Genomic DNA, 144,179 nt, shown 5'->3' with positions numbered 1-144,179 from the left:
GCAGATGCTACTGCATATATTTGGATCCACCTCTCCTTGCATGCTGATCTGGCACAAGGAGGTCCTATCCACATGGCGTGTGTATCTATGCAGTGCTATCCATGTGATATGCTTTCTGTGTACACAGAGAAGAAGGCTGGTCTTTTGATTAGCATGCAGCAAGGGACTCGGAACGTCCAGGTTCAATGCCCAGCTCTGCTACAGATGTCTTGTGTGATCTTGGGAAAGACACTTATTTCTCTGTACCTCAGTTCCCCATCTGTCAAACGGGAATAATAATCCCATGTCTTCCCACCCCACCCACGTCTGTTTAAATTATAAACTCTTTGGGGAGGGAATGCCTCTCAGTATGTGTACGTACAGCATCTAGCCTAATGGGGGTGACTCAAGACACTACCATAATAAAACCAAATTGTAATATTAAAAATACAAACATTGAATAGGGCCTTCTAATGTATATGGAGAAGTCAGAAAGTTGCATTGTCCATAACATGGGGCTTTAACCAGTTTGCCAGTAATAGCCTTCTGATGCAATACAAAAGGGGCTTCAAGATGCATGTATAATTTTCAGCTCTAAGGGCCTAATCCAAAAACCGCTGACATCTTTCCATTGGCTTCATAGGCTTTGGACAAGGCCATGAGGCAGCAGATAAGACAGATTGTCACCCATCTGATTTCAGGCTGGCAGCAAGAGAAGAGCAAACTTTTCTACCGAGCAGACTAAGTGGGTAGCATGTTTTGTCTCTTCTCCACTACCTTCTCCTGTGTTTAGCTTCATTGCAAACAAGTGGCTGTCTATCTTGGTTGTACGCTGTAGAATTAAACTTCCAAGGGGAGGTAATAGTTCTACTGCCACCACCCAACGGAAAGGACCCAAAGTTCATTTAAAGAAATAAGACCTAGTGTGTGTCTTTTTCTGATGTTTGCTTCCCATCGGTAAAATCTCTTCAGTAAAGCCTTGTCTGGGGAAGAACATTACCATTTTCATAGAACACCTACAGAGCTTATTAGCAGGAAATACAACAATGTCAGTGCAAAGGCTGTTTGTTTATTATTGTGATGGCACCTGTGCCTATCACATGCTCAAGGAGCATCGTGCAAGTTAGAAATGTTGAGTCAGGTCCTTAGCTGAGGTGAAGTAGCATGGTGCCATTCCCTTCGATTTACACCAGCTGAGGTTCCCACAGACTTGTGTCAAAATATATCAACAAACCTTTAAGCAAATGCAACAATCCAGGCTAATTAAAAATTGTCCTACCCCCAGAATGCCCATCCATCCTAAGCGCTCTCTGTCCTATACTCAGCCGTCCTCCCATGCCATAAAAGCCAGGGTTAAACTGGCACCAAATTATATGTCCAGATATCCTGGGGGTTAAATCTGCTGATCTGGTTAGTTAAATTGCATCCCTTTTCACTGGAAAGAGACAATGATTTGAGAGAGAATCAAAATAAAATGCAAATTATTAATCATTTGACCCATATTTTCGCTATCCAGTGTGGTGTCTGAAAACTATACTAGACAAGTGAGGACAAGTCCTAGCAGGGGGGAGATATAAAAAAGAATAGGGCAAAGGTTATAGATACAAGATCATGAGTTAGCTTTAGTGGTTCTGTATGCAACTTGTTGCTTCAATTTCTTTTAATGCAATTTTTTAAAATTACTGATACAGGATTTCATGCTTGTACTCTTTGTAACACAGTGCGCAACTTTTTCAAAAGTGCTTAAGTGACTTAGGTTCCTAAGACCCCATTTCCAAAAGTGACTTGGGCGAGATTTTTAAAAGTATTTCAATGGGAATTAGGAGCCCAAATATCTTTAAAAATCTATACCTTAAGGACTTAGGCACCTAGATGTCTAAGGACCAGATATTTTAAATTATTTGGGCACCTACCGAGTGGGACATCAAAAACACCTAAGCAACTACCTCCCTTAGATGGGAGTTACACACCTAGGCTCTTCTGAAAATCCCACTAGGTACATGATTTATACTGAGGAAAGACTAGAGGCACTGGATAACCTTTAACATAACATAAGAACATAAGAATGGCCCTACTGGGTCAGACCAAAGGTCCATCTAGCCCAGTATCTGTCTTCTGACAGTGGCCAGTGCCAGGTGTCCCAGAGGGAATGAACAGAACAGGTAATCATCAAGTGATCCATCCCCGTCACTCATTCCCAGCTTCTGGCAAAGAGAGGCTAGGGACACCATTCCTGCCCATCCTGGCTAATAGCTGTTGATGGACCTATCCTCCATAAATTTATCGAGTTCTTTTTTGAACCCTGTTATGGTCTTGGCCTTCACAACATCCTCTGGCAAGGAGTTCCACAGGTTGACTGTGCGTTGTGTGAAGAAATACTTCCTTTTATTTCTTTTAAACCTGCTGCCTATTAAACCTCTGCTTAAAATTGTTCTGTAAAAGAACCAAATATCCATGAACTCATTACCGAAGCAGACGTTAGATGAAAATCCAAACCAATTATTTTTTAAATTGGCTTTTGATTGACTTATGTGAACGCAAAACTTATTATCATGAGAAATCCGTGTAGCCCTGCACTGACTATGTTGTAGTCATGTAAATACTTAGATAGCTCTGTTGCATGTCCATAATCAGCTATAGACGTCTAACTGACTGTTTTGGCAAGTAACTGACTGTTTTGGCAAGTAATGGTATGATAATGACCCAGTGAGACTGTCTTCAACTTCACAGGAGTGGGTCTCTAAGATCTCTCATAATAAGGTAAACTAGCTAAGGGCTAGTCTACCTGGGGTGATTGCTCAGCATAGCTATGCCTGGTTTTCTGCAGACACAGTTGCTGATGCGGAGTGCAATTGTATATGAAATTATCAGAAGACACAGAGGTATTTAAATATATTGCATACATATATCTTCTGCTGCAGGGGAATGGGTATGTTGGGCAGTGAATGGGAAAATTCTCTATATTTTAATCAATCAGATGGAAAAAATGTTAGGAAAAAATGCTTTGACCCTAAGAAACACAATCAAGCCAAGCCAAGCTAGTATGATGCCTCTTTTTTCTTTTCTTTTCTTTTCTTTTCTTTTCTTTTCTTTTCTTTTCTTTGTTTGCTGCAGATTTCTGCATAGAAAATTAATTAAATGCTTTGAATAACCCCCTTAATGTAAGCAGCATTTTATAACTGCTAGAACCAAGAAAAAACATTTTATACAAAAACCAAAGATTGAGCTGCCTTTTTTGTTGGCCATTGTTATTTAGCACATTTTGGCCAAAGGCAAGAGAACAGAACATTTTTCCCCTCCCTAGAAATTGCTTTTTTTGTTTTGCTTTGCCAGAATGAAGCATTGCACAGAAATGGAAGCTCATGCGACTGAATTCTCTGTGCTCTGATAGGCATCACATCAAACATCATGGCCTGGCTCTCTAGTTGACACACATGGGAATCTCTTTGACTGCACCACAAGCACTTACACGACTAGCTTCATGCTTTTAAGACCTGATCCAAAGCCAGTTGAATAGGAGTCTTTATGTTGACTTCAGTGGACTCTGGCTGGATCAGCCTCCTTGATCGGAGGTTCTACCAAAACATTACTATGTCCAGTGGTTTACTCCGTTCTCCCTCCCATACACACAACCTCTGACACACTCCATGTACTGGAGAACATGCAGGACATGTGTTTCCAGGCAGGGGCGTGAGTGACACTTAGGAATCTATTCATTTAAATGAAAGTGCTCGCCCAGAAGCATGACCCATGAACATGGTGTATTAGGTGTAGTGAGTTTGTCAGGCCTGATAGGAGTTGCTGTTGCAGAATAGTGAACCCTTTGCCAGATGGCACCGAGGAGTTCTGAGGGTCATAAGTACAGCACCTGTTACTTTGATTCCCCTTATCTACTGCATGTCATTTTAAACTGGCTCCTGGTTTCCTTGTATTGTTAGCCTCTCTGTAGCTATTTGCCGTCTCTTGTGTGAAACTTAGATTGTAAGGTCTTTGGGGCAGGGACCATCTTTTTGTTCTGTGTTTGTACAGCACCTAGCACATTGGGATCCTGCTCCTAGGTGCTATGGTAATACAATAACGATCGTAATGGATTATTTTCCTAGAGGGTGTCAGAATTGGACACAGAGAAGCACGTATTTCCATGGTTCTGCTGCATTTCACTGGGGTCCTTTGTGCCAATGGTAAATTTACCCCTATTGAAATTGTTGGAAACTTTCTGGGTATTTTCCTTGTAACTATATCAGCCATTCACAGGGTTTGTAAAAATCCATCCATGATTTGCTGGAAAATAAAATCACAAAATGGTACGACGATGCCATGTCTGAGATCTGGTGGTTGGCATCTTTCCCACTACTCAGCTGATATTGATAAATCTCGACTTCAGCATGTCTCGTTCCTCTTTAGCTTGGGAAAGAGAATGACACGCTGCCAAATCTGAAGTACTGACTCAGCAAGGTACTGGGGTTTTCCTTGAGGGTCTCTGTTTTTATGGACTAGCTCCTTAAGTTACCTTTCTTTCTGGGTAAAGAAAACAAATATGGGACAAACTGCTGTGATTTCATTGCTGACTCACCAACCAGTTATTGCGCACAGGTGCATCCATTTATTTTCTATGGTTAGGGCCCTACCAAATTCATGGTCCATTTTGGTCAACTTCACGGTTATAGGATTTTTAAAATCATAAATGTCATGATTTCAGTTATTTCGATCTGAAATTTCACCGTGTTGTAATTGTAGGGGTCCTGACCCAAAAAGGAGTTGTGGAGGGTGTCACAAGGTTATTGTAGGGGAGTTGTGGTACTGCTACCCTTACTTCTGTGCTGCTGCTGGTGGTGGTGGCACTTTCTTCAGAGCTGAGCAGCTGGAGAGCGGCAGCTGCTGGCCGGGAGCCCAGCTCTGAAGGCAGAGCCGCCGCCAGCAGCAGCACAGAAGTAAGGATGGCCTGGTATAGTATGGTATTGCCACCCGTATTTTTGCACCGCTGCTGGCAGGGCACTACCTTCAAAGCTGGTCACCCGACCAACAGCCGCCGCTCTCCGGCTACCCAACGCTGAAGTCATCACAGAAGTAAGGGAGGCAATACCATGACCCTCCTAAAATAACCTTGTGACTTCCCTTTTGGGTTAGGACCCCCAATTTGAGAAATGTTGGTCTCCCCCATGAAATCTGTATAGTGTAGGGTAAAAGCCCACAACAGATGACGTTTCATGGGGGGACACCAGATTTCACGGTCCGTGACGCATTTTTCATGGCCGTGAATTTGGTAGGGCCCTACCTATGGTGTCACGGCTCATCCTTCTGCAGCTGTTTCACTCTGGGCTGTGGGATCATATCCAATTTCACAAGATGGCCTGGGATCTCCAAGGGAAGCCCAAGGTGTTACAGGAAGGGATGCTGCAACTTTAGCAAATGTTGCTCTGCACTGAGGCCATATTGAACCAACTTACCAACACGACGTCATGGAGCTCTGTGTTGTTGGAATTGTCCGTTCTGGATGCGACATGAGACAGTGTTCTCTCCACGAGTGGTCACTAAAGAGCCATAGTTGCTTTTTGCAGGAGCAAGGGTGTCAGCCCCCATGTCCCTGCTGCACTTACGTTCTCCTGGAGTTTCAGCTGGACAAAACATCCTCCTGCACATCTTGTCCTAAATAATTGCCGTTGTTGATGTACACAAACCTACTCATTCTCACCCAAACCACCCCCTTTCTCCAAAGATAAGTCATCAGTTTAACGCAACCCTCATAAAATAATAAGCTCTCCCCTACAGACCATCTCAAATCCACCAAACCCCTTTCCATTAGCCAGAGACCAAGAAAACAGATGAGCTTTTCAGCATGCCCTATAGGTCATCAAATTCTACATCAGTTGTACAACATGCTGTGATATTGTGTTGGAATTTTGCGTCATGTGGTTGAAATGCAGAATAATCATACTAAGAACTTAACAAGTGCTTTGCAACCTCAAAGATATCTTTGTCCATTAGCTAAACGGCACTGTTTATTACAGGCAGGGGGAGAGATCTTTGTTGTGTGCGCTACAGATTACCTGCCTGTATCAAAGTTAAGTTGGTCTAGAAATTTTCTTTCATATCCTGCAAAACAGGGTTGCAAGTCTTGGAATGCAAACAAGGAAATTGGGACTGTCCTGAGTTTGTTTTTCAGGACCAGAGGCAAGCAGCTGTAGCGGAAATAGGGCTTTGGTTAACTGTAACCCTACTAAATAACATTGCCACGCCAAGTGAGACTGTACTGAAACCCTAAAATTAAGTGACAGCTCCCCCTCCTGGTGGAGGGATTTGTACACATCCATTATCTGTGATATATTCTTACCTTATATGTGTAAAAGGGGGATAATTGTTACACTTAGAGGGATGTGGTGAGGCTTTGACTATTCATGTTAATAAAGTTCTTTGTGATCCCTGGATGCAAGATATCATGGAGAGATAAAGTACCATGTACTATCATATATTTGACATGAATTTGGGAAAACTCCCCTTGACAGTTTTGCTCCAAAAAGGCAGCATTCAAATATGATTTTAAATTAAATGCTTCAAGAGATCCACTTTAAATGGTGCCTTAGAGAAATATACAGGGAACCCTAAAAAAACCCCTCACCCTCTCTTAAAAGCAACAAGGGTCCAATTACATTTTGTTTTTAAGGTAGATGCGCTCTAAAATAAAAGCAAAGGTTGGAACCAGCGTGGTGAAACAGCAAATCACCAGGCATGCTGCAAAGACTAAAACCTTGAGTCGATTTTTAGAGCTTTCCCAAGGCTTTTTTGCTCTCAGTTCCCCTGCTGACTTGAATGACAGTCATGTGACTGTGTGTCACTTCAAAATGGGTTTAAGTATCCCAGATAAACAGAGGGGAGAAGCATCCAGACAGAAGGAGAATCTATTCTCTGTTTACTCCCAGACCAGTCATCCTTTTCTATCTCCCTGGTTTTAACGGGAGAGGTTCACCACCTCAACAACTTTTGAAGAAATCTCTAATCTGAGGGTTTGCCTGGAGCAGTGTTATTTACAGACTCAATCATCCATCTTTAGGTGGCTAGTGTCTCTAGAGAAACCGTGTACACTACATTAAAGAGCGCTAAGTCAAGGGTTGGGAGACAGGAGCTGGGGGAACTCAAAGTTTCCAACATAGGAATAAAGCTTAGGAGGAAGGTGAAGTTTAAAGAACGCTGGTAGGGGTAGTTGGACAAACTGAAAGGAGGGTCAGCAGCAGCACAAAAGAGGCAGAGCTAGGTTTTGAAGCAGTTAGATGAGCAATTAACTCAACTGCATGCTTAAACTGGGCAACAGTGCGTGCAGGCGGTCAGCTATGTCGTGAGCTGGCAGTGGCAGGTCTCAGTTAACTGAATCCAGAAGGCAAGACATTTAGTTCAGGAACAGTTCGCTGGAGCACCAGGCAACAGATACACAGGGCAAAGACTGCAACTTGTATAAGTAGGTCTAAGTCACCCAGGCTTTGTTGGACTAGCTCCTATTATTCGCCATCCGGCTCATGCCTTCCACCACCAGCAGCAGCACCTCCCAGACATGTTTCTCCCACACTCTGGCTCCAGCTGTGTCTGGAACCAATTTATAAAGCCCTGCAGAAGGATCAGCTGGCATGCAGCCAGCCAGTCGGGGCAAACCCCTCCCTGAAGCTTGTGCCGGGCAATTTCATCCTGCTTTACTCCTCCTCTCTTTTTCCAAGTTGGCACTGGGGACACAGGAGCCCAGATTTCCCCCTTCTGTTCTCTTCTTAAGCTTCCCAGTACAGGGGCAGCACATATGGGTCTGTCTGGAACTAACAGTGTGAAGCGCATGGTTTGATTTCCAGCTCTGGGCCTACACCTTTGCACTCGCATTAACATCTACACACGCACTTGCTCAGATCAAAGACTTGGGTATTGTGCTTGCAAATGCTGACAGCCACATACACAAGTGCTGGGGACACTCAGCCATGCACAAGTGTGTGTGTGTGTGTGTGTGTGTGTGTGTGTGTGTGCGCAGAATTATCCAAGCAGAAACAGAGTCTGGTTATGGCATCACTGAAAATCAGGCCCTAAACACAATTAAAACCAAATCCCTTCATTAAAAGTCTCGCCGCACTCTTAATGAAAAATCTTGGAAGGCTCTGCACGGTACCCTGAGAATAAGAAAGCAGCTTCTAAAGCCTGTATCAGAAAAGGATCTATTGCAAGCTTAATTCCTGATGATCTAGTTAAATAAAGATACACTTATCTGATTAACTGTGCCCTGAAGCCCTATTGTGCTTCTATCTCATGAGTCAGCAGCCACAAAAAACAATCCCCTGGAGATTTAAAAATTGGGCGAGGGAGCAGACTGTCAGCGGGGAGAGGTCTGACATGCTAATAACTTCCAAAAGCTCAGACTGATTGTGTCCTAAACCAGTGGAGCTCCAAGTTCCTCTCTGCAGTGTGACTGCACTGTGACCAAGCAGCCCAATGGAAGCAAATGAAAAAATCAGGTAGCAACTTTCATTCCATTTCCCCCCCTCAGGGGAATAGGTCTTGCCATGACCCATCAGAATGCGTCTCACAGAAGATGTGTGAGTTATGTGCTAAGAACATGGCTCCCATCGTGTAAGCAATTGTGACAGCTGCCACAGGGAAATCATTGAATCACCCATGGGAGGGACGATGCCCTGCATGCTATGAATGGGAATGCAAGTTGGGCCACACGCAGTTGTCCATTAAGAGGTGAGCCAGGCTTTCAGAAAGTTCCCAGAGTTGGAGGAAAGGGGTGGGTGCAAGTACAATGCACAATATTAGTAATTTTGCTTTTAATCTGTAGATTTCCAAATGCTTTACAAAGAAGGTCAGCTTTGTTATTCCCAGTGATCAGATGGGGAAACTGAGGCACAGAGAAGGATGGTGACTTGCCCAAGTGGCAGAGGCAGCACTAGAATTCAGGCCAGCACTAGAATTCAGGCCAGTACTTTCTCCACTAGGCCACATTGTCTGTCTTGCTGCTGTTACTTTCGTACAGGAGGGCTCTTTCCAGGCAACATGCCTAATTCACATTGTGCCACTTGTGGTTTTGACTGGAGTAAACGGATGGATACCGATGGAGTTACAGCAGCCTGAAGCTCACATCGCCCCCTGGTGAATGAGAGCTAGCCACTAACACAAACCTGCAGAGAATTGCTCTTTTGTTTAAGAGATGTTCAAGGGTGAAGTGTGTCCGAAAGTGACAGAGGTATAAAGGCATTTAGAGTAAAATCAGGTTTGGTTCCCACCCCCTTCCTCCATCGGCGTGGAACTGGAAAGCAGGTCGCCACAGTTCAGGAGGAGGCTTTAAATAATACAGCACGCGCTATAAATAAATCATCGAATAAAAGCAAAATGGTGTTTATCTCCCACCCTTGCCCTTGGTTTGAAGGGAGAGAGGTCAGGCGGGCAGTGCTGGAGGAGTTGAAAAGAGGGAGAGGCCTTTTTTCCACTGCAGAGAACATGCAGAAAACAGGTTCAGCTAGTTTGTTTGGCCAGCACTTTTAGGGAGTTGGGGAGTGTGTGTATGTGTGTCTCTTAATTCCTGGCAGTATGACAAGCCTGCACCTAGTTAGCTGAACACCCTAGTGCAGGAGCTGCATTGAGCAGAGGTATGTTGTTATAAATCTGATAAATGTTATCATCCTCACATTTCACCTGCCAACTTTCTGAGAGGGTCATGGGTGGCTAGAGCCAGTAGGACATCCCACCCCTTCTTCCTCCCGCCGGCTCTCCTCCTGTTGGAGGATGGGGATGCAATTAAAGAAGGGAGCATGCAGGCTGCAGGAGAAGGCCCCTGCTGCTGTTGAGGGCTGGGGGGGGGGGGGGGGGTCAGGCCCAGGGAAAGCCTGCCTGCATGGCTGCTATGTATGAGCATGCACCATGCTGCACGCAAGGATCAGCCAGCACCCAAAGGGAAGGAGGTGCCCTGATGGGTAACTCAGGCATGGATGTTGGGGGGCACTTGGACTGTTTCCATGTGAATTTTCTAGGTGAATTCCTGCCTCCCCAAAAACTGTAGGGCAAGGCAAAGAGTGGGAATTTGGGACTAGCTGCCAGAGATGGGAGCCCCAACACATTTGCCGTAGCACCTAGAGGCTGTAGGCAGGGGTCATGGCTCCATAGTGCTAGGTGCTGTACGGACATTCATCAATGCAAAGTTGGCCCCTGCTCCAAAGAGCTGGTAATCGAATGAAAGTAAAAGACTTAGAGCCATTGCTCCCCATCCTCCCAGGCAAGGGGAATCATCAGGGGGGTGATAGGAAACCCCAGGCCTATGGGAAATGAACAGAGACACCGCCCTTCTTTTCCGACAGGCTCCCACAAAATGCAGCCTCTCCTGGACCCTGAGTAACTGAACGCAGCTGGCCGCAAAGGGTGGGCTCAGCCAATCAGGACACAGGAAGAAATGTCACTTGACTTCAACCACTGACTTCATGCCATGGAAATAACCCCACCTTGAAAGTGCACTGTAAAAAAATAAACAAAGATGGGCCCAACTGGAGTGACAACTTGGCCAATGCAAAGCATTTGTCTGCAACGTGGCCTGTGTGTATAAGCTCTGCAACTCCCTCGACAGGCCACAGGCCACTGTTTTACATCTGGCACTGACTAGCTTGTGACCCTGCCTTGTCGTTGTAATCTGGGGCTCCACACAAGCCTAGGAGCCTACAAGACTCCTGTCCATGTAGCCATCCCGAGCTCAGGTTTGCTTCCATTCCATTGCATGGGGTGGGTTTTAAGAGGACAAATGCCCACAAGCAACCACACGGAGACAGCCAGACATGATCTCAGCAGGATTGGAACCCCAATCTCTGGAAAGGCAAGGCCCATGATTTAAACCTGGGAGCAACCTCGCATCCTTGAGGGAATATTGATTGTTTTTAATGCAAAAACTGCATTCCTTTTAGGGAATCAGTTTTTTTTTTTTTCTCTATCTGTGCCTTTTTGCCAGGTTAAGGCTGTTTTTCTGAATGTGTAAGTAGCAAAAGAGTAACAGTGTGTAGTTACATACTGCTGATGTTTACTGGTAATTTAAAGCAAGAATATAGTGACTTCCCTCGCAGCATTTATATCAAGGCAAAAGATCATAGTATCAACCACTGCTTACTCTGAATGAAGCTGATATCTCTTTGAAAAACCTCCTGTTTAACTCCAGCCCATTGATGTAAATGAGAAGTCCACATCAGAGACTATCTTTTGTTTCCTCCTTTATTAAAAATGGTGCATTTGTGAAATTCAGGTTCTTAGCTCCTTAAGGATTCATCTGTTCCTGCAATTTATGTGCAATCCGAATTCACGAGTAATCCTCTCTTTATGATCTCGTCATTATCTCCCACGCAAACATTAATTCTAAGGTCTGAGTGGGCTGGGTAATTCCCAAGGAAATCCATTTGAGTCTGGCAATTTGGTCATTTAATTTAAATTATTGAGCAGGGCCAGGTGGCTTTCTGGATTCGTCTGAGCTGATAAAAATAAAAATCAGAAGAGAAAGCAAATACTTTCAGATCCCGAGCTTGCATGCTGGTGGTGTTCTGACTTTGCCATGAATAATGCTTCCCGTCCCCAAACAGGGTAAGGCAAGCCCCTGGAGATAGCTCAAACGACCATTTAACTGCGTAGGAATGGCTTGATTTTGTTGCTGGTGAACTATGTTAAAACAAATAAAACAAGATATATATATTTTTTATTATTTAATCAATCGGCTTTTGAAGCCCCAGCTCTGAAAGCATGGCTCTGTCCAGCAGCACAAGAGACTTCTGTCTCTTGCACCAGCGTTCCCTCTGAGGCGTGTTAGCTCTGCCATCTGGAGGACATTCTTGGTGGCTGGCTCTTGCAGCTTTAGAATGTGTCTGATTTCCTCACTGGGTAAACAAAGGAATGGTGAAGGGTTTGATTAGAAAGGGATGAGCTACTTTGGGCTTTGATTATCTGCGGAGGAAGGAGAGAGAGAGTGTGAAGCAAAAGGAGCCATTTTAATTATTATTTGTATTACTGTGGCACTTAGGTTCCCTGATGATAAACAAGGACCACGGGGTGATAGGCACTGTATAAACCCAGAACAAAATTATTTGATTAGGGCTGGATAATAAGAGGCAAGAGTGATGGAGGTGCTTCATTTATGATATAATGTACGTGATTTAAAGTGACATCCTGGTGTCTACAGTTTTACAGAGGAAGGGTGCCTTGTTATTTTAGAGAACAAAATGTTGCCAACTCCTGTGACTTTATAGGGAGTCTTATGATATTTAGTGTTTTGCAAAAAGCTCTCGCTCCTGGATTCATGTGATAATTAGGGGAAAGGGACGCAAGCCAAAATATAGGAAAAGAACAGATTAAAGAATATTTAGATAAGTTGGATGTATTCAACTCGGCAGGGCTTTCTGAAATTCATCACAGGGTACTTAAACATATAGCTGAAGCCATCTTGGAACTGATAACAATTACCTTTGAGAACACATGGAGGAGAGGTGAGGTCCCAGGCGACTGGAGAAATGAAAAAATAATCCCTATCTCTAAAAAGGGGAATAAAGAGAACACAGGGAATTATAGGCCAGTCAGCCTCACTTTGATACCTGGAAAGATACTAGAACAAATGATAAACAATCAATTTGTAAGCACCTAGAGGATAATAGGGTTATCAGGAACAGCCAGCATGGATTTGTCAAGGATAAATCATGCCAAACCAACCTTATTTCTTTCTTTGACAAGATTACTGGCCTAGTAGATGGGGGGAAACAGTAGATGTGATATATCTTGCTTTTAATAAGACTTTTGACACAGTCCCACATGATATTCTCTTAAGCAAACTAGGGAAAAAGACAGTTACCTTTTCCATAACTGGTGTTCTTCGAGATGTGTTGCTCATGTCCATTCAACTTAGGTGCGTATGCTTGCCATGTGCACTGGTGCTGGAAGTTTTTCCCTCAGCAGTATCCGTAAGGGATCGGCTCCAGTGCCCTCTGGAGTGGCCGCGGTATATAGGGCGCTGCTGGTTCCCCACTCAGTTCCTTCTTGCCAGAAACTCTGATAGTGGGGAAGGAGGGCAGGTTGTGGAATGGACCTGAGTAACACATCTTGAAGAACACCACTTATGGAAAAAGTAATTGTCTTTTCTTCTTCGAGTGATTGCTTATGTCCATTCAACTTAGGTCACTCCCAAGCAGTACCCCTTGGAGGTGGGTAGGAGTTCACGGACCTGTAGATTGCAACACAGTTCTGCCGAACCCAGTGTCATCCCTGGCCTGCTGAGTGATGGCGTAGTGGGCTGTGAATGTGTGCACCGTTGTGGCTCGACAGATGTCCTGGATCAGGAAGTGTGCCAGGAAAGCCACCGAAGATGCCTATGCTCTGGTCGAGTGGGCTCTGGCAATTGGCGGTGGAGGGACTCTAACTAACTTGTAGCAGGTCCGAATGCAAGAGGTGATACAGTTAGAAATCCACTGCGTGGACACTGGGAGGCCCTTCATCCTATTAGCTGTAGAGATGAAAAGCTGAGTCAATTTACAGAAAGGTTTTGTCCAATCTAGGTAGAAAGCCAGAGCCCTTCTTATGTCCAAAGCGTGACGGTGCCTCTCTTCACTAGTCTCATGGGGCTCGGGGCAGAAGACCGGAAGGAAGATGTCCTGGCTCATGTGGAAAGCGGACACCACCTGGGGAAGGAAGGCCTGGTGGGGCTGGAGCTGGACCTTGTCCTTATAGAAGACCATGTACAGAGGTTCTGAGGTCAGGGCTCGCAGCTCTGAGACTCGCCTCGCTGACGTCACCGTCACCAGGAAAGCTACCTTTCATGATAGGTCAGACAGGGAGCACGAGGCCAAAGGTTCAAAGAGCGGGCCCGTGAGTCTGGACAGAACCAAGTTGAGATCCCACTGAGTGGCCAGGGACCAGACTTGAGGACAAAGTCTCTTGAGGCCTCTAAGGAACATGACCATCATGTCATGGGAGAACACCGTTTGCCCCTGGACTGGCGGATAAAAGGCCAAAATGGCCGCCAGATGCACCCTGATAGAGAAGTGTGCCAGGCCTTGCTTCCTTAAATGAAGCAGGTAGTCCAAGATCGACTGCACTGAAGAATGCGAAGCGGAGATGCCCCTTTCGGCTGCCCCGCAGGAAAACTTCATCCACTTTGCCAGGGTAGGTCTGCCTAGTCAAGGGCTTTCTACTCTTGAGGAGACCTTCTGGACCCTGTCTAAACAGGCCCGCTCTTCCGGGTTCAACCATGCAATATCCACACCGTGAGGTGGAGGGACATGAGGTTGGGGTGCAAGAGTCGGCCATGATCCTGTGACAGCAGGTCCGGTCGATTCTGCAGTGGCCAGGGAGGGATCGCTGACAAGCTTGACAGCATCCCGAACCAGTGCTGGCAAGGCCATGCCGGGGCGATCATGATAACCTGTGATTTGTCCTTCTTGATTTTCGCTCGGACCTTGCTGATGAGCGGAATTGGAGGGAACACGTACATCAGGCTTCCTGCCCACGGCAGGAGGAAGGCATCGGGGAGGAAGCCCTTGCCCAGGCCCCGTCTGGAGCAAAACCTGTGGCACCTCCTGTTATGCCTGGTGGTGAACAAATCCACTTGGGGAGTTCCCCATATCTGGAAGATCATGCCAGCTACCTCCAGGTGGAGCACCCACTCGTGGTGAGAGGAGAAGTCCCTGCTTAGGTGATCTGCTAGTTGTTCCTGGCACCCGGAACGTGACACGCCTCTAAATGGATTCCGTGGTCGATGCAGAAGTCCCAGAGACAGAGTGCCTCTCAGCAGAGGGACAGATATTTTGTCGTTCACCAACAGGCCAAGGCGATGGCAGATGGCTAACAGCATTGTGACATCCCTTTGGACGTGGGACATGGCTCTGCCCTTGACTAGTGAGTCGTTGAGGTACGGGTAGGTCTGGACACCTCGACGTCTGATGTAGGCAGTCACCACCGACATGCACTTGGTAAATACCCATGGAGCTGTCGCTAGGCCAAACGCGAGGACCACAAACTGATAGTGGTTGGGACTTACCGTAAACTGGAGGAAGAGTCTGTGTCCCTTAAGATGGCAATGTGAAAGTACGCATGTTTCAGATCGAGGGCGAGGTACCAGTCTCCCGGATCCAAGGAAGGGATGATGGAGGCCAAGGAGACCATGCGGAACTTCAACTTTGCTAGGAAACAGTTCAGGTCTCGCAGGTCTAGGATAGGTTGTAGACCGCCTTTGGCCTTAAAAAGTAGCAGGAATAGAACCCTTTGTTCCTGAACTCTGGAGGAACAATCTCCACCGTGCCTAGCTGCAGTAACCCCTCTACCTCCTGCGTGAGGAGACTCTCATGAGAAGGCTCCCTGAAGAGGGACAGGGTGGGGGGTTAGGAGGGGTAGAAAAAAAACTAAAGGGTGTAACCCCGTGCCACCATACTGAGGACCTATCAGTCCAATGTTATAGATGCCCACTCAGGGAGGAAAGGAGAAAGGCAATTGGCAAAAATAAGAGATTTATAAACACTAATAGAAAACTGTATAGTGTTTATTACAAAAGATAACTAGTTCGTACGAACGAGCAGCTACAGCAATAACTGAAGCAGCAACAGTTCCAGCACCATCACTGGTGGCAAGAAGGAACTGAGGGTGGCGGGAACTGGCGGCGCCCTATATACTGTGGCATGTGCATGCCACTCCAGGGGGCGCCAGAGCCGGTCTCTTATGGTTACTGCTGAGGAAAAAATTTCTGGCACCGGTGCATATGGCGAGCACACATACCTAAGTTGAATGGATATGAGCAATCACTCAAAGAAGAATGTGGTCTTAATGAAAGTATTGTCAGGTGGGTGTAATGAGTAATTATCAATGGTTCACTGTCAAACTGGGAGTGTTGGGAAAATATTTGTACCCAAGTGTGATGCTTTTACTATAGGTATAGTCATTATTTTATATTTTAAATAGATGAAACAGGAAATTAACAAAAAGAATCAAACAGGTAACACGGCTGTTCTTCATTAATTCTGATAGTGTCATTGTCAACAAGGAGAGAAAGACTCTATTAATTACTTGAATTGATACCCATTTTAACTACCTGAGACCTGGAGGAGTAAACTGTGCCAATGCATCTAAAAAGATCTGTTAAATAAATAATCAGCGAATGTATAATTTACTGATGTAGACAATGGGGAATTGCTGTTGGTTCTTCTAGGACTGGGATTAATTTAATTGAAGCTGAAAAATTCCTGATCTTCAAAAGATGCTCCAAAAAGGGTTTTTTTTGTTTTTTTTGTTTTTTTTTTAATTTCCTTGGCACCAAATCAGTGGTTTTAAAGCATAACCCAGTTAGTATGTTGCTTATATTTAAAAAATCTTCTGTATGCATTCCCTGCTTTTTACTGTAAGAACAATGTTGTATCAAGGGCAAATGGTTCAAGGAGCTTGTGGATGACTTCCATGTATGGCAGGGAGTGTGGTAATTTCATGTTCTATGGCTCACTGAATCTTTTATTTGTGCAAGGTGGCGTAAGTCTCTAAATTGTCTTTTGAATAGCCTCTGACTTTGGCAATAACCTCCACCATATCTAGGAGAAATTCATGCATTATCATTCATATGCACATTCCTAATCTCAAAACTATACATAGAATAAACTGTAATTCAGGAAAGCACTTAAGCACGTGCTATGCTTTAAGATCACGCTTAAATCCCATTGATTTAAGCCTGTGCTTCTCTGAATAGAGAGAGGTTTTCCCAAATCAGAGCATAGATGCTCAAGTCTGTTATTTCAACAGGTTTTGGTCTGTGAACCTGATTTGAACCTTCAGAAACTGATTTTGTGCACAGCAAATTTGCACTTGGATTGTTGTGGCTGTGTATGGGAACTGAGTAACTGCAAATGCGGCTAGTTACCTATTTTTGCCTAGTTACCTGGTTTGTGTGTGCAATCACAGTAAATACATGCATAAGATAACTGGGCATTTTGTGTGCGCAAATGCAGACTTAACTAGTTTGAAAGCTTATGCTCCAATACATCTGTTAGTCTTAAAAGTGCCACAGGACTCTCTGTTGCTTTTTAGTTTGAAAATCTCACCTTAACACTATCTTATTCTCAGAAGCCAGCACCTTATTTTCAGTTAGCATTACGTGCAGTTCCACACACTGATGGGGAGTGGTCAGTCTATCTGCCTTGTCCTCTTGTGGGAGAGCATTGAGACGCTTGAGGAAACTGAGAAGACATTACAATATTTACATTAGTCAGGCGTGCATAGTCTCACCTTTTGCTTTCTGACCATGCGAGCTTCAGCAAAGTTGCCAGGTGTGGTGATTTCCAGGAAACTGGCTTTTAAAAAATAAATTCTCATGTCCTGCAATGTAAGTTACCCTGGAAAAGCCTGCAGAAGGGTGTAAGTAGAACTGGTCGAAGCGTAACTTCCCCTCCATGTCCTGGAAGTATGAATATGCTTTGCTGCCCTCTGCTGATATGTACAGTACTTGGATAACAGTTCTTTAGCTTTCTAGGTAGAATTCTGTGTTTCTGGCACTTCAGCTTGAATCTCCAGTGTCCAGAGCTGCCCGGGATGTCTGTATTTATGTGCACGGAGGATTGGATCTCCAGGTATGCCAGAGCAGTGCTCAGTGGACTAGAAGGGGGAGGCCAGCCCAGGTGACTTTCTACCACTGTGCCCCATTGCAAGTTAGAGCTTGAAGACTGCTCTAACTTGCACCAATGGATAATAGTCCCCTAGATACAGCTCCACCAGCTGGAATCCCCATAGTGTATTGTACTCTGAACCTACTGGGTGAATTCCTGACCCCATTGTAATCAACAGCTTTGCCACTGACTTTAATGGAGCCCCCACCCACTTTCTCCTGGTCCTGAGTCACCCTAGCCCATGCCAATGTTTTTTCTATTACAGACACTGTAGTAAGAAACGTAACTAAGAGCTCTGAATTTCATGTCTGTACTACTTGAGTATACACACAGTGTTGATTAAGCTTCCACAATACTGTCCCAGAATGCACTGGGCTCAATAGCAAATTTGGAAAGAATTCACGGGGGACAGTGTATTTTGTTGTTATAAAGTTCTGGATGGGATAGATCCAGGGCATTACATTGCTGCCATGTAAATGGACATAATATTTACCTACTAGATCATGTGTGCAAAGCTCTACGAGACCCTGTGATGGATGGTGCTCGAGAAGGACAGCCTGTTGTGTTGTTAAAGGTAGTCTTTAGTCTTAAAATTAAAAGCTGCTAAAAACAGTACACTGAAATATTCTGCCGGGAGCAGGCCCCAGAATCTGTTATTAAGGCCTGAAAAATGCTTTGCAGTCCTTTTGCAGATCAAGAGTTAAGTGCCTGCTCTGAAATAAAAGTGCTTCAGAAAAACTATTGACACTTCAGTTTCTATCCCCTAGGATAATGTTTCCGAAGTCAGTTAAGCAATTTAGGAGTCTAAGTATTTCTCAGGCGAGGGGTATAATTTTCAAAAACACATAATTTAGGAACTTAAATCCTGCTGATTTTTAATGAGACTTATGCTCTTATGTGCCTGAGTCACTTCTGAAAATGTGAGTTACGAGTCCTAAGTCACTTAGGTGTTTTGAAAATGCTGCCCTCTGAGATCCAAACTTGTGTCAGGAACTGGTTTTTAACTTTGTGACATTAAAGCCAGCCAGATTTTCCAAACCATTCAGCAACCAGCACCTCCGGTTGTTCTCAGTGCGGGTGGTCTCTATGAGACCAGGACCTGAGGTATAAAATCATCTCATTAGCACATTTTGCTGTTTTTCTTTTCCCTTGAGTTCTAACTCACATCTCTTTAAAAGGTTCAATATAAAAGTTTTTTTGGTTTTGCACAATATCAGTGTTCTTTCAACCAATCTGGCTGTGGAAAAGACTGTCACTCTAGTTCAGAACCCAACAGCATAACAGAAATGTTGAAAACCAGGACACATTTTTGTTTAGGGCTTATGCTTGGTAAAGATTATAACTCTTAAGCCATACGACTTTTTCCCAGTTCTATAGACTGGTTCTGAGCCTACCCTTTTTCAGATGTTACCCGCCTCCACTATTTATAAGAGCGATATGGCCCTTATACATTGTTCCTTTGTCTCTCAGTCAAATCCCTTATCTGTCAGGCAATGACTGATGCTCTGTGCCGTCTCACATAAGCAAATCATTGTTTTGAAAGGGCTCCCATGGAGAAATGTCTTTAGAGTCCAAGAAACTATGAACTTGGAAATATCCTGAGCTTGATTTGCCCATCAGAAAGAGAAGCCTTTGTCTAGCTTGGTGTTTGTTCTCTCACCACCCCAGTAACTGGCCTCTCATCTGCGTTTCTTGTTAATAATACACGTTTGTCCACATAGCGGTTTTAAATAAACACAGTGAACTGCAGGAGAAGTGCAAAGAAAAATAAATGTGTATTTCATCTCACAAAGGTTAAGTCTCTAGCATATTTACTGGATGCAAGTTGTCCATTCTGATGCTTTGAGACAATTTTTTTTTTAAAAACTTTCCTCCGTTTCCCTTAAGATTGCAACTATTTTTGTTTGTTTTAATTTCACACATATACATTTTCTTAGCTGTCTCTCATCCACATGAAGGTACACATTGTTTCATGCTCGATGTTTCCATGTAAAAGTCTGTGCTACATAGCTCTTCAGTGGTAATAATGTAAAATGATCGGTGATTGTGTCATTTGATATCGTAGCTATTCTAATAGAAAACTATAGGTCATTTCCTTGGAATCTATCCCTATAAAATGTACAGTGCACAAAATCCATGATCAAAATGTACAGAGGAAATTACACATTCACAAAAAAAGTCAATTTGCTATATTACAAGAGAAGTGTTTACCATTCAATACATACAAAATGTTTAAAATTGTACATACGTACGAAAGGCATTATGAAATATTCTTTGGAGCTGGAACAAAAGTGCAAAAAAGCCAAGGCAACAGAGCAAATGAAAGGAAGCAAAGCAGCTGTCTTTGCTTTCTAAAGGACAACCAAACTTTAATGCTTAGTTGAGTGTCTGTGGAATTTTATAAACATGCTTAAGAGGGAATACACTATCACCCAGTCAAAACCCTGGAGCAAGGTGAAATTCATCTCTTTGCAGAGAGCCAGCATAAAGTCTATGTGCTATCTATCTTCCAGTTAAACCCTATTCGGACAGATCTCTGAAGATGTAAGCTATCATAGATTTACAATGGAACTATGGCAATTTACATGAGCAAAGTCATCTGTCCCTATGTTGAGGACTTATGTGGGACTTCAGTAGTACCTAAGTCTGCTGCAAACCATCTGCTGAGAGACAGATTTTATGCCAAAGAAGAAATGCAATTACAATTCATTCAGATATGTCTTTTGTTGGAAATCTTAATTCTTCTTCTTCGGGTGTTTTATTTTTACTTTAAGTCTTTGGAAGAAAGACAAATACTACAAGGGCCAAGAGTGTTGGCAACACTTTAAAAGATTAATAAAACCACAGGGGCTGATTTTCCTATGTACTGAGACATGATGGCTTCTGTGGATTCAGACTGGAGGCCAGGATGCCGAGCAACCTGGAAAATTAGGTCCTTAATTGCTCAATATTCATTGCTTTATTCTTCTCAGCCTTCAGAGATTGAGTGGCGTTTGTGCAGTTACTAGACCAAGGTTTTAAAAAATGGGTGCTTAAATTTAGGCACTGAAGTTCATATGTAGAAACCGAAGTTAAGGGCAAGATTCATGACCCATTGAAGTCAATGGGAGTCAACTGCTGAGATCCATGGAGACATAAGACATTTTTCTCATGAATCTCGGAAATTGACACTTTGTTTTAGTAAAGATTGAGCCCATATCAAGAAGTTTTGCCCATGTAGATAGATATGTCTGAAACTGGCACTCTCTAAGGAATGTTCTATTCCCATTGATGTCAATGGGAGGTTGGCTATTGATCTTGGTTGTGGCAAGTTTTGGATGAAGAATTGTCACAGGCCGATCCAATAGATTTGCTTTAAAAAAAAGAAAACCAAATCAAATATATTATGGCGGTTTTTTAATTTCTAAATGGGATGTGATTCCTTTCAAATTAGACTTCCTAGTAGGGATGTGAATCTGTGTCAGTCCTGTTACAAACCAGAATAGTGTTCCATTTTGATATAAATTTTATCAAAATAGTCTTTCCTTTTGGTTTGACATAGTTACTCTCCATCCTCAGATGAGAAAATAACATACTTTCTTTTCATCTTATATGCATTTTTCGACTTCAAAGCATGCAGTGTATATGTATATGCACACATAAATATAGATACATGTATATATCTACATGTGTGTACAAACACACACACACACCACCTTTTGCAGCCAAAGCTATGTTGTCCTTTTATCTTGCAGTTCATGACTGAGATACTTAATACATCATTTGATCTGTACAGTATTTACAGCTCAGATGAATAACCATGAAGAATATATAGAAATACAGTATTTTAGGTATTTCAAAGAATTAACACTCCAGAAACAGTTTCACTTATTTTTGCTTTCTGGTGAAATATGTTTAGAAGCATTCAGATGCAGCGTCTCTCTTAACAAATGAGGATTCCTCCCCCCCACCCCCGGTACTTTGAGTAACATCACAAAATAGGCAGGTAACACTTTATATTTGGTGTCTATTGAACACATACAGGCTAATTACATATAACAATATCTATCAGCAATTGGCATGTAATGTGCAGTTCTTGTGTGCTTCAGAGAGCTACTGTGCCAAAGTGATACTAACCAGAAATCTCATAAATACAATGCCTTTGCTGATGACACAAGAGTATAGTATATGGGGCATTACTGTTAAAGTAATGTATAGTGAAGTCCGCATATTTGAATTACTGGGAAAAGAATGAAACATTTATAAGAATAATTTATTTCATCTCCCAAACAATTTTATATACGCCTGAATAATGGCAACTATTTAAAAACCTGCTGTTAGATCAAAACAAGGAACATCATAACCCCCACTGTAAATGATCAGTTATACTTTTTATTTCTGAAAACTTCAGATTCTCCACCCAGTGCATGACTTTGGAAGCTGTGTAACCAGCAGAGAATGTTCTGCTTAAATCTTGGGGAAGAGGGTAAGGTAGTTAGCGTAACCATCATGGAATATTCCACATTCTGGTCCTAGAACAGAGGGTCTCAATCTCCAGAACAGATGCTAAGCCAGCGAAGGGAACAGTGCTTGCTCATTGGCTGGCACAGAAAAGCCCAAACACCAGGAGGAGTTGTAATGACCATCATCACCAGGGATTGAACTGGAATATCCAGAGCTACAGCTTGAACTAAAGGACAAAGCCTTCCAGCTGGCAGCTATAGCAGATTGGTACCCTATGTGGATCAGGCACACAGGGAGATGCGTTACACACACCAAAGGGTGGGTTAGTCAGTGTATTTGTCAGTTTTAAAACATTACAGTAAAAAAACTACTTATACTGTAATAGAAAGTGTCCACTGCATGCTAGAGCAGTGAGAAATTAGCCAGGCTGGGTTCAGACTGGTTGCCCACCTCTCCTTGTTCGGTGGACAGAAGGGGAGATTGTCCCCCAAGTTTCAACTTAATTTCAAATGTACCTGAATTTCCAAGTGAAACTCAACTGCTACCACCACGTTTTCACCTGGTTTCAGACCGGAACCATCCAAACTGTAGAGATCAGCATGGTTTCTACCCGAAACCATCAGCCCTGCCCCAGCACCTGAAAAATAGACCCAGCTTGGAACGAAATTCTGCCTGAGCTTTGTACTGAATCATGTCGCAGCTAGCCCCGGTTTCACCGGGAATAAGGGGAGAAGTTGTGACTGCCAGGATAAATCTGGTGCTTTGACTATGGAGACTTAGGAGCAGGCAAAATGCTTCCCTGTGCAGCAGGAGCATGCTTGCTAGCCTCCTTTGAAAATAGCATAGCTTGTGCTATCCACCCAGCCTGGCTCTCCACTATCAAGCTGGTTCCTGGTGTGCTTGGCCACGGACATGCAACTTCTGGGAGATGGAGCAATTCTGGGTGCACTAAAAAGCCTCCACTTGCACTCGGGGACCAGAAGCAGCCACATTGCTAGGGGCCACATGCTCTTTCTCTGAGCTCAGGGGACCAGTTCTCACATTGTTTTATCATGATCTGCTATTGACGTGATACCAGCAGCATGTTGGGTGCTGAAGAGATGGGCAAAATGGCTCAATCTAAACAAACGAGGGACATTTTGGACCCACAGATGGCTCCATGGGGTGAAAAAGCAATAGCTGACGAAAAGCAAACACCCATCCACGAACTGATATGTATGAGATTGTAGGGGTTACTGTGGGGTGTAGTCACGTGACAAAACTCAAGAATAGGGTTGCAGCTCTGCTAAGGCAGTAGCTTCCTTTGTACATGCTCTGGACTAGGAACACTGACAGCAAGGGACCCGGTGGGCACAAACAGGGACTAGAATCACACTAGCAAAGAAATAATGCAGCAGGGACTGAGAATTAAGGAGCATGGTAAAATTTTAAGGACACTCTCTGGAAGGGGTACTGTGATGCTCTGTGGGAAATAGCATCAAGACATTTAGTGGGCGTTGAGGGCGTTCAGCACCTTGCAAGACCGGGTAGAAAAAGGATCAACTGCACGGTAGAAAAAACTTTTCAAGGGTGGCTTTTCAAGGGTGGCTTCTCTTGCCACTGGCCCAATCTTCATTCAAAAAGTTTGTACTCTCCTTTTTGCGCCCACAATTGAACTGCAGGCACAAGGGTATAAATACCTGTGGTCCCCATTACCCAATGAGATAATGGTGACATTAGAATGCTCCTCATCTCCTCCCGCAGTGAATTGGACAGGCAAAAAATATGCAGGTGCCAGTTCAGTGGTTTCAAGTTGCATCCACTAAAGTGGAGGCCTTAGCTCTTTAACATATGTACCCCAGTATCCCTCCTCCTCAATGCTTTCCACAGCCCTCCAGATGGGGTATTCCCCTACTCCCTCTCTAGCATGCTCCTGTTATCTCTGCCCGCGTGAAATCCACAAGATTTCATGCACAGCTAACCACCATTCTTTTTTCCATATGCATATTTCTACAGACCTCTTCACCAGTGGCTGCACATGACGCATGTATGCACCCCTCAGAGTCACATGTAGTAGAACCAGAATTTATGCATGTCATACCAGACATAAATAAATTAATCACAGTATCAAAGCCACTTGGTATAGTAGTGTTACCTAAAAAAACCCATTGGGTTGTTAATGAACTTTTGACACCCTATATAATGTATAACTGACAGCATGTTTGGTTTTTAAAAGAAATGTTTTGCAATTACTTTTTCAATTCTAATTCAGATACAGATATAAGGGTATCAATTTCTACTCATCTCAGACAGCATGCACTAGCAGGCAAAATCGAGAGTACGGTATGTGACATAGGCTAGAAAGCACATTCATATGTTGAAAATGAACTCTCTGCCCCTCCTTGGTTCATCTGATAGGAGGGGGGCCGCAAGTGACTCTGGCTGATATCTAAAATCTGAGCTTGGTTACTATTGTATCAAAATATTGCATACGTCCTTTCCCTCTTAACATAATATAAGGCAAGCAATATAGTGCCAGTGGAGAATCAAACACTAGATACACTAAAGATTCCTATGTATTTATATTAATTCTTGTAAAAAAAAAACCAATCACCAACCCACACCCTGACATTTTAAATAATGTTCAGGTTGTGATATGAAGTGGAGAAGTCAGAGAGGTTGACTGTAAAGGCAAAAGTTCTCCTTTCTCACCATTGAGTAATAAAATGACCCCCACAAGAACGGGACCAAGATGTAGAGGAGTTGGTTTCCATTTGAACATTATTGTTATGTCTCTGCCTTGTGTAAGAGGTTTTGTATCTGATTTCCGTGTTTCACTTTTGTTAAATGAAGTGTATAAAATGAAAGCTATTGACCCGAGAGAGAAGGCAAAGGGAGAGTAATATGGCTCTGGCTTTAACTGGCTGCCATTACAACCCAGGTGCAGTGGAAAGTCAATTCGGGGAGGATTGCAGAGGGACTGAGGTTGTGCTTAAAAGTGGGAGGTGCTGGATGGAGCAGGTAGTGTGGCCAGCACACTCTAAGGAGATGTGCTCACTCAATGCACTCCTTGGGCAACTCCGCAAGGAAGGCTGATGGGAACACTTATGCAGAAGTCCTACAGGGTTTAATAGAACAAGCTAGCCTAGCTATAGAGTTTTAGACCTTTGTCAGAACGTAGTAGAGAATTTATATCCTTGCTAGGTAACTTTATAGGATAGTTAAAAAACAAAACAAAGAAACCTAAAGGAAGGACAGAATTCTTTGTTACATTTTATAGGACTTTGGCCAAAGGGAAGTCCCATCTGAAAACTAAAGCTGCCCTTCTTTGCAAATAGCACCTGCTTTTTCCTAAGAATGAATGTCCCATTTAGGGTACAATAACTCCAACTGTGTCTCTGATCACCAGGAAGTAGGGGGGGCAAGAAGCCTAATTGGTTCTAAACTGGAGCTTGATACATTTATGAAAGGGATTATATTATGTGGTTGTCTGCAGTGATGGGGACTGGGCTCCATTACCCTGGAGGTCCCTTTCAGTCCTTTGTTATGGTCTTTCGTGAGACAACAGTATCTCTGCAGGGTAGGGCACTCAACCTCTTTGTGGGGTGTCGGGAATAACTGACATTTCTGAACAGCACCATCTCTGCTTGATTCAGGAAGAACACTAACATTGTTTGGACAGCTGAAAACACAGGGATCATGGAGTAGGGAGTGTAAACACCACAAGTAATTCAAAGATCTTCATTCAGGGGTGTAAGGAAGCTGTGGAACAATTCTCTTCTCTCTTGGATAAATATTACAATTCTTACATTTTAATTAGCATATTTAAATAGTTTAAGTATTATGACTCTTAAAAAGAACAGGAGTACTTGTGGCACCTTAGGCCTGGTCTATACTACCCGCCTGAATCGGCGGGTAGAAATCGACCTCTCGGGGATCGATTTATCGCGTCCCGTCGGGACGCGACAATCGATCCCCGAATCGGCGCTCTAACTCCACCAGCGGAGGTGGTAGTAAGCGCCGCCGACAAAAAGCGGCAGAAGTCGATTTTGCCGCCGTCCTCACAACGGGGTAAGTCGGCTGTAATACGTCGAATTCAGCTACGCTATTCACGTAGCTGAATTTGCGTATCTTAAATCGACTCCCCGCTGTAGTGTAGATGTACCCTTAGAGACTAACAAATTTATTTCCGCATAAGCTTTTGTGGGCTACAGCTCACTTCTTCAGATGCATAGAGTGAAGCTGTAGCCCACGAAAGCTTATGCTGAAATAAATTTGTTAGTCTCTAAGGTGCCACAAGTACTCCTGTTCTTTTTGCGGATACAGACTAACACGGCTGCTACTTTGTAACCTATGACTCTTAAGAAATTCTGTTGACCTTTTCCCATCAAATTTCCAACTAAACACAACAACACGCTCAAGTTAAAAGTTTTATAGATTCATAGATTCTAGGACTGGAAGGGATCTCAAGAGGTCATCGAGTCCAGTCCCCTGCCCGCATGGCAGGACCAAATACTGTCTAGACCATCCCTGATAGACATTTATCTAACCTACTCTTAAATATCTCCAGAGATGGAGATTCCACAACCTCCCTAGGCAATTTATTCCAGTGTTTAACCACCCTGACAGTTAGGAACTTTTTCTAATGTCCAACCTAGACCTCCCTTGCTGCAGTTTAAGCCCATTGTTTCTTGTTCTATTCTTAGAGGCTAAGGTGAACAAGTTTTCTCCCTCCTCCTTATGACACCCTTTTAGATACCTGAAAACTTTCTATCATGGCCCCTCTCAGTCTTCTCTTTTCCAAACTAAACAAACCCAATTCTTTCAGCCTTCCTTCATAGGTCATGTTCTCAAGACCTTTACTCATTCTTGTTGCTCTTCTCTGGACCCTCTCCAATTTCTCCACATCTTTCTTGAAATGCGGTGCCCAGATCTTGTTTTAATGACATTAGGTTTCTGACCAAACTGAAAGCCAAGTCATTCAAAATTGTAGGGCCAAATTCTATCTTTGAAACGTGTGTTTATTTGTCACTGACTTTGCCTGGTATACATCTCAGAGCAGACTATGGCCCACCAGTCTTGACTGCACTGGGAATTTACCCTGATCCCAGCCACTGAACATGAAGAGCCATGATTTGCACTGGCACGGCTTCCCTTTGCTTGAAGCATGGCTAAAATCAGAGCAAATTCTTCCTGTAGACAAGCCCATAGCTGCCACCGAGTCATTCCAGCAAGATGTAAAGCTGATGTTTCAGCCCTGACTTTAGATTTCCCCATTTGTTCCAATTATGCCAGAAATTTCAATGCTATTTAAATATTTTAATGTATTTTTTTTTATTTCTAATTGACTGGTAGGGGAAAAATCATTTTTAAAATGTCTAAATATCCCTATTTATCCTGCAAATAGAAATGACCCTGCTGAAGATACCTGAATCCATGAAGCTGCTTTAAAAATATTTTTTACATATCTGATTCATTACATGATTTGCCTAAGTACCTACAATGGCTCTCTGGGTCAAACAATATGTTTTTCATTAATTTCCTTGACATTTTTTGTTTGTTTAGAAATTAATGTTAAGAAAATAAGCCAGCAAGGACATTCACATACAAAATCTACATTTAAATAATGTTAAAGTCCTTTCCCAAATGTTGGGAAATTCAACTTTGGGCTGGTGCCTCCGCTCTTACATCGCAGGGCCATAGTCTCCAAAGGCCTGCTCTGGACTGAGCTTGTGATGTCTGCAACCTCAGTTCTTTGTCAGATGTGCACAAATTGCAAAAATTGCATTCTAACATGGACTTTGAACACCCCCAAATTCAGTATGGTTTCATACCCAGTTTTTTAACTGGCCCATTACAAAGATGGGGGACCTTTGCAACATTCAAAGCAAGATCTGGGACCAGATTTTGAAAACTTTCAAAGTTTCCTGGGGTTCAGATCCTGGGTTTTGTTTTAAGGACATTTCTTCTTCTGTATCCATGTGGACACACACACAGCTTCTGTATGCCCAAACAGACACGGTTGCCAATACCACAGGTGCAGGTAAGAAGGGCCATTGAAAATTTGGCTCACGGTTTGTCTGGAACAGTGTCATTAACTTTGAATTTCCTAGCTTTTCTTGGGTTTGTTCACAACTTAGCATATCCTAAAACTAGTGTCTGTGTTTGAGTGTACAGAGATTATATAGCTAGAAACACAGAGGTGCAACTGATGCTACACACACGCTAAGCAGCAGTGAGGCAGAGGGGAGAAGGTTTACTTTGCATTTCTCAGTGGAGGACATTTATGAGCCAAAAATCAAACCTTCTCTCCAAAAAATTAATGTTTCTCAACCATCAAACTGAGAAAATGTTGCATTACTGACTCTCCAGCAACTGCATATACAATGGGAGTGGGGGAAGGAATGGAGATAGAAGGATCATGTGAGGAGTCACGGGGAGGATTAGACTGGAATTTGCAATGAGAAAAACTATGTAGGTGCATGAGCAAAAAAACCATCAGTTAGGTCCAAATTCTGTTCTGAGTTACACCAGTGTAAATATGGAGGAAATCCACTGAAACTGAGCTGCGAGTTTTTCTTTGCTGTGTAGACGTACCCTAGGTTTACTTGCACGTGCAAAAGCACATGTGTTCCTCGCATTGGGTAACTGTTTACAGCTGAGCAGTCAGCTATGCAAATGCAGATTTTTGCATAAGTAAATGGAATCACCTGCAAATATCATGGGTGCATTTCTAGTGGTCCATTAGAAAATGCATCTCTGTGAGCCCCATTGGAGTTTGCCAACATTTTTGTGCTCCCCTATCTACACCCTTTTTTTGCACATTTAAATACAGCTGCAGGTGCAAAAGCCAGATTTACACATTCATTTGCAGCAATTTTCCATGTAAATGTAGCCTGTGGGCCACATCTTATGAAAGTCAGGCCAGGTGAGTTTAGAGAGAGCGTGGGAAGAAGCTGCCCTTTATAAATATGGATTTTAATGTATGATAGTTCCAAATTCAAAGCAAACACTCTTATTGAGGTTAGGTGTATCATACAATAATTGCTTTTAGTTAGATACATCATAGGAGCTACTCAGGATTCGGCATTCTAGAAGCAAAGGAAAGCTCCAGGCAGCTTGAGTGGGGAAGAAAGAATTGCAGAATATGGCAGGAATGGGGAGGAAGCTCTGGACCTGCAAAGGTCCCTCCTCTCTATCCTTGGAGACATAGATGCACAGGACCCCCTAAAAAGAGCAGGTTATCTTCCTCTCACTCATATGCTGAGGCTAATTGGATCTGAAGATTATACATCATTTCCCCCCACCACGCCCAGGCAAGTGCTGCATGTTGCCCCTGATTAGCTGTATACAAGAATTATTTTATTTTCCCTCCAGAAGCCGTAAAGACCCACCTCTTCAGTAGGGGATTTCCTGCCCTGGTGGGTGAATCTCACAGATTCAGAGACTTTAAGGCCAGAAAAGACCCATCATGATCGTCTTGTCTGACCTCCTTCACACTGCAGGCCATAAAACCTCCCCCACCCATGCCTGCAATAGGTAACCTCTGACTGAATTACTGAAGTCCTCAAATCTCATTTGAAAGACTTCACGTTATAGAGACTCTCATGGAATCACATTGAGTTCCTGGACAAGAGCTGTATGTTTCCCTCTAGGTGGTGTTTTATGGCTGCCAGATTGTGTGCAACCCCGCCCCCCACACACACACACTGATACCACTGAAATATAGTGTGATATGCCTAAATTTGTCTTTTCCCTCCTTAGTTTCCCAGGCTGCTTCTCCTAATGACCAGAAGGAACAAATACACCAGGTTTCTCCTTTCACCACCAGCAGGTCAACCTTGCAAAATGGAGGGATTGTATCTGTATTAGGTGCAGCAAGGCCTAAGGGAAATGGGGGCATGCCATATATTTGAAATATCATGAAAACTGCCCATTGACATTGGCAGGGGGGAGAGAGGGACACAAATAGCTGGCACAGTCCTGACTCAATTGCAGTTTTTCCCCTTCAGAAAACACGCAAGGTGTAGGGCTCTAGTTAAATGGGTGGATTTGGTGGACATGGCAACGGCTGTTGTGTAGCAGACCTAGCTGTGCATCCCATAATGCACCAGCAGATTTCCTATGACCCATCCCCTTGAGCGACCCCTGCAAGCTCTGTGACAGGAAAGGACCACTTTGTGACTTTGTTTTGGTCCTGAAAGAAACCTTCTGCATCATCAGTTTTCCCCCAGCTTTATGCACCAGTAACGATGCCATGATCTGGCTTTTCAAGAGGGAGAGAAAGAGAAAAAATAGAAAAACTTCCGCTGCCTGCATTTATGGATAAATACAGATCACAGGTGTATTAAAAAAAAAACAGGAGGAAACAAGGAAGCACCTCGGGTCTCAGCATGAAGGATCTAAACAAAGCAATGGAGAAGTCATAGCTTTGTGATCCGGGATGGGGTAGTGGAGGAAAGGAGGAAGGAACTTTGCTGGGAGTCTGGTGCATGCAAAAACATCCAGGCATAATGAGAACGCTGTACAAAATGGGCAATATTTTGAGTTACAGGGCCCGGCCGCTGCTGGTGCTCTCGTTCCTTGCCGTGATCTCGAGTAACGTCCCTCTCCCCATAGCTCTGTCTCTTGTGGCTGTACGTTCACCACAGTGCTGCTGGCAATATAAAAAATTACGAGAGCAACTTCAAGTTACTACACCCCCGTAGGTGGAATTATGGCTTCCCTTTCTGTACATTTTGGCAGATACATTATTAAATATAATACATGGTTTAAATGTAAAATGCCTTATCCCCAGTCCTATGTGGTGTTCCTCTTTGCCTTCAAAAACACATTTTGTGTCTTTGACCTTCCTCCTCCACCTAAGCCCCATGACAAATTTAATTTGAAAATCGTTCTGGTTCCAAATGGTGCCTGCTAACATTCTACCTCGACTCATCTTGACAGCATACGTCTGTCTTAGGGAATACCGTAACGTGAATGTAAACACCCCAATTTGACAAGAGCCAACTGGGCTTCCATGTATTATACAGTAATTACACTACATTCCTGAACGGTTAATGGAGGATCACGTTCCATAAATTCAAAAGTAATCATCATGTAACCTGGAATGTTTTACAAGACAGAAATAATCATGTATTTGCGGTGCAACTCCAAAGTATTTGACTGTGTAATCACCCAGTGTCAAGGTAAGGTAATTACCATGTAAAAGATACGTTCAGTCATCACTTAATCCCCCCACTGCCCCCAAAAAAACCTTGCAGGTGATATTTGTGCCCTGTACCCTAAAGGATTACCAAGAAATGTGGTTGCCTACCCTGTACTGTGACATCGTTTCACCTAATTATCTTAGAAAGATAGTATGAAAGAAATCCAGACACTTCAAGGCTCCGAATTATTCACCACAGTGGCCTCTTTCTACTGAATGCTGGCTCAGCGTCTGTCCCCAGAGTAAGCTGTAAGAAAATATCCACAAGCTAAGTATGTTCTGGAGTCATAAAACCTTAGCTGTAGATCTCCTCCAGAAGTTCGATGTGGGGACGGCATAAGTGGGCGGCTGGCCAGTGCGCTGACTTGGCTCAATAGATGTCAAAATGCTTCACTGTCTAGGGGCTGACCAGCCCATGTCACTGAAAGGTCCTTCACCTGTGGCTGATCTGGGAGGCGGGCCACAAGGTGTGCAGAGGTCAGAATCAGTGTCTGACTCTCCTTCTGCAATGTAGGGTCTGATTTTGGCACAGGGGGCCACTGCTGCATAGCAACCGTTGTTAAGGACGTCCAAATTTTCTTTGGACTGGGAAATGCTAAATCCACTAAAGGAGCGTTCCAGTTCCTCATGATCCACCGATGGGATGGAAATGGACGTGTCACTGTCTCTCAAGGCGCTGTCATGGTGTTTAGCTGTAATGTCTTCGTTCCTCAGGTACTCAGCACTGGCCCTATTCCCGCTACTGTAAGCGGACAAGGAGCGCTCATGTGAAGGTGGGGGTGGGATTCTTACCAAAGAGCCAGGATCTCCAACTGGGGAGGATCCATGGCTATGCCGCTGGTATGGCTGGTGCTGCCAGGACGTTGAAGGGGGACACGTGTTGGTTGGCATTGTTGGGGCTGGTGGTGCAGAGAAATTCTTTTGTCCCATTGAACTGGTGGACCTGATGATCTTGATGATGCAGCCATTTTTGTCCATGTGCTCCCGGCTTTCTTCTGGACTGTGGTAGGGTGGCGCCGGGTCTGGTTCTTTGGACCCAAAATAGGCTTCTGCTTCCGTTGGTGCGATACCCATCCGCTGCATGTAAATGTTCACCAGAAAGTCCAGCTTCTTCTCCATGGACAGAACCTGCAAAATGTCACACAGTTCCCTGTGCTGAGTGATGTCTGTGGACCAATACCCTCTATACAAAGAGCTCCACTCCTGTCCATGCTCGAATGGGGATCTGAATTTCATAGATGACCCCTTCCTACACTGGCACAAATTGGACTTCCTTGAACTTTGAGAGAGAGCTGGGATCCAAATCCAGTCTGAACTTTGGCAAGGGCCTCTCTGCTTTTATGGAAGATGGATTTTTAAAAATATTTGTAAGTTGTTGTACTCCAAAATCGTCAGTTAGTGCGTTGATTTGTTTCTGCAACGCCCTTTGTGTTTTCTTTAAGCAAGCGTAAATGCTTGTGAAATGTGACCGATTTCAATGGGGCTGGAGAACACTCAGCCCCAGGCCAGAGGTGCTCAGCACTTCATTGGGTCAGGCCCTTACAGTGTGTGTATGGGGACTTTGTGTGAGCCTTGTGCTCTGGAGTGAATTTCACCTTGAACGAGGCATGGATCCTGTGGCAATGAAAATCACACCCACGGCCTCACTTGAAGTTGTTTAGGTTAGACAGGGAACATTTCAAAGGCCCCGAGGTCACTTTGGAACCAATGATCTGTTTTCAAAAGGGACTTTGAGATTTGGGCTCCTAAGGACCTATGACTTTCAATGTGTCTTAGGCCCTTAAGGCTCAGATCCTCAAAAGTATTTTGGTGCCTATCTCCCAGGGGAGTTAGGTACTGACATACCTTTGAGTCTCTGGGCTTTAAGTACCGAAAGATCACTTTTACAAATAGGGTTTAAGCTGCTAAGTTATTTAGGCACCTTTGAAAAATCTTTCATCTATTCTTAATCTTAACTACTTTTAAAATCTCAACACACAACATGAACTTTTCCCTTATAAGAAACATCCCCCCCATACCTGCTTTTCAACTTTTCCAAGCCTGCCCATCATGCTTGGGTCTTCTGGAAGCTCCCCCTCTGCTGACCCTTTGGTTCGATCCTTGTCGGTCATTGATGTCCCTCGTCCAACAATCTGGTCCACTCTACCAGGAACAGAAACAACCCCCCCACCCAGAAAAGGCCGTTGAGTTAGTCAGATACATCAAGGAAACAGGACTCTGCTAGCTGCTGACTCTTTGTGGACAAAGCAACAACCTCTCTCCCAACGAGCACTCAAAATTACTCACACAACCAGGGAGAGGCAGCTAAGTGTTATCTTCGATGTAAACAAGTCGCTATATTTTCACAGTAGTATTAGCAGAGTTTGAAATCTATCAATTCTGTTTCTATAGATATAATCTGGCACGTTATGTTCAGTAAATTTGCCCACAGGGAAGAATTTCACTCTAAGCAGGGTTTCTACCAAATTAAATAGCATTGTATTTGTTACTGTTCATAATTTTGTTGTGAATAAAGTTGTCTGCCTGCTTTATCTAGATGAGATTCATGGTTTTCCACATCTTTACAGCCGAATCTTCTGCCTCTATAATAAATAATAATAAATTAATGGAGATATCCCATCTCTTAGAATTGGAAGGGACCTTGAAAGGTCATGGAGTCCAGCCCCCTGCTTTCACTAGCAGGACCAAGTACTGATTTTGCCCCAGATCCCTAAGTGGCCCCCTCAAGGATTAAACTCACAACCTTGGGTTTAGTAGGCCAATGCTCAAACCACTGAGCTATCCCTCCCCCCCACATAGTCATGTCCATCGAGATAAGAGTCTATAATTCAGCACTGGAATGGTTACATACCTTATTTGTAATCCCTTTTCCCCTGTCTAAGAATTTAAGGCTCCACATGGAAGGCGGAGGAGTCCATATAGGAAGTCACAAGCTAATTATATTTAATGCATCAAACCTAAATTTGCTCTATAGGTAATTAAACACGGGCATGTCCTGATCTAATAAAAACCAATAAGACATCTCCAAGCCGGGACATATTCTTAATCTTAACCCGATATATAGCCATCTCCCTAAACATAATCCTGGCAAACTTTACTCATGCATAATGTGCCAGAAGTGTAGGTGACAAAAAACAGATTAATTAATCTGGTTGAAACCAAGTTAGTTGTCTTGAGCAGGAATAAAAAATGCTTCTTATGCAGTTCTGCGGTGTGGGCAATGGATCCATGCACCAGTATGAGACAAAAAATGGGCTGAACGCAGACAGACAAAGGAAAATTAACAAACAAAACACAAGGAAAGGGATGAGACACAAGGCCATTTCCAACAACAGAGCAGTCTAGTTGGCTTTGCTTTTGTGTGTGTGTGGGGCGGGGGCTAGCTTCTTATACTTTTTTTTTTTTTTTTAAATAGAGGGTGAGATCATCAGTTGATATGTAGTAGCACAGCTCCCTGGACCATATTAGAGAGACAGCAGTTTATACTAGGTGAGGATCTGGCTCAGGGAGATAGGGAAGATGAGCACCTCATAGCCAAGGTAGCAAATATATATAAGCAAAAAATATTTGATCCAGGTGAACTGACTTAGGTAATCCTTTATTTAGGCAGAAATTTTCGGTACTACTGCTTCATCTATAAAGTAACGTCTGACCATTTACTTACATGGTGAGTACCATGCGCTATAATTACAAGGGTGAGTAACATACATGCCTTATTTCTGTGTCGTATGCAAAGTGCACGTTATTTACATTTATGAAGACTACCAAATCTTCAGCAGAAGCATGTAATTATCAACATGGTAAAATCCTACAAAAATGTTGTAACCATGTAAGCAAAGAGACATTTAACAGGAAAACTGGGGCTACCTTGATTTGGAATCAGAGGCCATGATGTAGTAAAGTCACACTCTGATCTCCTTCCCTGCATGTATAAACATGGAGACCCAGTAAAACAATAGTCGGGGCATGTCTTTAAAGAAGCTAAAAGTCTAATCACTCCTGATTATTTGGAGAGGTCAAGGAAAGAGGTTGCTTTCTTGTCCTGGTGTAACATCCTGATGTAGTCATTGTACTGGAAGACCTTTATTATTTTATTTGAAACCAAAACCAAAATGTCCTTCAATAATAATTGCCAACTAAGGAAATGAGAGAGAACAATTTGTAGTATGGAGGAAATTAAGGCAGCCCCACTGGGGTGCCTCAGAGCATGCGCTAACCCTAGAAATACTCTTTTGCTCTTATAACCCTGATCCAGAATTCACAGATGACAATGTAAGACTCCTATTGACTTCGATGCAAGTGACTTAAGTTAGCCAACTGTTCAAAGGAGGGAGTGAGGGGAAAGCCTGCAACTTCCTCCAAAACCAGCATTTGCCTACACCAGCTTACCAAAAAAGGGCTTAACACACAAGCAAATGAATGCACTATTTCCCAGCTGGTGTGCACAAATATTTGTCCTCCCCAATGGTATTTTTGTACGTGCATTGTTTGTGCATACAAGTGAGCCTCCACTTTTTTTTTTAAAGTGGCCCTTACATCTGAACATTTCTGATGAAAGGGAAAAGAGAATTATTTTATAGCCCTCGTGTTTCGTTTCCATTTTAGAAACGTTGTTTGGCTTCATTTGGTGAATTTGGTTACTAATGGCCATCAGGGACTTTCAGCATTGGTTATTAACAGGGTATTTTGCAGGCTGGCTGCTATGTAAATTTCCCAAATACATCTCTGCTTACATGTACACATCCTTGGCCTACAGCACCCTTTACTAGTCTAGTCTTAGCCCTGGTCTACACTGGGGGCTAGGAGGATAGATCTAAGTTACACAACTTCAGCTCCGTGAATAACGTAGCTGAAGTCAACATACTTAGATCTATTTACCGCAGTGTCTTCACCGTGGTGAGTCGACTGCTGCCGCTCCCCCGTCGACTCCGCCTGCACTTCTCGTGGCGCTGGAGTACAGGAGTCGACGGGAGAACGCTCGGGGGTTGATTTATCGCGTCTAGACTAGACACGATAAATCGATCCCCGCTGGATTGATCGCTGCCCGCCGATCCGGCGGGTAGAGTAGACATACCTGTAGGCTCTTGCAGGGCCCAGATTGTTAACTCTCCCCGTTGCATGGTGTTTTTACTGGGAAGTAACTGAGCCTGACCATAGTAATTTCTGTGTAATGCTTTCTCACCCAGATTTCTAGCAATGAAAGTTAGTGTTAGGATAGGATTTCTAAAGGGGCACATAAGGAAATTAGACAGCCAATTCCCACTGACCTTCAGTGGGAGTTAGTCCCCAATGCTTAAGGCACTTTTGAAAATCCCTTCACTTACGTATCACTAAGCCCCTTTTTCATTGTTTGTATTGCTGCTTTTTTTTTTTTTTTTTTCAGTTCAACTCCATGGGAAACTAGATGTGCACAAAGTTTCAACGATAAACCAGCACGCTAGGTCTTCTTTTAAACCTGCTATAAAATAAAATCAAAGGCATCAATTCCTAAAGGCAGGTGCCAGAGATGTGACCCAAAGTGTTGTGCGCCAACCCTTTGTGCACCCCACTTCCAGTAAATGAGCATTTCAACACCCAAGTCCGGTAATTATGTACCTAGCAATCCAGATGTCTGGGCAAATGCTGGATTGCAAGCCAAGGGCTGTGTGTGTGTGTGTGTGTGTGTGTGTGAGCATGGGTGTGTGCTTAAGGGGGCACCTTTCCCCCTCTTACATCCCTGTGCAGGAATCAGGCACAACTGCAGTCCCTGTGGTCATGTGAGTGCAGAAAAGGCTCCGTTGCCAGCATCCCTGGGGCACCCCACACAGGGCAGGAAGAGGAGTAGAGAACATGTTACACTTTCCTAAGGGGCAATGCAGGGTGAGCATTCTCACTGCTGCTGCAGGGAGAGGGGGGAATTCAGGAGGCCTCAGGCTTAACCTAAGGTGCACAATGTCTCCTGGGAGTTCCCCTGGAGCAGTGTGCTTCTGCACTAGCCCCAGGGAAAAGGCTTGTGCCATAAAGACACTATCTGGTCCCAAGTGGGTGCACTCACAAATTCCTGGGGATTTGTCTTAGGCATCAGCTTTGAAAAATCTGTCCCTTGCTTTAGATTTGTGACGAAAGAGGATCAAAAGATTGCTGATGCTACGTGACCTACGGTATCACCTGCTAGGTTTGCCTGGTCCTGCTGCACCTTTAGTTTGAAAAAGCTTTATTTATTATTAAATTTTAAATAATATCTTTCCTTCTTTTGAATGATACAGAAAAATGTAAAATTCTTGCATCAGCCATGGTGCAGTTTTTCTCATGCTTCATGCTTACAGTTCATGCAAAGAGGTGTGTCGAATGCCACCCTCCGGCCAGAAGCAGACATCAAAGGTCAAACGGCTCAAATGAGGAAAAAATGAAAAGTTTGGAAATATTTATTCAGTTTCTTTTTTTTTTTTTTTTTTTACACAATCCAGGCACAGACACCAAACCCCCTTCATCCATGTCACATGACTGGCTACTTAACTTCTGATTGGTTAATAGTATTTGTACAAGACATATTTAATCTAATAATACCAACTACGCATGTCTATACTGCTCAAAAATATAGCTGGGGCTACCTGGATTTTAAAGTAATTGTATCTTGAATCAGCTGAGCATTTGAAGTTCATGAGCATACAGTATGTGCTATATACTATAGGCTAAATTCTGCCCTCAGATACATGCTAGCAGTCCGTTGTCTTCTCTGTGAGCTATATACATGTATCTGAAGGCAGAATGTGGTACTTACACACCCTTGGGCTGCCAAATACAATCCAGTCGGTTAAGAGAGTTCATGTGACTTCCAATAGTTTGGAACCACTGTTCTTCTAGCTGACCAAAAGGTGGTTTTTATTTTATTTCATGTTTTTGTAATTGTCTGGCCATCGGTTGGCTGAAATGAGGACATGTGATGTAAAACAGAAGAAGCTCAATGCAGGGTGGCTCGGCTGCTGTGGCACATTTAGGGCAAAACCACCTCAGAGCTGGGGTGATTATCTTATCACCCACTTTGGGCCAAATCTGGGAGGTCTTACTCAGCTATAATGTTTGCTGTAGTTTTGCCTGAATAAGAATGTCTGGATTTGGGGCTTGAATCCTGCAGGGTGCTGAAAACTCTGGCCCCGATCCATCAAAGCACTCAAGCAGACGCTTAACTTTAAGCATCTAAGCAGTCCCCATTCACATAAGTGGGGCTATTCATGTCCTTAAAGTTAAGCCCGTGCTTAAGAGTTATGCTGGATTGGGGCCAGAATGCCCAGTACCCTTCAGGATTGAACTCTTTTTTCACTAGGAGGGTGGTGAAGCACTGGAATGGGTTACCTAGGGAGGTGGTGGAATCTCCTTCCTTAGAGGTTTTTAAGGTCGGGCTTGACAAAGCCCTGGCTGGGATGATTTAGTTGGGATTAGGTCCTGCTTTGAGCAGGGGGTTGGACTAGATGACCTCCTGAGGTCTCTTCCAACCCTGATATTCTATGATTCTATGATTCTTGGTCCTAGGGTCCATTTGGGACTCCTCTGCTGCTTTCTAAGGTTGTCAGCTGCACCCTAGTAAATAAAAACGATGGGGAAAATTAAATGAAAATGGGGCAATAAATACAAAATACCCCTAGGAGCCCCAGAGGGTAAAGCTCCATAATGCTGCAGGTAAGAATGGAATTATTTTCTGGTACTAAGGGTCAGAAATTGTTTATATAGCAGGAAAAAAAATCACCCCAAACAGTGACTGTTAATTTTAGCTCTGCAGTCAACTGAGGGAGGTCAAAGTTCCCTGCAAGCTAAAAATGGAAGCAAGTTATAAAAAAAATATTTCCCAAAGGGTATAATAGTGTTATGCATACAAACATCCTGTTTTCGGTTGCAGGAGTTATATGCTTGTGAAGGAGCAGTATTAGGCTAATACAAAATAGAATTTTTAACATATGGGAGATAATATTATGCCTTGGGTTGAATGAGTGACCTGGAAAGGATAATATAAATACCCTCAGTTTGGCATTTTGGGCATCCTCTCCCATTGTTGGTCATTTTTTCAATCTGCAAGGCAGTAATTTTAGTGTATTAACCTCCACTCTAGCCAAGATATTTTGTACATTGCACATAATACGTAGCTACAACTCTATACAATCTTTTTTTAAAGTGCATTTCAAAATATTGTTATGGCTGAGGAAACAATTTCATGTTTAAAAGCTGTTTTCAGGTCCTGAACTTTCAGAAACAACTGTTACCTTTTGGGTTGAAATTTCTCAAGCTAGACCTAAGTTCAAAGTGGGAGGTTTCTGCAAGGTGCAATCCAACTGGTTTTTTTCCATCTTTGAGTTAGCAGAGTGTGAATAAATAGGTTTGAAAAAAAATTCACACACATTTCTCAGGCACAGATAACTCAAAACAGCTTATATGGAAAACTACAGATCTGTCATGTATCTATGTATTTAGTTCTAAGTGAGGGCAAGCATATTTGGAAAAATATTTTGAAGGAATATCATAATTGTGTTTGAAAGCACCTTCCACCTGTGCACAGAATATGGCTTTCTACCAAATATATACATATGTATTCAGGTGTGATGCTCTAGATAAATGGGGAATATTTTGGTCAAAATGTTTGTCCCCATTCTTAAACCCACAGTTCACCTGTGAGTGTAACTCTGAGTATCAGAGGGGTAGCTGTGTTAGTCTGAATCTGTAAAAAGCAACAGAGGGTCCTGTGGCACCTTTAAGACTAACAGAAGTATTGGGAGCATAAGCTTTCGGGGTAAGAACCTCACTTCTTCAGATGCAAGAAGTGAGGTTCTTACCCACGAAAGCTTATGCTCCCAATACTTCTGTTAGTCTTAAAGGTGCCACAGGACCCTCTGTTGCTAAATCTGAGTAGTTACTTTGAACTATCTCATTGGGGTAACTACTCGTGTTTGTGCCTGCAACATATTTTGTTGGTGAAAGCTCACATAGGCGAGACCTCCCTCCAACTGAAAATGTGCATGTAACTGAGAACACACTGTTGTTTATTTCACTGATAAGACATACAGGAGTAAAATTTTCAAAATCACTGAATATTTTACCTAGAGTGAATCCTCAGTAATGTCAATAGTAAAATTCCCATTGATTTAAATGAGGCAAGGATTTGACAGAGAGTTTATTTTTGTACACATAATTAAGGATTCTTTTGAACACTCGGCCCAGCGTATGTAACATTTTTAGTGATACTATACATTTACTCTGGTCAATAGAGTTCGACCAGAGGTGAAAATGGTTCAGTGTATTTATTCACTTCCTTCCCTATAAATATGAAACACATTTGATTCTAATGTTGCCCACTGAAAAAAACATGGAATATGTTCATTTCAGTGAATATAGGTGGGTAGATACACAACACAGAGTGAGAAGTTTTCCATTCTTTAGTTAATCTTAATTTACCTCTTCTTCTAGATGAAAATAACAAATCTTGTTGCTTTTGAAGGTATTTTTGTAGTCTTTTATAATTGGCTGCAATATCACAACAAATTATGATTTTACCATCCCAAACAACTACTTGAGGAAGACTGAATAATGCTCACAGAAGAAATCAATGGTTGTACAATTTTTTTCCTTAGACTTGTCTTAGTGTGAAAACCCATCGCCAAAGTACATCCAAGGGATTTTGAGTTATATGTGTCAGCGAGCTGCCTTATTAAGTGATACATGCCGTCATATACCTGGCATGAAAGGGGTTTGACATTAAGCAAATGAAAAATCCAGAGAAAGCGCCATTTTGGTTAATCCTAACCTAGGCGAGTATTGGGGTGACTCTTTAGAAGAGAGCATGGGTCCTTTGGTTGGATACTTCTTATGCCGGGGAGTTGAAGGGGGCGGGGGACCCACAATCATATCTATCCTGGCAAAGTAAATAAGAAAAAAGACACCAGCAAAATGCATAATGAAGCAACACGTAGAAAAAACTTGGTCGGAAAGTTGCGGAAACATAAGGAACAACTAAAAAAATAAAAAATAAAAGACAGAGAGAGAGAGAGAGAATTGGAAAATATATTCTGCTCGAAACAGAATGCAGCATTATATTGCCTGATCGTTCGTGGTTAATGCCAAATCTTATCTGGCCAAACATAAGATTCATGGAACTGGGCATCAAAAGAACGTCACTGCTGCTTAAAATGGGAGTCACTCTGCATATATTAGGCAACATACTGTACACACTGGAATATATTTGCATATATGTGGCAATGTCCCATTGGAAATGTCAGATATAAGACAATATATATTCTCCTTTCTATTACAGTGATAGATAAAACATCCTCAGCAAGGTGTAAATGAAGTAGACTGTGGACTTGTACACTCAGTGAATGAAATGCATCCATGGTTGGAAAGGTGTTGGAAAGGGAGGTGAGCCAGGGACAGAATACCAAAAAGAACCAATTACAGACACGTCACAAGAGCAGTGACAGAGAGTTATGAATGATTAAAGAGAAAAGTGCATGTAAAGACCCCCACAAGTTTGCCTGAATAAAGATTTAACCCAACAAAACACTGGCCACAGAAGGCTAATGTTAAACATCATCACAAACTCACTCTCTCTCTCAGAGAGAGAACGTATTGTCTGGGTCCCTCATTGTTGCAGGGAGTATTAATCTATCATAGCTCTACACCGGTGGCAAATTGCATTGTCCCATTTCCCTGCCCCCCATACCAGCTCCACTGTGCTGATCAGCATGTTGTGGGGTGCACCCAAGTCTCGGCCTCTTCCCCAGCCATGCCCTGCTCATTCTCCACCAACCTGTTCTGGGGACGGGGGAGTAGGTGCGTGCATGAGATGAAGGTCCAGGTAGCCTACATGGGGCTCAAGGAGATAGTTTTACTGCTTCCTTCCTTCCCAGGATAGAAGGAAGTATAGTCTACGTCACAATCTGCCCCAATGATTACTGCATGTCACTGCACAGATGCAACTGAGAGGAGCATTTGGCCTTGTCTTTCAAAACAGCCACTCCCTGTTCCACCCAAAAATCAACGAGCCGCACAACTTTCTTTTTGGAACACACAATCTCAGAACAAGAAAAATGGAGGCAGGACTGGAGAACCTTGCCAGGGACAAGGTTCAGCTGAAGATCCCAAAAAGTATGGGTGCCTATCTAGATCTTCCCTAACCTAGACAGACTATTTTACTGTGCACACCTCGGCTGGAAATCTCAAAAGGAAAGATTTTACTCAAGTGATTTCATACTCTTACAGCTAAGCCTGGGCTTAAGTGCTTTGCTAGACACAGTGGGTTTGTGATACCAAGCTCAGTCCTGCTCTTCAAATGACTCTCACAATGACATGACGAATCAAGAATTAACTGGGAATATAGGTAACACACAGTATTCTGGCAACACAAGTACTTTTATGGGGGATATGAGGTAACAGACATTGATTTATCTCCAATTGTGGCTCCATCATTTAGATTTTGAAATTAAAGAACCAAGGACAATGTTCACTGTTTCCTGTCATATGCCTTATTCGTGCAAAGGACCCAATCTAATTCCTTTTGAAGTCAATGGAAAAATTTCCATTGGCTTCAATGGGGGTTGGAGAAAGACCCTTTTAGGCTGTAGAGAATCATCCACTTGAGCACCCATTTTTCATCTATAAGTTTGCAGAGGCAAATAGTTACATGACGTTACTTGGTTGTCTCTGCCTGATACACAGGCACAAGCAGTTAGTTAGGCATATAAGTGACATTCACTTTGACTGAAAGTAATTTAAGGTGCCTTGAGTTACATGTATCTACACATTGTAGGCCGCAAAGGGCAGGTTTTCTTAATTGACACGATTGAGGGTTATTTGTAAGGAGAGAGGGTAGAGTTCTTACTGTCAATGGCTTCTCTCATCCACGGTTCATAGGTTTGAATTCAAACTTTTTCTGAGGTAAAATAATTTGGGCGTTGGAGAGGAAGGGTGGAGTTTAAAGTATCTCTCTCTCTCTCCCTCCTTTTATACTCTTCCTAATGCTTCCTCTTCCATACAGTTTAAACACAAGGAGCTCGATCCTGTCCTGTGTTAGTGCATCCCCTTTATGCACTCCCTCGTCTACAAAACCAACTCAGTACCCTCGGACGGTTATACAGCGGATGCAGTTTAGTTCCTGTTTCACTGAGGCTACCCAGCTGGGCTGATATATTAAACTCCCATATTTTTAAGACATTCTTCCCCCATTCCCACCCAATCCAAACAGAGGTCAGACTCCTCCCACTTCCCAGGGCAGAAGCTGTAAAATAATTACAAGAGCCTCTCATACTGGAGCCATTTTTCTAATAGCTCCTTTATTCTTAACAAGAGGGCCAAAAATGGTACTTTCAAGGTAGCTCCTTTATTTTATTTCATTGCTGGAAAGGACACCCGATATGCCACACAGCCCCCCTGAATGGTGATGTCAAATCTTAAGTATCCAACAACAAAGCACTGAGACGTATGTTCCAAAATGCTTCTGAAAGATTTACGTACACCCCGGTCTGCTCTTTGACCACATGCTGGGCCACAGTGAGGGAAGTTCTTCACATATTCTCTGGTAATGGCTGAAATGTGAACAACCAGCTTGTGTGTGTGGAGTGGGATGGGGAAGGGGAGAGGGCAGGATCCTTCAGTAAGGATTCTCTGGTGGTGCCATGGTATGGGAAGTAACACAGGTTTATTGGCACAAGGAGATGGAACAGAGTTTGCTTCTGTTTCATAACAGAGCCTCAGGCTGTTTCTGGAGCCTGTCTAGCACCCTTACCCAGAATGCACAGCTCCCTCCCCTAGACTGGACACTAGAAATAAGGGGCACTATAAAACTAATCTGTCCTCCCGGCACTCTGTGCCAAAAATTCACCCCATGTGGCCACCTCACAACCAGACGTCATTCAGAAATCCATTGTTTTCCATTACGCTTTTTCTTAGAAAGAAAAATAGGATGTGGCTGTTTAAAGAAAGGACTTTATCTTAACCCCCTCACTCCTATCATCCACCACTGGGATGCTATCACAACAAACAGTGGAGTCTCTTGCCTGGACTGGAGATTTTTAATCCGGGAGAGCATGTCCAAGTGACCGGCTGAATACTGCTCGATGACATCCATCACATCGTAAGGCCGAAGGCTCTCCTTGAACTTCCGTTTGGAAACAAGGAATTTCATGATGCTAGGGGAGAGAGAAAGGAAAAAATAGATTCCCCATGCTGGAGCCGTGTGCTGTAGAGTGACAGGCATGCCAATGCTGCAGAGAGCTACTTGGGAGTCAGAGCGGAAGAAGACATTTGAAAAGCTAACACTGTCTGAGGCTACTTTAGATAAAGCAAAGAGAACCAAAGCTCAAGCTGTAGGGCTCCAAACGCTTCCAGGGCTGCTGGTCTCACTAGCCAGGTTGGTGGAAAATCTTTCAGGTAGGGGAGGAGCCACAATAATGCGCAGCATCCACAACCCCCAGCTTGCCCCACTGCAGATCTTGGGGGCAGACTGGACCAACCCAGCTGACCAAGGATAGGGTTCGATCGGGGCACACAGAGAAGGTGCTGATTCAGTGCCTCTCCTAGGTGGCCACAGCAATTTAAAGATGCTCCCCCTGGCAGAAGTCCCATAGTAGCAGTCAACCCTCCCAGCCCAGAGGTGTGCAAATGGTAATCCCCAATGCCTCAAAGCTGTCTATGCTGTGGGTTAAGGTATCTAGGACGGGGAAAGGGTCAGCGTTTTCTTGAGGCTCTGTGCTTGCTTTAATATCCTCCTTATGCCTTTCATGCTGATGCCAGCAGGAAGCACAGATCCAGCCCCCCCCAAAAGTTAATAATTGGACAATATTCTCTGGTGGGTGTGTATTTTTTCCTGCTTATTCTTCAATCCTCATGCGGGGCAGCAATGCATTTAGTGGGGCGGGGAAACGGCATCTATATATCCCTGCCTCACCGAGGATTGAAGCTCAACTCCCCAACACAGCAAAGGGCCCACTCATAATCCAAGCAGTACAGAAGGGCAAAGCCCTTGGTATTTGGATGGTGCACGTTAGGTGGGGGTTCCCATTATCTGAATACTGTCTAGATCTCAGATATGAGCCGAATAAGAATAATAGGCCACCCCTTAGCCACACAACTTTCCTCTCCTAACAACAAGCCCTGTGCTTCTCTTTCTGCGCTTACCTTTAGCCATTTTCTGAGGAGAGACTGATTTTTCAACCCCTCCCAGAAAATTCTGCGGGAAAATGGCTCCTCATTTAAGGCAATGGAGAGAAGTGGGACAGACAGCTACTAGGTTTCTATCAGTAAATGGCTGAAAGTAATGGAGCAACCTGGGCCTGTGTGGGGTGGGAGTGGCAGGGGCCTCTGGGAAAGAAAGGGAATGGCTATCCCCTCCTGACCTGGATTGCTTTCCTCAGCCTCTGATGGAAGCCTCCTGTAAAGACAGGATATAGTGACAAAGGGTGCCAGATGGTTAGGACATGAGCTCCAGTGGTTCCCAATGGCTCAGAAAAAAACTTCCTGAGCTGGAGGGCATGTATTATACTGGGTGATCTTGTCTGAGTGTGCATGCCTACCTCACTGATCTCTAGGTGCCAGATGACTAGAGGCTATCTTAATATTGTTATTACTATAGCTAATAGAGATTATCATTTAGGGTGAGTCAGAGGAGCCCATGGTTTTGAAGCCCAGGGGCCTGTGTCCCCTCCCCAGAGCTGCACGTGTGTGTTGTAGATGATGACTCTTATGTCTGGATCTGTGCAAATGGCCCATTGGCAACATGGTGGGTGAATTCCAATGTTTTCACTTCTTGAACCTTGCCACTCTCGAGGTGCCCCCAAGGCGCTGTTCTAAAGCTACTCCCACAGTCCTTCCAACAAGAGGAGGCTGGGTCTCAGAATAAGACCTGGATCCTCTAGGTGGCAATTCTGTTTGCCAGGGCGTAGGTCACCGGACCGACATCTTGACTGAACCACACAGGAGAGGAGTGGAGATGAACACTGGTTCTAGCACCCAGGCCCCAAACAATAAGTTTGGCTCTGGATCCAGAGTGTAGCTGAATCCTCCAGCTCTGTGAGGAGGAGGAATACCAGTGCTAGACACGGCCAGATTTTGGGGATGTTCAGCCTAGGATCCAAATTCAAAGTGTGTGGCTTATAGAGAGGGGTAGGCCAGCTGGACCCACCAGTGTAAGTGGGGATTTAGATAAGCATTTTGTGTCCATACTTCTGACAGCTAAAAAGGACAACATAACCCCGGTGCCCTTCGGTCCGTCAGACTCATGTGTCCTCTCTCCATCCGGTTTTGTAAATGTCAGCATTTAACCACGAAGCGAGCGATATGATTTGGAAGTAACACTGTTGGGGTGTTTCCCCATTTCTCCCTTTACTCCTCCTCCAAGCAAAAACTGTTTTCCCCGCTTAGCTTTATACAAAGGAAAACAGAGCACCGGGGGGAGGGGGGGGGGATCCAGCCAGCAGCAATGGGATTTGTGCATTATTCAATGCTGCTTGGTTTACAAATACCCTTATTATTTATTTTCCTTTAACATTTCACCATGTAGGGAGGCCTCTCCATCCTCCTTCCTCCCCTCCTCCTTTTCCTTTCTTACCACACTGCCCTGATGCTGACTTTAAGTCCTGGCGTTAAATCTTCCGTCACAAACTCGCAGTTGCAGCTTTTGTTATCATCGGGAATGTCTTCTCCAGGGAGGCTTGCTTCTGGGTTTAAAAGAAAGAAAGAAAAAGAGAATCCACAGCTAATCATTGCAGCAGGAGGAATGGGAGCGTCAGACTCCAGAAGTGAGCACATGGAAGACATAAATGGCATGTTACCTTTGCATCTTAACAAAAGCTTTCTCTCCCTCTGAGCTAGGCTAAGACGACATCTGATACCACCAGTTTCAGTCCCTATCTGTCTTTAAGGGCAACACATAACTGAATCCTCTTTCCTCTCCCACCCCAGCATCTTCATGTGGCTAAAACAATACCTTATGACGTGCTAATAAGGGAGAGAACGAAACAGATCAGTAAGTCTTGATGTTTCAAATCCCCTTCACCTCCTCCAAACTGGCTGAGCCAGTAAGGATCCTGTTTAAATGAGCTGCCTATTATTAAAATCTTCAAGTAAGAGTAAGAATCACTGGATATAGATTCTCCAACTTCCCCTGCTACTGGGTAATCGGTATCTGATCCCTTTCGTGGTGGGCACATAGATGGTTGGAGACAAAGAGATATGCACAGAATATCCAAAGACAACTCTTGATCAAATTATTCTGAGAAGCTTAAATATCTAAATCAGAAGGTAAATAATTTAAGGATCAAAACCCCCATATTTCCTATGTGAAGCTGAATGCCTTATACTGTACCAAGTAATGGAGACATCCTTATTGACTATCTGCTGGATTCACACCTGCCAGCAAAATTCCTGTTGTGGCAGCACCATGCAGATCTTCCACCCAAGCGCTGACCCAGCCTGACCCCACTTAGCCTGGGAGGAAACCAACAGGATGGCAGTCCATGGTGACAAGGCAAAATGGCTGCCCTCAGAAGCTCTCACCTTCAGAGTTCTGTCGAGATGCAGCTCCCTTGATCCGGAATGCTTGCCGGGCTCGGCTCCGGTCTCCAAAGCTCCAACTTTTGGGCACTTTGCTCGGGCTATCTTCAATGCTCTGATCAGCGCTGGGGGATCTCCGGAGGCTCTGAGCCTGTGGAGAGCTTTTCCCTTTAGTTCCAGAACCTCGGGGACTGGAGAAGACACGGTCTTTCAAGCTGACCTTCTGACTATTCATGGAAACAAATTGAAACAAAGACAAAAAGGAGACAGCAGGGGGAGTCACTCTAGAAACCGCACGTCCCTTCCCCTTCAGTCCTTAGAAACCCACGGCATTACAAAGCAGCAGTGAGATGTGTCCAGTTTTTATTTTTTTAGAGCATTTCAGAATGGTTTCCATCATCGTGAATGAAATGCGAGGGATCGTTAATTAGGAAAAAAAATAATGGAAGTTTAAACAGAAACCCCTCCTATTATTAGAGGGCTTGCTGAACAGAATGGCATGAAACAATGATGTCAATGGTTCCTTACATCATTTATTGGTTCCTATCATGAGTTATGATGCTTTTTTCCACAGTTTCCATCAAAAATCCTTTTTCGATAAGAAAATATTAACAAAAGTTTACCAAAAATGTTTCAAAGTAAAGTTAAAAAGCTATTTATGCCTTTTCAGGCCAGTCACCTGTCTCTTTTCCCCTTCCGCTCACGCCATCTTTTCTACCGACTGAAAAAGTTCTCAAGCCCTTTTCTATCCTCAGGTTAAAATAAAAATCTTTTTCTGTTCACATAATGAATATTAACAACACAGTTGTGAATTAAAATCCTAATAAGGATTTGAGGTTAAAAAGCACTTGCATATTTACTAGGGCTGCTCAAATATTTGCAGCAAAATTGGAATACTTCAAAATCTGAGATGTTTGCACTTAATTGCAATTTCTTTAAAATGATCCAATTTTATTGCAAAATATTCTGGTTTTTGCTTGAAAACCATCCTGTTTTTGGAGTAAAGATGATTCCCGTTGATAAACAGTCTTATTGTGGAGCCAAACCTCTCTATTTTCAAATTTATGAATTCTGAAATTTCAAATGAAGATGATGAATTTTCACATGAAACTTGCAAAAAATGATTTTGTGAAACCTTATGAAAGGGACAAAACTTGATAATTGCAACATTCCCAGGAACAAAACTGAAAATATTTTTAGTTTTGCATAGACCTAATATTTGCCAAATGCCAACTGATTATTAACAGAAGATATTTATTGAGAATAGATAACTACTATAAAGCACTTCCTCATTTATCCAATATTTTATATGAATGTAAATTCAAGCCTGAGTAAAGTTCAGACGTAATTTCCAAGTGGTTTCTACCACAATAACAGTTAACATTCTGCACTGGAACATCTTACAAACTCAGCAGCAGAGGTGCAATGAACTGACTGAATCAAGGCGCTGATTATGCTTAGGAAAGTGACTCAGAGAGAAGGGTATTGTGGGAACTTATCCTATCTCAATGACTTCTAGGTCAAACTTGCTTAGTTAAAGTAGCAAAGATTTATTTTTTCTAGCTGTCAGTGCCGCCACCTCAGATCTAAGAAATAAGCTGCCTCTTATTTCATCGTTAATAATAAAGAATCTGCAGTTACAATATAGCTGTGGATATGTGAGACAGCTTTATCGGCTGCACTGCGCTGCCAGGAGCATTTGGTTTTGTCAGTAAAGGAACCAGAGACACAGGGAGCAGATCCGTTGTGCTATTTTTACATAGTCGCTTTATAGTGTGAAACCTCATTGTACAGACTGATCAAAATGCTTAACTAGAACTCTAATTCTAAGAGCAAAACACAGGTGCCCTAAATTAGAGGCACAGGAGACGCTACTTTTTAAATCTGATCCTAAATGAAGGGTGTTCTTGTAGCCTATTCATTTGCAAGGCTCATTTGTGTTATATGTACAGTTCGAATTTCTTTATTCTACAAGGTCTGTTTAAATATTTTATCTGACAAAGTCTGCCAAAAGCTAAAATCCAGAATTCAATCGTATCTCTTAGCGCTTCATCCTGAGAGGTGCTGCATACCTGAATTGGTTTTCTTGAGAATTGTGCATGCTCAGCATGTAAAGATTGTTTATCCCTAAGAACGGCCATACTGGGTCAGATCAAAGGTCCATCTAGCCCAGGGGTCGGCAACGTTCGGCACGCGGCTCGCCAGGGTAAGCACCCTAGGGGGCCGGGCCAGTTTATTTACCTGCTGACGCGGCAGGTTCGGCCGATCGCGGCCCCGACTCGCCACGGTTCGCCGTCCCGGGCCAAGGGGGTTGGCAGGAAGCGGCGCGGGTGAGGGATGTGCTGGCCGTGGCTTCCCGCTGCCCCCATTGGCCCTGGACAGTGAACCGCGGCCAGTGGGGGCCGCGATCGGCCGAACCTGCCGCGTCAGCAGGTAAATAAACTGGCCCGGCCCGCTAGGGTGCTTACCCGGGCGAACCACGTGCCGAACGTTGCCGACCCCTGATCTAGCCCAATATCCTGTCTTCCGACAGTAGCCAATGCCAGGTGCCTCAGAGGGAATGCACAGAACAGGTAATCATCAAGTGATCCATCCCCTGTCGCCCATTCCCAGCTTCTGGCAAACAGAAGCTAGGGAAATCATCCCTGCCCATGCTGGTTAATAGTCATTGATGGACCTATCCTCCATGAACTTATCCAGTTCTTTTTTGAACCCTGTTATAGCCTTAGCCTTCACAACATCCTCTGGCAAGGAGTTCCACAGGTTGATTGTGTGCTGTGTGAAAAAATACTTTCCTTTGTTTGTTTTAAACCTGCTGCCTATTAATTTCTTTTGGTGCCCCCTAGTTCTTGTGTTATGAGAAGGAGTAAATAACATTTCCTTATTTACTTTCTCCACACCAGTCATGATTTTATAGACCTCTATCATGTTCCCCCTTAGTCGTCTCTTTTCCAAGCTGAAAATTCCCAGTCTTATTAATCTCTCCTCAGAGGGAAGCTGTTCCATACCCCTAATCATTTTTGTTGCCCTTTTCTGAACCTTTTCCAATTCCAATATATCTTTTTTGAGATGGGGCAACCACATCTGCATGCAGTATTCAAGATGTGGGCGTATCATGGATTTATATAGAGGCAATATGATATTTTCTGTCTTATTTCTATCCTTTTCTTAATGATGCCCAACATTCTGTTCGCATTTTTGACTGCCGCTGCACATTGAGTGGATGTTTTAGAGAACTATCCACAATGACTCCAAGATCTCTTTCTTGCATGGTAACAGTTAATTTAGACCCCATCATTTTATATGTATAGTTGGGATTATGTTTTCCAATGTGGATTACTTTGCATTTAATTTTATCTGCCATTTTGTTGCCCAGTCACCCTGTTTTGTGAGATCCTTTTATAGCTCTTTGCAGTCTGCCTGGGATTTAATTATCCATCACTGAATAAAACTGGGCCTTTATTCTGGTTGCCCCAATCCCATTTCCCAAGTAAATGTGTTGCAAAAGATTCCATGAACTAAGGATGGCAAATCAGAAAGTACTGAATTTCCTACAGAACATGAGAGAGAGGAATTTCATATTAAGACATCACAAGGTGCAATATTTTACTCATTAAAAATATCACTTATGAATCTGAGGAACATTTAAATCCATTCAGGTCTGATCCCTGAGTACTCAAACTCTCGACATTTGGAATGCCTCCAACATTCCTTTGTATTAAACAAACAAACAAACATTAACAATAAAGACAACATTGGTAATCCATTACGGTTTTCCTTCTGCCATGCAATTTTTTCAATGTAAAAGCTGACTAGAATCTGCATGCAGACACAGGCCCTGCAGTGGAAAATGCAGTTGAGAGGCGGCCGGAGCAGGGGAGGGAAGAATGCAAAAGAAAAGCAAATGCTTTCAGCTAATCTAAGATCATGTCCTCATCCAAGCAGAACGTCATGCAAGGTGAGGTGCAGTGTGTCAGAGAAGTGATACCTAGATGCCAACCACGCAGATGGTAGATGGACATTATTTGGTAGTACAGTATGTGCGTTGAGTGGAAGGAATAGTTATCCCAACACACACAACTGCAAGAAAGGAGGCTTGTAACTGTGACACTTGCATGAACTGAGGGAGAATGGGACATTCGTTCTGCCTGTTCTAAGGGGAAGGGAGGATAAAGCGAATCACAAGGTTTTGTAACCTTTACCAAAATCTATGGGAAATAATAATAGAATCAGATGGTCTGGTTGGTTCCTGTATCAAAATGAGGTAGCTACTCTTGGTTAATATTTGTTTAAAACCCATTTTTTTTATTATTAAAACAAAAATCCTACAGCATTACTGCACGGACTTAAATGAGAATTTGCTCAGCGTTTAACCTGAATCCAGTGAAGGGTGGAAATGTATAATTTACCTTTTCTCTGCTACTGAAATGTGCTTTTACTTTCTAAGGCAGATTCCTAGCAAACATCTACTCCAATAAATGAAAGTTCATACCTCACTAGCGCACTTAGGGGCCCAATCCAAATTCCAGTGAAGTTAATGGAAAGACTCCCACTGACTTCATCAGGCTTTGGATTGGGACCGTCTGGCATGTGATGGTTACAACATTCACCAGAAAAGTGGTTAAGAACTAACCCTCTGTGTACATACACAACACAGAACAGTTGGTTGACACACAATGTGTTTATGGATATTGATGGTTTAAGTTCTTGTTGGAAATCTCCTGGGTTTTGTGGGTTCATTTCATAGCCTTAGCAATCTCCTGATGTTCTGTTGTTGCATTCCCTTACTCATTCCTGATTCACAGTAATTTTGGATCAATAAAAATGACAACCTACTTGTTTTTGTCAAGTATTTGAAATTGCTTCATTTTCTCCTTTTGCCTGCATATAGCAAAACTGATCAATACCATCCAGTATGCAGTGTTGTTGTAGCCATGTTGGTCCCAGGATATTAGAGAGACAAGATGGGTGAGGTGATATCTTTTATTGGACCAACTTCTGGTTGGTTAGAGAAACAAGAAGTTGGTCCAATAAAAGAAAGCTCACCCACCTTGCCTCTCCAATACCATCCTGGACTAAATAGTCATTTATATACGAACTCAGCTGGCAATAATATTTGTTCTACTGAACAGTATATCCAGGAGAGGGAGGGAGAGAGAGAGCAAGGAAGATTGTCCTGCTGGAAATGGGGCGGTTGTTCAATCCACAGTTTGTGCCGAGTTCACGGCCTGTCAGACCAGTTTGTTAAAAGTAGGCAGAACTGCTGAGATTGAAATAATAGCCATTGTTGACCACCAGGTTTCTGGTGTGAATAATGGGTAGAAGCCAACTGCTGAAAAGATCAAAGAAAGAAGACGTGGGTACACAATGCTTGCCCTGGCTGGCTTAGAATTCAAAAGAGGACAAAAATTCATGCCTGGAGTATCTCCATTGGCTTCCACAGAGTTAGAGCAGGGGTGAATATAGCCCAGGGAACAGAGGAGAAGCAGGGCTCACAGAGTAAAAATTCCAAGTAGAATGTGGAAGGAAATCACCCTTTCCCCTGCTATAACCTGAGCGGGCGGCAATGCTCATACTGGGGTGACTATCTTCATACCTACAGCGCTGAGTTTGAAATAACTGAAAATGCTCGAGCTGCAATGGTGCCTGAGGCCCAAATATTTGAAGGTATTTAGGCATTGCTGCGCTCAGTGCCAGAAGGCCTCACTGATTTAGGAGCCTGTATCTCATTTTCAAAAGGGATTTAGGCACTTAGGAGCTAAAATCCCACTGAGAGTCACTACAATGCTACCTACGCCCTGGAGACCAGACAGAGAGCAGGGAAGCCAGAGAAGAAACACTCTAGAAATGCATCTGGCTCTTGTAGTGAATCAGGAAACCTATTTAACCCTGTGGTTAGGTATTTTTAAAATACTGCTGACTTTTTCCGCTGTTCTCCACCTCGGCGGTTTCTAGCACACAGCTTTTGTCCCTTGTGTTTTTTTTGGCAGCTAGAACTAGTATTGGAGAGGACATTCTAGAATGCACTATTGCATGACTGAGAATCTTCTAGAAAGTCCTGACACCATCTGCTCTTTGCCAGTTAAGCCAGGTTTGTGCCTGTTTTGCATTGCTGGAACAGTGATAAGCCTTCAGAGCACATCAGCAAATCTCACCTATTCTTTATTCAACCAGAATCACCTAAACTACTGTATAGAAAAATCCTAAATTCCATTTCAGGCATCCCCCCATGCTACCCCATTGTTCTGCAAACACCCCTTGTCCATTATCAGTCCACACATCATTTCCTCCTATGATTGGTAAGAACATCTTTCTTGCTCCACTCTGTCAGGGTAGACTCCAAATACGTCTTCCCCTTCTACAAAACAAAATATGGCATCAATGATTGATGCAAATAATAAAAAAAGATCTAGCTATACCAAAGACCAAGATTCCTTTATGGCTCTAAGTCCCCAATTCTTGGAGACTCCCTCTTGAGATCTTGTATAGATTTGGAAGGATCCTCAGTTAATGAATTGGTTCCTTTCCTCCTCCAGCAGAAGTCAAGAAGGGGGAAATAAAAGAAAAAGCCGAGTGGGAAGGAAGGAGTTAGATTTCTTCTAAAGAAAGCAAGGGTGAACAGTGATTTATACTGCCTTTGTATATAAGAAAGTATCCATTACTAGGAAGTCATACAAATTCACTTGGCCACTGACACCAATGTCAGAAGACAAACAAGGGAAGATCAGAGTTTCCAGTTTTCCAGGAGGTGGTATTGTGTAATGACAGGCGAGAAAGAAGTTGTTATTAATATTATTAATATGTGCCAAAAAGAGCCCTAAAATTAAACAGCTGACACCATCAATGTGCAAGAGGGAGGCGCTTTCACCAGCTAGAAACATACACCTCCAAGGATAGAAAAGTCTGCACTGGTAGATGGGAACACTGAAGATAAGATAACATTTAAATGTTCTGAATGAAGAAATATATTAATAATATGTCTAATTTGAAGCAGACTTTTTGTGAGCTATTTAAGTAATCTCTACGTAACTCACCATGCGCCAATGATATTTAAGTCAGACATTCCTAATATAAACTCCACGGGGGCCATAGCACGGCCAGAACATACAGCGGGAGACCATATGAAGATTCTGGCTATTCGTTTAGCTACAGAAGTATCTCACTATGGAGAATTGGTTTCTGTGAACCTTTCCCTTTGTCACCCATTCAGACATCGGATTTACCTCTGATTCTGAACTTCTGGTATATAAAAATATTCCCAGATAAACTAGAAGCTACCCATTCATGGCAGGTATATACCCTGTTTCCCCGAAAATAAGACAGTGTCTTATATTAATTTTTGCTCCCAAAGATGCGCTAGGTCTTATTTTCAGGGGATGTCTTATTTTTCAGAAATGAAAAATGCCTTATTATCGGTGGATGCCTTATTATCGGGGAGGTCTTATTATCGGGGGGATGCCTTATAATACAACGAGAGGCAAAACTGTAAGTAGGCCTTATTTTCGGAGGATGTCTTATTTTCGGGGAAACAGGGTAGAGTTATATATATAAAAAAACAATAGCAATAAAGGAAAAAAATATACAGGGTGGAATAATTCATTGAGAAAACCAGAGAGATTTCGTTAAAACTCTACTTTAGCTGCTTTCTAACAAAGAGACAAGGACTCGTGATTTTGAGGATTAAAATGGATTCCAAAAAGAGCATGCATAAATCCCATGTCACAATCATGCTGCATCACTCAGCTCCCTGCTGCCCCTGTGCCGGTGATCCTGCACTCATTGCAAGAAATAAATGAGAATTCACGGTCACTATTCAAAGCATGCAAATGCTGGGGATTAGTTGTTCAACCACAAGGCGCTTGTTGGCTGCCTATAAATTCAGTGTTGGGGAGGGGGGCAGTTGAATCTAATGTGAGCAGGAGAATAATGGACATATTTATATGTCAAGAAAAGAAAAAGGACACTGGAAATTCCTTATGATCCTCAGACAAGTGTGTCAAGGAACACAAGTTTGGGAGAAGTCTTTGAAGATGGTTTGCAGTCAAGTTGTCAACTGCGTGTATCAGACTCTAAAGTCTATCTATTTATTCCCCACTCGACCTTTATGCAGGATCACTTTTAATGCAAATAGGAGATATGCCCACAATAGGAGAGACAATATATCCCCTATGTCGATTACAATAGATTGAAGATTAGTCCTTCTCTAGCTGCGTAGTAGAGGTGCTAGATAGGCAAGCCATGCTTCCAAATGCCACAAGATTGGGAAAGGCCCATTCATAGGGATTCAGAGAGCCAAAGGAACAATGTTTAGTGGAGGTGGAGAGCAGGTGATTTTTCTGTTACTAAATTTGTATTGTTTTATAATATATAATTAACTGTGCAAGGGTTCCCTGTAGCTTAGGGTGGGGTAGAGAGATGATGAACGTTTTTTTTTTTTATGTTCTATTTTCCATCATTGTTTTAAGCTCAGTTCTTGGCCTCCTTCATTGCTACCAGTCTCTGGCTTGCTAGCCCATATCCAGTGTCAGCATTACACATTTCCCCAGCTTCTGTTGATTCTTGTGCGCCGCATTATTGGAAAACAAGAAAGCCTCTGATTTCGGAGAAGGACATGGGGAGGCTCTTCAATTTGTTTTACTCATCTAGTACCTCTATTAAGCAGGGAAGTGATCAGAACGGGTGGTAGCAGGGTAGAGAGAGAATGAGCCGTGCAGCTTTAGATTAGTTCCGTGCGACGCATTTCCCGTGGTACCTAGAGTTTCCTGAGCAGCATCCACATAGTGACTCTCTGCATGGTTTGCTTTTACTGGAAATGAGGGGAGAGTAAAGATTAGACCCGGAAGCAAATGCCAAACAGGAAACTTTGATTATCGTTTCTAGGTTTAAAAGACAGGCTGTTTTGATGGCTACGTTTGTGATGGGATATTAATATCTGACCATTTAATAAAAAAGGGGGTTTATTTGTTGCAGTGAGATTCATGAAAGGAATTGCTCTGTAGTAAATTAGGAATGACCCGCTATTAGGAATGACCCCTTCTGCACTCAGTTGGTTGCATTACTTCACCAACTGTTGACTTTACTAAAAAAAATGAGTCCGGCAGGTAGATCTTACCACCTGCTTGGAAAAAAAGTAGTCCCTCCTTAATTTCTTGTAAATAAATTTAATCGCTGATTTTTCAGTTCCCCGAGCATGTGGAGTCCACGTTAATGTCCTAGGATAAAAACTGTTTCCTCCAAAGCCATTCAAAGGGTTTATTTCTCTTTTTCCAAGTATTTAGTTATTAATGATTTGCTCCTTCTCTGCTTGCCACAGTGCTATGTGAAATTAGGTGTTAAAAACCCACACCAGTGGAATGTGGCAAATCCCCCCACGCTAAGGAATTGGAATTTCAAAATTCACAAAATCCATTTTTCGTGTCACTTGCAAATCAGGACCAAAAAAAGTGTGTGTGTGGGGGGGGGGGAGGCAGTTATGGGCTTGTTAATGAATCAATAAAGTTCCCGTGAATCTGACCCGAATCACCCTCTTTTCTGTGTTCAGGGACTTGCATACTGTTAGCCATTCACCAAGATAGGGTTCCCCTGATACGGAGCTGTCTTCTCTTTGCAAAAAGGTTACGGGGTAGCCCACTGACATAACCTGAAAATGCTTCAGACAGCTGTGCTCAAGTATTACTAGACGACTTTGCAAATACATTTAAATTTCAGAAGGGGGGGGAAACCCTATTTGGCATTCCCCCCGTTTTCTTAAATTTGAACTTGGCAGCCTGAGGAGCTCGTGTTTAGTAACAGAAGGAATTTGCAAAATTCTTTCTGCTCTGTAGCAGCCAGGGCAAGTTCAAATGGAATCCACCCTCTCTTTCTTTAGGACTCCGAAGGCTTCTGCAACAAGTTCAGTGCAGACAGACCCTGCACCCACATAGAGTCCAAGTGACAGGTTAGCTGCCTGGATAGCCATTCCGCTGGGCTCTGTAGATAACATCATAGACAGAGAATATTCAGCATGCACAGATTTGGAGAGACACACTGGTTACTCGGTTTCTTAATCTCCTTTTCAGTCTCTAAAGAAAGTAGCAGTCCCTTATTTTCAAATAATCAGTCCCCATTATGGCAACTGATTATTCCCAGATTACACACAGTCACAGCATGAATATCTGACACCAGTTTTAATAACAATATCAGTCTAATATTATATATAGATATATACACACACACATATTTTTTAAAATAAATATATTGCAGAGGGACCCAATCCTGCACCCATTCAAGTTAATGGTAAAAATCCCTCTGATTTCAATGGACTTGAGATGGGGAACCACAATCTACAGCTTGAAGATGACCTTTTAAACTGGTTGCTAGGGTTATTTACACAATCTCAGGTGACCCTAACTCATGCTGGAGCATGTAATCTGCTTCTTCTAACTCTACAGTTCCCTAGAATTCTCCTGTTTCTTTGCACTCTGATTTTTTTTTTTCAGTTTGCCTGTCCTGAAAAATACAAAAGGAAGGGCATAAATCTCATCACAGGTGCCTATAGATGTTCAACAAACCATTTTTAAAGAACATCTGACATATATTTCACATAGAAATCTCCACAGCCCTAGCTAAGCCATACATGTGCCCCTTAATACTTTGGTCAGAAGACAAAATAAGCAGAGACAACTTGCCACACTGAATTTTCAGCCGGATTAGTACGTGAATAATCACATCCCATTACCCTATCTGAATGGTAAGCCTTGCTTAGTAGGAGTAGTGAGAAAAGTCACACCACGCCCTTCTGCTTCCGCCGGCCATACTTTCATCTCCTCCTTTTTAGAGGAAGTGATCATAGCTAGCTACCCTGTATAGGTCAGCCATCAGGACATGCACAGCGCTGCTTCCCCACCCCTGTCATAAGCCAATTGCGATGCAGATGGACAGACAGCACCCAAAGCACTTTGCAACAGAGCAGACTTTATGAGGAGTTTAAAAAAAAAATGTAGCCAAATACCAACATGGTTTGTGTCCATCACAACCTGCACTGCAGGTCACAGAGAAATGAGCTTATGTTTCTTAATAGCTGATCAGCAAACAACTTCACAGAGCTTGGTCACGGGATGAATGCAGACGAGTTTGAGAGTAAAACAAAACAGAGAAATGGCAAAGACAAAACCCATCTCCAAGCTGCGATGCCTAATTCAAATCCAAGGCAAAATAAACTACCTCCCTTGGTAATTAAAAAAAAGATACTAGAGTGCTACACAGTAATAGGATAACCCCAAATAGTGTAACTGCATTATATGTAAAGGGGCCTTGACTGTCAGTTCTGTACAGCCCCTAGCATATTGGGGCTTTGATGCATGATTGGAGCCCTTATACCATAATACAAATAATAAATTAATAATTGAACCCCTGTGGGCTTCAGGGCACTGCATATGAAATTAGGGATGTGGTCCTGCAGAGTATATACTGGCTTCTATTAGACCTTCCGGTGCTACTCAATGTAAGGGTATTGGGGTCTGTTCTGAAAGGGTCCGGACGTCTATCTGAGTGGAACTAGTTTCTTTATGGGCACTGAGAAGGCTGGCAATTTCAGCCCTCACACGGGAAGATGTGCTGATCTTTGTCAAGTGCCTTCATCAGTTCTGCAGCAGTGTCAGAGTAATGGGGTGGAAGGGAGGATTATTGCTCCACCAAAATATTGGGGGAAAGGTTTGGCTGCGCTAAGGAGGCTGTTGAGAACGATATGAAAAATATGTTAATGCTATTATAAAAGTCAACAGCACATCCTGTAGCCACTGTCCCGGAAGAGCAACAAAAGTGATTAGAAGCATGAGGGGAATATTATAAGGACTAAGAAAACTTAGTTTGGAAAGGAGACAGGTGAGGAAGTTATAGAGAATAATGAATAGGAAAGGCCAGTCATGCCACTCCGATTTACCCTCTCCCCTAACATAAGAATAAAAGGATGCTGGATACAATTAAAAGGGAAAAAATTAAAACCACTAAAAAATATTATGTTAACATGTGTATTAACCTGTGGAGCTTACTGCTGCAGGATGTTAGTGAGATTAAAAGAAAAATGCTTCTCTGATTGAGGATAGCATCTGCAGTTACAGTTACACAGGCTAATATAAAATCACAAAGGGCTATCAATCCTCAGACTTCAGGGTCTGAACAGAACCTTGGCTGAGACCAAGTAGAGATTCTTCCACATGGCCCAGTTAGGTGCAGTCTGGGGATCTTAATTTTTCCTCTGAAGCATACAGCACATGCCACTGGCAGAGACAGGATACCAGATTAGCCAGATTCTTGGGCTGACATCCTGGCTCCACTGGACCCACTGGCACTGGGGCCAAGATTTCATGCTTGGTCTCTTCCAGGAAACACTCCTGTGTTGTTTTCCTTGCTGATGATCAGGGGTGGCTCTAGCTTTTTTGTCGCCCTAAGCACGGCAGTCAGGCAGCGTTCGGCGGCTTGCCTGCGGGAGGTCCCCGGTCCCGCGGATTCAGCGTACCTGCCGCCGAATTGCCGCCAAATCCGCGGGACCGGTGGACCTCCCGCAGGCATGCCGCTGAAGACTGCCTGACTGCCGCCCTCGCAGGGACCAGCAGGGCACCCCCCGCGGCTTGCCGCCCCAGACACGCACTTGGAGCACTGGTGCCTGGAGCCGCCGCTGCTGATGATATTTGAAGTGGACTGGAGGACGGGAGGTTACATTCCTTCTCACTGCACAAGGTTAGGCCTCAAAGCAGGAGGAAATAAGGTCTGAACTGTGAAAACGTGATGTTGGTGATTAGATTTATTTGGCAGCTTGTGGATGGAGCACTTTGGAGATCCTACATGCACAGAAAAGCTCAGATGAGTGACAGGAAGGAGATAAAGTGGAAATAATAGTAAAGCTGGGCACTTAATCCTCTTAGTTGGCACCTTATCTACTTAAATATCCTTTACTGGATTTTGTGCCAGGGAAAAGTTAACTTGTTTCTAGCCCCTTAGATTGAAAGGTGCAGCAGACCTTTACAGCCAATACAGGAACACCATCCTTAGACAGTTCTGGGTGTCTAACAACTGTCTTGCTATATTTATAATGTTCGTGAACTGCAAGAAGTGTTTAGATCCAACAGTATTTCCTTCTTAACATATTTAGGTCACCAACTAAGTTGGGTGGGGTGGAGGGTTAAAAACATTCAGTTTGAAATTCAACCTGAAATGACTTCCAAGTAGAACTGGTAGGATACGGAAATGCAATTAACTAGGCTGAGCTGCATGGAAAATGAGGAACATTTGTCTCTAAAATTGTCATCAGCATTTCCCTCTTGCCCGTTTTTCACTGGAAAATCTGTTTAAGCTAAAACTTTCCAGCAGCTCTAGTTGACCGCTAGCATGCAAAAACATCGGTCGCATACATTATTCAGTGAGCTCTAAGGCAGAGAGATCTGTGATCCAATGAGGCGTACCTTACTTTAGGTGATTCCTCAGTTCCAGTACCTGCTGCCAATCATGCTAATAGCATCCTCTGTATCTTGCAGTGATGGTTTGAAACAGGTATAAAATATTATGCCCGTGCTCTTTAATTATATTGGGCCAAATCTTGAAGCTTTCCTTATTCATGCAAAACTCCACCTGAAGTCAATGAGTAAAGACTATGGGATTGAGTCCATAGAGTATAATCAGTTATTGCACAATGGGTTCTGGCAAGAAGGGGTAGCCAGGGGAGTGCTGGGAGGTATTTGGAGCTGTTGATGTACAAAGCGATTGCACGGCATGGAGGGCCAGTGGACGTAGGCAATGCTACTTTTCTCCTAACTCCATGGCCTGGGAGAGTTCTGAGGGTGTCTGGCTGAACGTGCTTTGGTTTTTTGGTACAGGGACTGAAAGAAGCCAGGGTTAGGTTCAGTCATGGGACATGCGGTGGCAGGGGAACAGAACATGAAGTGTTAAAATTGGGTCTGCGTTGTTATTTCAGCTCCCGGATTCTGGAAACAGGCGGAGGAAAGAGAGGCATAAAACAGTCCCCTTTTCCCATGTATCCTGGACACTCATTTGCCAAAAACTCAGAAGACATCCGCCTGTGACAATACATTTCTGAGGGCAAATTTGACACACCTCAAACTTCATCTGCTGCCAGCACAACCCCCATAAACACTATCCATATAGCTACAAAATATAGTCAAGGTATACTGCGAAGAAGGAAAATCTGATTGAAGGCCCAGCATTACATATATGTATGACACACAGAGACATGTCCCACAGCACAGAACAAGCACGTACAACCCGCTAGGCTGGTTTTAATGGCGCTCAGCTCCTTGTTGGTACAGGCATACATAGTGCGCGCACTCTCACGGACATGGAAAGCATGGAAATGGCATGTGGGCAGTGATACAGACCTGGGTGATGGCTCAGGCTGCTGCTCTTTCCTTTAAACAGAAGCAATAGTACATGATCAGTGGTGTCAGGTGGGAAGGAAGCTGCTGCATTCACTGTTAAAACATAACGAAAGGACAGTACCAAACAGTACAACTAAGTGAGGTGGATAGAAGGGAGGGCATGGAGCACTTACTCCTGGGGCTTCCGGACTGGAGAGAAGATAGCCGCCGACTCACACCACCTTGGGAGGAGACACGAGACGTACAGGGTCGAAAAGTCGCAAAACCCCACCTCTTTGTGCACAGAGTTTACTATGGAGCCCCGCGGTTACACCACTCGCATGAGCAAATGCGGGACAGTGAATGGTCATGCTCCTTTGAAAATTTGGCCCCCTGAGTTTGTTTCTGAACAACTCCCCAGGACTTTCACAGACCTTTCATAAACTTTCCTTTCAGCTCTTAGGCATAGAACTGACTGTGATGGGGTGTAGCCGGCATTTGCTGCCCCTACCAGAGGCCCCGCCCAACCTTTGCACACCCCTCTCTACGAAGTGGTCCTTTTGGAAATGACAAAAAGTGAGTTTGGACCTCCAGGAATTATCTACAGAGATCTCCCAGGATCAGCTGCCGGTGGAACCAATGAGACTTGGTCTTCCTGCAACTAGAAGGGCTGGGAGCCGGCAGAAGCCAATCAGGGCTCAGCAAGGAAGATAAAAAGAATTGGCTGCTTCTTTCAAGGACCAGTGCTGGGTGAAGCTGTGACAGGGAAGGCAGGCTCTCCCTCTCTTAAACTTAAGAAACCTGGCCTATCAGGGACCTCGCTCTCACACCATTTTGCCTGGCTCAGCAAAGGGATGGGTTTTTTTTTATGTCATGATCTTTAATGTCCAGGTGGCCATTTTGAGTTGTGTTAATTTATTTTTCTGTAAAATTAAGGCAAGTCAGTTCTGTAGGACACCCTGGCTCATGCGGGCCTGTTACACTAACTCTAGGAGATGTTGTTTCATCGATGCATCTGCCCCATGCAGTGGGTGAGTAGTGCAGAAGTTTGGGGGGCGGGGTTGGCTGAAAGGTGCACATCACTCTTTTTCCAGCTCCTGCAGGAGCCTCAGCTGTGGCTAAAGGCTCCACATGAAAAATTATCTTTGGCAACTGCTCGTTGAGAGAGAGAGAGAGAGAGAGAGAGAGAGAGGAGCCATGTTTTCAAACTCTGGCAATTTGGGGATGCAGCTGCTGAATGTCATTGAGATGTCTACCCGATTGCCCCAGTAAATCAAGGGCATAGAGGACAAATTGAACTAAATGGCATTTCTACAATTTCAGGCACAAAACCAGAGGCCAAGTTAAGGCCAGGCTGAAAAACTCACCCAGGGTTCATATGCGATTCAGGAATTCTCTCCCCCAACAAAAAAATAACGAAAAATGGCCTGGCGGCCTAGTGGCTGTTCTTTGCATTTCCACCCAGGAGAGCTTCATTTGATTTCTGGTCCCCATCTCCCATTCTCCATGCTGGCAGGGATTGAGAATCCTGCAAAGGCAGTTCACTTAGTCCTTGGGAGAGAGGGAGCGACACGACATCCCCCAGTGAGTAGGGATTTGCCTGAGCCAGAACACCAGATTTCTCTGGGGAAGTTCAGAGGCAAATCCAGGGACAGATTTCCTAAAACTCTAGTGGAAATACAAATGCAGATCTCCTGGGCCTGGCTCTACTCAGCAGTGACCATTTTAGGTAGTTAAAAAGTGGTCTTGATGAGTTCTGAAGAGAGTCCCATCTAAATTCCCCTGAGCAGAAGGAGAGCAGCCATGATACACGGCCTGGGGGAACATAACACAGATGCCATTTACAAACAAGCCAGGAGCCAGGCCCAATCCTGGGATTAAATATACAAATTGTAAAGACCTTTAGTCAGGCGTGTTAAACTCCTGAGGCTTTAGCAAATTTTCTGAAACATGAGATAACTCCAGAGGTCTTGAAAAGCCCCAACCCCCTTCAGCACTTTGCTCAGTCTGGCCAGGTAGCCAAAGCGGGAACCACTATTATTAAGTGCAGTACTGCACCTTCCAGGGATGACTCCTCCGTAGGGGTTCACAGTCCACTGGGGTAGGGAGCCTTGTTAGTTTAAAAAAAGAATGACAAGCCCCGCCCCCCCCCCCCCCCCAAAAAAAAAAAAAAAAACTCACTCTGAAGATATAAATTGCAGCGGGACAGTCCTTCCAGGTGTGGTCATTTCTAATTTATCATAGAGGGCCTATCAAAAATGAGTTGGATGCTTCTGATTTACATTGATTAATATCCATTGGCCAGTGTTTTTCATCTGGCTAGTTAAGGAAAGAAAAAGAAATCTGCAAATAGCGTCCAAGCTTTGTGGCTGGGGGAAGACAGACCCCAGTGAACGTCCCTTCCATTGCTGGGTTACTAATTCAACCTTATCGGTTCTGGGGGAGCAGCGGAGGTGGGGGATTTAGTGGGCTGCAGAAAGAGCAGCATGCTAAGTAAGGACTGACCCCAGGCTGGGCTTGACACTCCTCTCACACCAGTGAAAATCGGGTGTAACGACCCCCAAGTCATGGGGTTATCCTGGTGTATGTGAGAGGAGAATCAGGCCCTGTATCTCTTATCTACATCAACTCCAGGAATCAACTCCAGGCTTTACCTCGTGACATATTCCTTTCTGTTGTCAGCTGCACACCCAGAGAATGTTTAATAGAAGATGATGTAGGAAAGGATCTAGGAAAGGAATTTACGAGCATCACCTGGGGAGAGGGATGGGAGCCAAGGCACCACATAACCCATGATATGGCAACATCCAGGTACACAGAATTCTCCAGGGCTGTGCACATATCATGGAAGGAAGGAAGAAGGAAGGAAGGAAATTGGTTTGCCAGCTGGGTGTTTTCTGAGCTCTCCCAGCTCTGTTGCTAACCTGAAAGTCAGTCCCGATTTGCTCTTCAGGTTCCTGAGGAGTTCCAGCTGGTTCAGAGGCGGAATGAGTCTAAAGTGAGAAAATGAGAGACAATGACATTCAGGCAGAGACAACATCACAACTTCCTGTGGCGGGAACTTCCCCACCCACCTACTGTCAACCAACCTGAGCTTCGTGTCGGGGTTTGCAAACACTGGGAGGCTTGGGGAGAATGAACAGGGATTGGACCTCTAAGGCCACTTTTCAAAGTGCCCAAAGGTAGGTGCAGGAGAGAGAGATAGCAAGACAGTGAGAGAGAGAGAGAGAAATTTCGTCTGCATTCTTGTATCTCTAAACTCTCCGAAGTTGAGCAGTGGCCAGTGTTCCTATACAGCACTGTTGCGCTTGGCAAGGCAGGTGTTTACAGCATGTTATTTAGCAGTTGGTCCTACTTTGTTAGAGGTGCCGTGCAGGCCCCAGAGACATGGGCTGGCAGAACTCAAAGTACACTGTAGTATGATCCTGTTGCCAGGGGGCAGAACTCCAGAAATTGGGGGTATCCTGGAGGAAGAGGCAGAACCTTCCAGTGTGAGGGGAGACAGACTTCCAGAGGCTGCGAGTATCCAAGGAAACTGGCAGCAGTTTTGAAAACTTTAAACAAATGCTCGGTCCAGCTTTGAATTTGGTTGAATGTTTGATTCATACTTCATATATCCAGTCCTGGCGAAGACAAACTAAATGTATGACACACCTTGTATTTTTAGGGTAGAACTGAGGTTTCCTCCTCATCTGTGATCTGAGACTTACAGAAAAAGAGACTGACCCTACCACCCTGATCATCCATTGGTTCATGAAAAATTCTGCCTCTCTGGCTTTATCTTTCTAATAACATCAAACCTACTGAGTTGCAATGGCACGGCAGGTATTAACTGTGCTGCCCACCTTTATGTCAGCTGGCAGAAGTGTAGGAGAGACGTTTATGTAAAGGGCAGAAAGAGTGCTACTGTGAGTTCATGAAACCTTTGGGGATCTGAGGATGGCTCTATAAATATTTTACATTGATATTCACAGTCGAGTTCTCAACTGCGAGAGAAGCAGACTGGAAATGTCGGGAGATGGGATTCATCTCCGTGAAAGCCACACTTGGCTGGAAAGAGCAGCATCCACTCAAGTGTCTGCCCAGGGACTCTGTGCTCAGGTCCAGATGCTTGTTGAGACTTTCTTTGCACAAACCTGATGTGTCCTTGTCAATATCTGAAACTGCTCCTTCCAGCATGTCTTCCCGGAGGGCATGAAATCAGCACAGATAACCCTCCGTGCTGCCTGTGACAAGTCTCAAAATATTTATACTCTTGCCCGAAATAAATGGGCCCAGATACTAGCTAGCCAAGCCTGGAATGGGTGTAAGAGCTTGCCTTCACTATCACTCTATAATGGTGCAACTGCGCTGACAAAGCGCGTCTGGTGAAGACGCCCTGTCGCTGGGTGAGTGCTCTCCTGTCGACATAATTACTGCACCTCAACAAGAGGCGGAAGCTATGTTGGCAGGAGAGCGTCACACCCCTGAACGACGTAAGTTACCTTGGCTTAGGTGGTAGTGTAGACAAGCCCTAGCTAGCCAGACCCTTATGCAGCTCTTGGCATCCTAAGGCAGCACATCAAGGAATTTATGCTCATTCAAAGAAGAGTCACCCACTCTGGACTGCTGCCTCTTCCTCAAAATATACAGCACCTCCTACATGGCAGCTGTCTGGGTTCCTTACAAATGTGCCACTCACCGCATGTAGGGGAGGGCAGTTCCTAACATCGGAATATCAGTGCACAGTTAGCAACTAAGGAGGACAGCGCATCAAAACAAGCTGCACCTTCCCCCACCATCTTCTCTCAGGTGACCACTTCTGTGACACATCCAGACTCCTGGCGAAAAAAGCAAGAAGGTGTCTCCTGCATGGGCAGGATCTCTTTGCTGACCTATGACCCAGCAGTTCAGATCTAAAACTGGGCTCTACACTTCAAGTAAAGGAGATTCTGCATTAGCTGTCAGCAGTCGCAGGACTGATATCTAGTCATTACAGGGCAAGAAGCATTACAGCATTTAGATGTTCCACCTGTCTTGGATGCACCTGTCCTTCCCAGATGAGCTATCACACTGGTCATAGACACTGGTCCACGTTTCTTATGCACCTACTCAGTCAATCTTGGAACAAAGCAGGGCATAATTATGGACGGTGTTCTTCAGCAGGTTTAAATCAAAAGGGCAACATTTTCAGTGGTCTTGCTTGACTGAACACAAATGATTACAAGAGCATGTGTGCCGCATGTACAAAACTCACATTTAAAAGCACAATGATCTATCCAGGCTAGCCACCCAAGTATGGACCCAGAGGGTCAGGCGGGCTTGTACTCGGGCTGCTAGGCCATGCTACTGCCAGAGCTGCAACGTCTATTTTTAGTGCACAGCTCAAACTGAGCTAGGGTGGGTCTGTCCACCCAGGTTGGGAGGCACGCTCCCAGCTGCAGTATAGCAGTCCCCTGAATGTGCTCAGGTGGCAGAGAATTGTGTGTGAAGTAGGGTGTGGTTGTGTTTTGTGCTAGGAAGTGGAAAAGAACCTGAGATTGTGGTGTTTGACATTTTCTCTCTCTCGTCCCAACATTCGCTTCACTTGCTTGAAGGGTGCATGTTTAAAGACCAGCAAGGCAAGAGGATGCACACTCCAAGGTACGGTACTACACATAGCTCATGCTACCCGGCACAGCAAAGGTTAGAATTCCTGCACAGGCTCCATTGGTTTGTACTTGTGGCTCCAGAGTGAATCGTCTCATCTCTCTCAGTAAATTGACCGCCCTGCTCTTGTTGATACATCACAAGAAACACAACACTAGCATCCGGCATTCCCTGCCACAGCAAAAGGAGCACAAAATTACTGTTGCTGGGAGCACAAATATTCAAGCATAACAGAGCCAGGGCCGTAGGGTTCTCATGCCTCAAAGCCCTCCACAAAAAAAATACAATACCATCGCAAAACACAACACGGGGAAAACAGCTGGACAAGGGAGTGTGCGCGCACACACACACACAGAACCGATAGTCATTATTTCATAATGCAGCCCCAGGGAGTGAAAAAGACTGAGCAACAGAGCAATGAGAAGACGTGGATGTCAGAGCTGGGTGGACAGCATGGTACTCTGAGAGGCCCAAGATGCTGCAAGTCCTGTCTCTGAGAGGAACCACACTTACAATGAACCCTCCTTTGCATTGTAGTTTTGTCTTTATGGGACAGAGAATGATATACACAAAATTGATAATAAGGAACCCCGTCTTATAGCTTTTACTCACACAAGCAGTCCCATTGACTTCACTGGAATTACTCTTGTTGGTAAGGCTTGCAGAACTGGGCCCTATGGGCTAGATCTTTGTTGGCGTCAATAGAGCTATGCTGATTTATACCAGCTGAGGATCTGTATGCATATGAATTTTGAATGCATATGAATTTTCAGCTGCAGTCCCTGATTTTTGCATGCCCATGTTTGCGTATGCAACTGATTCTGCTTGCAAAAATGCATAGACTCATTCTGCACTTAAATATGGGTACTCTGGGCACTGTTGTCAGGGTAGGCAAAAGTGCACATGCAAAGTTGAAGGCCAATTTGAGGCTGGCGGAAGTTTGGGCCCACTAACTTGCATAGGGTTTTCTTAGCTAAATTCCACTTAGTCTGTGCAAAATTGTTATGTACTGTAGCTACTGGGGCCTGATCCTTATTCCAATGAAGTCAATAGCCTAGGTGGCATTCAGGCCAGAACTAACCATGCAGTTGCTTTGTAATTGTAGAGTAGTAAGTCTGTACACAAATGGCTAAAATATAAAAATCGAGGTGAAGTATGTGTCCTGTAAAATAAACTATTTTCTGAAGTATGACTGTGTGGCTCTGACCTGAACAACTCTTCATAAATTTTCCAACTTCGGGAAGTTTGTAAATACCTTTATTTTATGGACGGCAAACAAGAGGCCAGTTTTTTATCTCCATTATACCAGGGTAAAGGCCTGATTTTCAAACCGAGCTTCCATTCTTTGCTGCAGTGAAGTATATCCACAACTCTGTACCTGCAGTTCATTGTTGCTTTTTTCCTGTAAATTCACTGCAGGGACAATGCAGTTCACTGTGGCTGTAAAACGTGCAACTGCAAAAACTGAGGCTGGGTTTGGAAAAACAGGCCTTCAATCAGATTGACATCAATGGAGTTGATGTGGATTTACTCTGTCGTAACAGAGAACAGAATCAGGCCTGCAATTTTGAAATGCAAAGCAGCAAATACGTGATCACTGTTCTCCTTCTTAAAATAAATATTTACTTTCCTTCGGGATTTCCTTCATGTATAACATATCCCTGTGATTTGAAAATCCACTTTTAGTAGCCACTGAGAAAATATCTATTCATAATAAATCTTTTACCTGTATCATATATAGATCCTTTCAACCTGAACGACCCCAAAAGGTTAGACTCACTGAATGAATTATTTACTGCAAACAGTTCGCTCAGCTCTAGCTCTGACTCAGAGGGAAAAGCGCCACCTACTGAATTGCTAACAACGCTCATAAACCTTGTTGAGGTTAAACTGCCCCTTCAAAAGCCAGCATGGGCTGTCAGGTGAGGTAAAAACGGTCATTTCGATTTAACATATCTTCATTGGTAGCTAGTGGCCACAGCTGCTACAACAAAGAGTGGATTGGGATAAGAGAGGGTTGGAGAGGAGAAAAAAGGGGTGAAGGAGAGGAAAAGTTGAGAGATGGACATAAGAAAAAAAGGATGGGAAAAGGGCAGAAAAGAACAGGGAGTTTTCTTGTTAACTGTCCTATGAATCTGAAGATGCTCATAACTTGAGCTAAGAAAACCAAGCTCATTGAGAAACCCCCTGTTCTCCTTCCTGACATTGCCACTTAGATGTACAGATCCCCAACGCTTGTGCAAACCACCAGCTAGACTGTAGATGAAGATGCATGGAATTGAGTGGGGAGGTTGATTTCGGAGCTTTTTTTTTAAAAAAACAACAACACGGGGTTTTGGTTGTATTACAGGCTTAGCATGTTATGGTCCCAGACGAGGAAGGAGTGACATAACACACGGTTTCAGATTCACATGCGCGTCATACCTGGAGGCACCATACGTTTGCGTTTGCGAGCTTTTCATGTGTTTCCACCAAAGAAAACAAAAGGGGTGAGGGAAAGAAAAACAGCAAAAGGGGGGGAGGGAGGGAGAAAAGAAACAGAAGAAAGAAAATTAGCATGTGAGCTACCGGTATTTCAATGAGCAGGTGTACTGTGAACCAGGCTTACAGGTGGCTGACAAACCTGAATTGGCTCCGGCATTCCCAACCTCAGTAGGACTACAAATTGCTGCATATCTGCATCGCCTTCAATAACGGCTAGTCTAGGGTTTGCTCAGAAAGCAAAGGTGGGCAAAAGAGATTGAGGCAAAAATGTAGAAACCTCCAACCTTTTGCAGACATACCCTGGGGGAATCGTTACACTCGGAGGTTCTGTCAGCAAAAAGCTGGGGCCTCTTCCTGGAATCACATGATCTCCTCACTCTAAAATGCTGACTAACGAGGGACCTCTCCAGAAGCATAGCTCCTGGGTTCAATGTGTCCAAGAATGAGGTTCAGAGGACCTACACTAATTCCATACCATAAGCATATCTCTAGCGGCCATTGATTTATACACAGGGAGAGCATTCCCATCAGGGATAATAATGTAGTCGAGAGCTGGGTATCATTATAACTGGTGGTGATGGACACAGTCCTTTTAAACAAATCTGGTTACAAATTTACCCAAAAGTTTCTGACGTCTGGGTGTATAAGTATGTACATGCATAAATGCCCATTACAATGTGCTTTTCGCTGCAGATTCAATATCGGCATGTATCCATATGTTTCACACATTTTATTTACTTGAACTTTGGTACTGACATACTTTGAGCGTAAGGGTTCAATTTTAGATTTTCTAAGAGTAAAATATCCTCCCAAAAGAAGTGGGCCTAACTCTACTGCAGTAGGTCAATGCAGTGAGGTTCCGGAGAAATCTGATGTTCCCCCAAGGCGTACGTAATAATTTTACAGTATGAAACAATCCATTCTTTGTGGGAGCAACATCGAGAAGACATGTAAGCCCGTGTCACAGGGATCCTGCTGACAGCTACTTCATGAGGAATAAGCAATACAATGTGAGCAAAAGATGAGTCAATGCCAACCTACCTGCTTTGTGCCAAGGTACCAGTCACCACAACTTACTTATCACGTGGAGGAAATACCCACTTCCCCATAACCACTTTCAAAACAGACTTATTCATCTGCTAGATTACAGCAGAGGTAACCCACGGCAGGGCTATCCTGTGTCATTTCAGGACATGGGACATGCCATCAGGGACTTATATTGCTTATTTCATTCGCCAGTTTGAAACATCATATGAATTCCTTAGGGAAGTGGGTAGAAGAGGGCAGAATGGACACTGTGCCTCTGTGTGTGATGAAAGCTACAGCCAGAATATAAAGTTAACCCTCCCCTTTTTTTAAGGGGGGGGGAACGATCTGTATTGAGCTTAGCCTGACGGATTCCAAGGGATATTGACATGGGAGGTGATACATTACAGAGCGAACCCCATCCCGTCAATCATTCCCTGTGGAAGGCTACTGATGTTTCTTGGAGGCAGCCAGGAGGATGTACCACATCGGATGAGTGACACCGGCACTCAGTGCTCAATTTGTAATGAACGAGGTGCCGGGGCTCTGAACTGCCCAGCCGAGAGGTGCCGGGGCTCTGAACTGCCCAGCCGAGAGGTGCCGGGGCTCTGAACTGCCCAGCCGAGAGGTGCCGGGGCTCTGAACTGCCCAGCCCAGAGGTGCCGGGGCTCTGAACTGCCCAGCCGAGAGGTGCCGGGGAGCTCTGAACTACCCAGCCGAGAGGTGCCGGGGAGCTCTGAACTACCCAGCCGAGAGGTGCCGGGGGGCTCTGAACTGCCCAGCCCAGAGGTGCCAGGGGGCTCTGAACTGCCCAGACGAGAGGTGCTGGGGCTCAACCGTGGCACAAATGAAGCATTGCTGGCACTGTGTTTCCTCCAGCATGTCGGGCACATTATGCAGCAGCACTTCGGTGGTTCATTTATATCATGGTAATTCTGGTTAAATGGCACACCTTTCCCTGTGTCAATTTAGCCACTGTAATAAGAGGATCTTCAATGGTTTACAAACGTTTATTAATACTGCTGACACCCATCTGAGGCCAGGTTTATTACCCCCATTTACAGTCAGGGAGATTTTGTTATGAAGAGGTTACAGTAAGTGACTTTTCCAAGATCATACCACAAGCCAGTGATAGCGCTGAGAACAGAACTCTGCTGTCCTGGCTCCCACTTCCATATCTATAACCTCCCAATCATACATACTCCCTGGATATGGTGTTATATGAGACTTCATAGTAATGGTAGTATTGCTACGTTTAGAAACTGTAGTACAATAGAAACCTGTTAAGCATTAACAAGGTGCAAACCAAATCCCTAGACATGCAGACCTGCCATTTGGGGAAGTTCATCAGATCTTGTTCCACATTCAGATCTGGCTCCAAACTATGTGGCTTAGGCCATATGTAACATATTGGTGGGACATGGTTTTCTTTTGACCATTTGGGTGACATTCACTGTATCTGCACATAGCACAATAATCAGGGTTTATGCAGGTGAAATTCGGTGGGAAAGGAAAGTGAATTGGAGACAAAATCTACCCTCCCCAACCCGTGGAAAATGCATTGGACTTCAGCCCTAGGGATACAATAATGGCCGTCCTTTGTGAGGGGTGTGATGGCCAGTGAACCCACGTATTCAAATGTCCCCAACCCTTAGTCACCTCCAGCTCCACCCTATGGGCCAGCCTGTGCAGGACTAGTGGTGACACCTCCTCCAGGGACCACAGCTCATGCAGTTGTCCCTCAAACGGTGCTTAATTGACTTGCATCAACTCCCCACCCCCACCCGCCATGAGTAACTCTCATCCTTGAGGGGGTTTTATTTAAGATGGCTCTACTCTTTCATAGGCTAAATTTCAATTCCATGCATCCAAAAGGTCTTCATTTAACTGACCAGATTAGTGTTCCACCTGGATTTCAGCTTTTGGTCCATGTGATGCAACGATTTTAACAGGTTAATTGCTTCAGCAAATAGTCACTGAAAAGGGTTTCACTGTATGTCCGGCTCTGTCCATAGGCTTATTCTTTCAAACAGCCTCCAGGCCTGATCCACCACAGCCCACCGAAATCAATGGCCATGCTGCCACGGACCACAACGGACCTTGGATCAGATCCAATGCTCTCACCCTCGCTGAGAGCTGACTTCGGTAGGAATTATTTAACCTCAATTAAAGGCAAGGAGAAGGGATGGGGACTCAATGAATGAGTGCAATGCTATTGGGAAACAGGTTTTTTAAATAAAACACTGAAGGTGGTTCATAAATGTCTTCAGCTGAAAGAAATAAACATAGGGAATGAATCCGGTTCAAAACTTGCTGACCATAATAGTAATGTGAGTTCCAGTGGAGTTTGAAAATGTATTAACAGACTGGCTGCAGGGTTTCTGATAGGCCCACCCACCCTAGGAAACGTATTCGGATTGGCTGCTAGGATTCCAAAATGTACCAATAATCAGGGAGAACAGAAACAGAACAGAAACAGATTTTTCTGCAGAAAAGGACCTAGACGAGAAGTTGGATATTAGTCAACAGTGTGCCCTTGTTGCCAAGAAGGCTAACGGCATTTTGGGCAGTATAAGTAGGGGCATTGCCAGCAGATCGAGGGACGTGATCATTCCCCTCTATTTGACATTGGTGAGGCCTCATCTGGAGTACTGTCTCCAATTTTGGGCCCCACACTACAAGAAGGATGTGGAAAAATTGGAAAGAGTCCAGCGGAGGGCAACAAAAATGATTAGGGGGCTGGAGCACATGACTTATGAGGAGAGGCTGAGGGAACTGGAATTGTTTAGTCTGCAGAAGAGAAGAATGAGGGGGGATTTGATAGCTGCTTTCAACTGCATGAAAGGGGGTTCCAAAGAGGATGGATCTAGACTGTTCTCAGTGGTGGCAGATGACAGAACAAGGAGTAATGGTCTCAAGTTGCAGAGGGGGAGGTTTAGGTTGGATATTAGGAAAAACTTTTTCACTAGGAGGGTGGTGAAGCACTGGAATGGGTTACCTAGGGAGGTGGTGGAATCTCCTTCTTTAGAGGTTTTTAAGGTCAGGCTTGACAAAGACCTGGCTGGGATGATTTAGTTGGGGTTGGTGCTGCTTTTAGCTGGGGTTGGTCCTGAGCAGGGGGTTGGACTAGATGACCTCCTGAGGTCCCTTCCAACCCTGGTATTCTATGATTCCATTATATGATTCTAATAGGCAGTTCTACTGTCTGACAGTTCCTCCCTGGGGTAAGAGACCTACCGTTCCAATACTGTACCATGCTATTCTCTAGTGGGGTAAAAAAGAAATCCGTGGGCTGTCTCAATGCCTGACAATGAGAATGACAAGACAACGGCTGGCACCATCAATCAATTCCTACTGTGGAACTAACCCGGTTGATTCATTCAGAATCACAGAGCGTCCTGTGTAGCTCCAGGTAAGCACATTAAAATGACAGGGCTGCACAATGCTGCCTGGCGATGCATTGCACGTTAAGCCTTGGATGTGTAAAATGACACTCATTTCTATTTTTGGCATCAAGGGAAATCCGTAACCGCCCCCACATCTTGGCATTGCCATATTGTGGAGCCTGCCTGTGGGGGCAGGGGAGCACAGTCTGTTTCGCCACATGCAGAGGACAGAGAGGGACTGCTGAAAAGGATTCTTATTTTTGTGAGCTTCTTTTCAGGGCATCATGCCTCATCCTGGGGATTTCCTAGGATTTTCCTAGGGAATTTCAGTGCATCTGCAAGTCCCACCCTGAAGGGAATGCCACTCTCCAGCTATCCCCACTCTAACTGGGGTCATTTAAGCTTCAAGTGCTGCCTTAGTATTAGCAAGAGGTCATTCCATTTAAACCATGCCAAACCGACACGGATGCCGTTCAAATGTGGTGGCTGCCCTGTAGCCAAGCAAATCAGATTTATTTCTTGCAGCTCTTCAGTCTTTCCCGGTTGTGTGGAGCTGCTCGTGGTGGGAGGGAGGGGCAGTGCACCTGGAAATCTGAATTTTCCACCTCTGGGACATGAGTTGCGGGGAGAGGGATCTGGCCCATGTGCTGCCTGGCCGTGGGGCCGGGGTGCTGCTGGCTTTCTGGGGATTGAGGATCAGTGTATCAGCCGGGGGCTGCATAGAGGATGGCTGGTGGGTAGGTGCTGAGAGCTGTATGGGAAGTGACAGCGTCTGGGGATTGTGAGGAGAAGGATGGAGGCTGTTTGGAGGGGTAGGGGAGAGGGCTGTGTGGGGACTGGCTGGTGGGTGAAGTGGGCTGGGCGCTGTGTGGGGTTCGGGCCTGGATTAGAGGTGAGGGCTGAGAGCTGTATGAGAAGCAGCTGGGGGGCTGACTGGGACAGATGGACGCTGGGAGTTGCCTGGAGAGTGAGGGCGGTAGGTGGGGGCTGGCTGGGAGAGCATGGTAACCCTCCTTGAGCCCCTCCCCTTCAGTCCCTGCCGATTGCCACCTCCTCCTCCTGGATTCAGCAGGGGCAGCAGAGAGGCTGCCTGGATATCAGGCACCACAGCCCCTCCCAACTGCCAGGAGAAGCACCTGCAGCCCTGCCTGATGTGTATGGGGACCCAGATGGGCTGTGTGACAGCACAATGGCACTGCCAGGTGTATGTGTGAGTCACACAAGATGCTGGGCTCCTGGCAGCCCTAGATTGCCCCCCTCCGCAGGGGCAGTTCAGGCTGCAGGCAGAGCTGTGACATACACAAGCAGTTTCTCCTATAGGTCTGATACCGGCAAAGCTGGGAGGTCAAACTTATCCGCAGGCCTCAGGGGTCAAGCCTCAGGTCTTAAATAAGCTGTATCCCCCCTGGCGTAAAAGCTCTGGAAGATGCCTGGGCATCCAAACCAGTTGTCTGGAAACAAACTTTTCTGCTGCTCTCCTCTTGAAGATGCAGGAGAACTCACTGGGGCTGGGGCAGTCCTGCCTACTGATCCGTCTGAGAGACGCTGTTATCCGATGTCACAAAGGCAAGCCTGGATTTCAGGCTGGGAGCCGTGTGTCCCTGATGCCATGACTGTCAGAAAGTGTCCACTTGCAGGGAAGGCTACAGTGACTATTTCATCAACATCTACCTTGGGCCATTTAGGATTTCCCTCTTATTGCAAGCAATTACCCAGTCTCAATATTTGAAGAGACACAGAAGGGGAGGCTTTGCCTCATTCAACCCCCACGGAGAGAGACGTGTGCTCTCTTTAATTTCTGAGAACCATTACAATAAAAATCAACGTCCTCTCTTTACCCCACCAGCCTAGGTGGAATCAGAGGAGGCTGCCAGATCCTGTGAATGCCAATCACGACTCAAGGAAGCAGTAAACAAAGTGCTGCCCTGGGGCAGAATGTCAGGACCAGACAAGGGATGGGAGCAGAAGTTTGCTGAAAGGCAGAAGAACCATTAGAATCCAGTTACAACGACATGACAGTGCAACTCAGAACAAAGATCTGCATGGCAAGGCAAAGGACGCATTTACCTACTTTCCAAGGCTGCTCTGGAGGAAGTCTTCACACTGCCGTAGCAATTGTCACAACACAATGCAACTACCAATGGATACAGAAAAATAAAGGTGAAAACAACAACACACACAAAAAAGAAAATTAATATCATGGACATTAAAATAAAGCAAAAAATAAATACCAAAAAAAAAGCCAAAAAGAAACTTAAAATTACACCAGCTCTTGCAAGCTTTTCAAATCAAATTTAAAAAATGTATTTAATTAATATAAAAAACTAATGGGCTGGATGGAGTCATTGGCCTCATGAAACAGGAACCTGTAAGAAGGGGTTTAAAGCAGGTACCTGTACATGGGAACGGTGACTGTCCGTTCATAGTACTGCCAGGTAGAGTGCAGGTCCGTTCGAGAGAGGTTGGTGGCATAGAACCTCCAAGCAGCCTGTGGAGGAGAAGGGAGATGTACATGTGAGTGAAAAACAGCTATAACTGTCCTTCCCACCCCAACCCTCCAATCCACAGCAAGAGAAATATGATCAGCAGATTCATCAGAGGACCAGAGTGCTAACCAGCTGCTAATGGAAGGGTTCTTCTGTTGATTCAGACCAGTATTTTTAAAAGAGATGACCAGACAATGAGCCTATGAAAATATACAGTAATGATTAGTACTGCTGCTCAGTAAACAGTTTAAAATTGTAGATGTATCCCTGGCTCATGGCACCCGCCTCTGAAAATGCTGCCCTCGCTTTGTGGCTGGTTGCGTTAAAAACAAAATAAAACAAACAAACAAGTCTTCGCTGGGGTTGTAAGCACCGGTTCGGAGTCAAGGGGAGCATCTCTGGAAATCTGCCCCTTCAAGACTCTCAGAGAACATCATCCTGATAGTCAATATCCATTCAGCTGGGATACACGTCAAAGTTTTCAAGTCAAAGGATTACATGGCTCATAAGTAGCTCAGTCTAGTAGCTGAAGAGCCTTTCTGCTTCCTAAACCCACCGGGTCAGTCTGTCACAGATCCACCCTTTGAGTCTGATTCTGATCTTAAATTGGTGCATCTCCATCGACTCCAACAGTGCTGCTACGCCTGATTTATGAGAGTCTGACTGAGACCTGAATCAGACCCTCTGCCTTGAATCAGCAGCTCTCATTGGGTTCCTGCTCTGCTGGGTTTTATTTATAAAGAACAGGGTCTCTGTAGCCTGGAAGACCTGCCAGTCCATGGCTTTACTGCTGCAATAGCAGACTGTTACTTAGATTACAATAGTGTCTTATGCACAGACATCTGTTTCCATCAAAAAATGCTTCCAACTGCAGCATCACATTCAGAGACATTTTCTCTTTGCATAAAACCCATTTGGGGAAAACAGGCTGAATTAATGAATTGTCTGCATCGTGTAGTAACGAAATCAGCTTGAATGTTGTCTTTTCTCCCCCCAGACTGGCTGACAGCATCTGCTGTCATCCTGTGGATGATTTCCTTGCATTTATTTTCAGGGCTGCTGTCTAGCACCTTTTGAGCTGCCTCAAAATGCCACCTTCCCTCCTCCTCCAGAGAGTCTCAAAGAATAATGAATCGGAAATGATTCGTCTGAGACAGTTTAATAGAAAGGTTCCTTGCTTGAGTCCCAGATGTTGGTCCCTTGGGTTCATTTCCCATCTGGAATGTTCTTCAAACGTGTCACTTGCACTGTTTCATGCCTTAGCGGTATTCTTCAGTGCAAGAATAAAGAGTACGTCTACACTGCAAATCTCCCCCTCCCCCGGCACCAGTGAGGCACAGAGCCCAGGTCAACTGATTTGAGCTCACAAGGTTTGCACAACAGGGCTAACAATAGCAGTGTAGATGTTTGAGCTCAGGGTTGCTGGATTTCAGAGCCCAGGCTCCAGCCCAAGCCACAACGTCTACACTTCTATTTTGAGCCCTGCAGCCCGAGCCCTGAAAGCCCCTCAGTTTATCCGAGCTCAGAGACTCGCTGCCGCGGGTCTATTTTCGCAGTGTAGATGGACCCTATGTGTCCATTCCTAGGAGGCTGGTTACAAGGGGTTAGGGTTTTTCCACAGCTCAAAGAAGTCCATGGGAAGACTCTCATCGATTTTGATGGGAATTAGGCAAGGCCCACAATGAAGAAGACCTTATAAGGAGAGGGAAGTGTACCTGAAACTCTACTTTGCACTAGAATGACTTTCAAATACTCTACCTAGAAACAGCATCCGTACCTGGAGGAGGCAAAGCGGCTTTTTTTTTTTTTTACGGTGGTCTTTCTACACTGAAGACATGGGGCTAAACCATCAGCTGAGTTGAGGGGGGTAAAGAAGAGGTGGCTTTATGCCACCTTTTTGTTCCCCAATTCTGGACTGGCTGTGGGGCCAAAATGGCCCCATAGGGACCACTGCACCAGCTGAAGACCAGGCAGAGCTCTGGTCACTTCACCCCAGCCATGGCACGGCCCCTCCACACCCCCTACGTGTAGATGATGTGGAGCCTCTTTGCCAGCAGGAATCTTCGGCTGTCCCACTAGGGGAGGTTTCTGTCTGAGGCTGTGGAAAGCAGTCAGAGCAGGGTCCGAGGACCTGGCCGGTCGAGTCAACTGTGGGTGAGGCCAGGAGTGGAATGAACGTGCCAGTCTCAGCTTAGCCCATAGCAGACACATATTCACTTCCCCCGGGGTGCGATTTCCAGGCTCCAGGAGGGCAGGTGGAGATGCAGTGACAGAGCTAGGTGGAGAGAACATGCACAACACCTGTCTGCACTATGCCTTGTCCGGCAGCCCAGGAATCCGCTCAATTCTATGAGTGTGAAAAGATCTCCCTTAATTAAAGACAATTACTCAGAAGCAATTCTGCTAAAACGGTCCAGATAGACAGGCTCCTTTGTCAGTTCATTCCTAGCCAGGTATTGTAACAGACAAAAAACCCATCCACCCTGTACAGTCATCTCTGCTGAGACAGAGCAGCTGCTGGCATCAGGGGAGTTCACGCAGCGCATCTCTGTCGTCAGGATCGGGGCACTGCTTGCTAACCTGAATCAGGCCCGCTGCAGGGTTTCGCCGCTTCTCAAAGTGCTTTTGCCGATGCTGTTCTTGAACCTTCAGGGCAAAGCCAGAACCTAAAATGCCCTGGAAGAAAGAATGAACGAGACCATTTGGAGTAATCTATGCGTTAGCCTTGCTCTAAAGGGTTGTGTTTGTGATAGCCCTACCCTGACAGCTCGCTTTCTCCTCTGATTTGTTCTCTTCTCATTTTCTGTCCCATTGAGATCATCTTGTACTTCCCCTCTCCCTAAGATAATAATTTCCACCCACTGTAAAATGCTATGACTGAGCGATATGGAGTCTGGGGGTAAATGTTTTCCTTCTCTCAGGTGTTGCAATAAAGTGTAAGCAGTTCACCCAGTGCTGCAGTTCCAGCAAGAAAAAAAGCAATTTTCTGCAATGAACTCCCAAACTTTTGCAAAAATGATTGTGATAGCTTAATAAAATCTCCCCAGTGGCCCAGGAGCGAGAAATGGCACTATCACTGGATTGTGACTATTTGGGGACAAAAACAAGGCCAATGGTTTCAGTTGCCCAAATATTGGTAAAAAGAACGAGGAGTACGTGTGGCACCTTAGAGACTAACAAATTTATTTGGGCATAAGCTTTCGTGGGCTAAAACCCACTTCATCGGATGCATGCAGTGGAAAATACAGTAGGAAGATATATATATACAGAGAACAGCGAAAAAATGGGTGTTGCCATACCAACTATAACAAGATTAATCAATTAAGGTGGGCTATTATCAGTAGGAGAAAAAAAACTTTTGTAGTGATAATCAGGATGACCTAGGGGAAAATTAGCATGGGGAAATAGTTTTTACTTTGTGTAATGACCCATCCATTCCCAGTCTTTATTCAAGCCTAATTTAATGGTGTTTATTTTGCAGCACACAAGCCAGAATTTTTATCCTGTCCTATAATTCCCATCATGCCCCTTATTTATTCATATCTAAGGAAGCCAGTGAGTGCATGCAGTATGAATATACAACTGTAGCTCTCTCGTGTTGTCCTCTATGTTGATTCAAAGGAGTATGTGTAGCCAGAATACAGAGTTGCAAGGAACATATTACGCTATTGTTACTTGGCTGTTTTTTTCTGATCAGTTCCAGTCCACAGAGATGTAAGCCCAAATAGTCTTCAGTATTATGTGGTTGTTTTCATGTTCCTTGAAATGCCATGTTCGTGGCAGGAAACAAAAAACCAAAACACAGGACCAAACTTTCAAAAATGTGCAGCCCCCTCAACTGGGACCAGGTTTTCAGGAGAGCTTGGCACATTTTTAAAAAAAACGTTCAGTTTGTGGGAGCTGAGAGTTTTTGGAAAGTCTGGCTCCAGTTATGGGTGCTGGGCACTTGAAAGCTAATCTGAAGGGCTTCACTGTAACTAATGGGAAAGTGCTCACCAATGGGAAAGGGTTGCTCAGTCAAACCCTTTGTGTTTCTCTCTCATAAATAAGGATTAATTAAAAAAACTCCTTTCATGCATAAGCCTTGGAACAGATCCTTTGCTGCTGTAAATCAATGTGGCTACACTGATTTACACCAGCTCAGAATCCAGCCCTATGTATCTTATCTATGCAAAAGACAGAGATGTTCTAATCTTTTAGTTAAGAAGACTAAATCCTGAGAGGCACCAGGCAGACACAATGCTCACTGCAGTCCCTGGGCATCTCAGGGTCCTGCTCCTCTTAGTCAGTGTTGCCAACTCTCATGATTTTATCACAAGTCTCACGATAGTTGATGTTTTTCCTTAAAACCCCAGCTCTTGGATTCATGTGATTATGTGATTTTATTTAAAACAAAAATAAGTGTATCACCCTCATGATTGCAGAGAAAAGCTCAAAAATGTAAACCCTAAACGTTAAAAAAACAGAAAGCAAATCCAAATAAATCCCAAAATGTGTCCTCCCCCGCCCCCCCACCAATCTCATGACTCCATAAGGCAGCCTCACGACCTTCTGGGGCATGACTCATGAATTTTGAACACTGGGTGCTGGCAGTACTAGGTTTTGGCCATTGAGCTGAAATCCTTTTGCTGCAATAAGTAATTAAATGACTGCCAAGGTAACAACATCATCAAAAAAATTGGAGAGAGCCGTACAAGCGAGATGGCAGCCTCAGTGAATGTAAGTGGGACTGTCTAGAGAAAAGATTGTGTTCTGCTTTCACGGTAATGTTTGGGTGCTTACTTACAGCAGGGAGGGCAAAAAAGGAGACCCCGATGAGGGTGAAAGTTGCAGCCAGGAGACGCCCATTCCAGGTCTGTGGATACTTGTCCCCATAACCGATGGTGGTGAGTGTAATCTGAGGAAAGAGAAAGTCAAAGCCTGTTCACTCCTGTGCCTTTTGGCTGGCCCCATATTGAAAACTGAAACAACAGCTGAATGCAATTCTCTCTTCTGCATAATCTCCCCCTTCCCTGGTTATTCTTATGCCAGCTCCCAGGATTCTATCCTGTAGGGTACTTCACTGGCCTATTCATCACTGTGGCCATTTCTATAGAAATACATATGTACAGAGGGGTGTGGGAGCCCCATAGATAAGTTTACAGGATCTTTTATGTTCGCTACTGCGATGGAGCCACATTGCTGAGTACTTACAGAGGCAGTGCAAAGTTCCTCTGCTTGCTATATCTGTGCACAATGGAAACTGGTTTACAGAATTGAAAAACTGGTTGAAAGAATTGGGTCTGTTTAGTCTAGAGAACAGAAGGCTCAGTGGGGACATAAGTCTTCAAATATGTAAAAAAGGACAGTGATCAATTGTTCTCCAGGTCCGTCCAGGGTAGGACAAGAAGTAATCAACTTTACAGCCAGTGAGACTTAGGTTAGATATTAGGAAAAACTTTCTAACTATAAGCTCTGGGTTAGGTTACCTGGCTGGTGGCAGAATCCCCACCCCTGGAGCGGTTAAGAACAGGTTAGACAAATATCTGTCAGGGATGATCTAGGTATATGTAATCCTGCCTCAGTGTGTGTGCTGGACCCCATGGCCCCTCGAGGTTCCCTTCCAGCCCGGCATTTCTACGATTCACTCACAGCAGAGTCACAAATTCTTTCTTTCTTGTGCCTACGTATCTGCCCTTAGCACAATGGCTGCTCCCAGCAGCTGCCAGCTACAATCAACAACGTACTGCCACAGACACACCGTCTACAGGGGGGAAACGGCATCTTGCCAAGGCAACTTCAGAGGTGTTCTAGCCATCTGCCTCAGCATCCCCATCACCCGAGTATCTCGGATCCTCCCAAAGATCTGTGGATGTATCCTCAGGCACCCCATGTATTGCTATCCCCATTTCACAGTGGGGGAAGCTGAGATTTAACCCTTCCTTGGTGCCACTACCAGGAGGCAGCTTGTATCTCTTCTACTATGGGGCTGCCCTACTGCCATTGGCCGGGCACACATCTCCCAGGCACAGGATCACCCCAGCCATGCCTCCTCCCATCCCACTCTCTCCCTTCATTCTCTGGACCCCCCAGCTCGTCCCAGACCACCTCTGCGGTAGGAGGGAGGGGTTCCACAGAGGTGCTGCGGAGTTTACACCAGTTCTAGGGCCCCTTTCTACCAGCTTATCTTGCCTATGTTCACCCAGGGAATCCGTGGCAGAGCTAGGCACTGAACCCAGAGCCTCTGATTGCCAGTCCAGTGCGAAAAGCACCAGGCCATCCTTCCTGCATGCTGTGCGGAGGGATACGAGCTTTTACTTCCGTCCCTCCGAATGGGCAGCTTTTCTCATTAAACAGGCATATACACATCACTGCCTTCTGGGGAGAAGGCGTCTGCGCTTTAGTCCAAAGCTTCCATGTAGGAGACGGAATGGCTCCTTCAGGGCTGAGAACAATAACCCAGTATTCCCCAAACTCACATCAAGCATTTCAGCTGAGGATCTTTCAAATGAGGCACAGTTATTTCCATGCATAAAGGTCTGAAACTGTTTATTCCTAATCTTTCCAAAAGTGCCTATTAACTGGTTTCCCTTCCAATTTCAAAACAGCGCAGTACCCTGAAGGTAGGAATTACTGCTGCTTAATACAGCCTGATTCACGACTGTGAATATATTACTGATTATATTGCTATACTATTCCAAGCAGGGGTTGGGATGTTGGCATGTATGCGTGTTGTGGGAGATTTGCAAAGATACCCTTGAACTCCAGAATGCAGGAGAAGAGACCGGTATAGCGTTACTGCCAAGATTCTGCTGGCAAAGGATGGAGAAACTTAGGCTTGTAGCCTCCAGCAATGGAAAGTCCACCCAGAGCAGGGTCACAGCGGGCTACAACCCTGCTTCCCCAGGTGGTCCAGCACAGCCCACAAAGTGGGTGGAGCAAGCCAGGATGGGGTGAAGCAGGCAGGGATGCGGTGAAATCAGAACATCTTCCAGGCAGCCTCTGTAAGCAGCACTATGTATTCCTCTCCAGAATTGAAACTGCCCCTCCTCTTCAACTGCTTCGGGTACAGCTGCCTCTGAAGGTTCAAACTGCACCCCAGCCCTGCACCTATGGGGTTAATTAAACCTACTGCACATTAACTTAAAACAAACTCATTTTTATACAAAGAAAAATATAATCAGTGGCTTTCCCTGAAGCATTTTATAGCCCATAAGCACTATAAACGCTTTCCATTAGATGCCATTTAGACAAAATATTTAGCAAAAAGCATCTTAATGATTGTTCTATATTGAAACACATCTTGGAAACCAGTTTTATTCTATATTCACTGAGATGTTACTACACAGATTTCAGGAGGGAGTTATCTAGGCCGGAGCCACTACGTGCAGGTCCAGAAAAGGAGCCAAACATTCCCCAAATATGGGGGGTGCTTGCATTTGGAGTTTGAATTCAGACCTACCTCTTTGTTGTTATTTATTTGTGCTGAAGTAGTGCCTACAGGTCAGATCCCATTGTGCTAGGCACTGTATAAATATACAACAAAGAGACAGCCCCCTGCCCTGAAGAAAGAACTCACAATCTAAGGAATATGTGATCAATCACTCCTCCATTAAAGAAAGTGTTGCTACAGACATAAAAACAAATACAATCCTGTAAGGAAGGATTGAACTTAGATACAAACTCGTCTTAGATAGTTCTTCTGCCCTGTACCATTCACTGTCAGTTCCAGGGCCACTGATCAGTATTTCAGGACCACGGTCAGTGATCAGAACAGTGGAAGGTCAGATTTGTTCTTCCCCAGAGACAGGTCTAATTTGCAAAATTTGGAACTCAGGTGAAATCCTGACCCCACCGACGTCAATGACAAAACTCCAATTGATTTCTATGAGGCTAGCAGATCACCCCTGAATTTCAAACCCCCTGTGGCCGTCTGCTCCCTGACTTCCAGCAATCAGGGAGTTAAATCTTTATTTAGACCTCACACAAAGTGAAATATTGAAGCAGGGTTGGGAGTGATGGCTCGATAAGGCTCTCAGAGGAATACCAGAAGCTGTACGAGTGGTTATTTGATAGTACAACTGTTCCAAATTTTCAATGGAAATTTTCATTGCAATTTTGAATATCAATGAAAAAAAACCTATGGGAAAAATATTCAGTGAAGTGTTTGCAATATTTTCCCCATTTTTGAGCAGCTCCGTTTGACAGATAAAAAGAATAGCTCCAAGTAAGTTGTCTTGGAGGGGAGGGAAGGGTAGTAAACTTGGCTTTGAATTTTTCTCATTGTTTGTTTTCTAGTTACTTCAAAGCACGCTTTGTTTTCCTAACTGTAACCAATGTGCTTGAAAACCTTGATGAGCAATTTACTAACAACAGTCTTCCCATTGTTGAATCAGCTGATTCCTCCCAAAGCTTGGAGCTGTTAAGATCTCGGATTTTGGTTGGGGGCCCATCTGTAGGTTTTAACAAGCTTTGTCTTGAAGCCAAGACTGGCTTCCAGAAGTGTTGGAGCAGGAGAACAATAGACAAAGTAGATTAGAACCTTGTTAATTCTCCCTTTGTTAATCTGCTAATCCAATAATTCACACACTCACACACACAAAGAAAAACTAAACAACAGCAGTGTCCTCTCTGCACTTGTCAGCAAAGATTTAATAGCACAGTGACTTCACGACTGAAAGCATTCTATTACTAAGAGCTCATTTTTTACAAAATGTGCTCCAGTGCATTTAACAGCACATTATGATGTATTATTATGAATAATTAAAAGCAAATAGCACTTGTCAAAATACAGGCTCAAAATGCATTTAGTAATTCAGTATCTCTGGTAGATATGGCTCAACTGTTCTGGTGCAACTAAGTCCATGGTAGGAGGTGATATTGAGTTGTAATATCCCAGTGGGAGGTCCTGGAAGCATTGTGCCTCTGATATTCCTAGTGACCCCACAGAGCACAAGTGCTGTTCCAACCTTGAAAGCCATGGTCCGGACTCCTTTGAGAAGACTGGTATGAGGAGCATTTCCTCCAGGAAGCCTGGGAGATGTTCACCAACTAACACCGACTTGGGCTGAAGCACATTTAAGGATTGAGGCTATTTAGTGCTTGCTAAGTAAATATTTGGGTTGATTGTGTGCTTTATCCCTTCCCGCCAGCCCTTTGGAAGAAGCCTATTGTCTTAAGCAGGCAACTGTTCAGCGCTGGAGCTTGGGTGGGATTCTCCAAAATGCTGAAGCCCAATGCGACTTGTGTGGCTAATTACTTAGACCTTGTCTATACTTGTCGGGTACATGTGGCTACATGCTGCAACACGGGGGCTGGAACAATGTGTATCGTGGGGGTGCCGAGAGCCATTGAACCAAACTGTAAACCCTGTATATGATGGAAACCCCTTCAAACGAGGGGGTGAGGCAGCACCTTCAGCACCCCTAGTTCCAGCGCCTATGCGCTGCAGTGAAAAGCAAGATGCGTCCCCACTGTCTGAGGTGTGTTGCAACACGCAGCAGTGAAAGGCTCCGGCACAGGGGAGCCTGTCTCTGCTTCCAGAGTCTTTCACTGAGATGGGGAAAGGAGCCAGGAGGCAGCGGGATGCTACAAGGCTAAAAATAGCAGTTTAGATGGGGCGGGCACTGCCTAGGCCTGCAGAGAGCCATGTAGGGTATATACCCGTGGGTTCAGGCACATAGGGCACTCGACTCGCCTAAGAAGTGCCTCACCATCTACCCGGCCATTTATACCCATGTTAGTTGGGCATGCAGCGTCTGTACGCTACACACCACCGTAAGTGTAGACCTGCCCTTAGGCACCTTTGAAAATCCCATTCTTTGTCTATGGTCAATATCTAGCACTGTTTGGACGCCAGCGGACTAACAACAGCAGAACTTGCCTCAGACAGCTCTTGAACTCCCAGCGTTTCAAGACTACGGTTGGGTCCAACTTGTATGAGGCTTATATTGGAAGGCCAGTGAACTCCTCCTCCACCTTATGTGCCTGCATAAGCGCAGAGCTCACTCTGGTCCACATGGTTTGTTGCTTATTCACTAGGAGTCTACTCCAAAGCCCATTGAAGCCAATGGGAATCTTTCCATTGGCCAAATTCCATCCCCAAGCGGAGTCCCCCAGTCATTAGCATGAATTAATTAGGTTCTGCTGAACTGCTCTCATTGCAGAAGACCAAAGCGGGAAGGCAGATCACATCCCAACAAGGCTTGCTAAAGAATAATAACCCCAGTGGCATGGGACTTATGCCTGAGGCATAAGGGACCCTTATAAGTGAGGAAAATTAAATGAGAGAGGACACAGAGAAAGGATGACAAACCTCCTTGTAGCCACAAACACGGAAGAAACGTGGGTAGTAATACTTAGCACCTCTAGGCAGCTTGAAGTGTTCAAAGCACTTTACCAAAAATGAGTCAAATTCTTCTCTCTGTTGCCCTCAGGTAAGAGGAGAATTAGTTAACTAATCCTGGTCATCCCTCTGAAGTAGGAGAGCATCGTTATTCCTATTTTACAGGTGGGAAACCTGAGGTACAGAGACATTACGAGACTTGCCCAAGGCCAAATGGTATGCTGTGGCAGAGCTTAGATTGGATGGCAGGAGTTCCTGGCTCTTTGCTCAGTTCAAGCCACTAAACAATGCTGGCAGTTTCATATCCCAGTGGCACAAGACTGGCATAGGGCAAGTCTGAATTGATTTCCATTCCACTCCCTGATTTTCAAGCATAATCGAACATTGTTTAGTGTTTGAATCTTCTTCTCCTTTCCTGATTTTGCTCACATTTCCTCCCTTTCTTTCCACTCCCTTGCTCATGGTGCTATGCTTCCTTGAACCCTACATGACTGATGTCCGAGATCAACCCAGCTCTCTCCAGACACACACCTACATGGTGACATCTCCGAGGTGCTCACGTGGGGGGAGCTGCTGAGTGGCACTTCCTATAGCCCAAGCTTCAATCTACCATGGTTCACCTCCCGCCTGCAGAGCTGAACACAGCTCCCTTCAGAACCTCATGAAAACAGTCACTTTTTGGCCAGCTGGTGCCAAAGTTGCAATGGCCAGACTGTCCTTCCCTTGTCCTGGGAGCAGAGGGTGCCTCTCCTGTAGCCGTCCATGATCTGGCTAACTCAAGGAATGAAATAGTGTAGCATTCTCTGAGGGGAATATTTGTGAAAAGTACTTAACTGAGTAGCCGGAAACCGTTTAATAATAACGCTAGCTAAACACACATCAGTCAACTCCTCACATAAGTGATAGAGGATGGGAGGGTTAATGGCCATTTCATTGTAATAGCCGGCAGCTGCTGTTTTGTGAAAATTACTCACCAGGCCCCACCAGAGTGCATCTGCGTATGTATCAAAGTGCTCATTTTCTCCTTTCTCGGCCAAGTACACCAGGAAAGAGGCCAGAATGAGGCACAGGAAGCCAATATACCAGGCAGTAATCAGCTCCTGCAAGATAGTTAAGGAACAGAATAGAATAATGTGTTTTCATACAATGCATTTCAAACTCGGGGTATCCCCGAATGCAGAGCTGGGATTCAAATCTCAACTTTCCCAAAGGTTGTGGGTGTTCAGCTCTGGGGTTTGGTTTCAAGATTATTAGTAGTAGTAGTATTACAGTAGTGTTCAGACACGCCAAATGGGCAGGGCCTCATTGTGCTAGGAGTAGTATATACACAAAAAGTAGAGATAGTCCCTGCCCTGAAGCACTGACCATCTGAATAGATAAGACAAGGTGGGAGACAGGAAGTATTATTATCCCCATTTTAAAGGTGAGGAACTGAGACAGAGAGACAGATCCCAAAGGTCTTTAGGTACCTAACTCCAATTGATTTCTAAGTACCTTTGAGGATCCAGGCCGAGGTCACATGGAGAGTCTGTGTTAGAGTTGAGAACTGAACCTAGATCTCCTGGGTCCCAGTCCAGTGGTCTAAGCACGTCGGTCTCATGATGGAGACCACCTACAAAGTTTGACTATGAATCTGGATCTTATCCCCAAATTTCAGGGGTGTTTGGACCCCAGGATTTTAGCCTGGGCTTACCTTTGCTAGAAACTTTATAATAGTGAATTATATACTGAACTGGTAAGATCATGCCTGCTAGGCAGTGGAGCAGACATTTTAAGTTGAGCAGCAGTAGCCGCATAACCTTATTGGAACTTTCATTATTTCCTACTTGTTTAGGAAAAACACCACTACTTGGATAACCATCAGTGTTTGACACAAGAGAGCTTGGTCTAACGAAAGCTGTGTAAACAATGGCAATTTTGATTTGTATGGTCTTGGCTTTAGTTCAAATAGCTTCGTGTGCATGGTTTCTTTGGTTTGGATTTGGGTGGGGTTAGTAATCCTGGAGTTTTGGGTAAAGGTTCACACCCAAGTGAAGCAAATGCACTGGGAAACATCAAGCTTCATTCACCAAACAGGAGCCCAGATTGGCTTTAAATCTTCTAATGGAACCTGGAGGAAGTTTGTAACACATCGGGAAACTGTTAGGTATTATATTGTATCTGGTTTCCTTGGAAACAGTTTGCACAGCTCTAGGTCTAATATATCATCTGACGGCAAAGCATCTAATGGTGCAGAATCAGAGAATACCACCTCATTTCCCTCTCTTATTTTTCCACTAAAGTCATACAATGTCAGAATGATAACATACTTGATCCACACCTAAGGAAAAGGTTTCAATAACCAAAGCTGCTAAATCAAATATTGAGGTATCTCTTCATCACATTAAACTGCAGATGCAATAGGATGATTCACTCTTTCCCATTTCCCCAGCCTCAGAACCACAAAATGATTCATTAGTTTGCTAAGACCCACTATATCCACATTTCAGCAAACTGCAGAAGAAAGGAAAGTATGGCAGCGGTAAATTATGCATCTTTAAACTGTCACATTCTTGGACAAAGCTAATACAAGAGCAGCTGAAGGAAACCTGGTAGACTGTAGTTTTCTGGGATTTTTTACTAAGCTTTTGATAAATTTGCTAAGGCTTTTAAAGAAAAACAACAAACAAACCTCAAGATAAGGGACAAAATATTGACATAGATTAAGTGATAGGAAACAAAATGTGGTTGTGAATGAATGCTCTTCAAACTGCTGAAAGGTGAATAATTGAATATACTTGGGATCAATTCTGGGCCTGGGACTAGTTAAAACATTCATTAATGATTAGGAGATTAGATTGAGGGGAGGGATAGCTCAGTGGTTTGCGCATTGGCATGCTAAACCCAGGGTTATGAGCTCAATCTATGAGGGGGCCATTTGGGGACTGGTCCTGCTTTGAGCAGGGGGTTGGTCTAGATGACCTCTTGAGGTCCCTTCCAACCCTGATATTATATTCTAGGAGGAGGACATGGTCAAGATGGTGGTATCTGCAAACGGATGACCCCAAGGGGTAATTTTCAGACATGCAGCCTCTCTGAAATACATGCTTTATATAAAGCATTTGCAACATCATCAGCATTTAATCACATATATATTGGCTGCTGCCAGATGCAGTTTAACCAGCCTCCCAGCTCCTTCATGGTTGTGGGTTTGTGCAGGCTAATTACTAACCCACATTGCTTCTGAAAATAGCCACTGCAACCACCTTCAAGGTACTTCCCACAAATGATAATCACACAGGCATCAAAATATTAGGAGTTGGGGGGCGGGGGAACCAAAGTAGTGTTCATTGTGGGGGAAAACGTGTAATGAGCTGATCGGTCCAGTTGTCCAGGTCTCACTCACCTTGCTGTGGGCATAGACCACAGACCCCAGCAGCTTCCAGGTGCCGCCTCTACGGTCCATTCGTATCATGCGCAATATCTGCAGGAACCGCAAACTCCTGAGAGCCGAGGTGGCAAAGACATTCCCTTGGGATCCCGCTGCCAGAACGGCGATGGAGGCAATCAGCACCATGATGTCTGCAAGGAAGCAGGGCATAAGAGGAAGGATTTCATGGCCTTCACACACCAACCATCACCTCCCCCGGATGGGCTTTTACGAACTGACTCCTCCATCTTTCCTACCTCTGTGGGTGATGAGACATCAGGCTGGCACTACTCTAGGGTGAGCCCTCGCCTTTGGTCCAGAAATGACCCCTCACACATCACCTTTGTTCTCACCTTCCCTTATCAGCTGGAGTCAGTTTGGTGGAAAGAAATAAAACAATTTTGGTGTCATCAGCCAGGGTCAGTGGTGACTCTGCTACTGCCTGACCATGCCAGTTTAGTGATGGATGCGTCTTCCTCAGGCTAAACCCTACAACAGCATCTTTTATCCACCCAGGCCCCCGAGTCTCAGACACCCCACTTCACTGCTCAGTGCTAGGCAGCCACATCCCCCAACTGGCCTCCTGAACACCTCTCTCTCTTCCACGGCTTTCCTATCCCGGTATTCAGGGCATTACACTGCACCCATCTCCATGGGATCTGAGCTCCTAACTCTGCAGAGCTGGAGAAAAGAGAACATACCACCTCAAAGATTCCGACAGGTATCAACCGCTAGGAAGCCCATTGGGAATAGGGGTAGGTGCGCGTGTGTGTCTGTTATAAAAATGAGCAATGTGTCTGTCACATCTTATGGAGGAAGTACATGGCCACGTACAACTAATATTAACCCACACTGTGTGATTCACTGCACGGTTTAATGAAATTCACATTCCTCTTCTCCTCACACCTCCTCCACCGGGAGAGAGGTTGCCAAGACTCCAAAGACTGAATTCTGGCTTGATGCACAATGCAGCATTTCTAGCCTGGAATAAGCCTCTCCAACGTGCATCAGCAGAGGTGCACGATCTTCTTTAGCCAGGCAGAGCAGTGTACTACCGTTTCTAAGGTCCACCTTGACCTGGGAGTTCCCACTGCCCGTCGCATTCAGGAAAACCTAAAGGGCTGTGTTTTAGGAAGGCCTGTTTCTGCCACTGATGGGGGGGGGGGGGGGGGGGGGGAGAGTACTAAAAGCACCCACCTTTGCTCAAAGCAAAAGCCTAAGTCTCAATATGCCAGGGCTTTCAGGGCTCTGAAAACCATCATTCAGATCGCTACATGAACTTTGTAGATGCCCCTGGTTTTATAATGGGCTAAACCAAAACCCTGCCTACAAACATCCCCAGCTCTGTGATGGTCAAATCAGGATCGAGATCCAAATGTGGTAGCTTGAGCCCATCTCTAGAAAGCCCTGAGAACAAATGCATCCCTTCTCTCCCTGCCCACCTCTGACCCCTCCTCACCCTGCTCAAAAGAACTGCTTTGCCCAGAGACAGCCCCTTCCACCACAGGATCTCAAAGAACTTTACAGCCAATAATTAATGAAGGTTTATAACTCCCTTGTGAGGCAGATAATTACTGTAATATCGGTCTTATGGAAAGGCAAATGGAGATACAGAGTGACTTGTCAGTGAACCAGTGGCAGAGACAGATACAGAACCCCAGACCCTAGCTCCCATGCCCATGTGGTTAGACCACTTCTTCTCTGAGGAGACACAAAGGGCCTGATTCTGAACTACACTTATATTATTGCATCCTTCTCACACCCATGTTGGCACAGAGGGAAGAAACCAATCTCTTCCATCCCCCTCTGTCTTTAGCTGCTCCTTCCATCTGCTCCAGCGTATTGAGATCAGATGTTCTGCCCCCCCTGCTAAGATTTCTCTCGGGCTCCCTGTTTCCTCACACCAGTTGGTTTTCACTTGACAGCTTCATGGAGGAGTCTGTGCGTCCGGAGTACATGCCCCAGATATGGCCAATGCTTCCTTCTAAGTCTAGTGGAGACCAGCTGCAGGTTGGTGAGTTCTCGGATCTCTTTGTGAGTGGTGAAGTCTCTGCATCCTATGCCCTGAATCTTTCCTAGGCACTTGTTTTCAAAGGGATCTAGGTTTCTAGCTAACATTTTAATAAATCTTCAGCTCTGAGGGCCGTATGTTGGCTCTGAGCTTACGTTGGAGTGGAAAATCCTCCCTTTTGTTTTGGTGCTGTCTAGGTTTGATTTCCATACACTGCTGAGTTACGTAAATGCTGCGGATGCCTTTCCTATCCTTGAAGTCACTTCTTTCTTGAGGTTTACGTTGGCTAGTATGGTGCTGCCCAGGTAACTGAGCTGTTCTACTTCCTGGATCTTTTGCCCTCGGTTACTATTTTACTGCTTGACGTCTGGGTTTCAAAGATATTTGTTTTGGTGTAACTGATTTTGAGCCCGGCTTGGCCTGCTGTTTTTGCTAAGGATTCTATCTCTGTAGCTTTTGGGGGGTATTGCTCAAGCGCGTGACATCAACAGCAAAGCCGAGATCGTCTAGGTGTTTGCCATCTACCCGTGCTATGTCAGTGTTTGTGCTGCTAATACAATTCTTCATTATCTAGTCCAAGGCAATGTCAAACAACAGAGGAGATTGAAGGCAGCCCCGTTTCACGCCAGCATCCACACGGAACCACTGTTATCTGGTCGTCCACCCTTCCAGTGCTCTTCGCATTGATGATGTTGATGACTTCAGCTGGAATTCCGTATGACTGAAGAACATTGCACAACGTCTGCCTATGCAGGCTGTCAAATGCCTTTTGAAAGTCAATGGCATTGATAATACGTTCTAAGCATTGCTCTCTGATGGCCCTTAATGTGGATATCTGATCTACCCAGGATCATTTGGGCCTGAATCCAGCCTCCTCTTCCCTAAGCTTTGCATCCACTGCCTCTTTCATCTGGTATAGCATCTTACTACAGAGGACATGAGGGTTAGCAGCATTCTCTGCTGAGCAGCCACCGTTACTGGTTTTGTTTCTATAACCGTGGAGTTTGGGCTTGGTTGGTTTGTTTGTTTTTTATGAGGCTGGGTGATTGGCCTTGCACTCAACTCTCCCCCGCTTTATCTGGGCATGGGAGCGGCAGCCACATCAAAGTGCACTTTATGCCATTCTGAGGCTACTCTAACTTTATCCGGGACTGAGCAGGGCCCTGCACAGGTCCAGAACATGAAGAACTCAAAGGTGGGTTGCAACCACCTTTGTCCCCTCTTCCATCCCTGCTCCAAGCATGAGAATGCAGTAGCTCAGAATCAGGCCCAGACATACAATAAGCCCGAATACTCCATGGTGGACTCACTGTACTCTAGCTCCCTGTAGGACGTGTACACCAATACTATACATTCCTCCCAGGGAGGCCTTGGGCCCACTAAGCAAATCAGACAGTTCCCCTTGACCTTAGGAGCCTAGCGGCGGGACTGCCAGGGGTCACATGCCTGGCTGAAAAGCCAGTTGCCTGTTCTGATAACATTTATACGTTCTCCCAAAGAACAGCAAATTCAGCGGTCATCCTGAGCATGACCCACGTGGCCCTTATCCCATTCGTCGTGCACTCTCAGCAGTAGCTGCTGGGCGGCAGTTCTTACCAATGACGCAGAAGGGTTTGCGGGCAAATTTTAACCTTCCCCTCCAGCCCCGGTATCGACAGCAGCAACCGGCAGCCCAGATTCTCACGAAGTATTCCACACCAAACACCACGATGGTGACTATTTCCTGCAGGGGAGACAATGCAATTAGTCCAAGAAGGCGGCACAGGGAAGAAAGTGTTGCAGATTCAATGCAGAGGGCTGAAACAGCGTCTACTAATAAAGCTCATTTTGTTCCTCACTGTTACAGTCCTTTCAGAGGAGAATTGTGACTCTGACCAAAAAAGGGAATCAAGCCACAAAACTGGAATCTGGATCTTGAGTTCTAACAGTTCCAAAGAGATGAGATTGTGATGCACGATAAAGATAGAGACTAATTGCTAGAGTCGGGTCAAGGTCCAGATTCAGCTTTCAAATTCCTCCAAAATTTGGGGGGAGGGGTTGTTATTTAGCACGGGACGCTGTGGTTCAGGTCCATCCCTATTTTGAAACCTTCTCCCTCATTTCAAAGTTGATCTTTCTCTTGGCAAGACAGTTTTAGCTCTGTAGGGAGACAAAAGTTTAGCTCTAGCACAGAACTGGCGGTTTCCTATTTTTGTCCCTATTGATGGACTTCAGGACCCGAGGGAGGTGGGGAAGGAAAGAGAATTATGAGCTGGATTCTTAAGAGCTCAATCCATTGGGCAGTGAGCAATTCTGAAAAATCTGGGGACAAGGGTCACAATGGGAGCAGCTGGAAGGTGAGCACCTTACGTCCTTAGTTCGGTGTCTAAGTGGGAGCTGAGATCTTCTGAAAATCTGACCAACTGTCAGTGCTGAGCAATTGAAAGTCTGGTCCTTGGAAAGTCTGGGCCTGTGTTCTTCTGTGTCTAAATATATTTCTATCGGTTTCTGAACTCTAATGGGTTTACCCAAACTACCTAAAAATTCACACCAGTCTCGACTGAGTTCCTACCCTGTTCCAACAGCCTTCTGCCTCGCCAGCTGAGACACTTCACTATTGACCTGCCGTTTGTACCAACACGCAGTTGCTTTTCTCCCCACAAACAGAGATACAGAGGAAATGAGCCCATCATGCTGCCAAGCTCCGCTCACTGTCAGTATGTTACAATCTCTCTGATTTCTTCACTCACGGGGTTCACCTCACGCGGGCGGACGCTGAGTCATACAGGGCTCTCATTAAGCTTTCACTAACTTCTGGTATCTGGTTGATGTGCGGAGTGGGAGTGGAGGAAGGGAAAGGCAAAGACAGGGAGATGCGATGAATTCTGGGTGCCCTATGAAGTAAGCATCTGTGCCGACAGGAATTCTGCTAGCTATCACTCAGCACATTACCGGAAGCCAAATTGTCAGTGTAAGGCATGCCAAGCTGTTTAAGTAGTAAAACCATTCGGCTTTATGTCAGCTCAGATAAATGCAGAACTGTATAGCACGGGGAACAGAGGCTACCACCTGGGCTGATTCTGCTGTGGTACAATGTCAGCTTAGCCATTTAGGGTCACACGTTTAAACGGGCATCAACCCAGCTTCTAAATGCGGGCCCACCATGCTGCAGGATTTTGCAATCGCAGAGAAACACACACGCCCACAAATTGAACATGCACCAGTTTGGGTTTTTAAAGTCATCCTTGAGACTGTGAGCCACGTTCTTTCCTTGTTTACACTGGGGCAAATCCAGATCACTTCAGATTTACACTCAGTGTAAATAAGAATTGATTTCAGCCCTGTGAGTGCTGGCTACATGCCGTGCTATTGTTACCCAGACCTAACACAGAGACAAGAAAAATCAAAGATGATTCCAAATGAACCAGGTGGCACCAGAAGCTAATACACCAGCTTAGATTTTGAGCCATATTTGTCTTTCGCCTTAAGAGAAAGTGGTTATTGCTGGATCGTCAGGATTTTTACAGGTTAATACAAACACTCCCCAGTCCTTCCAAGAGGTCTTACTCTTAGGTGCTTGCTTTTAAAGATTTACCTGGCTTTGGGTTGGACGGCATGTCAAATCCAGACAAAGGTTTGCAGAGAGAGAAAATACTTATCCCTCACTTAGAAGGCTGAATCTCTCCATGCCCCAATGATGTCTCAGCCAGTTCTCAGACATAAACTCTGCCCCATCCATCCTGAACACCGCAGCTGAAATGCTTGCCATGTTTGAAAAGCCCAATATTGTTTATTTCTTGATCGTGTTCTGTCTTATGTTTGCAACTCCCAACTTACCAGTATGTAGAGGGCCCCTTCAGAGCTGTCCTGATACTCATCGATGGTTGAAAAGACGGATAGTACCAGGCAGGAGAAAACTAGGAGAAAACTGTATGACACAAAGAAAAGGAGAGAAAAAATAATGCCAATCTTTAGAGTAGTTCATCGAGCTATTTAACCTATATCACATTTTGAAACATTCCACACAATGCTATTTTAACAGCACTGTCACTCTTTATAAAAGTGCTCTCTAACAGATCGTCAGTGGAATATTTGACCTGTGCTCCCCAGGCATTCTAAAATCGATAAGTCATTGATGAAATCCCGTAGTTTGTTGCAACCATGCAAACTGAGCAGAATGTGGCTCCACAAAATACGATCAGAGTTCTCATTTAACAGCTATTAGAAAAGTGTGTGCACTGGGTCATTTCCCAATTACTTCACTTTACTTGACCAAATGAAATTGTTGCAAGTTTTGATAGCAATTGCATGGAAACTAACTGTGAAATGAGTGCATATCACCACTGTAGATGCCAGGCAAATATATTTCCATATATATTCCCATAGTCATTAAGTACTCCTGCACAATGTCTCAGTTATTATATTACTCACAAATCAATTCAAAATCTCTGCCATGTCACATGTTGTTTTTAGCTCTCCAAAGAGAACTTCAGTTCAGGAAACAAACAAAAAAATGACCTCTGATTAACCTCTGATTAATTTTTTAAGGCCAAATAGGCCTGTGCTGAAGGGCAAATTTGGCTCTTAAAATTCAATACTGTTCTCAGGTATGCCAGTATAGACCCAGTTTCATCCCACTGAAGTGAACGGAGTAACTCCAGATTCACACCAGCCTCAATGAGAGCAGACTACGGACCTCAACCTATCCCTGAGTAGCTCAGTATTTACAGCATGGGGAGATCAGGTTTGGATGGGACTGGAGAATGAACAGTCAAAATTTGCACTTATCCCTTGAACTGAATTCAAACCTTTTCCCCCATGTTTGCTCTTGGCAACTGTTCAAACAAATGTTAGAATGCACAAAATACTACTGAAAATATTATGGTGCCATTACATAATTCAATTGTACACCTTCATCGAGAATACTGTGGTCAGGTCTGGGCACCCCGTTCCAAAATAGGTACAGCAGAAACGGCATGAAAAGATTTCCAGTGACTGGAAAAGATTAGGGTTGCTTAGTTTATCATGTCATCCCTCATTAGCCTCCTCTCTAAAGGTATATGATATAAACACTCTAGAGAAGGTAAATCCGGTGTTCCCATTTACCCTTTTCCAGGTCACCAGTAGAAGTGGATATGCAACTAAACTGAATTGCAACAAATTTAAAATTGATAGAGATTATTATTAATATGATGCAAATTTAACCTGTGGAATTCACTGCCACATGATATTACCGAGGCCAGCAGCTTTACAGGATTCAAATAAACATTAGATTTGTACGTGGAAAAATAGGAGCATACATTTAAATTAGGATAAAAAATATAAGGGATATCAGTCCTCACAGATCAGGGCATAAGCAAATCAGTAAGTGATGAGAGTCACAACGAAATTTCCCTAGGACAAGTTATCTTATAGTTGGTCCATTACTCTGGATTCTGAAACATCTGGTCTTGGCCACCATTAAAGAAAAGACTATTCTATCTATCTGTCTTAGGGTTCTCTACTGCTAATAGTATCTGAGCGCCTACTATTATTAAGGCTAAATATTGGATTCCATGTTCACTGCTCTGATATGGGATGGCAGTTCCTGTGTTCCTATGGTGGAAAAAGTTCCAGCCTTCCTCTCTTCCAAAATAGATGCCTCTCTTTCTTCACAGCCTTCCAGTAACATTAAAGGGAACCATGTGGCTAAATCTTTGCATCTCGCACTGAATATTTAACGCTGAATCTTACTTTAGCACACGTCTCTGTCCTGTTTGCTTTTCACTGGGGAGTGAACTTTCTCTCTGTGAAAATGAAGAATTAATCTCGCTGTCTGGCAGCAGGGTTGGTGCCATGCCTCGGGGAGGAGGGCGAGGAGAAAAGTACTAGGCTAATGATGGAGAAACCTTACCCTAGAGGTGTCACAATTCATTAACCCCACTGAGACAGCCCCACAAACCCCTGGGAAACTAAAGGGATGGGAGAGTTAAAAGGCCAAAGGTACAGGGAGACTATGGGGCAAAACACACACACACTCCACTTTCAGGCTAAAACATTAGCAAGCCACTAATAATTCAAAGGCGTTTAATGGCAACCTCATGCTTTGTACGGCCCGTACATGTTGGTAAGTCAGCACTAATGTAGAAATTACAAATATCCGCCAGCCTTTTGAAGAGATCATTTCACCATAATCCAATTCCCATATTCCCGGCCCTTTTGACCTTCCCTAGGGCCATTCTCTCCTCTATGCAATCCCTAAAGGATGGCAAACATGCAGCATGCAAATCAACAGCCACAACAGAGCAGGTAGAAATATTCTGCATCTTACGGCAGCAGCTACTTCCAACAGAGCTCTCAATAGGCTAACTCCTCATCAGGGCACAGGAGGTCTTTTTTAGGTCACTCTCCTTTTTTTGTTTGCAAATTCTATTTGGCCTGTAGGCACTGTATTATAACTGGATAATGTATAATATATATTAGCTATCTACAGAAACTACTGATATTATTGTGATTTATGTGTCTTGCAACAGCGCCTAGGAACGCCAGTCTCAGAGCAATGCCCCATTGTGCTAAGTGCAGGTGCTGTACAGACACGTTTCAAGGAAGACAGCCCTTACCCTGGCCAGCTCACAATCTGAATGACAGACTGGATTCAACATGTGGAAGAAACAGACAAGCTGAGTGGGAGGAAGATAAGGTGACAATAAAAATAATTTATCAGAAAAGATACCACCTGGTGCCTTTTTATATAGAGACTAGAAATGAAAAACTAGGGTGAAAATACACCATTCAAAATAATGTCAAGAGGGTTTTTTAAAACGGTGAGGAATCGTTAATATGAATATGACTCAGTAGAGTACAGCATCTTTCTCTGAAAGAGCTTAATGCATTTTACAAACATTCATGAATTAATCCTCCGTGTGAGAGAAGGGTAGTGTTATTGCCAGTGTTCATGGGGTAAACTGAGGCACAAAGGAATTATATCAGCAGTTCTCAAACAGGGGGTCGGGACCCCTCAGGGAGTCGCGAGGTTATTACATGGAGGGTCGCGAGCTGTCAGCCTCCACCCCAAACCCTGCTTTGCATCCAGCATTTATAATGGGGTTAAATATATAAAAACGTATTTTTAATTTATGGGGGGGAGGGTTGCACTCAGAGGCTTGCTATGTGAAAGGGGTCACCAGAACAAAAGTTTGAGAACTACTGAGTTGTATGATTGTCACCTATCAACATCACTAGTGATACTACCCAGGAGTCCTGCATCAAAATCCAAGTCTGTAACTACTAGACACCATTTCCCCCTATAACATTAATTGAATATCTAGGTTTATCTGCAAAACCTAAAGACGACTACTCTGTATTTGTACAGTACCTAACACAATCTGGTGCCATTCTTGGTTGGCCCTTAGCTACTACCATAATAAACATGATTAATTAATTAACAAGTGTAAAAATAGCACTTTGGGCAAAGCCTACAAATGCTAAAACCCAGGGCAAAACTCCCATTTACTTCAATGAGATCTGGATTTGGTCTTTTGATACTCAATTAGCCTTGTCAGAGTGATCTAGCGGGATTGTGGAATGTTCAAGGGATGAGGTTAAGAAGCTGCAGATATGGTGCTGTCAATAAAGCAGTCTCATGAGTCTTCCTCCCCATCTCACACGCACTGCAAAGGAATGGAGGATCTTCGTCATCCCTCCTGGAGAATGCAAAGATTAATAAGCCAAATGGAGGATCACAGCTGATGACGTCTTAGCTGGAGAAGACGGCTGCTATGTTTTCATTTGCGCTGTGAAAGTGAGGGGCTGACTGCACTGGCTTTAGCAAGGCATATTACCAGGAGCCATCATACTAGCTTCTTCCACAGTGCTGTCCAAAACTCTCAGTCCTGACCTAGAACACAACCTGTTTAACCCAGTCCTACGCCTCCCCTGAGTAAAGAACGCTGGCCGTGCATAACTGAATAGTGGAGCGCCAACCACTAGAGGCAGGGACAAGAACACCAGTAAACTCATCTCTGGGATAACCTCATTGACTTCACTGGACTACTTGCTTTTTAAACATGTTCAGAATGTGGGTGCAGATCTCTCCGTTCAGAGGCAACCTGCCCTGTGCACTGCTTCATCCAGCATCTCTGTTGCGTTCCATGAAAATTATGGGTGACGTTTTCAAAAGCACCTAAATGATTTAAGAGAGCATGGATGGCCCAGTAGTTGGGGCACTAGGCCTATGTCTTGAGAGACCTGGGTTTTAGTCCCTGCTCTGCCACAGACTTCCTGTGTGACCTTGACTAAATCCCTTAGCCTTTCTGTGCCTCAGGTCCCCATCTGGAAAATGGGGGCAATTGCGTTGCTCTGCATCCCAGGGGCATCATGTGCATCAATACATTAAAGACTGTGAGGGGCTCTGGTGACGGGGGCCATATGACTACCTGAAGTCGACAGTCATCCCATTGGCTTTCACTGGGACTTGTGTTCTTAATGCAATTAAGCACTTCTGAAAATCCTGCCGCATCTGGATTCTCTGAGATGGGTGGTACTGAGATAAGGAACATTTTACCACTCAGCCTCCAGTTTAAATCCAGCCCCCAGCAGCGAGAAGTATTATCAAGTGAATAGTATTACCATCCAGTGGCTCTTTGGTGGCCTAGGGGAAACAAGGTGGTCTCCGTCTAATCCCTAGTGGTCAAACACCTACAAATCCAAAATCTACTCTTAGGATTGGCATCCTCACAGCACTCTCAGCAGAGAAAAGCCAGGGACTAATAGAGCCCTGGTTCCAGCAATCTTGTCACCCACGGATCCGTGGCTAAAGGCAGGACTTCAGTCTCCAAGGCTTTCTGTTTTGTACGTTTTTCAAGTACTAGATGCACTAAAACCAATTAAAAGACAGAAAGAGAAGGACTCTGACTCTATTGCCTGAGGCCATAATGAAATCTCAGGCTATTTGGAAGCCTGGGACGCCTTGTTAAGAAGATATCTGGCATCAAATCCCGAACCAAGCAGGTATCAGTCAGTCAGCAGCAGCAAGAACTGGCTCAAACAAGATGAGTGAAATTAATTTACTAACAATATATTTAAAATACACTAAAAGACGCCAGCTCGGAGATAAACTAAAAGCCTGCACTTTGTAAAAACATTCAATAATTCATCCCGCTGGCTCCGCTTGATACCGTTGCAAATTGAATTTTGACTATTTCTAAGATTATGTTCGTTTGGGGGGTTAGCGTTCGCTTCTGCTACAAATAAACTGTGTTTTGTTCCACGGAACTCAGTCAATGCCACAGATCTCTAGCCTCACACTGGCCATAAACAGGACAGCAAAAAGTCCAGGTGGGATGGAATTACAGTATTTATTTGAACCCTGGTATACGATGAAAACTTGCTGCCTCCTGTAGGGTGACAGACATCCAGAGAAACCTCAATAATGCTGCATTTTTGTGAACACCGGCCCTACCCCAGCAGATGTCATGCAGTGACTGTGAAAACACGGACAGGATCCAATATATGCTTGTTCACTGTGGAATCCTTTTTCTGACATCACGTTCAGCGCACAAAGGCTGAGGACAATGAGGGTGAGTAACTGACTAGCCATTCTATCCTTATAGGCTAGAGCTTCTGTACATCTCCCATATGGCCCCCAGTGGCCTGTCTAAACAGTGGCTCTAGACAACCACAGCTAACACGCCTGTGACTTCCATATCACTCAGTGGGAGCTTCAGGTTTGCAGCACCTCTCAGGGTCTGATCCCAAGGATTTCCTCCTCGTTTAGGTATCTTTGGGAATGCTCAGCATTGGAGCCCTGCGTTCAAATTCTGAGCTCAGTCACAAGTGAAATTAATGACGGTTCCATCTTAGCGCCTGTCCCCATCGCAAAAGCACCATGCCACTAAGTACAGCTGGGCGATGGTGCGGCAGATCAGGAAGGAACCCCCAGCCTCTGCTCCTAGTGCTCTGAGCAGCAAGGGTGTGCTTAACCACAACCTCTGCTTGGGTGGAGAGTGGCACTGAAGGCAAGAACCTTTAGGGCCAAAAGCATGAGCCTCCATCACTTCAGCTAAAGAATTAAAACCATTCGCTGGAAACATCAAACAATCCTGTCGACACAGGGACCGGCCTCTGGAGGGGGGGGAAGAACCAGACTCACACCTTATATTTCTAGGAACTCCGCTTATCTTTGCTGCGAGCTCTGGCAGATGGGCCCAGCCAAGCATGGGCTCCCTGTGATGGAGGCAGATGCGGATAACCAATCAAATAAATCAGAAAGGAAGATGAGAGCTTCTTATAGACATGCATGTTCACCAGACTATCCAAAGGCCTGGGCTGCAGAACTCAGGGTGTCTGTATGAGGACGAGCCAGCCCCCGTGTCTCTCTTCCCGGGTCGTCTCTTTAACCCTAGCTAACCATTGTGACTCATCCTTTGGGCTACCCACGGCTACAGCACAGAAGAGAGTCCTCCGGGCACCAAGAAAGCAGTGTCCTTGGCCAGTAACATACGAGACTCATGGGAAGTTGATGGGGTCCGGTCACAGGATTCATCTCCACAGTGAATCAACCCAGGCGGGTAGGCAGCTGTGCACTGAGGCCATCCCTCTCTTTCTACAGTGGAGAGAGGGTTTGAGGCTCTGATTGGGTGTCTGAGAGCTCCTCACCCCACTGTCTCTTGCCCCATTCCCATCTCTCTCTCCTCGTCTGGATCAGCATATTTTGGGCGGGAGCTGGGGTGGAGATGAGGCTTAGGATCCTCACCCCGCTGAACAAGCTGCATTGTTCTAAGGTAGCCGGCTGGTCCCTTTCCTAAATGGATCTGTAGAGCAGACTTGCATGGGAAGGTTGGCTAGAGTTCCGCCCAACAGGCCCAGTGGGATCGACAATCAAACCTGTCATCTCCACTGAACACACTCCACATGGCCAGGACAGGAGCACGAGGTGTTTAGCCACTGCCACTACAAACACAAACGGTGTAAGAATCAGTCCGGAAGATACCCACCGAGGAATGGGGGACAAAGGAAGGAGCACTAGGCGCTATGCTTTCCCCGTCCAGTAGGAGCGTACAGATGCCCTTTAGCCGCACATGAAACGTTCCAGCCACTGGTGAGCCCAGGGTAGGACATCGCTGTGGAGAGAGACCTGCTCCCTGGAGGGACTTGCTGCTGTCCTTTGCTACAGCTGCCAAACCCAATCCAGAATCCTTTGCCCCTCTGTATTTTACAGTGCATCCTCCACAGAAGAGGCCACTGATTGGCAGCAGAGGTTGCCAGTTTTACTGGGGGACCATATATGAGTTAGCCACCCCTCCAGAGTGCTGAACGGTACCTGGTACAGCACTCAGCTCCACAACCCAGTCTCTCCATAGCCAGTCTAGCAGGCAGCCACCTGAGTCCACTTGATTTCCCCCCCTTGCTGAGACAGCCCCATGACAAAGCAGAAATAAGGGAGCAACGCAGCCTATAAGGGAGTGTGGGAAGGGAACCACAATGGGCTGAGAGACAAAGAGCAAGTGGCCTGTGGCTGCATGATGCATCAGCAGGAGGGAAGCTGAGAGGAGCAGAAATCCTGGAGTAGCCGCAGCTCCGAGTTGCAATCAATAGATGTGGTGCTACTCACGTGCCAAAGAAGTTTGACACTTTGGATCTCAGCATTTGGAAACAAGACTCCAGTCCCCAGGTTGCCAAACTCAAGCAGCTTCTGGTTATTCTCCGGTGCCTTGCCAGGTGTGCCATCAGTGACAGCTGTGCAAAGTGGGTTTAAAATGCTACCACTCTGATTTAGCAGGATCGGGCCCAGTGTGTCCCTAAGATGTTTTCTCTTCCGCAGTGGATATTGATTCCTGGATCAGCTCACCGTTGTTGAGATGAACTGCTCTGGCCTCAAGTGACTCACCCGAGTGCAGAAGTTCTCCTAGAGTAAAATTGTTTCCTGACTGCACAAAGCCAGGTTATCCCCGGTTCGTGCAAGGAACTCCGCAGGAGTAGGGATATGCGACTGGCACATCTCCAACTCACAGGAAAGGAATCGGAGTATAGCACAGCCCCTCCGTGGCTACTGCCTCTCCACTAACCCCTATGTAATGTATTGGGGCCACTGGAATATCCCCTGACCTGCCCAGGTCCACCCCAACTGACCTGTACATCCCTGCCTATCCAGGGATGCTCAAAGCCCTGCTTCATGTCTTAAGTGGGGCTTAAGGGGTATGAAAGGCTTTGTATGGGTGCTCCATACTTGGTGAATTTCTCCCTTTGAGACTAGCTGCTAGATAGAAAGAAGAGCTCAGTGGAGGAGAAATGAAGGTGCAAACAGACAAACAGGCCAGGACTTCAGTGCTAAGGACAACGCTCAGAGGAAAGGCTGTATTACCATTCAGAGTCAGGAGCTAGGGGCCAGTAGTTGCTGGTGGTGGATTTCATCTTCACCCAAAGCTTAAAGTAGGAAAACAAAAGGAATATTGCAGAGCTGGGAAGCAACACAGGATAACGTATGAGGGACAGCACCGCAGGACAGTTTCTGAGTTAAAGGGACATTGGCAAGATAGGCCTGAATTGGACACCCCAGCTTCACTTTGGTTTTCAGGAACACAATTCGCATAACCCCAGTGCATTCCCTGGGCACAAAGATGGGGCAAACCGGCAGAGTGAAGGGGTGATGCGTAACAAGCACGCACTGAACTCGAGAGGGACTTAGGACCCTGGGCGAGTCAGCTGGATTTTAACCTTTGCAGCAATCTAATTCCAGTCACTGTACCAGTTCCATTAAGGGCACTGGAAACAAGCAGCCCCATGAAACTCCGGGTAAAAGAGACACCAGCAGGCTCATTTGTCTCAAAAAGAAAAAAAAAAAGTCCTACAGAAACTCACTATTCATTGTAAGTCTTTGTAAAGTTTCCAACAGATGGTGCTCGTTGGCACTGACTACGGCTTCCGTTATGAACCACATGGAGCCAGAGCTGTCACTCTGATATCCTTTCCTTAGCTGTTAACCACCAGTGTTGGCCCCTGGCCCTGCTCCAAATAAGGGTAGGAAATCAATCAGATTTCCCCACCCCTCCGTAAGCCACCTGGGCTAATGGCACTTCACTGGACAAGCAAACGAAGCTCCGAGCGTACACAGGAATGCATTACCCAAGTGAGGAGGGAGCGTCCAGAGGACCATGACCAAACATATGGCTTTAAAAAAGCAGGTGAGATGAACACACTCCAAGTGACATTCCGTATCCTGATGCACGTCACATCTGACCTTAGCTATGAAGCTTGGGGGCTTGCAACAAGTGAAACTCCTCAGGCCCCAGGAGGTCTTTTCATCCCTAAGTCCTAACCATGTCCTGAGAAGTGCTTTTAATGAAGATGTATGGGCCCCTAAACGGAGCTCCCATAGAATCGACCCCGGCCTGCAGCCCTTCTGGAGACCCAGGTCTGATGCCTTTTCTTGGCTTCTTCTATCCCCAACCAGCTGAGGTCAGGAGCACAGCGGAGGGAGCTGTCTCAGCGCTGGCAGAAGCAGTGTCAAAGAGAGTTGCCCAGCACTGATTCTTTAGAGGCTGATTAAGGAGTAGCTGCACGGTCAGGCTACGGGGAAGAGCTGTCCAACCCTCCCATGCCAGATAAACTCCACGATCGTTTTTCCCCCCCCTAAACTTGACATGGAGCCGATCCAAGAAAGAAAAGAAAGAAAGAACTTACAGGGTCCGGTTAGTGAACAAGGAGGCGGGTTACATTTTTGATAGTTTTATTGATAACAGGCTCTTAAACGTCTCAGCAATAAGTGCTGATACGAACACACACGCAAACCATTTCGCCCACCTAAGGCAGCCACCTCTGCTGGACCTAGGAACATGGCAGCTGTTTAACGACAAGCCCCAGGGAGAAAAGAATGCTGTGGCCCACTGAAATAGCATTTTGTACGTTATATTTGTCTTTTGCCATTGTTCCCTACCAGGCACGGAAAAAAGAAAGAACTGTACAGTATCTGTACAAGTACCGAGGGCCTGAGTTGAAACTATAATTCAGTGTGTGCAATTACTGGGCAGGAGGCGCAAGGAAGACACAGCCCACATGTGCAGAAATGACTAGTGATCTTTCCTTTGCGCATGCAAAGCGGGTGTGCAAATGAGGTGCCCTGCAGCATGGGGGGTTGCTGAGTGTTGCTGATGGTGCAGCAGCCTGGGTGAGGGCTGCTGCCGTGGGACACTGGTACTGAAGGGTGCTGGGGCTGGGTGAGGCTGGTGCAGAAGGCGATGCTGGGTAAAGAAGGCTCCTTTTCCTCCATCCCCTCCCCTGCCACTCAGCCTCTTGAAGAGGTGCTGAGCATGGCATGAGTGTGAGGAACTGCAGCAGAGCATGATTAGGGTAGAAGTGAGGCAGGGCTGAGAGGAGCAGGAGGAAGAGGGAGGGAGCGAGTAGTTTCTTTCATCCCCTTCACTGAGGCCTCCTGAGACCTTCCCTCCATGGAAGTTTGATGCTTTTTTTTTTCTTTTCTCCACCCATGGGGTGCTGCAAACCAGCCCAGCCCCAGTGCATCCGGCCCCAGAGTGGAGATGTCTCAGGCCCATCTTTCCCTTTGGATGCCTGGGTCTAGAATGCAGCATGCATTCCTTTACAAGCCAAAAGGCAATTTTCCCGTATGCAGAACCGCTGCCTTTCCCACCGGTCCCCAGCTGCCAGCTGCGTCTCTGACATCCGAAGACGAGAGTGAGATGGGAGGAGTGACATGTGATTACTCTGCTCACTGCCAGTGCACAGTCTCCTTAGTGTTATAATTGATGCGAGCTATAGACACAGGTGCTTGCTGGTAAGCGTTCCCCTGGGCTCTGGTTGCCATGGAGCCCAATTAAGAACTGATGCCGATGACACTGCCAGGTCCAACATTAATTACAGCGTCGCCACATCTCTGCACTGTGTGGGAGGCTGCGGGAAAGACACTGGCAGTCTGATGTCCAGGCTACTGGGAAGCCGCTACTTCCTGCTCTCAGCTCCATCGGTTCTATTCATCGCTGAAGTTCCACAAGTAAAATCCCCTCGCGTGGAGAAGAAACCATAAACCCCAGAAATACAGGGTCCATCGGGAACCAGAGCAAGACATGGTACCTCGTGATTGGTACAATTGTTAGCAGCAAGGCTGAATGGTTGTGCCATCAAGGAAATGGCTTCTTTCTTTCTTTCTTTCTTTCTTCTTTGGCTGTAACAGAAAGAGCTGGCCCTTTAAAGGCAAAGTGCCACCATCTCCTCCATTAATGGGTCTTTTAAGGGATTCTGAGAGCGTGATGACTGGAGCTGATGAAGAAATCACTGGGGAACGTTCTGATGCCTGTGCTGGGCAAGAGGTTGGGCTAGATTATCTCAGTCGTCCCTTCTATGACTCCAAACCCAAGCCCAAACCCAGCTCCCAACCTTATGAGATCCATTCATCACTAGTAACGGATGGAAGGAAAGCAAGAGGATTATGGATGAAACTCATAAAAAATACCTTATATCTTTATCTGTTCCCAAACAAAGCCAACTTCTCCAGCTTTGCACCAGGCCAAAAAAGGATCCATCCCCTTTTCCCAACACCCAGCATGGTTGTGGCCTCCTTCTCTCTCCATCCATTAAGACTCAGATCTTTCCTGCCTTCCCTTTCACCGTCCAAAAGGACCCAGATCTTCCTCCTTTCCAACCTGCAGTCTTCTAATTAGTAATAAGAACCATCTGTGTCAATGGCCTAAGAAGTGGCAGGGAACAGACTTGCTTGTTTGGACAAGTACAGTTACCATGTTGAACTAATGCACTTAGAGTGAGTTTAGTCTTGGTGAAAGTTCCCAAAGCCCCATATAAATACAGCTTCTGTGGCAAGAAGAGCTGGCAAGACCCAAGAATGATTTTCATGGTTTATAAACTTTTAAATAGCTAAATCGGTGAGCAGAAGCCTGCTTGGATTAATGTTCGCAGTTTCTGTTCCATCTGAGCATATTTAATATCCTGTCAGCTGAAAGCCTCAGATAAAAGGTGTTCTGTAAATGCAAAGCCTTGAGTATTATGAATGACAGCAGCATAAAGTGGGAAGTGTAACATCTACAGAACCCTCCAAAAGGGACAACTTCTGGCCGCAGCCTGAACATCTGGGCTGTGCTCTGGAGAAGTCTGTAAGGGGTAGGTTGGGCTGGATCTCCAAGCTGCAGAGGGGAACCCCTGCACAGCGCAAGCAATATGGCCGCCCTATGGCTGGTCCTCCGAATACTGCTGGGGGGGGTGGCAGCAACCACTCCCCTTGGACACAATGGAATCATGTTGCAACAGTGGAACCAGACTGCAGTCAGTGCTGTCCGCAGAGCCGGAGAGAACATGGGTAGGATTTGCCCCACAGAGCATGTCCTAATTTTCAGAGACAAGTCGAGACGAACGATGACACCCTGAAATTAACCTTTCATCTATTTCCGTCATACTACAGGAGGCTACTACGGGAGCCTCGTCAGGGCACTGGGGTTTGAAAACAGACAACGTATCATTAGTCTCCCTATAACAAGTCAACATGCAAGAAGACAACTTAATCAGGCCCTTTGCTAAAGACACAGAAAGACGGGCTGGAAAGGTTAGATGGAGTCGCTCGGCATTTCTTTTGAGCTGCGGGGGAGGGGAGGAAGGGGTCATTCTGAGTAGACTGAGGCTTTTTAGGAAGTAATTTTAAAGCATATTTGGTTCTCTGGGGCTTTTTGTGAACATAAGGATACTGGTGGAAGAGTGACTCTTTAAACACAGCACTGTGTTTGCACACACCTCTGTCTCCCCTCGTGTCTATCTAGACCCATCTCCCTATTTACTTCCCACGACCATTTGTGTGAATGAGGTTTCGGTTGCACCAATTCTCAGGGTGAAGCTCATTTTCGTTTTTGTGCGGGTGCAGGTATCCGCAGCTCAGTGGCCCACGTGGTTGTCTTAGACTGGCACTGAGGAAACAGATCAAATGGGGCATAAAAACAAGTGGCCACGACCTTCCAAAAGAGGGTCTGTAGTTGTACACACACAAACACAATAACCTTGGTATGGATGAAAGAAGAATAAACTGAATGTAAATTCTGCTGGAAAAGACCCCTACTATCAAGAGCTCATCTCACTCTCTCCTTCTCAGAGAGGAAAGTACTTGATATTTTAAAATCTGAGTCCCGTGTATTTAACTAGTAATGCTTTTTTTTTTTAAGGAAAAAGGGCAGGAAATTTCCCTGCCCCTTAGAGAATTAATGTTCCCTTCTCAATCCCAAGACCTACAGCAAGCATGTCTACACTACAGTCACACTGCCGCAGCGCCGTAGTGTAGACACTTTCTGCATCGACAGAAGGGAAATTTCCATAGATTTAGGTAATCCCACATCCCCGAGCAGCAGTAGCTAGGTGATGGAAGAATTCTTCCATCAACCTAGCTGTGTGCGCACCGGGGATTTGGTCAGCTTCCTATGACCAGAGTTTACTAGGCCTTTTCCTCCTGTTTATAAATTATAGCCACCAAACCAAAGTACAGGAACAATAGCACATGACTGGATTTCCCAGTCGTACAGCTCAAAAATTGAACGGCAACTATTCAGAAGTTGGATATTAGTGGCTCAGTCCATGAGCCACTCCTAGGCCATTTTTTTTTTTTTTTTTTTTCGCACAGCAGATCTGGACCTAAGCCCAGCAAAGCATTAGGCATACCCATACCTGGAATGCACGTGGTTAGGTGTTTTGCTGGATTGGAGCCTTGTAAAATAAATACAAAGAAAGAAAAGAGAAATGAAAAGCAAGATCTATTTGTGGAAGATCCACCAGTGTGGGGTGGAGGAAAGAGTTCAATCCGAGAACTGAAGTGTTAAGAAAAGTTTACCTGGCGCTAATCATTTGACTTACATGGGGCAGCTGATCATGGAATAAAAACCTTATTAATAAAAATCAATGCAGGCAAAGTTCCAGCCTCATTTGTTTCTCTTTGTCCTAATCCAGGGGTTCTCAAACTGGGGGTCGGGACCCCTCAGAGGGTCGTGAGGTTATTACATGGGGGGTCGCGAGCTGTCAGCCTCCACCCCAAACCCCGCTTTGCCTCCAGCATTTATAATGGTGTTAAATATACAAAAAAGTGTTTTAAATGTATAAGGGGGGGGTCACACTCAAAGGCTTGCTGTGTGAAAGGGGTCACCAGTACAAAAGTCTGAGAACTCCCAATTGTTTGGTAACGCTCATCCGCATATTCACGTTGCACTGTGCAGACAGCCACAGCAGAGCCAGATGTCTGGAGGAAAACCCTCAGTATTAATCAAGACTGGTATAGCTGCCAAGAGGGTCTGTGCTGTGCTACAACGCAGCTCCGGAGTGCACTGCGGGGCTGAGAGATCTTTTTATAAACTGTATGCACTTGACCAACCTGTATGTATGAGAGAATCGGTCAATTACAGCACCTTATGAAGGGAAGTGCGCATTAAGTCCATTTATGTTTAGCACCCGTTGTTTGGCATTTAACCCATTTCAAAGCAGGTTGTGTGGGCGTTTATTCAGAGCCCATCCTTTGAATTGAATATGAGTTACAAGGCTCAAACCCCAGGCAATACTCTACAAATGTTATTCACCTGAAATATGAGTGCAACCTTTGATTTTACAGCGCCCTCCGAAAAGGGTGTCTCCTCTTCCCCCACCCCTGCTGAGAAACTATCAGTCTCCGCATCAGAGTTCTGTTCTTGCATAAACAAACCAAACCCCTTTGCTCCTCAGATGTCAGTCCCTGCTCTGCCTTGGTCTCTGATTTCTAATCAGAAATACACAGTAAAGCAGAAGAAAGTTGAAAAAAATGCCATGTGATCTAATGGCTCAAGCATGTGAAGCATCCTCTTGCATTCTTCTCCTCCTGCTGAGGTCATGCTTCTCTGAGTGACTTCAGGCAAGTCATTTGACCTGAGTTAACTCAGCTGTAAAACTGGGTGAAAAGCAAGATTTCGGTGAAGAGCCAGATATTGCATCTGGTCTAAACATTCCTTGGGGGGAAATGAAATAGACAAAAATAGGGACTCTCTAAAGGATGCAGCCTACGTGCAGGCAGGAGGACTGTCTCAAAATGAACATTTATTGGACCTTACTGCATACCGGAATTGTAGCAATCCTGCCCCAGAATGTGAGATTCAGCTTGGCACCTTACGCCATACGAAGGACTAGATCTCTACCTCTCAGCCCACCTAGGCTCCGCTGGGTTCTGCTGGGCTGTGTGTGTGAGAGCAACACCCATTAAAATGCCTTGGAAACAAGCACCAGACTTTGAAAGCTTACGTCGGGGATAGTTAGGGTTGCCAACCCTCCAGGGTCGGCCTGGAGTCTCCCAGAATCGGCATCGATCTCCCAGTGAGTATTGGAAGCAACCCGGGAGAGTTTAATAGGATATTTTAAGAAAATGACATTACATCATGTTGAGGGGGGAAATCTCCCGGAATAGCTTCAGTCAGAGTTGGCAACCCTAGGGACATAGCCATGCCATTCCTTCTGAAGTGAATGCAAGTAGTATCGCAAAGTTGGCTTTGGAAATTTCAGCCTATAGGTCCCTGGTCCTGGCCTGCCCCTAGTTAATGCTTTATTCAAGAAAAATCATCAAGTCAGCAGCCACAGAACTGAGGGTCCAGGTGCACTCCATGCGAGGATGGAGCTTTGGTCTGACCCAGTATGGCCATTCTTATGTTCTTAAATGAGGAGGCAGTGTGGCCTAATAGAGCAATAGACTAGGACTCAGGAAACCTAGGGTCTGTTCCCAGCTTTGCCTCTGGCCTCCTGCATGACCTTGGGCAAGTTCTGTCCTGGCTCAGTGCCTCAGTTTCCCCACCTGTAAGATGGAGATAATGACACTGACCTCCTTTGACAAGTGCTTTGAGATCTCCAATAAAAAGAGATGTACAAGAGCTAGATATTACTATTAAATGAACAACTAACACTAAGAAATAATTATTTAAGGTCCCTGAGTGATCATTTTGATGGTGCATAGGAGGTTTCATCAGTTCAAAGAAGTCTGTGCTCCATTGTAACTTAAAGGCATTCCCTTCTTAAGGAACAAGTGAGGTTCAGGCCCTAGCACTGTGACTAGCAGCAAATTATAGCAGTTGCCTGCAATGCTGGGAGTCAGGAGACCTGGGTTCTATTCCTGCCTTGGGCAAGTCACTTCATCTCCCTGCTTGCATTTTGCCTGACTTGTCTAGTTAGATTGTAAGCTCTGCAGGGCGGGGATTGTCTGTTACAATGGGTGTGTACAGCTCCTAGCGCAATGGGGTCTCGAGCTCCATTGGGGCTTTTAGGCACTGCCATACACATAAGAACAACCATTTTTACTGTGGAATATCTGCCCCGGTTTGTTCGAGTCATCTGCCAGCTGTCTTGTTCCCCACACTGCCTGGATAATGCAAGAAAATAAGAAATTGGTGTCTCTGAGCCAAAGGCTAATGAGCGGTGCAGATCTGGCGGGAGGGACACTTCATAACCACAATTAATTTCATTTGCTCTTTAGCTAATTTATTTAATTAACTGAGTTCGGGGCGGGAGGGGGGGGATATTTTCAGGCATCTAATGTGCCTTATACTTGGTAATTCCTACGTCTGTTTAATTGTATTTTCTACTGTCTCACTTAGTGATGAAAAGAAACTCTGGGCCAAGAGCCAGTAGTTCTGATTCCTGGCATTTTTCTCATTTGCTCTCCAGAGGCTGGAGAACCAGGAGATGGGCGCGAGGAGGAATGTACACGATCTAAAGAATAATGGATGGGGCTGCGGAGAGGGGAGTCACATTCCCACTAGGGATTTCGCAACATTAAAACCCACAAGACCAGAGCGAATGAGTCTGATTCTCCTCTCAATCATCCCAGCATAAATCCTTTAGCAGCTCCACTGGAGTCAACAGAGATGCACTGATACAAGAGGAGAATCGAACCAACTGGTACCAGAACGCAGTGACATGGTATTTATTCCCTATGCCTTGCTGTAAGGCCAGTTCAAACTATTAAAATGCTAATGCTCACAGCTTGTAGAAGTGATTGGAACTAGTAAAAAGGGCCCTGGATTAGAGAGCTCTTAGCTGACGTTTGTGAATGAATTGAGGCCAATGGGAATTTTGCAGGGATGAGTCTGATAAGAATAAAAGTGAAAGTCCTGAAGTCGCTGTTCTAGCTGCCTGTTTGTTCCGGACAGACTCTGCAGCCCTTACTCACATTGGCAGATGCGCTACTTCTCGTGAATGTGGGTGGTGGCATCCAGCCCTTGGTGCATTATATGAGCAAAACGAGGACCAGAACATTTCCCATCAATTCCCCACAGGGATGAGTGCATTAGAAACGCAGACAGGCTGAGCAGCTAGGGGCAGCAATAAAGAAGGGCTGCAGAGTGAACTGGGATCCCTAAAGAGCTCTGAACAACAGGGCCGGACCTCCGGCCCCAGAAAAATACCTGCAGCAGTGAGTAATGCTCCTGGAAGTTGGGGTTGGAGGGGGGGCAGAACGCTGAGGAGTACAGTATGAACATAAGTGGCTGTGAAGTTTTGTTCAACTCCTCCTGCATTACAAATGTTTTAGTTCTTCAAGGAATGCAGATGTTCTTTACCGCTGTCCTCCCCTTTATTTTGGATGGATGATATTTGGGCAGGGGATAAAACTGCTTCTTTGTCCCCCCTTGAAGGAGGCAGCAAAGCCTCGGCAGTTTTTTTTTTTAAAACTGGAATAATATTGCAGTTATACAGGACTTTTGCTCTTCCCGGCACTTTACAAATGCAAATTACAACACAGAACAGTCCTCTGAGAGAGACAAGTGAACGGTATTTATTATTATTATGCCCTGTGTACACGCAGCGCATGTGAGGACGGAAGATTCCAGTCACACACTCCAAAATGGCCTCTTAGTTTGGATGTCTCCATGTTCGTAGGGCCTTTCTTTGAGGGACTGAGTAGTTACAGCTCCCACTGCTTTCCCTTCGAGTTGTGGACGCTCAGCACCTCTGCCAATCAGGCGCTAGATGTTTAAAGGTAAGATTACGGCATCTAAAATTAGAAGCCACTTTGAAAATCTGGCCCTACAGTGAGATGTGTGAGGCCGGAGGAGTCAGAATCAGAACTGGGAGTAGAAGTGAGCAGTTCCTGGCTGCCCGTCCTGATCATTTTCATGAAGCACAAACCCCTCCCACATCTTGCTCACAGCACACAGCCACCTAGCTCACCACGGACCTTCTGACCACTAGCTCACCACGGACCTTCTGACCAAAGCTCCAATAAATCTGCACCGGTGCAGAGAGAACAAAGTCAGATCCACTATAGCAAGGCAGCGCCCTTTCTTTGCAACGCAGTGTGAATTCATCCCCAGTGTCAGCCGGGGATTAATCACTGCTATTATCTCAGACTTCTTCCCTGGCATAACTCAAACCCAGCAAGCAGGTGAGAGGAGGGGTTGGGCTGGGTGCTAACTGGAGAATCAGCCTGCATCATGCATCACCTGACTGTCTGGAGAGTGAGGGAGAGAGGAGACTATGCCTGGCTGAGAGGTTTAAGGCAGTCAGTAGCTAGGGGCTTGGCTACACTTGTGAGTTAGAGCGCATTAAAGCAGCCCCAGGTGCCCTAACTCCCGACCCGTCCACACTGGCAAGACACATAGAGTGCCTGGACTCTGCAGCTGGAGCGCTCCTGGGAATCCACCTCCACGAGAAGCGTAACGCTTGCTGCGCCTCGGCTGAAATGCCCCAGCATCAGTGTGAACATTGTGTTGCATTACTGCGCTCTGATCGGCCTCCAGAAACTCCCATAATCCCCTGAAGTCAAGTGGCCACTCTTATCATTGTTTTGGAATCGGCTGTAGGAAGGCGGATATGCCCTATCAAAGCTGCGTTTCTGACAGCCGGCTGCTTATCTGCTCCAGGACAAAGCAACCGTGCTGACACACTCTCAGCACCCCAAAAACCCACTCTCTCTCCCCCCACATACACACAACATACTCCCTGTCACACTCCAACCCACCCCCCCCGCATTTGAAAAGCACGTTGCAGCCACTTGAACACTGGGATAGCTACCACAATGCACTGCTCTCTGTGGCGTTGCAAGAGCTGCTAATGTGGCCACGCCAGTGCGCTTGCAGCTGTCAGTGTGGACAGACTACACCCCTTTCCCTACTGCGCTCTACATCTGCAAGTGTAGCCAGGCCCTGGATGTATCTCTTACACTGAATTAGGAGTTAGAGAGCAGGCCGGAGGATTCCTCTGCTCTTGCAAACCAGGGATCCTCAGAATGCAGGGATCTCCTGTATTTAGTAACTAGGACGTGCCCATTTTTAAAGCCTTCTGAGTTATAGTCAGTTGTTGTTTTTTCTAAATTACTCCAGGGCTCAGTTGTACGGTGCCATTTAGTGACGGCCCATCGTGAATGGTACTGCAGAGCTGCTCAGTTCTAGGGCATGCCTGGGGGGCATTCTGGTGGGATGCCTTCAGGAGCTCCCTGGCACACAGGACACCGCTTACTACCATGGGCCTATCTCCTCTCCAACATCAGTGGACTAGGGAGGGAACACTCCCTGTATTCCCCAGGGTCCAATCCATTAAAGTGCGGAGAGCCAAAATGAGGCCTACACGCCACTTAGACCCATATTTAGTAGATTTTAACGGCTGCCTAGGTCTTGTGCTAGCTCTCGCCACAGCTCCGTGTCACATGTGCACCCAGCCCAGAGCTCAAGGGCTGGAAATCTTGGGCGAGCAAATTTTACATGCACAATTGTTCAGGAAAGCTGAGACGTGGTTAATGGTGTGAACTAGGCTCTTCCGTTATTTTTAGCGTTCTGTTTTTATTATAGTGCGACAGGAAATGCCACATTAAATGTAAAGTTGCAGAAGCAAGAAGAGGGTGTCGAAAAGAAGGCACAAGCTCAGAAAATTATTAAAATAAGGAGATGAGAAAATAAACCAGCCTGACTATTTATCATCCTCCTCTTATGATGGTTTCAGCAGGCGAAATGGGATGGGGGCCTGGAGACGTTTCCTAGCCCATGTGGCAGATGTATCTGCTGCTTCTCGGCTCTATTTAACCCTGTATAACCCACTACGTCATCCAGAGCATTAAAACGCTGGGCTCATTCCTGATCTCTGTGTTAGTCCTTCCTATGCACTGCCTGACCTATTCCCTCTTCATGAGAGAGCCTCTGTGAGGAAAAACCTCTCCACTATCCAACCTAACAGCCAATACCTGCATGCAGTGTTCACAGGTAGCTGCTGTTGACCTCAATGGGAACCATGGGAATGCATCCAAGGGTGGAATTTCACCCTAAACGTGCCCTCCTTTAGTGCCAATGAGCACATATCTGTCCTGATCATGGGTCTGATCCAGCAAATCCTGGCACACGTGTCATCCTTACACAAACAGTCCCACATGACGGACGAGGCTCTTCAAAATAAGTCAATGGGCCTGCTTCTGAGAAGGAAGACTACTCTCAGGAGTAAGGATCAGCTCCAAGGTCTTGTTAGGCCCAAGAATGGTAAGAACATAGTACATGGAGAGCAATAAAACTAAAGAGAAATGATCTAATTTCCACTTGTTAAAGTTATACAAATGAAGATATAGAGGAGCTGCACGTGTCTCTATCCATTTTGTTACTTAGGAAACATTCTTTCCCTTTAAAATGGCAGGACAAGGTTTGGCAAATAGGATAACTTTAGCTCCCTCGTATTTTTGCAACTAAGGAGGGGTTCTGGAAAAAAAGGAGAACGTATTTGCACACGTTGTGTCCGGGAATTAGACAATTTCTGAAGGAAATTATTAAAGAGATTCATCTTATGACAAAAATGCCAGCTTCTTAGAGGTCTGCTGAACTGCTGACTTAATGCTCCAGTAAAAGATCTACATTTTAAACAGAACGACAAATGAATTTATTTTCTGTTGTTAGCAGCTAGACTCTGTCTAGCACATTATCGAAAAAGTGTGGCCCCTCCTCCTACGGAATCGTGGTACAGTCAAACTGTGGTACAGTCGTGGTACAGTCAAACTGTCAGACTGTGCTGGAAATGGACAAGCTGTCATTATCAAGTACATACACAAAAGAAGCACCAAAAAGAGGACAGGTCTATTATTAAATAGCTAGAAAACATGCCCTATGAGGGAAGATTGAAAAAATTAGGTTTGTTTAGTCTGGAGAAGAGGGGACCCGATAACAGTTTTCAAGTACCTCAAAGGTTGTTACAAGGAGGAAGGATAAAAAATTGTTCTCCTTAACCTCTGAGGATAGACAAGAAGCAATGGGCTTAAATTGCAGCAAGGGCGGTTTAAATTGGATATTGGGGGGGGAATTCTAGCTGTCAGAGTATTTAGGCACTGGAATAAATTGCCTAGGGAAGTTGTGGAATCTCCATCATTGTCTAACCTCTCTTAAAAATCTCCAAACACCAGTCAGGGATGGTCTAGATCAGAGGTCGTCAACGTTTGGCACGCGGCTCGCCAGGGTAAGCACCCTGGCGGGCCGGGCCAGTTTTATTTACCTGCTGACGCGGCGGTTCGGCCGATCGCGGCCCCCACTGGCCGTGGTTCGCCATCCCGGGCCAATGGGGCGGCGAGAAGCCGCGGCCAGTACATCGCTCGCCTGTGCAGCTTCTCGCCGCCCCCATTAGCCCGGGACGGCGAACCACAACCAGTGGGGGCCGCGATCGGCCAAACCTGCCGGGTCAGCAGGTAAATAAAACTGGCCCGGCCCGCCAGAGTGCTTACCCTGGCGAGCCGCGTGCCGAACGTTGCCGACCCCTCTGTTAGAGTTTTATTGTAGTTTTGCCTCAATGAAAAGGATTTTTTTAAAGGGTAACATTATTATTGCTTAAACCTAATCTTTCCTCCTTAACTCAGGTGTTGAGTGGATCTTACGTAGAGCTGGTCAAACTGTTGGCTGCCAAAGTTTGTTACAGATGCGTAATCCTTTTCTGATTAGTGAACAGTCCTCAGGCCCAATTCCTTTGAATGTGAAAAATCTGAGAGAAACTGCCAGAACAGTTGCATAGCTTACTTTCAGATTAGGGGTTGTTTACAAGCTGTTCATAGTTTGAGTGTTGGCTATTCGTTAATTGCATTAATTTGCCTAGGACATGTGTTATTGTCTCTGCTTCCAGATTGGCGGAGTTAAATTTATTAAGCAGGAAAATAATGCAACTCTTGTCTGGATTATTCCTGCTACAATCCATGCACTTCTGCAACTACACAGCTGCACTCTGATTTCTCACAAATAATAAAAATATGACCCCATGAATTATAGCAAACTGAACTTGGCACTTCTATTTGTGAAAACGTCTACACATCCAATCTTTTACTAAATCACCTCTAGTCTTCACCTGCATACAACACCCCTTTCCTTTGTACTTTCTGACTCTAAAATAACAACCATTTTAGACGGGAAGTCCATATTTTGCTTATTGTGTAGGAGAAAACAAAAGGACAGAAACACAAACCAAACCCCCCTGGACAATATTCTAGTCTGGATTTGTCACTGGCACTGTCTGGAGAACACAGACAACACCACCCAGTTAATAACAGGAAATGTTGGGCACCTAGCATTCCCGGATCACAATGGTGGGAATTTCTCTCTGTAAATCTGGCATCTTAGAATTTACAACATCAAACACTCTGCAGTCTAATTACCTTCACAAATTCCAATTCAGAATGTTTCACCATAGCAATGGTTGCCAAGGAGATCTGGTCCAGGCACCTTCAGTCACAGAAATGGCTCAGACAGCCTGCATAGACTCTGTTAAAACGACATGCTGATCACCCCCAATGATATGCTGCCTTGCTCTGAGTCCAGGAGACCCATCCTGGGTCCATCATTTATTTTCCATGAGATATTTAAGGCATTATCACTCAGGGACAGTGAAGTAAAAAGGAGTCATGAGTGAATTTTAGGATGCTATCAGGAAGGAATGCCTAGATACAATAGAGATGGTTTCTCCATAAGTCAGGCAGACACTGTTGACAGATAAGCCGAATAATTTTATCTGTTATTTTTTAAGTTAAAGGAAACAGGCAAGTAACTTTTTCCAATAAATTCCACATACACTGAAAGCCTAACCACTTTCTTTGCAGAGTCCCTCACATTATCTTTTCACTTTAAATATCCATCATTACAGATCTTTTTTTTTTTTAATTCCATTCATTGTAGATCCCAGAGACAGATGAAGCTGTATGTTTGCTGTGGTCACGGGTTGTTTATTTAGGAAAAGGGGCGATCCTCCATGCTGAGAACTAGTTGTTTCATAACAGCTTTAATAATGGAGCTCAAAGTACTTATTTAATAATTAGCGGTCTGGGAAGGCCTTGGACAAGAGAGATGTTTTGGCGAGTATTCTAGTCTCAGTGGAGATGAGTATTGTCATCAGAGAGGATGATCTTGTGGTTAGGATCTAGGACTCAGGACAGGGTCAGTTCCTGGCTCTGCCACAGACCTCCTGAGTAACCTTGGGCAAGGCACTTAGTCACGCTGTGCCTCAGAGAATGGGGATAATAATGTTTCCCTCCCACACGGAATTGCGGGTTGAGGCTAAATCCATAAATACCTGGGAAGTGCTGACCTCCTACAGTGAGGAGAGCCCTGTGGGTATGTTTACCCTGCAGCTGAGAGCGAGCCCCCCTGCCTGGGTCGAGAGATCCCCACTAGCTTCTGAACCTAGTGCTAGTGGAGCCTGAGCTAGCGCTTGGAAAATGTCAGTTCTGAAGCCTCTGGGGTCAGGTGGGCTGGAGCGTCCGAGCTTCTGCCTGAGCTGAAACGTCCACATTGCCATTCGTAGTGAGCTCACTTCAGCCAATGGATCATACTTTGCACATCTCATTTACCCAAAATGTAAGAATCCCATTCGAAAATCAAATGCACACTTCAGTATTTGTAGCACAGTCCTCTGCTGAGGCATCCTGATTCTTTGCTCCCAACTAAGCCGGGTGAGTCACCTTCACTTTGTAGCATCTTAGAGAGGTCTCCTTGGCGACCCAACAGCAGACTCCTAGATATGCTCAGCCTGTCTGGGAATTCTGTCCCCAAGCATGACAAATATCAAACCGATGTTTTATAATCTCTCTCGCTCTCATTCCTTTTCCTTCTCGCGGGGAGTTGTTTTGATCTTCACTTGGAATCTGTATGTGCTATAAATTAAGGATGACAACAGTGCTAAAAAAGCAATGAAGGAAGAACAGCTGTGCATTGTTCTGACTGATGGAATCATCAGCCTGCCTTTTCCCAGACTGATAAGCAGCTATTGAGAGTAGCCTTACAATCGTTGCCCATGGTATATTTCCCATAAATAAGGGGTAACCCTGCACTCCCTTGAGGAGCAAATTCTGTTTCCATTGCTCTAATGAGAGGGGCTGTGCAGATTCATTTCCTCTGTATCCCATTACGTTAATCCTTTTCCCTCCACAACCAGCTAGAAATAGCAGAGTGGGGAAAATTCAGCTTCAATTAAACTTCATTTAATTTCTGCAAGGCCTTCAGCAAATGAGAAATCACTGAACCACCCAGCCAGGTTCAAGCTGGCTCGACTTCTCCCTGGGCCAGCTTTCTGCTGACTCACTGTCTTTCGCCTTCCCAAGGTCCGGCTCCGCATGGAGGCTTGCAGAGGGGCCCGCTGCTCATGAGATGCTGGTTAACGCATTGCAGGGGCAGGCTCCTCTCCAGCTGCTGTTGTTTGCTTATGCCCCACTGGGATTTGGGTCCTGCCAATAGGCCTCTTTGGATTTGGAGGGGAAATGTCATTCCATTCGCGTAATGAATTTCTCCAGGGTACTTTAAAGAACGGCCTGTTCTCCCTGGCCCGAATCAAAGCTCCAGCTACGGAAAGCAGACCAGGAGGCATCTGGGTATTGGCCAGATTGAATGGAACTATAGGTAAAGCTGAGAAAACTGCATTCTCTCTGCAGAGAGTTTGCAAAGTGGCAAAATTTATTGAATAAATTACTCCTTAGGCATTGTCTCCCCTGCACTGGGGCAGCCTGGTAAAGAGCTACTGTCATGTCTCTTAAACGTGTCACTTCACACAAGTCACATGAAGGCAACTGAGAGATTTCTGCCCAAGAGTTTGCCACTTCCCAACCGGGAACCTGGGGGGGCGGAGGGGGAAGGGTTGCTGAGCAGGGCAGGACCAGCTGTTCATATTCAAGACATTATCTCACCAAGGTGCACTCAGAAATTGGCCTAGTGAAGTCACAGGCAGGCAGCCAGCAAGAGGCTCTGAAGTCGGAGATAGCGGCCACATCCCACACTGATCCAAGAGTGAGTGAGGACCACCACAGCTCCCCAGGCTGGAAAATGGGGTGGAAAGTCATATTCCAGGCACCTACGTATTAAACGCTCTCTGGCTCGGCTTAGGACACAGGAGTTCGCAGGCTAAGGTTCATTAGCTCATTCTGTATCACTCATCATAACTTGTGAAACATCAGCCTTCTGCAACTGTGACTCTTAGCTCATTAGGGGAATGCAGCCCGAGTGTCCTAGAGGGGAGGCAAGAGGAGACATCAAATCATATTTCTTTTCCACTGTGCAAAGAATGCTGGTTTCTGGAACTCTCCTGCCCTTCCCTCCATTAACAAACTGCAATATGTTAAGAGTCAAGCTAACGAATGGCGGAGTATCATTAAAAAACCCAGCTGTTAGCACTGGGCCCAATCCTACCTGCACTTAATGGAAACATGAGCAAGTGATTTCATGATTGGGCCCTTTGATTTTTGTGGTCTGTTGTGAACTACTCAGAATGAATAAACAAAGGGTTCATTTTTCCATGCAGAGAGCACAGGGTCCCACCTGCAGCTCTGCCTCCTGGTGCATCAAACTCCTCAGGTTGCACACTGAGAAGTTTCCCCCCCTCCACACACACCCACACACACCACATCCACATATACCACAATGTGGTGCCTGTACACCAACCCTCCCGGGCTCTGTCCCAGCCTCTCCCAATATCCTATGGAAGGCAGCTTCCAACACCTGGGAAAGGCAGCAGACCCCCCCCTCCCCGTGTGCTCCTCAGGAACAGATCCCTGTGGTGTCTCTATCTGTATCACGTGGACTGGTCCCTTCAAAAGCATTGCTGTTCCTGTTTCCATGACGCTGCTGGAGGGAGGCTGAGATGGCTTCCCCTCAAAGCAGTCACAAGCTACAACATTCAGAAGAAAGATAACGAGAGCTATTTTTCCTCATCAGGTTGAATTTTCATGACTTAGCACCTCACAGCTAAAAAAAACCTGAGTGTCAGTGATTTTCCGGATGGTGCTAATTTGCTACCTCGCTGTCAGCCCCTCCACAGCAATGTGAACCCAACCTCCTGAGAAAAGAACCCAGGGGAAGAGGTCCCAGTATCATAGACTCATAGACTTTAAGGTCAGAAGGGGCCATTATGATCATCTAGTCTGACCTCCTGCACAACGCAGGCCACAGAATCTCATCCACCCACTCCTGTAACAAACCCCTAACCTATGTCTGAGTTATTGAAGTCCTCAAATCATGGTTTAAAGACCTCAAGGTGCAGAGAATCCTCCAGCAAGTGACCTGTGCCCCACGCTGCAGAGGAAAGCGAAAAACCTCCAGGGCCTCTGCCAATCTGCCCTGGAGGAAAATTCCTTCCCCACCCCAAATATGGCGATCAGTTAAACCCTGAGCATGTGGGCAAGACTCACCAGCCAGCACCCAGGAAAGAATTCTCTGTAGTAACTCAGATCCCACCGCATCTAACATCCCATCACAGGCCATTGGGCATATTTACCTGCTAATAATCAAAGATCAATTAATTGCCAAAATTAGGCTATCCCATCATACCATCCCCTCCATAAACTTATCAAGCTTAGTCTTGAAGCCAGATATGTCTTTTGCCCCCACTACTCCCCTTGGAAGGCTGTTCCAGAACTTCACTCCTCTAATGGTTAGAAACCTTTGTCTAATTTCAAATCTAAACTTCCTAGTGTCCAGTTTCTATCCATGGAATGAACCTCTATTTTTAAAGGGTGATGGGCAAGACTGTGAGTTCAGAGACTGGTCTCAATCCAGACCATTCCACTCCAGCCCTAGGGGTGGCTCTGGATTTATACCAGTAAGACTGAGATCAGAATCTAGGGCCAGATCATGCCCATACACAGGGGAACTCTTTGGGTACTGATTCCCCCCAAAAGTGCAAATGGGAGGGGTGCTCAGATGCCTTCAAAGCACTGTCCGTCCGTCCCCTTTTTAGGACCAGTGAAACCCTCTTGATGGGGGGAGATGCAGCCCCACACTGAGTGGGGTTGGGGTCAGGGAAACATTGTCCCCCAGCCAGCCCCACAAAGCTTACCCAGAAAAGGTAAGACCGCCTGAGGAGTCCCTAACAGTACAACTTAACTGAATCCTGGGGGAAGGCCAGCAGGGGCATAAAGTCAATGTGGGAGGCCAGGAAGCCCTGACTTCCTACAGAAGCTCCCTGGGGATCCTCCAGGGGATGAGCCCTGCAGCTCATTCCCTGGGGACAAACTCAGTCCCCCCGCACTGGAATAACCGAGGATCCACAAAAGGCTCTTCATGAGGTTTTTACCCCTTAACCTCCTCCCATGGATTGTACTGCAAGAGGGAGTGTGGTCCAGCTCCCCACCGTAGCTCTCCATTTGCATTCCGTTCAGATCAACTAACAGTCAGACTATGCAATCATCCAAGGCCAGTAAAACTGTTCACTTAAATGTGTATTTATTTGGATATGTGATTGTCTGAATCTCACACCACCTATTGACTCTGACAGCTGATAGAATATCAGGGTTGGAAGGAACCTCAGGAGATCATCTAGTCCAACCCCCTGCTCAAAGTAGGACCAATCCCCAGACAGATTTTTACCCCAGTTCTCTAAATGTCCCCCTTGAGGATTGAACTCACAACGCTGGGTTTCGCAGGCCAATGCTCAAGCCACTGAGCTATCCCTTCCCAATATGAGACGTCAGTGTGCCGTTGCTTACCGTTCTTCTTTTTATTTATTATAAAAGGGGAAACCAAGGAAATCCAATGCAAAGCCCTTTGGGGATGCAATTTCTGATGGAAAATTTAAATGCAAAGAGGTCAGAAAATACTATGTATTTATCTAGGTTTTTATATTGTACTCCTCCCCAGAGTAACTGAGCACCTCATAAGAGATAGAACAACGATATTGATATCTGTCCGATTGTCATCGTAACCATAGCCTGACTGCATTGCATATACAGAGACACACGTTTTACACAACAGTCCCTAATATAAGTTAGTGGACATGTGCAAAAGAGAGTGAGCTCCTAGTTGCTGGGGGAAGCACAACTTTGAATTTGTGTGTCTGACTCCTCTGCCGCAAGGTCACATTAACAAAGTTTGTTTTGCACAGAATACATATTAAAATCCCCAGCCCCCCAGGCTTCCGCTGTGCAGCCCGCATGAAGCACGAGCAATTTAGTTTTAAGACATAATAACATGAGGACTCTCCCCGCTGGCTCAGAATGAAATGCCTAATTGGGTGTGAACGCAGCTTTAGGATGAACACTCACTGCCATTAGCTAGAAAAAGACCTCACTTCCTTATGGAAGCTGGATACGTTGCAGGTATTTGGGGATCCATTGCATGGACGTAGGGTGACCAGATGTCCCAATTTTATAGGGACAGTCCCGATATTTGGGGCTGTGTCTTATATAGGTGCCTATTACTCCCCACCCCCTGTCCCGATTTTTCAAACTTCCTGTCTGGTCATCCTACATGGGCAAGACCATTTCTTGCTCTTCCAAATTCGGAACTGTTGTGCACCTAGTCAGCACTCTGCCTGGCCAAACACATGAGAGAGACTGAAATGGCCCAAAATGAGAAATGGACCCAGGGGAAAGTGCCCCAAATACACTGGGAAGTCCTATTTTGAGCAGATGGCTCATGTATTGTGTACACCTCTGAAACCTGAGATGTCTGTCCTTATTTACAGGTTGGCCTCACTAATTATGCCAAGGGAGAGAGAGATGTGCTCAAAAATATCTCAAGTACCTCACCACCTCCTAGGCAAAAAAATCCAACCAACTAAAAAAAAAACGTCAACAGCCACAAACCCTGAAAAAAAACACCCTTAAAAATGAGAGTAAATTCATAAAATTATGCACATTTATGTATAAATGTTTACACCTATTATAATTTATGAATGAAACAAAAGTAGAGCTTTTATCCCGAAAAGGGAGATGTTTCAGAAATGCCATGAACCCCACTACCGACTTTCACTGTTGCTATCACTTTTATTAGTAAGGCACTCAGATATTACGGAGCTAGGTAGCCACACAAAGTCCTGGTAGAGAGACAGAGAGCTCTCCTAAGACAGAGCCAGATTTTGCCGTCCTTACTCACACTTAGCTCCTTGGGGACAGATTTTTAAAATCCCATTTTGATTTCAGTGGGACCTATTTCCCTACATACCTTTAAAAATCTAGTTCTTAATCTATGAGCAGCCCAATTAATTTCAGTGGGAGGGGCTATTCAGCGTGAATAAGGGATATCCCCTCCAAGGCATTTGCTTTATTTAACTTCTAGGTGCTGTACAAACAGAACGATGATACGGAACCTGCCCTGAAAAGCCTGAAGTCTAAGTTTAAGATGAGAGACGTCTCCACAGATGGATTCAATAAAGTGATGGGGAAGCAAAAGATACCAGTGAAGTGATACTGGTCAGCGTGATAAGCAGCGGTCCCAGGACACCAGCTGCCTGACCATTGTCAAGTTTCTGTACGCAGGCCCTATGCACAGTTACCTGCTCTTACAAAACCCAGGGTCGAGGTTGTGGATCAGGCAGTTGCACACCGAGATGGGAATCTGTGCCCAGAACTACCCAATTTGTGTACATACATACTGGTTTTAAGGACACAATTAACTGTGCATGTGCATATTCTGTGCCCCGGTCTTTGAAAACCGGGGCCATGATGATTCCATAAGACTGGAGGGAATAATATACACAGAAGCTCAGATTCCTAGCTGCACTTGGTGCATCTCAGGGGGGTGAAAAAGTGGATCTCATCCCCCTTTACACTCCCCCTGTTCCTGGCTGTGAATCAGAGTAGACTGAGGTCTGCTCCAACTTACACCAGTTGCCCAGAACACACACATCACCCAGGGCTGTTCTAGCTGCCGGGGATCACTGAAGTGTACGGATGTCACAGACAAGCTCCTATTTCCCTAGTCATGCCACCCTTTGCCTAAGCAGTCCGGAGATTCCTACACCAGTTTTCAGGCTCCCTGGGCTGCTGACTCAAGCCCAGAGTATATATAAAGAGACAGGGCAGGGTCTGGGAGCGGAAGAGGTACACCCAGTCTTCTGAAATGTAATAGAAACACTGAAATAAATAGCTCTCTGCCTAACGAGATGACTCAGGAGTCTCAAATCAACATGCTGAGGTGTGAGCGAAGGTCTAGTTAGGAGGATTTGGCTAGACAGACTATGCCAGTTGCAGTGGTGTCAGACACATCGAAACAAGGATTTATGAAAGGGAAGCAAAACAATGACCTACCAGCTCAACAACTACATCAGCCTGATCCCTCCAACTGCCCTAGCTTTTATACTGTGACACTTTGGGCCTCATTACTTAGCACAGGTTCTGTAACCGCAACATGTGTACGGTTTGGCTGGATCAGGGTGTTAGACTTCAATTGCACTACTAATCTCACTGTGTACTTTGGTTGGGCAAATTCAAAAGCACACCTACCTGCAGAATCCACCATAAAACAGCAGCACAAAACAGAACTGGTGGTTTTGTTGCACTTCTCTTACCCTTCCCTTTATTAATTGCCGAACCATCAATATCATGCTCACATTTCTAAACTGGCAAGAGCAATATATAAAATGAATCCCACTGATTAAAAAAACCTTTCTTCTTCTGAGCCTACCTTCAGGTATTTTCATTAATTATTATTACTATTTATTATTCGTATCGAAGTAGCTCCGAGGAGCCCATTGTCACAGCCTCTGTACAAACCCACAACAAGTGTATGTGCACACATTGCATTAATTTGAATTGCAGAGACCAGACCAATCTCGCCACATGCACAGGTTCACTGCTAAAGCCAGATACGGTCAGTGGACATTTCATTACTGGAGTATGTTATTCTGCGTTGGACCAGCCCAACAGAAATCGGAGTTTCTGCTGAGACACTAGAGCGTGGAATCAATCCACAAACATACACACACTGCCAGAGTGTTGAACTAGCACTTTTAACAGCACAGGGTTTGTGCGGGCTAGAACGTTTGGCCAGATTTTTCAAGAGCTATTTGATCTCAATTATTCAACCTACCCTGTTGAGCTACTCTCATATAGTAAGTGCCCTTTAGAGACGGAACCTCAAAATTTGGTGCACTCATTTATCACAGACACGTACCTGATTACAGAAAAGAAAACTGGCATGTGACATATCTGTCATAGGGCACCACAAGGTCATTGGCCTAACAAATCATCAAAAATAATATTAATTTCTTCCAGGAAGTGGTCACATTGCCCAAGAGATATGCAGTTTGTAGAAATTAACTGTGATGGAATCGCTGGGGTAAAACCTGGAACTGTGGGACTACTCTGCCCCCTTGGCTGTCTCTCACAAAGCTATGCCAGTGACAAGCAACCAATGCCCTCCATAGCATCATAGAATATCAGGGTTAGAAGGGACCTCAGGAAGTCATCTAGTCTAACCCCTGCTCAAAACAGGACCAATCTCCAACTATTTTTTTTTTTACCCCAGAACCCTAAATGGTCCTCTCAAGGATTGAACTCACAACCCTGTGTTTAGCAGGCCAATGCTCAAATCACTGAGCTATCCCTCCCCCCAGGAGGTACAATCACAGCCATGAGCATGTGGAGCCTCACACCCAAGGAAATTGCATGACTGCTGTCTAAGCCACTCACGAAGAATATAGAGAGAGGCACCAGCAGATAGGGTGACCAGATCACCCAGGTCAAATATTGGGATGCGGGGGAAGGCAGGCTGGAGCAAAAAAACAAAACGGCGGCAGAGAAAAAAACCAACCCCCCCACCCCCTTCGCAAGCGCTGTAGGGAGGCCCCGGAGATGCAGGGGGAGCGCGGGGCCGGGGTGAGTGAGAGTCCGGCCTGGCCCCAAGTACAGGCAGGACTCAGGCCTAGTCTTCACTTACCGGCTGGTCCGGCGGCACGCCATCGATGTTCTGGGATCGATCCCGGAAGTGCTCACAATCGACGCCGGTACTCCAGCTCGCCGAGAGGAGTACGCGGCATCGACGGGGGGAGACTTCCGGCCGCGTCTGGACCGCGGTAAGTCCGGAGTAAGGTACTTCGAATTCAGCTACGTTATTAACGTAGCTGAATTTGCGTACCTTAGTCCGAAGTCCGGACTAAGTGTAGACCAGCCCTTAGTCGGACGGTACCTGGAGGGAGAGCAGGGGGGCGCCTGCGAGGCCAGGCGGGGGCTGTTCTCCCCACCTGGGCAGCGGGACTCGGGAGCAGCCGCTGCTGCGGCTCCTACTGCCGCGGCCGGAGGAAACGGCCATGGCGCTCAGCGGCTGCGGCTCTGGCGCCCGGACCCGAAACCCCCGAGCCCGGGCCTGTTGCGGGGACCCAGCAGCGCAATCCCGCGGGTCCCGAGCAGGATGGGGGGGCCAGGGCCACCCGTGGGATTGCACCAGCTGGGCAGCCAGCCCAGATGTGACTGGCCAGGGCCTGGGCGCGCGCAGCGTGCATGCTGCTGGGTCCCCGCAATAGGCCCGGGTGTCATGTTTATATTCAAATTTATGAATATTGGCTGTGTACTGGCTTGATTTTTAAGTAGCCTTAGTAAAGCATTTGGTCAGCTTCTTGAGAAAGGAATGTGCAAGTTAAGTGCCCAATCAAGAAGCACTTAAGGGATAATGGATCTTGGGAGGCTCCAATCCACATAAGACGTCTACATGAAGACGTTCAAGGTAGCAGATAAGCCATGGCTGCTGCCTGTAAAAACTGAGTCATGCATGGACATGTGACTTGCCCATGTGACTCCAAAACTCCATCTTGGAGCTGGACTTTGCACAAGAGAGAGGCGGGGGTCTCCCCCCACAAGAGAAAGTCTACTTAAACCCCTGGAAGACCCCTCCATTTTGTCTTCAGCTGGCTAAAGAGAGAGTCTCTCCACCCCCAAGGATACCAGAAAGAAACTGGGACAAAGGACAGTAACTACAGTGGGTGTGAGTGATTGCTGAACCCAGACTAGAAGGAGACTAGTCTGTAAAAGGAAGCTTACTGGAATTCCTCTAAGGGTGAGGTTTTTATCTGTACTCAGTTTTCTTACTGTATTAGACTCAGACTTGCGTGTTTTATTTTATTTTACTTGGTAATTCACTTTGTTCTGTCTGCTTCTACTTGGAACCACTTAAATCCCACTTTCTGTATTTAATAAAATCACTTTTTACTTATTAATTAACTCAGAATATGTATTAATACCTGTGGGGGCAAACAGCTGTACATATCTCTCTATGAGTGTTATAGAGGGCGAACAATTTATGAGTTTACCCTGTATAAGCTTTATACAGGGTAAAATGGATTTATTTGGGGTTTAGCCCCTATTGGGCATCTCAATGTTAAAGACAAGAACACTTCTTAAGTTGCATTCAGTTAAGTCTGCAGCTTTGGGACACGTGGTTCAGACCCTGGGTCTGTGTTGGAGCAGACGGGCGTGTCTGGCTCAACAAGACAGGGTGCTGGAGTCCCAAGTGGGCAGGGAAAGCAGGGGCAGAAGTAGTCTTGGCACATCAGTTGGCAGTCCCCAAGGGGGTTTCTGTGATCCAACCCATCACAACAGGGGTTCCAGGGTGCTATTTTGAGGTACAGAGTGTCACAAACTCAACTGGAATCCTTGGATCTATGTACCGGATTGTAGCTAAAGATATTGTTGAAGGCAAATGAGCACACTGTAGGCTGCGACACTGATAGCCAGGTCCAGCCAAAGGATGGACAGCTGTCAGGTAGCATCTTATCGTGTGTGCATCTTAAAAGAGCTGCATTTGTGGTTCCCACATCTGGGGGTTCTCAAGAACCGCGTCATTGACAAAGGGAAGGGAAACTGATGCAACTGGACATTTTGCTGATATGCATGTGTCTCAGAGATAACAGGCCACCTAAGCCCCCCATGGAGGATATAGCCAGCATTCCTCAAATGCAACATCAGCAACACTTGGGACAAAACCCAGGGCAAGGCCACATTTTATGAAATGCAGTGGAGAAAACAACACAGAGGATGCTGGAGATTGATATTTATGATTATGTTATTCCTGAGCAGGATGTTCAGGATCATCATCGTCATCAATTTCCTATTGGGTTGGAAAATCTGAATAAGCTTGTCTTTCCCTATTAGCTCCTCCCCTCCTGCCTTCTCCTCACCCCACCTCAGCCCCAAGAACTCAGACATTCTTTTGCAAACCCCACAAACAAAAACAGAAAAAAAGCAAACCAGAAATAACATCCAACGGTAGAGCGGAACTAAGATGATGTTTGGGCAGACACCATCCTGATAGCTGTCTGCTACAGCCCTTTCTCCTGTCTTTCATCTGTCTTGTCTTTTTGATACTGTAAGCTCTTTGGGCGCGGGACGGTCTCTTACGATGTGTATGTGCAGCACCCCAACGGAGCTCTTATTTCAGTTGGGGACACTGTTAGCATAATAAATATGGATTATCGTTACTTTTTACTACATATTACGTTAATTAATCTTTTCTTTGACTTTTATATTTTCCTGTTGCAGTGGGTATTGAAATTACCCTTCAGCTGCACTGAACAGATATCACAATAAAGAGATGGGCTGGGTGTCTACTAGGAAACAAGCTCCTAGGTTTACTCGTTCTTGAAATATGAGACGGGGTGGTTTCTGTACGTACGAGTCACCTTCTATGTCAGTATTTATGGTAATGCTTTCCCCCTGCGTGCGGTAATAACTTCATAAGGACTGACAGCCCGTCAGCAGAACCTGTGTTCTTATCTACTGCCCTACGGCTGTAAGCTATTGCAGTGCACAGCAGTAACTCCAGCTATCTCAGCTGTATTTCGCTATGGTTTTCTCACCTCCCTCGGCGGCACAGCTATAAGAAGAGAGCACCGTAAAACAACGCTTTCAGGAAAGCAGGTGTCCGTTTACAAATGAGGTACCCGGAAATTCACTGGCCTGAAAGTTCACAACTAAGAGGGTCTCCTCCTTTCAAACTAATGGCCAGTCTACTCACACTCAGAAGGGAGGATAAACCTCAGTTCTCCAAGAGACAAAGTGCCAAACGTCTCATGATTCACCCTGGTGATCCTGCAACCAACGCCTCTTAGTACAATGATTGGGGAGCAGGCAGGTTGTGACTGCTGCTTACTTTATCACTGTAACCTTGTCCTTCCCCTCATTTCTCTATCCATCTCCAACCGTTGTCTCTCATCACATGTTTAGAGAGTAAGATCCTTGAGACTGTCTCTTTGCTAAGTATTTGTACAGCACCCAGCACAATGGAGCCCTGATTGGGTTATGAAGTGCTACAGTGATTAATACATTAATAATAAAATAATAATAATGAGGATTAATAATAAATAGTTCCATAGGTATTGATTCCTTATCACATTTTCCCACATTTCTGTACTCCTGCATTCTCTCCCACATTTTTATTGGGGTCTGTTATAAAGTTCCCTTTGTAAAGAACACCTCACTCATGGAGCTGAGCAACACACCGGTGGTTGGTTTGGTTTCTCAGAACCTCATCAGCTGGGTTTAGGCTTTGAATAATCAAAACCTGGGGAGGCTTAGCTCTAGATCTCATTTTGCCTGAATTTCAGGGGGTTTGGAACAATGGCTCTGTATTTAACCCACAGAGATGAACCAAACCTGGGCTGGGGCTAGGTTTTGCAACGTCTTGTCAGTCTGGTTTTTAGTTTGCATATCAAAGCCAGATTCTGTTTTCTATTCCTGTTCCATTTCAGTTCTTATACCATCCTCACCACCGGAGTATCTGAGCACCACTGGCATTCTGACTGCATCCTTTTTAAGATGCACAGGAAATGTCAGTACTTTGCTTTTGGGCACCTGTTGACACACTGTCTGAGCTGAAACAACCGAGTATCTCGCTGACACTATTAATCTGTTTTTAGCTAATCAAAACAGCAGCCTCTCTGAGTGACTTGTCTTCTGTAATCCAGTTAGAGCTCTAATAGCAAAGGAAAGAGCATCAGTCTCAGTAGGTTTTGACTGTGCAAGTGCATAGCTGTGGCACATCAAGGTTGCTAACCAGTTCCACTCCACGAGATCCTATAGAACAATCTGTCATAGGACTAACAGATCACTCAAGACCGGGCTCTTTAAGGTTCAGGCTATATCCAAGACTGTTTATCAACTAAGCTTCATACACATCATTCTTGGTGTATCTTTCAAACACTCTCAGAGAAGCACAGCAACGAGACAGGAAAAAAAGAACTATGAGATCACCTAATCCATTCCCCACCCCAGGAGTAAGATTGTCCCTTATAAGATATTATCTTTCTATAGAGGGAATGAGTTAGATTGGTGCCTACAGGACATCACCTGCTGTGGAATCCAAGGAGATTTTAAATGTCTCAAGTAATAGGGATCCCACCCATTCACGCGGGGAGTGATTCCGTAGTCAGTTAATTTCATGGTATTCAGCCTATATCTTCCCTTTCTTAAATTCATTTGATTGTTCTTACTCCCATGCGACATCCTAAGGGATCGTTTCTCTTCCATACACCAGAGAGCACTAAGCCCTAGGAGTAGTCCCGTTGTAAATGCGTAAAAACACAAGGGTTGCACAGGCGGCAATTTAAAGGGCCTGGGGATACTATATCCAGAGGTGAAAGTAAGCCGGTACGTCCCGGTATGGCGTACTGGCAAGAGCCGGTTCGCCGTACCGGGGCGGCCTGGCTTCCCCAGGTGGCAATTTAAAGGGTCTGGGGCTCCCAGCAGTGGCTGGAGCCCCAGGCCCTTTAAATTGCCACCAGAGCCCCACTGCTGGAGCCCTGGGGTAGCGGCGGCGGGGCTCCGGGGGTTATTTAAAGGGCCGGGGCAGTAGAATCAGGGGAGTCCTGGGCCCTTTAAATAGCCGCCGGAGCCCTGGAGTAGCGACGGGGCTCCGGTGGCTATTTAAAGGGCCTGGGGCGGTAGAGGCAGGGGAGCCCTGGGGTAGCAGCGGCAGCCAGGGGCTACGGAAGCAGTTTAAAGGGCCCGGGGCAGTAGCGGCGGCCGATCCCTGGGCCCTTTAAACTGCTGCCGGAGCCCCCGGCTGCCGCTGCTACCCCGGCGGGGGAGGGCACTTACCAGTACAGGGCGGGCCAGGGCTGGCTCTGATCCCATTCCTGCCCCTTCTGCCCAAGGCCCCACCCCTTCCGGGGGCCAGGGCAAGCCCCAACACAGCCCCGTACCAGTAAGTCCCTATTTCTACTGTCACCCCTGACTATATCTTTAACATTCCCCATCCCTGCCCTCAACCTCTTCCCCCTGCAAACCCTGTTTCCCCACCAGGTGTCTGTTATAGCACAAAACGACGTGGGTCTACGGGGTTTACTGCTTTTTGCTTTATTTCTTTGTGCATGCGCCACAGCCATCAAGAATGTCAGCAAATTTCTGGGACTTAGATTAGTTTGTTCGCTTGGGCTCCCTCTGAAAGAACTGCTGGGGCTTCCACTGTGCAGAGGGTACACAATACTTCACATGAATGGCTGATTATAAAATGTATTAGTAAAGTCTTTTTTTGTGGTTTAGGGTTTTTGGAGGGGGAGTGTCAGAAAAATAACTTTAAAAAGTAGACCAGCCACCCTAGTTATAACCAAAGAGATGGCTTTAGGGGAGAAAGTTTCTAACATGCCAACAGCACCTTAGAAATACTGAAGCCAGACAGAGCTGGTGGACAGGTGGAAGAACTACTTAGTTTAGCTCCCTATTGGCTGTCATGCAGTTAAAAAAGCCCAAAGGCCACGATAAAGCAATCTCCTCTCTACACCAGCTCATGACTTCTGCTTGAGATATTTCCCAACAAGCTGCTCACACTTCTATATTTCGGTGCTTTATATGATCCCCCAGCTTCTTCAAGTTGTATATTATAGGGTGTCATATTCCGGTTGGCCAGGGTAGAGCTGATGGAGTTGTGTGGGGCACTGAAGTCACTTGGCATGTTCAGTGAGGTGAGGACATAGCATCATTCATTTTTATTGTGGAAGAATTACTCCTGCCCTGCACTCTGGATGGAAAGGAAAGACAATTGAGGGTCCGCATTTAAAGAAAACATACTTCTCTGCAACCCCGAGGGTCCATTCTTCCCCATAGGGTAATTGTCAATGCAGCTCAATTATTTTTACTTAGAATCTAGTTAGTGTCCCTTTAAATAATTGAAGTTGCGGAAATAGAAGATTTAACAGCACTGGGTAGAGCCAGCTGGAGGGCTGGCAAGATCCCCCAATATGCAATACACCTCTGTGCCAATCTATGATACCTTTATTTAGCAGCAGTGAGATCGCCAATCATCCCCCTTGTAATGTGGGTCTGTTATAACTAGATAACAATGTCTATTGTAACTATGTTCGGGAGACCAAGTTAAGGTCACCAGAATAATTTGCTTATTTTCATTTGAGACTTAAGCCATTTTTGACCCTTGATCACCAAAAGCCATAAGTGAGGTCAATAACCTGTAACTGTGCAAAATACTATGTGATACAGGGCCTGATCCTGCCAGGTGCTGAGTGCCATCAGCTCACATTGACTTGGTGGGAATTAAGAGAATTCAACACCAACAGAAACGGGTCCATGTTTTTGTAGGAAAGATACTCCAAAACCAAAGTCGCATTAGTTGATATGGCTTCACTGCACCAACCTGACCCTGGTCTCTCACAAACACTACAGTGGAGCAAAACATGGAAGTATTAAACATGGTTGTGATTTTTTTTAACATGGCTAAAACAATGTATTTTCTCCCAACCTTGTTCTGAGAAATGGATGAACGATTTTGGTTGAAATTTAAAAAAAAAAAAAAAAAATCAGCTTGAGGCACAGACTGATGTGATAAATTTACTAGTAATAGGTCATCAGGACCAGATGGTATCACCCAAGAGTTCTGAAGGAACTCAAATATGAAATTGCAGAACTACTAACTGTGGTACGTAACCTATCATTTAAATGAACCTCTGTACCAGAGGACTGGAGGATAGCTAATGTAATGCCAATTTTTAAAAAAGACTCCAGAGGTGATCCTGGCAATTACAGGCCGATAAGCCTAACTTCAGTACCTGGCAAACTGGTTGAACCTACGGTAAAGAACAGAATTATCAGACCAGATGAACACAATATGTTGGGGAAGAGTTAATGCAGCTTTTGTAAAGGAAAATCGTGCCTCGTTATTCTATTAGAATTCTTTGAGGGTGTCAACAAGTATGTACAAAAACAACAAGGAGTCTGGTGGCACCTTAAAGACTAACAGATTTATTTGGGCATAAACTTTCGTGAGTAAAAACCTCACTTCTTCGGATAGAAGTGAGGTTTTTACTCACGAAAGCTTATGCTCAAATAAATCTGTTAGTCTTTAAGGTGCCACTAGACTCCTTGTTGTTTTTGTAGATACAGACTAACACGACTACCCCCTGATACTTGACACCAAACAAGTATGTGTACAAGAGTGTACTTGGACTTTCAGAAAGCCTATGACAAAGTCCCTCACCATAGGCTCTTAAGCAAAGTAAGTAGTCATGGATTAAGAGGGAAGGTCCTCTCATGGAGCGGTAACTGGTTAAAAGATAGGAAACAAGGGGTAGGAATAAATGGTCAATTTTCATAGTGGATAGAGGTAAATAGCGGAGTCCCCCAAGGATCTGTAGTGGGACCAGTGCTGTTCAACATATTCACAAATGATATGGAAAAGGGGGTAAACAATGAGGGGGCAAAGCTTGCAGACGACACAAAATTACTCAAGATAGTTAAGTCCAAAGCTAACTGCGAAGAGTTACAAAGGGATGACTGGGCAACAATATGGCAGGTGAAAATCTTGATAAATGCAAAGTAACGCATTTTGGAAAACAGAATCCCAATCATACCTATAAAATGATGAGATCTAAATTAGCTGTTACCACTCAAGAAAGAGATCTTTCTCTGAAAACCTCTGTTCAATGTGCAACGGCACTCAAAGAAACAAACAGAATGTTATGAACCATTAGGAAAGGGATAGATAATGAGACAGAAAATATCATAATGCCACCATATAATTCATGGTACTCCCACTTATACAGCTTGGAAAAGAGACGATTAAGGCGGGGTATGATGAGGTCTATACAATCACGAATAGTGTGAAAAAAGTGAATAAGGAAGTGTTATTTACCCCTTCACATAACACAGGAATCAGGAGCACCCAATGAAATTAGTAAGCAGCAGGTTTAAAACAAACAAAAGGAAGAATTTCTTCACACAATGCACAGTCAACATGTGGAACTCGTTGCCAGGGGATGTTGTGAAGGCCAAAAGTATAACTGGATTGAGAAGAGAATTAGATAAGTTCATGGAGGACAGGTCCATCAATGGCTATTAACCAAGACGTTCAGAGACACAACCCCATGCTCTGAGTATCCCTAAACCTCTGACTTACAGAAGCTGGGAATGAACAACAGGGGATGGATCACTCAGTAATTGCCCTGTTCTGTTCATTCCCTCTGAAGCATCTGGCACCAGCCACTGTCAGAAGACAGGATACTAGATATTGCATCCTATGAACAGATTACAGTGAGCAAGATAGAGGAATTTGAAGAAATATGTGAAATAGGCAAGAGGGAAAGACAACCTCAAGCCCGAGTACCAGCCACCCACTCAAGCTCTGTGTAGACAGCCAGTTCAAGGCCTATGCACCAGCTGTCTCCCCAGGAAAAGCTTATGTTGGTACTTAAGCGGGGCTTCACTTAAGCATTATCAGGCCCCATTCTGCTTAGGTCAGACTCTGACAGGAGAAGCAGAGCAGGCATGAGAGAAATAATCCAATGAAAATCATAGATACAATGGGACTGATTTTCAGTGGGGGCAGAACCCAACCTTCACTCCGGCAGACACAGTTTTGCACATGAAAATTCTGTCCCCTGTATGCTCGGCTGTTAGTGCATGAAAGTGCTTGTGTAAAATGGTGTGTTTAGAAGTGAAGGCCCATTTTATATCCTATGAACAGGCCACCACTTGTGTTAGCCTGGCGATGGTGTCAAAAAAATCAATCGCAATACAGAGACACAGAATAGTCCGTGGTTTTGCCCCCAAACTGGCACAAAGGGGCAACAGCACATGTCCAGAGGGAAGCAGACCCGTTGGGATGAGACTGCATCTCACTTGGATTCCTGTGGTGAGCTAATCATCAGCTGTGAAAACTGATCACCAGCCCTGGGAAGCTACCTATCTGCTCACCTCTCCAAGAGGAAATTCAGGGGATCTGACCTTTTAAAGCCAAAGTACCAGCCACGCACACAATGTCTAGAGAACGCCAGCACACTGCTGTGGTTTGCCAAATCCCAGACTTCATCCCTGAAAGAAGACAAGGTCCAACAAGAACATGCAGAGCTAGCATTGGCTGAGAAAGGATGCCATTACAGCTAGGGGAGTGGAACAGAGGACACAGCAGATCAGTCCCAATTGTTATATGGCTGTGTGCCATAACTTTCGTATATGCTTTCATATAGTCAGCCACAATACTGCTTTAACTACCTTTTTGGACTGAATTTCCTTTGTTTTTTTAAACAATCATCATAGTGTGAGATGTGAGGGTCAAAAACGAGAAAAACCCTGGCTGAGACCTGCATGTGGAAATGGACATACCATGCGCACTTAGATGTACAATCGTTTACTTCACTGTGTGATGTCAGACTCTAACGTGTGGTGCTCCAGATGTTACAGAGTTACCTATGCAAATGCATCTATCGGCATTTAAAATAGAATCCATGTGCATTTAGGACATTTCGCTGTAAGGAGACAATATTTGAGAGTCTAATCACTGATACAAACACACCTGCCTTCATTTCAGTGGGTGAAGCGCTCACTACCTGCATTATGGCGCCTGAAAACTCCCCAGAGCTTCGCACCCTGGTGGAAACTGAGTCCAATACTACACATGTGCATCGTAGATGAAATTCACTCCTGTGCAGAAGGCCTATGCACCACTTATGCTCCCCAAACAGGGCTCAACTGAGGGAAGAAGTAGCAAGGTCTAGTGGCGAGGGCACTGCACTGGGAGTCAGGAGACCTGGATTCTGAGCCCAGCTCTGCCACTGCCCTGCTGTGTGACCTTGAGCAAGTCATTTCACCTACCTGTGCCTCTACTTTTTCACCCTTTGTCCGCTTTGCCTACTTAGATGGTAATCTCTTTGTAGCAAGGACTGTCTCTCATGTGGGTACGGCACCTAGCCCTATGGGACTAGTGTTATTTGGGTTCTCTAGGCACTAATGTAATACGAATAAATAATTACAAAAACAAATGGGGCATAACGGGTGCATAGGCTTTCATTCGTCTATATATGTATTATGTTCTTTACATCTGTAAGTGAGCAACGTACCAGGGCTAACTCTGGCACAAGTATGGGCCAAAAGACCAGAATGCTGGGCAGCTTCCCAGTACTGTGTAACACGCGTCTGAAGCATCGTAACATGTAGGCCCTTGAAATGGTCACTGGTCCAGCACTGAATGCAATATAAGCTTCGACCGCATTTTCCTGATCAATGCTTGAGGGGAAACAGTTTTGTGGCAGAGCCTTTAAAAAACAAAGTGTCTGGAGGTTTGGAATGCACTGAAGTATTCCTGAGAGAGGGGGATAGGTGGGAAAAGTTCAGGGGAGGTGGTCAATGGTGCGTCACATGGTTGTGGAAATAAAAACACTTATTCCCTGGACATGGTGCCCACATACGGAGCATACAGGGTGAAATTCAGACACTTACCACAAGGTCTAAGCCCCGCTTAAGCCCAGTTTTGAGGACTTCAGTAGTACAGGCCTTGTGATGGTCCTTTGCATGGGGCTGGATTTCACCTCTGGGGAAGGACTATGAGGGATGATGTAAAGTTTGTAGCTGCATGAATCTGGGATGATCCCCTTACTCCCTCAGGAATAACAAGTGACATTATAAAGCTTTGGTTCTGAAAGGGACCCCGAGGAGATAAATTCAGGACAGTGCATCTGTCTGGATTAATCACACAGGAGTCAGGCAGGTTAGCTACACTATCCTTTTTGTACTAAAAAAGCTTCTTTGCATGGGGTTAACCTGCCATGTGCCGTTTTGCTTTCATCCCATTCCACTTGTGTCATCTTTATCCTGGCCCCTGCAATCACACTGGCTATCGCAGCTATAGTCAGCCCCTAGGGACTGATTTAGCCTTTGTGTGTATTTCATCATCAAGTATCCTGGGCACACATACACAGGGCTTGTTCACAAAATACGAGCCTGATTTTCGGAAGTGTTGAGCCAGGGAAGCCCATGAGAGCCGAAGGTGCTTGGCAGCTCTGAACATCGGATAACACGTATTCTGATTGTGGACCAAATGGAGAAATGAAGATATATTGGTGTGATTTGCTTCCACTCAGTTAAGATCTCTCTGGGAGAAACCTGGGCCCCATTGAAGTGAACAGTCATGGACCTCAGTGGAGCCAGAATTTCATTGTCTAAGTTTACTCAGCAACAAGATCTCTCTGAAATGCTTCCACTTACAAAATGGCTGAGCACCTGAATGCACTTCCCAACGCCTTTTGGTACCATCGCCATCACGTAAAAGGGAAAAACTTTTCAAAAACAGGTCAGGAGGAGGCGAACCCTCAATTCAAAACAAACCCCAAACATACCACAACAAAAGGAAAAGCCAAGCACATGCCTCCACCTTACATCAGATTTGGAGAAGAGCCTGGTGGGGACCATGGAAACTCCCAGAGGGAAGGGAGTTGCAGTAACACAGCAGCACATCATGCAGCTTGGCATCCCCTTTATATTCCCACAAACAACAGGAGCTGATCTCCGCTTTCTTCCAACTGATCGGTGGAATACAAACATTAGTTGTTAAAAAAGGGCATCTGAGTGCAAACGTCTGCCTTGGGACTGCTCCATTGTCTACCACTCCCTCTCTCTGCTGTCAGGAATCAGACACTGATCAGCATTTCTTCCCTGACACAGCACTACTTTAGCTGGTGTCCATAAATACCTTCCAGTCCACAGCCCAAAATGTTGCCAGACACAAATCCATCAAAGCTGGGGATAGAGGAAGGGGCGGATGGTGGGGGAGAGAAGGGAGACACAGCACAGACAGCAGCGCCCGAGCCAGATTTTTTTCTGTCCCTTGCTGCTAACAGCATTGCTAGGATGATTCCAAGCAGGACCAAAAAAAGCCCCCCCAAAAAACCCAGCCACTGCTCCATCTAAACCAGAACCAAGTGATCCATGAGCACGTCATGTCCCACAGCACATTGTGATCAGGGAGAGGAGGCAAGCACCCACATATACAAAGCGAAGGAGCTAGGCGAGTGTATTCACCTAAGAACCAGAAGTGTTTGTATTTCATCTGGTTCAGGGCTGGGAAATGTGCATCATCGCGATCAGTCTTAAGCGACCCTCCAATTTTGCAGGGCTGCTTGTTTGATTTTTTTTTTTAGGTGGTCCCTCCCCCCTCCTCCTTAATAACTGCACCCTGCATTGGGGCCCAGGCAGCCCCCAGCAGGCGAGGCACAACACACAATGCAGACAGCGCAAGCAGGGCTCAGGCAGGGAAGGCAGAAAACCGGCTGGCTCAGCGGGTGTTTCCGCGCTGCAAGATTGCAGACAGGCCAGTGTGGGGGGGAAAAAAAAGGGGGCGCTTAAAACCTGCCACCCTGCAGCTCGCCCCTCCTCCTCCGCACACAGCGCCGCTCCCCCTGCAGCTCGGTTTTAGCCCCCCGGGGGATGAGCTGCCAGGCATCCGCTGCCGCCCGGGCTGCCCCCTGCCCCGGGCTGCAAGGTGAGCCGAGCTCTCCAGCCATCGCCAGCCTCCCTCTCCGGGGCAGGCTGCGCTCCGGCGCCCGCCCTGGCTACTCACACGTAGGCGTGGTAAATGAACGCCCAGCCGCGGGGTCGCTCCAGCACGTTGTAGAGGAAATTCTGCAGCTTGCGGTAAAAGGCATTCCTTTTGGGGGGCTTCCCCGTCCCGGAGATCCCGGAGCGGGGCTTGCTCAAGATGCTGCCCCGCTTGGTGCTCTCCGAGCCGGCGATCAGCAGCGCCCCATCCCGGTTGGAATCCGGGGCGCCTGGATCCAGCCCCACGAACCCCACTTTCAGCTTCTTCTCTCCGGTCGCACCCGGGTACACGCCTCCGTTGCGGGATTTCTGCACCATCCTCTCCCCGGGACTCGGCCGTTCGCCCGGGCTGGGGCGGGACCGAGCCTGGCTGGCTTTCAGAGGGGGCGCGGGGCGGGGGGCGGCGGGCAGGGCTGCAGCCCGGGGCCGGAGAGAGGCATGGCAGGGCCGGGGCAGGGGGAGCCGGAGACTCGGGAAGGAAAAGCCGCAAGGGCGCTCTGCAGTCTGGCCAGCCCCCTCGCCGCCCGCCCGCCTGCCTGCTGCAGCTCCGCCCGCCCGGCACGCTTGTCCCTGCCTCTCCGGGGTGGGGCTGGAGGGGGGAGCCGGGGGGGAGGCACCCCCGCCCCGGTCCTCATGCCCCCGGCTTTGCAAACGAGCCTTCCAGGCGTGCTCCTTTGGGGGAGCCCGCGGAGGAGACGGGCCTGGGGATAGATGTGTTGGTGGTGGGCAGGGTTGTTGTTCTCCGCCGCCTTTCCCCGTTGTGCTTTGCAAAGAAATAAAGAAAATCCAGGCTCCTTCCCCCTGGCTTAGCAGGGACACGGCTCTGAAAATGAGCCCCGTTAGGGATGGAGGTTAATGGTAGTGATGCTGCTACACACAGGGCTTAATTTGTGCCGGGGCTGAGCCCCCGGCACCTCTGGGCCTGGCAGTTCCTAGCCCCCCCGGCACCCCTGGGCTTGGCCGTTCCCTGCCCCCCCGGCACCTCTGGGCTTGGCAGTTCATAGCCCCCCGGCACCTCTGGGCTTGGCAGTTCATAGCCTCCCAGCACCTCTGGGCTTGCCCCGTCAGTTATGAAAGTAAAAAAATGACATGACCCCATCACCTCTTTCATTACAAATTAAGCAGTGGCTGTACACCGTCCAAAGGTGTACACAACTCATCGGTGGGGAATGCATGCCCTCCCCCCACTCGTTAGCCATCCCCCATCAGCCCATCCCCCAACATGCACAACTGTATCCCCTCCCAAGCCAGGAAGCCAGCTCCCTACTCCCCCACACACACTCTCCAGGGCCAGAGTGACTCCCCTCCCAGCCTTCCCCATATTCATATTACCATTCAGACACACAAATGGCTCCCCTCCCCAGGCCCAAATGGAGTCTCTTCCCCCAATTCTTCCCTGCCAGACCCTGATTCTTTGGGGAACAGACAAACAAAAGCCCCTGCCAGTAGAGGTGCTACTACTCCTCCCACCCGCCCATTCCTCTGTTGAAGGCAGCAAGCAGGGGCCACCCCCACTCTTCCACTGGGTGAGGGGAGCAGGAAAGAGTGGGAGGAGAGCCGTCAGGGTAGGTCCTCTCTACCCTGGAAGGCTTGAGGGGGAAGCCAGCTAGGAGCTAATCCTTCCCCTTGTCTCTCCATGAGGAGAAGACACTCACTGCTTCTCCCCAGGATGAGGGGAGGGGATGAGGCCAGGAACCACTGTCTCTGACTTGGCTCTTCTCTGCAAGAAAAGGGAGAAGGTTATCCCGGGTCGGGGGGCTGGGCTGCTGGCTGCCTCTGTCGTTGTTGTGCCTTGCTCCTTTCTCCTCTAGATAAGAGATGTGGGAGGAGTGGCACCCAGTGCAGGGCGCTCCTCTGCCAGAGTCCTGGCAGAACTTCAGGACTTCAATGCAGCAATTCTGCTGAGGGCATCAGGGCAGAGCCAGGTCTGCCTAATAAGTCACTGGTCTCCTTGATGTTTAAGCCAAGTTTCAGGGAGACACCACCCAAAACCTTACAGAGCATGTATCCCCAGGGCTGGCTCTGGCTTTAGGGTCCTCTATCTACCTACCATTGGGTTTTGTGTGGTCTCGCATCACCATAATATTTCGACACCTCCCAGGAGAAGCTGACTTAGCAAAGTGAGGTCCTTAGTGGACTAGAAGAGCTCTGTCTGCTCTTCAGATTCTACCATGTGTGGTCCAGAAACGAGTTCATTTGGGACAGCCGTACAGTAATGTGCACAAAGGGGAACCCGTAATGCACCGTCCCTCCAACACAGGTCAGAAAGAGAAATCATCTGTGCAAGTCGTTCAGAAAACAAGAGCTAGTTGAATAATAGAAAAACTGATGTGCAAGTCTATCCATGAAGAAATTACTCAAACTCAGAGTAGGGTCATGCTATTCCTTGTTTGTGAATTTTTGTGAATCGTTATAAGAGCACTAGTGTTCT

The 144,179-nt window shown here is 45.4% G+C and overlaps 1 protein-coding gene across 8 annotated transcripts; it reads right to left on the bottom strand.

Moving 5' to 3' along the window:
- Nucleotides 1-27,343: 27,343 nt before the first annotated feature.
- KCNQ2 (potassium voltage-gated channel subfamily Q member 2) lies at nucleotides 27,344-142,151 on the bottom strand. Of its 8 annotated transcripts, XM_034787232.1 has the most exons (18): nucleotides 141,771-142,151; nucleotides 96,652-96,742; nucleotides 94,432-94,558; nucleotides 90,801-90,976; nucleotides 88,390-88,515; nucleotides 81,878-81,988; nucleotides 79,672-79,767; nucleotides 76,999-77,093; nucleotides 70,134-70,163; nucleotides 65,006-65,074; nucleotides 62,103-62,132; nucleotides 56,486-56,539; nucleotides 47,737-47,960; nucleotides 46,790-46,898; nucleotides 44,241-44,372; nucleotides 40,994-41,101; nucleotides 33,243-33,366; nucleotides 27,344-32,352 (listed from the first exon to the last, which is right to left on the bottom strand). In XM_034787232.1, exons 1-18 carry the CDS (start codon nucleotides 142,064-142,066, stop codon nucleotides 31,615-31,617), a joined length of 2,736 nt encoding a protein of 911 aa, XP_034643123.1. In that variant the 5' UTR covers nucleotides 142,067-142,151; the 3' UTR covers nucleotides 27,344-31,614. The 8 variants fall into 8 exon arrangements, 7 of the variants coding, with proteins under 7 accessions (XP_034643123.1, XP_034643119.1, XP_034643126.1 ...); XM_034787228.1 differs by lacking the exon at nucleotides 40,994-41,101; XM_034787235.1 differs by lacking the exon at nucleotides 56,486-56,539.
- Nucleotides 142,152-144,179: the final 2,028 nt, after the last annotated feature.

Source organism: Trachemys scripta, chromosome 12 (genome assembly GCF_013100865.1).
Source record: "Trachemys scripta elegans isolate TJP31775 chromosome 12, CAS_Tse_1.0, whole genome shotgun sequence".
In the NCBI taxonomy this organism is placed as follows: Eukaryota; Metazoa; Chordata; order Testudines; family Emydidae; genus Trachemys; species Trachemys scripta.
This window is presented reverse-complemented; position numbering and strand designations above follow the sequence as displayed.

Coding starts and splice junctions, on each gene's coding strand:
- KCNQ2 (XM_034787232.1), bottom strand. CDS start 142,066: ATGGTGCAGAAATCCCGCAACGGAGGCGTGTACCCGGGTGCGACCGGA. Junction 96,743..141,770: donor TTCATTTACCACGCCTACGT/GTGAGTAGCCAG, acceptor TGTGTCATACAG/TTTTCTCCTAGTTTTCTCCT. Junction 41,102..44,240: donor ATTAAAAATCTCCAGTCCAG/GCAAGAGACTCC, acceptor TTACTTTGCCAG/GATAGATATGATTGTGGGTC.